This window comes from Ictidomys tridecemlineatus, chromosome 10, assembly GCF_052094955.1.
Source record: "Ictidomys tridecemlineatus isolate mIctTri1 chromosome 10, mIctTri1.hap1, whole genome shotgun sequence".
In the NCBI taxonomy this organism is placed as follows: domain Eukaryota; kingdom Metazoa; phylum Chordata; class Mammalia; order Rodentia; family Sciuridae; genus Ictidomys; species Ictidomys tridecemlineatus.
The window spans coordinates 110,173,234-110,303,698 of NC_135486.1; the positions used below are offsets into that span (position 1 = coordinate 110,173,234).

The window sequence follows — 130,465 nt, forward strand, 5'->3', positions numbered from 1 at the left end:
GCTTTCCCCTTGACTCTGGTGGCTCCCGTGACCAGCTGAAGCGGGTCAGGGATCTGCACAGGAGGTGTGGGACATGTTTGGGGACTAAGCCTGGGAGGCTGCAAAGGCTGTGTGTGTGGGCAGCAGCTGGGGTGAGTAGGATCCCAGGGAGGCTCCTGAGATCCAGATCTCTGCGGGAAGCACAGCTGCCCAGCCCTGGGTGTGCTGACCTTACTTCACCAGAGTGGTCACCACCCAGCAAAAGCCCCATCTGGGGGACTCCACTCAGAACTCTGCAGGCCCCACAGGGGTGGGGGCCTGGCCTGTGCAGACAAAACTAGCGGGCAATGCTTCTCCTCCCACCCTTCCTCACACCGGAGAGAAGAGAAGCTGAGAATTTTTGAACTCCAACTGGCAATTTGGTGAGCAACACAAAAAGAAGAGCTTAACAGCTCCTGGCACTTCCGCTCTGCTGGGTTCAGGTAGTTGGGCAGAGACCATGTTTATTCCGCCCCCGTGGAACAGGCTCCTTAATTGCTCATTAGGAATCTTCTCTTTTCCTTTTTGGCTGTGTGTGTGTTTGTGTGTGTGTGTGTGTGTGTGCACGCGCATGCACCCGCTACTTGGTTCATGGACATGTTTCTTTTTATTCTCATTTGTAGTATTTTAAAAATGCAGTCTTGCGAGGGTTAGAGTTTGATCAGAATATTTTGGTTTTGTGTTGTGCTGGTTTTCATCTGTTTCTCTTTTTCTGCTAACAGTCAAATTCTATTGCTCTGTCATTCTTTTTTACTTCAAGTTTTTCTCCTTCCTTATAATAGCCACATCCTACATCTCTTCTGCATTCCTTGGGTTCATTTTTTGAAGTTAAACTCCTTTCTACCTTCCTGTCACATTTTCTCTTAATCAACTGAATTCTTGCCGTCTTTTAGCACTAGTTGGTTTACATAGTGCCTGCCCCATCATTACTGCTGTGGATGCCAGAGTTGACACCCGTTGTTTGATTTAATGCCACATATTATACATGGTTACCTATGGCAATTGCTATCATTTCTGTTTTTTGTGGTAATTGACATTGTAGACGTCAGAAGGAACCAAGAATTTAGTTTAATGCTTTATATTGTTTGAGTTGGTTGTTGCAGTTATTCGTTGTCCCCTAATCTGAGAGATACTGGAAACCTACAGGAACACTACAAGTTCACGGGGTAGAAACTCTGCTGAACTAAACTGAAAGACAGCGCACCTGCTCTACACACAAATTAATTACACTCAATCTTCAGCTGTACTTTAACACACAGAGTAGAAGAGACAAAAACCCAAACTAATGACCAGGCCCCAAGTACAAAGAGCTAGGGGTGGGCCCCCAGGTCCCGCCTACAGACATCCATTGCTACAGCAGAAATGGGGAAATAACACAAAGACTGTGGATCCCACTCTGGCAAGGGGATCACAATCTAGATCACTCCAGGACTCGAGCAACTGAAGATGTGCCTAAAAAAAAAGAGGTGGAGGAATCCAATTGACACACAAGACCAAGAACTCTGAACACCTGAGAAAACAGGCAAACAAATCCCCCAACAAGGGAACTCACTGATAGTGAGGTAGACAAAAACCCAGAGAAAGATTATAAAATACTGATTATCAAATGTTCAATGAAAAGAACAATTACAGGAGATGATAGACCATTTTAATAAAGAAATAGAAATAGTGAAGAGAAACCAAGCAGGTCTTCTGGAAATGAAAGACAAGATCAATCAAATTTCAGACTCACCTGAAGGTATCAGCAAAGGACAAGATGGTGTAGAAAACAGAACCTCAGGCATTGAAGACAGCACTTCAGGCATTGAAGATAGGCTGTAAAGGGGAAAAAATTATGGAACTTGACCAGAAATCAGAACTCTGGGGCAACTTTAAATGACCTGAGAATCTTAGGATAGAAGAGAACATGGAGATACAAACTAAAAGCGTAAAGAACATTCTCAATGAGATAGTTACAGAAAACTTCTCCCATATCAGACACAAGGTAGACATCAACATACAGGAAGCTCCTAGGCCGAATAAGAAGTTCACTGAAACCCAGCATGATCAAAATGCCTAACAAGGGGAGAATAGTAAAACCTGCAAGAGAGAGACAACAGCTCACATGTAGAGACAAAAAGGCTCTCTTCTGATTTCTCTGCTCAAACCCTAAAATCAAGGAGGGCCTGGAATGAGATATTCCAAGCCCCAAAAGAAAACAACTGTCAGCCAAGGTTACTATACCTAGCAAAAGTTAAGGGGAAAATAAAGACATTCCAAGGCAAGATAAACTAAAAAAAACTCAGAAGTAGCAAACCAGCACTACAAAGATAAACTTCACGCAGAGGAATGAAAAAAAATTCTCAAAGCCCACACAGGAAGTTCAACAGAAGAGTAATCCACTAAATGAGAATCAAGACAGGATAAAATATAACAAAAAACCAAAATGACAAGAAACCACAAACACATGTCCATACTAATAATGCTGAATCAAATACACAGATCAGCAGACTGGATCAAAGAACAAAGTCCAATTATTAAGATTTATAAGAGACCCATGTAAAAAGGATGGCAAAAAATATTCTGGGCATATGGTCCAAGAAAACAAGCAAGAGTATCTATCTGACAAAGTAGATAGATTCAAGCAAAAATTAATCAGAAGAGACAAAGAAAGGCTGATGTTTTCAAGATGGCGGACCAGAGGAGGCCACTTTCCTGCATGTTCCAAGGCATAAAACCAAGAAAGCAGACAGGCAGCTTCTCAGCAAGTGAGGTCCTAGAAACCTTCAAGGACATGAAGTCCACGGTAGAAATTCTACTGCCTCAGCTCCATACTGTTGAGATGGTTAGCACACAAACAACAGGAAGAAGCAAGGGAACAAATCACCCCCCAAAATCAAGATACTCCAATAACAGAATCCATCAACACCACAGTGGAAGAGATGTCAGATAAGGAGTTCAGAACACACAGAGATAAACTGACCTGCAAAGTAAAGGATGGTATAAAGAGTGAAATCAGAAAATACAGGAAGTGAAAGATCAATAGAGATTCTAGGAGGAAAAAGACAAGCAGAAATCCTTGGAAATGAAGGAATCAAGTATCACCACAGACTAGGTCACTTGAGTTTCAGGCAATGAAGACAAAATATATAATCTTGAAAACAAAGATGACCATGGAGAAAAGGTGTGAGAGACTAAGAAATATGGAATAACCCAAAAAGACCATCTTTAAGATTTATTGGGATAGATGAAGAAAGAAATTAAAGGGATACAAATAGGAAAATAATTCACACTATCCTTATTTGCTGATGACATGAGCTTATATTTAAAGACCCAAAAAACTTCACCAGAAAACTATCCCATTCACAATGCCTCAAAGAAAATAAATTATTTGGACATCAATCCAACAAAAGAGGTGAAAAACCCCTACAATTAAATGGTCTTTAATTACTTTCTTTAGTGTTCTGTAATTTTAAGACCACCTTAGAAGATGGAAAGATCTCCCATGTTCTTGGACAGGGAGAATTAATACTGTCAAAATGGCAATACTACCAAAAGTGCTATAGAGATTTAATGCAAATTCCTATTAAGGTTCTAATGATGTTCTTCATAGAAAAAGAAAAAGCAATCATGAAATTCATTTGGAAAAATAAGAGGCCCAGAATAGCCAAAGTAATCCTCAGAGAGAAAAGTGAAGCGGGAAGCATCACAATACCAGACTTCAAATTATACTACAGAGCTATAGTTTAAAACAAACAAACATACAAACAAACAAAAAAAAAAAAAAACTGGCATCGGCCGGGTTTAGTGCTGTATACCTGTAATCCCAGTGACTCTGGAAGCCTCTGAAGCAGGAGGATCACACGTTCATAGCCAGGCTCAGCAAAAGCAAGGGCTGAGCAACTTGGTGAGACCTCTGTCTCTAAATAAAATACAAAATAGGGCTGGGGATGTGGCTCAGAGGGTGAGTGCCCCTGAGTTCAATCCCCAGTGCCTGCCCGGCCCCCAAAAGCATGGTTTGGGCACCATAATAGACATGAAGATGAGTGGTTCAGAATAGAGGACACAGAGACAAACCCATATGAATAGTTATCTCATACTAGACAAAGGAACTATAAACATGCTTTGGAGAAAAGAGCCTCTTCAACAAATGGTGCTGGGAAAACTGGAAATCTGTATGTAGTAAAATGAAATTAAACCCCTATTTCTCACCCTGCACAAAAATTCAACTCAAAGTGGATCAAGGACCTAGGCATTAGACCAGAGACCCTGCACCTAATAGAAGAAAAAGTAGGGCCAACTCTCCATCATGTTACCTTAGGAACCTACTCCCTCAACAATACTTACTCCTAAAGCAAAAGAAGTAAAATCAAGAATAAATGGTATCGTACCAAGCTTCTTTTTAGCAAAGGAAACAATCAACATGAAGAGAGAGCCTACAAAATGGAAGAGAATCTTTGAGACTTGCACCTCAGATACAACATTCATCTCCAGGATATATAAAGAACTCAAACACTTAATACCAAAGAAAACAAATAACCCAGTCAATAAATGGGCAAAGGAACTAAACAGACAATTTATAGAAGAAGAAATACGAATGGTCCACAAACATGAAAAAAAAGGTCCAACATCATTAGCAATTAGAGAAATGCAAATTAAGAACTACACTGAAATATCATCCCACTCTACAAGTAACAATAAATGTTGGCAAGGATTTGGGGGAAAGTACACTCATACATTGCTGGTGGGACTGTAAACTGGTACAGCTACTCTGAAAAACAGTATAGAGGAAAAGCAGTATGGAGATTCCTCAGAAAACTTGGAGTAGGACCACCATTTCAGTTATCCCACTCCTCAGTATATACCCAAAGGACTTAAGATCAGCATATTTAATGACACAGCCACATCAATGTTCAAATAGCTCAATTCACAATAGCAAAGCTATGGAACCAACTTAGGTGCCCCCCCATAGATGAATGGATTAAGAAAATGTGTTATATATACACAGTGGAATGTTACTCAGCCATAAAGAAGAATGAAATTATTGCCCTGGAGACTATCATGCTAAGTGAAATAAGCCAATCCCAAAGAATCAAAAGCTGAATTTCTCTTTTATATGCAGATGCTAACTGAAAATAAGAGGGTGGGCTAGGGAAGAATAGAGGTACTCGATTAGATAGAGGGGAGTGAAGGGAGGAGAGGGGTATGGGGGTAGGTAGAATGAATCGGACATTATTACCTTATGCACATATATAATTACATGACCAGTATAACTCTACATCAGGTACAACCAGAAGAATGGGAAGTTATACTTCATGTATTATGATGTGTTAAAATAAGTCTAGTTATACAGGCATGTATAACTAAAATGAATGAATGAATGAACAAATAAATAAAAGAGACAAGGAGGACATTACATCTTAGCAAAGGGAACAGTCCAACAAGAAGATAAAACCATAGTAAATTCAAAGAAAAGTAGCAGGATATAAAATTAACCACCCATAAATCAATTGTGTTCCTATACATGTTGATGTACCCAATTACTCCACCAGATTTCTAGAGCTTAGAAATGAATTTAGCAAAGTAGGACATAAGATCAACACCCATAAATCAATAGCCTTCCTATACTCCAAGAGTGATTCAGTCAAGGAAGAAATCAGGAAAACCATTCCATTCACAGTAAACTGCCCCCCCACACACACACAAAAAGAAAAAACTTGGAAATTAACCATGGAGGTAAAAGAGCTCTACAATGAAAATCATAGAACACTGAAGAAACTGAAGCCCTTAGAAGATGGAAAAACAATCCATGTTCTTGAACAGGCAGAATTAATACTGTCAAAATGGCCATATACAAAAGCAATATACAGATTCAATGCAATCCCCATCGAAATACCAATGACATTCTTCACAGAAATATCAAAAAACAATTATTAAATTCATTTGAAAGAATAAGAGAACCAGAATAGCCAAAACAGGAGGCATCCCAACACCTGATATAAAACTACACTCCAGAGCTGTGATAACAAAACACAGCACTGTCATCAAAATAGACATGATGACCAGTGGAACAGAATAGAAGACAGGAAGAAACCTAGAGCCATCTGATATTCAGCAAAGGTGCCAAAAATAATATCTTGGAGAAAAGATGGCCTTTTTAACAAATGGTGCTCTGTTAGGAAAACTGGTTGGCTATATGTAGAAAAATGAAATCAGACCCCCATCTTTTACCCTGTACAAGCTCAAATTGAAATAGACTAAAGATTTAGAAATTAGGTCTGAAAACTTACAACTGCTAGAAGAAAACATAGAGCCAACGTTCATCCATATAGGTGCTGACACAGAAATTCCTTAACAAGACCCCCAAAGCACAAGAAATAAAATCAACAATCAATACGTGAGATGCCATTAAACTAAAACGCTTCTGCACTGCTAAGGAAACAGGAGATTAGGAGAGCCTACAGAATGGGAGGAGATCTTGGCTAGCTCCTCCTCCAATGGGGGATTAATATCCAGAACATACATAGAACTCTACAAAAAATGAATACCCCAACTAACAAGTAGGCAAAAGAACCAAAAAGAAACTTCTCAATAGAAGAAACGCAAAAGGCCATAAATACATGAAACAGTGTTCAACATTTCTAGCAGTCAGGGAAATGCAACTCAAAACTACATTAAGATTCCCTCTCGATCCAGTTGGAATGGCAATGATCAAGAACACAAACAACAATGCTGGCGAGGTTGTGGAGAGAGGAACACGTGTACATTGCACTAGTTTGCAGTCCTACCAACAACCATTCTGGAAAGCAGTTTGGAGAATCCTCAAAAAACTAGGGATGGAACCATCGTGTGACCCAGCTATCCCACTCCAATCAGCATACTACAGTGACACAGCCACATTAGTGTTTAGCTAAATTATGGAATCAACCCAGATATAGGTGAATGGATTAAGAAATTGTGATATACATATGTGTGTGTATACACGTATATATATATGTGTATACGCACACACACACAGGAGTTCTACTCAGCCATTAAAAAGAATGATATTATTGGGGCTGGGGATGTGGCTCAAGCGGTAGCATGCTTGTCTGACATGTGTGCGGCCTGGGTTCGATCCTCAGCACCACATACAAACAAAGATGTTGTGTCCACCGAAAACTAAAAAATAAATATTAAAAAATTCTCTCTCTCTCTCTCAAAAAAAAAAAGGAGGATATATGGCATTTTCAGTAAATGGATAAAAATGGAGACTATTACTCTAAGTGAAATTAACCCAACTCAGAAACTCAAAGGTTGAAAGTTCTCTCTCATATGCGGAAGCTAGAATAAAATACGGGAGAGGAGCAGATAAGGGCAAGATTTCATAAAGAACCTAATTCAAATACAAATTCACAGATGAGTGAAAGGAAGTCTATCTAGTAGAGAAGAAGGGGAGAGGGGAGGACAGGGCGGAGGGTGGTGGGGGGGAAGGCAGCTGAAATCAACTTGAGTGCCTGAGTTTGTCGGGATGAACCTAATACTACTATGTACAACCATAAAGATCTAATTTTTTTTTTAAAGAGTTATGGTAACAAAAAGATAAAAGCAGCACTAGACAGTAACTCAAAGCTGTAAGAAAAAATAACAATCTGCAGTATATAGATGGGCAATTATAAATGCTAGTACTATAATTTTGGTTTTTTCATTTATACATGATTTACAAAGCAAATGCATTAACAAGTGCTAACATGTTACTGGTGACGCAGTGCATTATAAAGTAATTAGTGACATCAGTTAGCAGTAAGGGGAGATGCTAGGAGCAGAGGTTTTGTGTGTTATTGAAGTTAAGCTGGTATAATTCAGATTTGAGTGTGTCATGTTAGCATGCTAGGTGTAATATCATCTCCATGTCACTATACAAAATGAACTAGATCAAAAAAATGATGGAGAGAAACAACCCGTACCCATCTCCAGTTGCCCCTACCCGTAATTACTGAAGTAGATTAAACTTTTCCAGTCAAGAGACTGGAGATGGCAGATGGGAAACTCAAGGCCTTCATTCCCGCTATGCAAACGCCTTCCTAGGGGCTCTGGAAAGTCAAGGCCTGCCACAGGGAGGTGAGCACCCCAGCCAGAGTCAAAATGGAAACTTTGTAGCATTTTTATTGACCCAATTCCTAGCTTCCTCTCTTGCACCACAAGGAAGGAAGGGAACAGAACTTACTTGCAATGTCTCAGCTTCTCTGTGGGCTTCCCAAGGGGCTGGTTTCTGTTTCCTGACTTACTTTAGCCAGGAAACATGGCATGGTTCAGATTGCAGGCTGGCAATGCCTCGGAGGACAGTGGCAGGCGCCACCACCTAAGAGCTGCCAGGGGGCTGCAGAGCTTGGGTACTTGGGACAGGAGACTGGGCAAAGGACCTCAAGAAGTGCAGGTGAGAAATTAATATGTTTAAAAGCAGCTATGGATACGGGTACCAGCGAAAGAGGGTGCTGACACAGAGGCCCAAAGCAGAGCATGTGTCCAGAAAGGACCCTAGACTAGGCCATCACCTTGGCGATACCACCTGTCAGAACACCCCCTGCTAATGAGTGAAGGTTTCCACACCTCTCTTCAGACTTAAGACATGGCTGTTTTTTCAGGTGCCTCATTTTCCAAACACTAGATCTCAAGGAATCCCAAGAAATGGGAAAAACATGGCTCATTCAAAGGGACAAAATTTATCTCCAGAAATATTCCTGAGAAAAACAAAACCATCAGACTTTTTGGAAAAGACTTAAATGATCTTAAATATGCTCAGAGAGGTAAAGGAGACCACAAAGAACTACAGAATCAAGATACTGATGTATGAAAAAATTTCAACAAAGAAACAGCAATTCTTAATCAGAAACAAGCAAATTCTGGAGCTAAAAAAATACAGTAACAATTCAAAAGTTCAATATAGTGGTTGAAAAGCAGGTTTATATATATAAAAGAATCAGTAAACTTTGAGAAGTTCATTTGAAATCATGAGATTGAAGGAGCAAAAAATAAAAAGAGAAGAAAAGTAAAAGAGCCCAAGGTGCCATCCAAAAAGACCAATTTGGCATTATGGAAATTCCAGAAAGAGAACAGAGAGGAAGGAGCAGAGTGCTCACTTAAAGAAATAATGGGTGAAAACTCCCCAAATTTGACAAAAGCAATGGACATACAAAAGAAGCTCAATGAATTCCAAGGCAAACCCAAAGGGACCTAGAGCAAACCCTGAAGAATTAAAGTGTGAAATAATAGAGCTGTACAACAGTAGGAGGCTTCTTACCCACTTCCAATGATGACTGAAACAACTAGACAGATACAGTCAGTACAGAAATGTGGGTCTTGAGCACCTCCACAGACCCACTGGACTAACATACACAACACCCCATCAACAGCAGCAAAATACACCACCTTCTCTAGTATACATGGAAGGTTCTCCAGAAAAGACCATAAGACAACTCTCACTGAGTTTTAGAAGACTGAGATCATATGAAGTATTCAATTCCGATGACAAGGGAATAAATCTAGAAATAATTAAGAAGGAAACTGGGAAATGCAGAAATATATAAAAATAAAACAAAGAGCCAAAGAATAAATCACCTGAAGACAACTGAAAACAAAGACAGAACCCACCAGAATGCACGGGTGCAGTGATGGCAGTGGGGAGAAAGCAACTGCACCAAAATGTGTATATCAGCAAAGCAGAAAGGTCTCAAGTGAGGAGCCTCCTTTACACCTCAAAAAAAAAACAGGAAAAAACTAGACCCAAAGCTAGCAGAGTGCGGGTGGGTGTGAGCAGGAAAGTAGAAAACTGAGGAGAGCCAAGGCCAGTCAGAATGACGCCTGGCATTTGCCAGAGGGAATGTCTGAAAGGTGACCATCAACCATTGAGATGATGATTTGAGTTAAGCTATATATAATTGCTGTGATGCTGGATTGATTGTATTGTATATTTGACCTTTACTGTTGGGCAATGGGGTGGCTCTTGCTGCCTGGGCACCACTACTTTGGAGTTCTCTCGAGATACTTTGGAGTTCTCGTGGGGATTCCTGGAGAGTTCCCATTGGTTGGGGAAGTGCTAGAGGAGGGATTTCCAGTGTGGAGGGTTTCTGGAAGGGCCTTGTGGGTGGCGTTGGCGGAAAAGCGTGTGTGCAGTGCTGGTGAGAGTTTAAATAAAGTAGTTGCTGTTTGAACCTACAAGGCTATGTGGCGGCTCCGTTATTCATTCCCAGCCAGACTGCGGCAGTCCGCGTAGTCCAGAGTAATTCTTTGAAAAGATCAACAAGATTGGAAAAGCTTTAGCTTGATGACGAAGATAAGAAACAAATCAGTTAAAATTAAAAAAGACATTATTTCCAATTTTACAGAAACAAAGCTGAGGGTACTGTGAACCAACTACGTGCCAACAAATGGCTCACCTGGACCAAGATGGCATCAGACAAAACCTGATGGAAAAGGAGTGGTGGGAGATTTTTTTATTACTGACTCAAAGAAAAGCCCAGGACCAGATGGCTTCACTGGGGAATTCTATCAAACATTAAAGAGTTGACACTAATTCTCAAACCTTTCCAAAGAACTGAGGAGGAGAGAATGCTTCCCAAATTATTTCATGAAGCCAGTATGACTCTGACCCCAGAGCCAAAGACATGAAGAAAGGACAGACCAATATCCCTATGAAGAGAGATGGAAGAATTCTCAACACTGTGTTAACAAAGGGAGCCCAAAAGCATATTAAAAAGAATTACTTACGACGACCAGGTGGAATTTACCTAGGAATGGAAGGGTGGCTCGGTATAAGAAAATCAATTGCTGTCACACATTATCTAAAAGGACAGGGGGAAATGAAACGTGGCTTAATCGATGCAGACATTCAACAGTGAGCAAGATGAAGGCGCCCCTCCCCACACTACTCCTCCACGTTGCCCTGGAAAGTGTGAGCAGGTCTGTCAAGTAAGAGAAGGAAGTCAAGGCATCCAAGTCAGAAGGACCAGTTTATGAGTGACAAGATCCTTTACAAAGAAAACCCCAAGGAATCCATAAGAAGCCAGTAGAACTAATAGATTCAGCAAGTTACAGGATTGGCCAGCGCAGAACACACCAGTGTTTCCATACATCAGCAGTGAATGCTCCAAACAGGATTATAATCGCATCTAGAAGAATTCCTAGGAGTACAGGTAACCAAGGAGGCGAGAACCTCTAGTAAAACATCATGGAAAGAAAATGAATCCTAAGCAAATGGAAAAACCCCTCATGCTCATGGGTTAGAGGACTTAACCTGGTGAAGATGATCCATGGCGTCAATGCCATCCTGACTATCACAATTCCAACAGTCTTTTTCACAGAAAATCCAATTCTTGAATTCATATATATAACTAAAATGACCTGATTCAACAATGGGCAAAGGATAAACAAGGGGCAAAAACTTGAGAAGACATTTCTCCAAAGAAAATATACAAATTGTCAATAAGCAATGACAACATGTTCCACATCACTAGGGAAATGCCAATCAACCACAGCAAGCTAGTACCTCACACCTGCCGGGATAGCCATTGGCAAAAGAAAGACTAAAAAGAGGTAAGTACTGGCAAGGCCGAGGGTGGCTGCAGCTGCTGTGGAATGCAGGGCCACTGCAGGGGGTGCTTGCAGAAGGACGGACAGCAGGCTCCCAACAGGTATGTGTTCACAAAAGCCTATTCGAAATGGCCAAAAGGCAGGACCAGAGTATACACCAGCACCCTCCAGGGAAACAGGAGGATTCTAACCAGTGTTGAAATGACATATGACACAGTCTCATATCCATTTTAACACAATAAAGAAATGTGGGAAAGAAAAAACAAATACGACCAGTGTGGGTGGTCAGCAGCTGCCAACTGCCCTCGAGCCCAGTAGGAGCTCACAGAACCCCCTCGGCCCATTACATTAGTTTGTCCTAAGTTGTGTCCTTACCGCTGTTTCCAGCCATTGACCTCCTTCCTCGTGAGGCTGTAAGGAAATTGGAATCTCATTTCCACATCAAAATAGCAGACACCAGAACTGTAAAGTTGTGAGTTTATTGCATATGTAACAAAATGAACCTCCCGGGGCCAGCCTGCTGTGTGATCGCTGTTTGCTTCCAGCTGGTTCCATACCCACATTAAATAGAACTAGTATTTCTTTTAAATACTTTTGATTTTGACATAAAACAGAACATTAGTGTACAACTTTCACAAAATAAATCAGCAATAAAAACAGTGGGAAGAGTAACAAGGATAGCAGCAATACTTAAAAACAAGACATTACAAAATAAATTAAAAAATACATTATAAAGTGGTTGAGAAACAAAAATAAACAAATTTTAAAAATCCATACTATGTTCGGGAAGGCTGCCGTGTGGCACACACCTGCTGCAGGTGGCTGGGCCGGGGCGTGTTCTCTGCAGAAGGCCATTCCTGACGTCTCAGAGTTGAGGCCACCTCACCTGAATTTGGCCCATGCAGCTGAGCCAGCTTAGGGGTCAAAATCGATCTAGTGGCAGATTATCCTTTCAGAAATCAAGAGGGCGCCCTGCTGTCGCCCTGTCGCCCCAGGCTGCCCACGGCTGCCCGCTCCCCTGCCCACAGCGCTGCAGAGTGGTGGTTCACTACATCCCTGAGTGTCGGCTGACGGCCGCTGGTGAGGGCGAGCCTGGAAAGTTGGGCCCCTGAAGCGTCTGGGCAAGGAGGCAAGAGGCAAGGGGGGACAGGTGGGTCACCTGGGACTACCGGGAGGGATGACAGACGAGTCACACATACAAGGGCTTCACACAGACCCTAAGTGGGGCAGCCAGGAGCTTGTCACACTGTCCTTTGGGGTGGTTCAGAGGATCAGGCCATGGTAGACAGTTCCGATTCTAGAAGGGCAAATGCCACCAACAGGCTTAGACAGAGCAGAGCTCTGGGAGGTCTGACGTGGCTGATGATAGCGTCAAGGGCTGAGACAAACCCACACACACGTGCAAGTGGCAAAGCCAAACAGAAGCCCCAGGGGACAGGAACTCGGGAAGCTCCGGATGGTGGCCACAGGGACACCAACTTGAATGGCACAGGGCTGCAGTATCTACGGATCACCCCTGCTCTTCCTAACAGCAAGAAGGTAGTTCGAAGGCCAAGTTCCTGCTGCATGTTCTCACACCACAGACCCTGCTTCCCTCTGGAGTGTCCCTTGAACTCTGCACATCTGTCCGCCTCCCAGAATCTGGGCTCAGGTCACAGACCAGGTCTTTCTGGGGGGGCCTGTTGTCTCACTTCCCTGTTCAGAGGGATACTGAAAGGGAAGACGGGATGGCGTCATCTTGGAACCAGTTTCTAAAATGCCCTCAAAAGCATTGGGGTGAATGACACAGGGTGAGCCCTACTGGGGCAAGGCAGAAAATTGAAAGAGACTAAGGCCACAAATTGGCCTGGACGTTTGCACGGATTCAACTTCCCTTCTGCAGAGAATCCTACCCGGTGTCCTTTCTGTCCCAGAACCTCAGGAGGCCAAAGTGCGGCTGCGGAACTGGGAAAACCTCTTGGGATGGACGGGTCTGTGACCTAAGAAATCCACATGTTCCCCACATGGAACCAGGCTGCTTTCAGGATGAGCAAAGGAATCAGGGCGGGCTGTGGGGGGCTACACCTTCCTCCACACCCACCAGTCCAAGGGGAACAGAAACAGAACAATGAGTGCCCACGAGCTCCAACCTGCTCCACCGCAGACCACAGCTGGAGCCCAGGGCTGAACTCGCACTTCAACAGCAGTGAAATGTCTTGCTAATGAATTACCCTGTACTTGCCCCCGCCCCCCCCCCAAACCAAAGCAACAGCCACAGAGCCACATAGGAAAATGGGCTGCTGCTGTCTTCCGCAGAAGCCGAGCCATCTGAAATGAGGCCACTGTGCTGAAATCAAACTCTGCTAGAACTTTTGTGCAAATAGGAAATGGTGTTGGAAGCCTCGAGTCTGGGCTGGCTTGGGCCTTGTTCATCACGTCGAGACACGTGGGCAGGAGAATCAAGTGCAATTGCTAATGTCACCACGGCCACGGAGGAAAAGGCCAACCAGTTTGTGTGGAGTTGCACCCACCTGCTGGAACAGGCACACACCCACGCCCTCCTCCCAGCATGGCACTAATTCCGAGGCCCTGGTCCAGCAAGGCCACCGTCCCCTCTCCATTTTCAGCTAGTCTGCACCGGGCCAGCAGCTCTGGTAACAGGATTCTTTTGTTAGTTTAGCTCTTAGCAATTACCACATGAAAGTCTGTTAACATTTCAGGAGACACAGTGACGCCTCTCCACGCACAACCAGGCACAGGACGGAGTCAGCTCCGGACCCAGCGGCTGGATCTGAGGCTGATTTTGGTCTGTTCTTTACTAAGCTCTGTTATGAGGGGTTTTCACCAGAAAGAATTTCAGACAGGATAGAGGATGCAGCAAAAGGGACTCTTGAAAGGAAAAACAGTTTTTTTCTCTGTGCAAAACAGACTTTTCAGCCAGGATACCCTGAATAAAACCCTGGGCCTCAGTGAAAACTGCGCGGATTCCTTTACTTTCAAAAGGAAAACACATAACGATTCAAGTTTCCTGCCATGACAGACTCTGTAGAAGCATACACTGTACAGTTATTTTTCAGGTAGGAAATGATCTGCTACGCAGAACAGGCCGCTGGGATGTGAAATTTGGGATCTGAGCTCTGGTTGGGTATCGGGCAACTGCTGAACTTGAAAGGGGCCTGGAGGCTGCGTGAGAGGGACAAGCTGGTAGCACTACCAGGCAGACCCTCCATGGACCCAGCCCAGCCCCCGGCTGGGGTCAGTGCTCTTGTAAAGAGCACAGGGCCATGAGCCTTTCGCCATGTGTCACCGAGGCACGGGCAAAACCTGGCTGTTTTATTGGATGGGTGATGGGGGGGAGGACGATAATAAAGGAGGGATATATGGTGAGAGCCACCTACGAAAGTCCCCTGCCCCCTCCCTCTGCCAACAAGAAGGAGGGGGACAAGCCTTTTCCCTCAGGTTGTCCAGGACTCCAGGCCTCAGCCGGCCTTGCAGGAGGCACACGGAAGCCATATGCTTTTGGTCTGGTGGTCATGAGCGAGACTCTGCTGCCTCGGGATGCTCTTCACTCCACGGCAAACCCACAGGTCTCCTCCACCGCGGTCAGCAGTTTCTCGTAGAGTTTTTCATAGGACTCATACGGTGGGATATCGATTCGGTTAAAGCTGCAAAAGGACAAAGGAGGCAGAGTCACTGCTGGGGCAGCGCAGCCCTGGGACCACCTGCAAGGTCAAGGATAGGCAGGAGACAAGGCGTAGGTATGTAGGAGGTGGCGGGGCGTGGGGGGCACTAGCAAGGTCTCCACCTCCCCTGGTGCTTTTCTGCTCCAACACAAAGATTTTCCAATGAACTCACTGCAAAATAAATCAAGACCTTCAAAACCAAAACATAACCAAATTATTACCTTATTGCTTATATTACGACAAAGCTCATAATTTGTTTTTTGTCTTTGGGAAGATATTATTTCTCCACACCATGAATTACCCCTTTGCTGACTCCTGTAACCTAGACTGGCCGTTAGTCATGTCATCCCTAACAGTTTATCGAATGTCTATTTGTTCCTCTGGGATTTGCTCTGAGACCAAAACAAAGCAGTCTGGAAATTTCCCTGTAAAACAAACTATATTTTAAAGCTAGTAAAATGTAAAATCCCTGAAAGATGAGGTGAATATTAAACTTCTGACTCAATATTTCCATGGGAAATTAATTTCCAGTATTTATGCAAAGAAGAAGACATCCTTTAGGAAGCTATTGACGCAAAACAAAAACAGAACCGCCCCCCCGGGGGACACAGTAGCTATGAGTCACTGGGACCGAGCGGCTGAAGCAGTTTTGTCAAGGAGTTGGGTTGAGTGGTATGGCCTCCTTTGTTCTAAAGTGTTAATATCAGAAGACATTTTTTATGTCTGTTTTATACCAGTGCTAAAATGTTCGAGGCCAGGAGCCCTGTGAGCCGGAGAGCAGCACCATGTGCCAACATGGCGCATTCCTGCCCAGATAGATGCTGCAGCCACGGTCAAGCAGGGCCTTCCTGTCCCACAACAGTCTCAGGGAGAGCTGCATTAGCCCATCCACAGGGGTGGAAAACCAGGTCAAGATATCAAGCAGTTTGCCTCATAGCCCATCTTTAAAAGGTATCATGGTCAGCATTTGAACCCATGCTACTGGGTTCCAAATCAGGAACATTCTAGCACATCACGTAACACTCTTGGACCGTTTGGAACTTGAAGGAGAGGTAAATGGTTCTGAGACAAAGTGTATGCGTGAAATGGACTTTTAAAACACAATGGAATGATCTACCAAGAATATTAATTTTTAAGCTTAAAATGTGGGGAGAAAACATTTTTCAATAGACAAGAGATACTGGTCACAGGCAAAGTTACATGAAGGACAGTAGAGACCCAGAAATGTCAGGCGAAGTGAAGAGCAATAAATCCAAAGTAAAAACTGTTTCACCTGTAATGCCAGCAGCTTGGGAGGCTGAGGCAGGAGGATTGTGAGTTCAAAGCCAGCCTCAGCAACTTATTGAGGCCCTAAGCAACTCAGTGAGACCCTGTCTCTAAATAAAGTATTAAAAGGGCTGGGGGTGTGGCTCAGTGGTTAAGCATCCCTGGGTTCAATCCACAGAGCCAAAAAAAGAAAAAAAAGACACAGCAAAGAAGGCCACTCAAGCCTGAGAAGCAGAAGCCACCTACATGGCAAAATACCAGTGTCCACTAGTTACATGTCAGAATAGCCTTCAGAGAGCCTTGCACAAGGCCCCCTCCAAAGTGCTGTCCCACTGGACACAAGTGCTGCTGCCAGCCCCACCTGAGTTGTCTTTGGGAAGTTCTGCAGAAATGAGTCACAGAGTCCTATGAGAGACAGATGGCTGAGCACAAGGTGAAGGACACAGCCTCTGGAGCCAGCTGCTGGGACACCCGGCTCCGTGGTGGGTTCTTACCAAGTGTGGGCCTTGGGCAAGTTGTCCGTGTTTGCGTCGATCAGGTGGATGGTGAACAGCCGGGGCCCTGCCGCGCCTGTAGAACCTTACAGAACGACACTCTAGTTAATGCACTTCGCAGGCAAAGCCCTGGAGCTGCCCAGTGGCGGCTACCACACACATCAGCCCCAGTGCCCAGGCAGGCTGTCCTGCCGGAGGGTTGTGATGGTCACCCAGCAACGTAAGCCCCTGGCCAGTTTTAGGAGATGCCTGCAGTGGCCATTGAATGACAGAAAGAAGACATTTCAGAACAACCCAGGGACAGGACCCAGAGGCTCAGAATCCCCTGGTCATGAGCAGCTCCAAGGGTGTCTGGGCTGGGATCTGTCTGTACCCACTGTTTGCTAGTAGCAGGCCTGCCAACCACTGGGTTCATCCATGCTTCAATCTTTTTAGACTCAGCCCCCAGTGACATCAAGCTGGCCAGCATTGGTCACAGCTGCTGCTATAAATCCAGGCCAACTCAGGGATCCCAACCTGCAGAAGCTGAGGGCCCCAGGTGCTTGGATAGTCTTGAGCCCCCTTCACTCCTGCAGGGCCCCCTGCAGCCATCCTACATGTAGACAACACTGTGGAGAAGACAAGTGCCTTATGCCCTGAGTTGAGGGACCCTGGACGACCCTCCTTTCACTCAAAGATTCTTAAAAGTCAGAGTGAAGATTCTATAATTGCAACAAATCCAAATGCCTATCCACACTGAAGTTCAACTGCTAAGCTCGGTATGTTCACATCCTCCACCTGCTCCTTCCAGATCTGCCACTTACCCTTCAAACCCTGGGTGTGAGATGACACACTGGGCCACATGCCCAAGGCCAACAGCCGGGGACCCTTCCTATGGAACTCCCTGGCCTGCATAGTGACCTCAGTGGCTTAGAGTGAGCATGACACCATCTTCCCTCAATGTGCCTTGTGGCTAAACGGGGGTCACTTACAGTCTCAAGTGTGGGGCCAGAGGCTATGGGTGGCTCCCAGCAATGCTCTTCCTAGGTGCCCGCCTGGGGCCCTCTTGGCTTTTGACCACAGTGAGGCTGTGGGAACTGGGCCTTGCCAAGGCTCCATGGGGACCTACATGTGCCAACTGTGCACCTCCATGGCTCTGAATGTTGGCCATGGGGTTCTCTAGCAGGTGACATTTCAAAAGACACCTCATGGTAATGGCCCTGCCTCCCCGTCAGTCACCTTGCAGAGCCTTGAAGCCCTGAAGAGGGACTCGCGTGGAGCCAGTCACGAACTGCAGCAGCCTGGCCCTCCTCTCCTCATCGAAGGTCTCCACTGCCTGCCAGAACCAGCGGACGATATTGCTGTCGGCCACACAGTGCTTCAGCCGCGTGTTGGACTTCCAGTCGTTCAGGTCGATCTTATCCAGGCCTCCTATTATCAACTGGGAAAGCATTTTGAGGTGTCATTTCAAAAACATATAAGCCTCAACCATGATATGCCTCCTCGGCTCTCAATACACGAAAGGAGTTAAAAACTTGATCTCCAAAACCACCAAGCAACTCTGACCAAATGCACCAGACAGATAGATGTCTGGACAGAAGAAAGCTGCACACGGACAGGCCTGACACGTGGAGCCACCTCCTGCTGGCTTCCAGCCTGAGGACAAAGGCACACAGCTACCAGTGTGACCTGATTACAGCCCGGCTGGTGGTGTTGCTCTGGGGTGGGGAGGAGTGAGCAGCTAGAACATTCTGGAAACACGCCACGGAGCTAACTGTAAAACAAGGCCCCACTGTGGTGTCTCTCAAGAATGTGTGAGGAGATGCCACGGTGTGGTCTGAAGGGATGGGAACTTAGCACGTGGCACGGGGTGAAGGGAGGAGCTGTCTCCTCACTTGCTGACTAAGCCCGCCACAGCACTCCTGTGCCACCCAAAGGCGCTCTTGCCTCACAAGCTCTCGGCTTCTCACAGGTGGCCGAAAGACAAAGGACAATCTGGAAGGCTTGGGCCCCTTGGCACCAGGCAGAGATGGATAAGGGATGAATGAATCTCTGTCAAGTCCACAAAGTGTGAGCAGAGAAGATGGTAACACTGTGCTCTTAGTCTGTGATCAGCCAGAATAAAAAGCGAGACGCTGCTCCTATGGGAGGATTTGCACAAAATAGGGGGCACACCAGAGGGGCTGCAGAGTCTCCATGCCAGAGATTCAGAAATCACAAGCACCTTGAACGACTCCCCCAGAACCATTCAGGCTCACTGCTGCCAAGGGGATACCTCGCTGTCATCATCACAGAGGCCTCATTCACAGCTGGGCTCTCCGACAGATGACTACCTGGTGCCTATGGACTGGGCGGCAGCATGGCACGCACATACCTCTAGTTCCTTCTGGTCAAAGGGCTTGAGTAAGTGCTGAGGGATGAGTTCGTTAAAGCCCTTCTGGAGCGCCAAGAACTGGGCCTCGATCCCTCTCATGAACCTCCAGTTCACGTACAACCTGGAAGAGGAGCCCACGTGTCAGGAGCAGCTGCAGGCGGGCCAAGAGAAGGCCCATGGCGGTCAGCGACAGGCTCAGGGGACAGTGTGGCGAGCTGGGACCGTGCAGGCAGCCTGGCTTCCCACGGTGCCTTGCTCACCATCAAAGATATTTGTAACTGCCATCATTAAGAAGTGCATTTGGCAGTAAAATCAGGGTCAGCGTGAGAAACTGGCAGCAATGTGACCACACAAGCCCCATGTTTCGGAACTTCCAAGCAAGTGACTGGTTCCTGTGTGGATCTGCCTTGAGGAAGAGGCGGGAGCCGGGCTGGAGTGGCCTCCCTTGAGGCTCCCCACGTGGAGCCCCTGGCCCACTGCTTTTCCCCTGGGCTCACCACCTTTGTACCCAGAGTTGGACAGTCACAGGGAAATCCTCCCGGGCTTGGGCTCTGTCCCTTTGACAGTCCAGCTCCAACCACATCAGGGTCCCCTCCTAGCAGAATCCCCAGCTGAGAGCTCCTGAGAGTCGCCTCTGTTCATGTGACACTGGTCACGAGTGCTGTCAAGCACAGGTGAGCCTCAAGCATCAAGAAGCTATGTCACCCCTGACATGAACCCAGCTGTGCCCAGGACGGCTCCAGGCACCTGCCTCCCGCCACCACTAAGGCTTGCTCTGGACATTACCGGACATATTCCTTCTTATTCTCCTCCGTGACCGGCACGTTTCTGCCATTGGGTTTCAATTCGTGCTGAAGAATCCGCCCGAAAGCATTATGCTCCACGCAGAAGGTGTGGTCCAGCACCGGGGTGATGTCGTTCTCTCTGTCAAAAGGGGATACGAGGCCAGTGTCAGCGAGACCTTTGCCACCCTGCGGCAAAGAGGGGAGCACCGAAGACAGAGGTGGCAGAAAGACAGCTGGTGGACACGCGGCCCTGTGGAGTCGTGGGGAACACTAGCATTGGAAAGAGCTGGAAGCCACAGCTCCAGTGCCAGGGTCCTCATCTTTGACTAAGAGGGTGGTGGCTTGCTCTATGATTTTATGAGACCTGTGTCCCAACTGCTTTGTAATGAGTCTGGGAGGACAAGGGAGAGATTGTGAAGAGGGGCCCAGTCTAAGGGAGGTCACCCAGGAAGCCACACGGGAATCCATTCTAGCAAAAAAAGCACTTGAAAATGCAAACTGGCTCTTTAATCCACCCGACTGCTTGACACACAGGCAGAGTGAGGGGTCCCCACAGGATGCTCTCGACTCCCCCATGCCCCTTGTGAGGTGCAGCCTATGAAGACAGAAGGTGGCCAAGACTCAATGCCATTCCACACAGCAGCTCTCTTGCCATGCCAGGGCTTGGGTCTTTCACAGGGACCTGCCACGCCTACTGGTCACTTTGTTCCTGTGCCCACCACTCTAAAGAGTGTTTAGGATAATTCTAAAGCAGTGGGGACTAAGTGTTCATTTTGTTTTGATACTTTCTGAGGACCTCTGCATATTAACTGGAGACACTGTGGGGTCTTGGTCTCTTTTACACACACACACACACACACACACACACACACACACACGGCAAGGAATGGCTATTGACATTTTTAATTAGACTTAGTAATTCAAGGGAACAATGAGAAACTAGCACATGAAGAGAAACTGACCAAGCCTCACAAGGAAAGTCAGTCAGTGTTCTTGTTAATCTACTGTTATTTCTGGCTGTATACAGAGACTTCTTTCCTTCTCTTCCTCAGTCTCATCCCCATCCCTGAAACACACGTGTGCATGCCCACACCCAGACACAGCAGCACACCCTCACAGGGACTAGGTATGAACTTCCAGTTAGCTCAGCAGTGAGCAGACACTTACAGAATCCACACCAAGCTCTTGTGCAGTTCTGGGTCCACTGACTCCAGGTCAGAGAGCTGGATGGGTTTCCCCAGAAGCTGCTTGTAGAAGGGAACTGTGAAACCCCCATTTATGTAGTGTCCATGGAACACAGCCAGACCCATGATCCGACCCACAAAGTGGAAATAAGACAGATGGTCCTGCAGGGGGCAGCAGAGAACACGAGTTTATTAGGAAGATGATCCGACAACATGGGCACCTCCTGCTTTCTCCAAACTTCTTGGGAGACAGTCCCACAGACCCTAAGCACTGACTCCACTGCCCCCAGCTTATACTCGTGGCCAAATAGAATAAAGGCTGCTTGTCGCTGAAATTCAGAGCATGTCTTTCATACACATGAGCAGGACATTTATATGTTCAAGTCTAGCACCCGTCCTCAGAGCTGCTGCCTAATTGCAGGGCTGGTGCAAGAGGAACAGGCAAGACCCTTCTTCCGAAATTGAGAATGTCACCATGGTGACAGCAGAGAAGCAAGCCAAGTACAGTGGCCTTGTGCACCTACTGGCCCAGGAAGCCACCCTGCCCCCCCTTCCCTTGTATCTGCTCAAAAGAAAGGAAGAGCCAAGAGTGACTTTCCTCCCTCCCCCACTACCCCTCCCCACACAAAAAGCAAAGAAAAAAATCCTCAGAGGGTGGCGGGGGATGTGGACACGGAGGAAAATAAGTACAAATGGCCAAGAGAAAAAGGAATCTTTCCAAAACCAAAGCTGTGCTGGTTTTTAACTAGGCAACCTCACAATTCTACTTTCAGGCTTGAATTAAAATTATCTCAGAAAATTAGTCGACACTTCCACGCTGGTTAAAGGTTCTTTCACATCTGAATGCTCAAGTAGAACTGGTCCCTGGCTTCCCCTCAGGGGCCTTGTGATAGTGCCCATGTAGCAAATATGGCCCATGGTCCAAGCTTGGAGCTCTCCAACTCTAAGAGTGTCCTAAACCACTTCTCAGAAGGTCACCTTCAACCAACATGGTCATCAAATCAGAGATCCCTCAAATGGCAATAAAATGTTCTGCTTTTAGAACAGCTGGATTTCACTGTATTCTCCTCAAAAACAACATGCTGATGACCCCAGGCTAAAAACCCAGGATGGGAATCACCCTTTGTAACTCAGTCCTCACTCTATTTTTCCATGTTTTATTTATTTTAGTCTTTAAGCCTATATCATGAGTAAACCATGGACAGAGATTGAAACTGAAAATACATCTTAAAAATCCTCCAGTGACACGCCCGACCTCTACTCACAGATACTTACAGGGTTGATTGAAGAATCTGGGTTGATTTGCAACATGTAAATATTATCCGTCGAATACTGGAAGAGTCCATAATATGGATTCAACATTTCATGGCACAACAAATAAAGCCACTCCCTAGGAATGACAACAACACATCTCAAAGGTGCTACCATTTCTGGTTTCGGATCTTATCCTAAGGATTCATTCACTGTGCCCCAGGAAGCCCAGAGGGTAACATGAAGTGGGAAAGGACACTTGCTCTGAGGACCAGGCCAGGAGCCTAGTAAAGTTCACAGTACCCAGAAAAGCACCCAGGAGAGCGCCCTGAGGCAACCCATCATCACCAAGTGATCAAAACTCTGACACAGCTGCATCTGATCAGGTTAGAATTAGAGTCCCCATAAGAGGATAGCATTCTCGGCAGTGCACTTGTCATCTTTCCTGCCTCTAAGCTAAAGTTCTCTCTAAAACTCTGCAAAGACCAAACTCTCAGGTGATGACATTCATGATGTGATGATAGCTGATAAAAATGCCATAAAAGTAGCATGACTCTACTTTATCAATAGTTCACCCCAGTATTAAGAATCAGAGTCATTTTCTTCTACTTATTTCTAGTTTTTAAATGTTCCACAGTAAAATGTTTCACAGAGGGGGAAACATTTCAAAGTCTAGGGAAATAGGAGAGGAGTTGTTCAAGAATGACTTTTGCGGGGTACAGTGGTGCGCACCTATAATCCCAGCAGCTCCAGAGGCCAACCTCAGCAACTTAGTGAGGCTCTAAGCAACTAAACAAGACTCTGTCTCCAAATAAAATATAAAAAAGGGGGCTGGGGATGTGGCTCAGTGGTTAAGCACGCCTGAGTTCAATCCCCAGTACAAAAAAAAAAAAAAAAAATGATGTTTTCCCTTTGCAATTTTCTGTTCAATTCTTTTTCTTTTCTTTCTTCTTTTTATTTATTTATTTTTTAAACGACAAACATCTATCACTTTGGTTCCTTATAAAACTAGTTATATATTTTAAAATCTTTAAAATTTTAAGAGTTTTAAATCTGGATGGGATATATGAGTTAGATTCTTTGCTGAATTTCTTTAATGTTGGAATTATTTTATTGTTTAAAATAAAAACCAAAATCAAAACCAGTCAAACAAAGCACTTTAGATAGAAGCTGTGTGGTTGGGTCACTCTGCACCCAGGAATGGGGGCTGGGGGGCACAGACACCGTTGCAGGTCTGCAGCCGGTCCTAGCCATTTATCCTTTCCTTCAAAACTCTCAGATAAGCCTCATTAAGACACCAGCCCCCAATTTTATTCTGGCATTTCTTACTCTTCCAAACAGAAAAGACAGAAATGAGACAGAATAGGAAGGAATAAGCACAAATAAAAAAATCATCTGTGCAAGAAAATTGGGAAAAGATTAAAAAATGGTCAGACCAAAACATGGCAGAGGCATGAAGCTCTCCCACCCAGCTTCCCCCCCAGCCTGGCCAGTTGTGGGTTTATATTCACAGGCATAATTCTTTAACTAATGCGTGAGGGAGGAGTGCGCAAGTGCAGAGGAGGCCTGGTTTGCTCTGCTGCGTCTCTAGTACCCAGCACGCGGGAGGAGGCCAGTCTCTGCTGGCTGGCGAGCAGATACAGTTCCTACAGCGGCATACAAATCACGGGGAGCTCCCAGGAGAAGATGCAATCATGTGACGTATACTAGCTTCATTCTTTTGTTTTCTATTTGATCACCATGGAGTTCAATAGACGATTATGCTGTGGTGATTTTAAAAATCAAGACAAAATTTTTTGAAGCACTGGAAGATAAGTTAAAGAAATCTTCCAGAAAAGGGGGTGGGTGGGAGAAAGACACGGGAAAGAAAAAAGATGAGACACACAGAGGATCAGGCTAGGAGCCAATATCCAGGTAACGGGCAATTCCGAAGGACTGAAGCAAGAAACTGGAGGAGAGAAACCTAAAGAGAGGTGCAGCCATTCCTGCAGCAGGCACTGATGGAAAGGTGAGCGTGCTAGCGTCAGCAGCTGCTCTAGGAATGGGGGCTGCAGGCTGACACCCCTTGCTGAGTGCAGGTCATGTCTGCTGGGAGCTGCAGGCAAGAGACATCACACAATGTGCCCTCAGGTGGTGGCAGTGATACAGGGACTGAGCTGAGGGAGGAAACCTCAAACCATGGCAGATGAGTGGTCATCCCAATGACTGGGCAGAAGGAGGCCTGGTGCATCACTGACAGACAGCACAGAGACCTCTCGGACAGACAAGGGCAGGGAAGAGAAGGGAAGGAGGATGTCAAAGGACACAACGTGTGACACTGTCCTGAGATGTTTTTCAGGCGGGGCAGGGGACTGGTCATTGAACATAGTGGTGTTCCATCACTGAGCCACACCCCCAATCCTTTTTATTTTTTATTTTGAGACAAGGTCTTACTAAATGCCTAGTCTGGCCTCAAACGTGTGATCCTCCTGTCTCAGCCTCCTACTTGGATTACAGGCATGTGCCATTGTGCCCATCCCCTGAAGGATTTTTAAATTTAAAGGGGTAATAAAGACAAATAAAGCCTTAAAAAGCAGAAATTCTTTGAAAAATTAAAATCTGTTTAAGAAGATGAATTATAGAAGACTGTTTAACCCCTTGGTGAACAATAGTTAGATTATCATAATATTAACAGAATTGATTTTAACCCTTATAATTACTATGCAGATAAGAACAAGAAACTAAATTTTTGATTAAAGAAAGAATGTAAATTTGAACATGGACGATAGAAATGTAACACACAGATGACAGAATTTAAGGGAGAGGGAAGGCTGAGGGAAGTGAAAATGAGAGGCCAAAAGAGAGTGTTTCTAAGTGATGATCCAAAAAACAAAGGTGTGAGCCCATTACATACAGTGCCCAGGACAGATCATGGCAGACTAGAAAGATCGATGCTACTAAACTGGGAGGTGAGAGCACGCAATGAAGCCCTTGCCACCAAGGAAGGGACTGTGCCTCTGGGCACAGAGCATAACAGTCTGAACTTGGTCCACCAAGTGATACGAAGATGCCTGTTAGAAGAATCAGTTTAAAAAGCCAAGAGTGAAGCAGGTGTCTCCAAGGTGAGACGAGAGGTTGGACAGGAAGTGGATTTTTGCTCTTTTATCCTGTTCTGTGTGTGTATGTGTGTGTATGTGTGTGTGTGTGTGTGTGTTTAATGATTTGCTTGAATTATTTTCACCCAAATTGTATTTTACAAAAGTCCTATGATACAAATGCAACGGACACGCCCCCCTGCTCAGATTCAGACACCTGAGCTGAAGAGGGCGAGTTTAATTCTAGCTCTACTGAAGTGACCTGTGCTCTGATGCCTTTCGCAGACAGCCAGCTGTGGCCAGCAGGGGAAGCCCCAGGGACCTGCCCAGGCACTGAGTAGTGGCATGCCACCCTCTCTGTAGCTAGGGCTGCAGTCACACCGATAGCCACTCACCGCGCCACTCCACCGTAGTCCAAGCCCTCCTCCCCACGGAACTTCACCATGAGTCGCTTCTTCAGGTCCTTAGGGCGCATCTTCATGATCTGACGATAGGACTCCTAGGTATCACCAATATGGCAGATTGAGAAAGAAAGGCTCTGCTTTTTTTTTTTAATTTTTTATTTTTGGTTTACTATTTTTTTCTTTCTTGATTCCTAAAGGTACTAAAAGACCAGAGGTCATGGTTAACGAAGCAGCCATTGACCCCCGAGTCTCCTCTGGTTGCTACGGCAGGGCCCCGCCTCTGTCTAGCACATTCCATCTCCTCTGCCACAGCTTCTCCCTCCAGAAACAGCAAACACACACAGTCCAGGGAACACCTAAATGTGTGGTCAGCATAATCACTAAGAATTTAAGGACAAATGTCCTCATTAGGGCTGATTTGTCTCTACATAAATTAATTTTAATGTGCCCTATAAAAATTTATGTACTTTAACCCAAATGAAGATGTCACTGAGTCTGTATGTTCCAAGAATTCTGGGCCTGTTTTAAGTGAAAAATCACATGTGATTTCCCAGAGTGAAAAAGGTAGAAAGGGTTTAAGTAAGACAAAAAGCAGCTTGCCCGCAGCACAGACCCTGTGAGGTCACAGCGTCGTGGTCCCTCACACTCGGCTCGCAGACTGCAAGTGGCTAGCTATTGGCACCGACTCTTGGTGAAGGGGCATTTAGAATCTCTTCATGCCTTGAGTGCAGCGCTGTTCAAACTCTACCCATCCCAGGAGGCACAGGGGTGCCAGTGAGCAGCAGCTAGAAGTAGTGATTCAGGTCTTTCCCACTCCAGGCAATCACTGCCGGTGGCTCGGTGGGCAGGAGGTCGCTGCAGTCCCCCAACTCTTCCAGCACCGCTGCACCAGTGTCCCGCCCACACTGGCCTTCTCCTGCCATGCTCTCCCCCAGGGCAAGGTGCACGCCCCCCACAGTGGTGGGTCTCACACTCCAGGGACTCCCTCAGCTGCCAGAGCCCAGAGAGGAGCTATGTGCACTTCTTGAATGGTCTCATTTGGTCATTTTGGGCCACTGTCCCTACTGTTTTGAGAGATGACCTAAAGCCAGGTGAGCTTTGGCCTCATGATCCTCTTTCCTGAGAAAAGGGTCCTGTCTCTTTAGGGACTCTGATGATGTCCTTCCCAGGAACTGTCTGATCTTCCTGTGACCAGAGGAAATGACAGGGAGACCCCCGGCCACCAAACTTCTCTGAGAAGGAAATGCTCTTAGATGGAGCCCCATACAAGCAGCAGGGGTCAGAGCAGCTGGGTAAGAGGAAAATAGACTGAGAGCATGTGATCTGCACAACACAGAGAGGCGCCCCTAGGCAGCGGAGGGCTAGCTTCTGCACCTATTTCTAGGCTTTCACCCCAGAGGCCAGCTACCGAGCTTTTCAACTGTTAGCATCTGAGGAAATATAGTCCCTCTCTCCACGTAGGCCTTGGTCCTGAGAAGCCCTGAATTTCACCAAGCAACAGAATCGATACCTGAAATACTAACCAGAAAGCAGAGCTCACTCAAGAGGGAAAACCGCCCACAGGTCAGTTCACTTAAAACCAAGGAGCCCACATCACCCTGCTTATCCCCAAGGCTGACCATCTACACCTGATGAATTCTGTACCTCAAATATTTCTTCTCTAGAAACTTCAATGCGACAATGGCCAGCCTGGGGTTGCTGCAGTGACAGCTCGTGTCTGAGGACTTTGAGTTTCTGGACTAGGTCTCTTTCGTATCTCTGGGCAGGAAGCTCCTCATCCTCCACAGAGCCTTCACTGGGCAGCGGCAGTGGCTGGCTGGGCTCCTTTAGTTGGCACTGGTGACTAGAGGAGAAGAAAATGAGACGAGTCACACCACAAGCAAAGGCCAGGAGTTGCAAGCAAGGCCCCCCGTATGTGGCAGGGACCAAGAAGAACTTGTTACGCAACTTCAGGTAGAGTTCTTTTCTCTGGTGACATAACAAGGTACTAAGATGTGCAACAACTGCTGGTGGCCACCATCCACCTCAATATAGGTCTAGGGCACAATAAAAGAGATTCCCCAATTCCAAGCAATTGTTTATCTTGCACATTGTTACTACAAATAGAAATAGAAATTGCTCTCGTTTATCTTGCATCAACTACATAATGATGAGACAGCACACAGCTAGCGGCACCTCAGTAGTCAGAATGAAACCGAGTTGATGGGAATTTTTATTTAAAGGAGATAATCCCGGAGGGCGGCCACACATACAAGAGCAAACAACTCAGTGAAATCCAATGCTAAGCATCCCTTCTTTCAACTGCCTAGGGATTCTGAAACCTGCTCGTTAAGGGCAAAGTATCAGTAAAATCAAAGCAGTAGGACCCATGGAGTGACAAAGTGGCATCTGCCTTGTTCAAGTTCTGCCATTAGTGTCAGCTGCCACTTAGGAGAGCAAAGTGTGATGTTTTGTCCTGAGGACATCACAAATCTGTAACACTGAATGTAGAACACAAGGTCAACCCCAAACTCATTTCTCTACTCTTCATTCTCTGGGCCAGGCCTGCCATTAGAGCACCTCGTGCTGAAGCTTTGTTAACGAAGCTGCCAGTATTGTCATCCTGGTGACTTTTATTCAGATTGCATATAGAAAAAGAGCAGCAACAAAATATGGCCTCAGTAGTGTCCATGCTAATTTAAGAATTTAAAATTATGCAGTTGTTCATCAAATATTTTACCCTATTTTGCTCATGGTTATTGTCCAACAAACAATGCAGTAAATAAATCAAGAAAAGTGTGAATGGAAGAAAACATTCAGTTGTAAATGAAGAGGTCAACAAAGATTTTTTAGAAAGTCTTACTTCATGATGTGGTGTAACCTTGGATCTGTAAACTGGGTTGTTCGGTTATTATGATCTACAAAATATATCCTCCCAGAAACTGTACTTCTGACTTCCCAACCTGGTGGCAGTGGTCCGAGTTCATCACAATTCACACTGTTAAGGTCTCTACCAAAATGGAAGAAACAGGGAGGTTTATCCAACTGAGTTCAGAGAAGGAAGACCAGGTCTACCCCAGGAACACCACTTCTTAGAGAGACCAGCACAGTCAGGGGGATCTGAGAGCTGTCACAAAGCTACCGCATTCACAAGCTGAATCAAATGCTCCTAGTCAGAAAGGTTTCTTCACAGAAAGGCTCCCAGAGGGCTGGGGGGGAGGGGGGGGTTTCAAGGTCAAGTACAATGTGCACTGGAAAACTCGAAATTCTGAACAGCTGCATGGGACCAGTAGTTTTGCTTTCAAGCTGTTTTTGTTAAGCAAGTGGTCTCCCTTCTAGGCTCTTGATGAATCACCTCAATACAAGCCACAGAAGATGGGGGGCAGGGGGCACAGCATTTCTGATAGAGATGCTTTTGTAATTACCACAAAAGCCTATCATTTCCTACAGCGAGTACTGGAGAGAAACCTCATTCATTTGCAGGTAATATTTCCATTGTAATTATAGATACTGAATCATAAAATCAACAAAGACTTGGAAAATCAAAGACAGGAAGCTTATTCTCAGGTGAAACAAATTATGCATAAAAAGGAAATAAACATTACCAAAAAATCTTATTAGGTAGTAATGCTATTTTAAAAAAGAAACTCAACTCTGTTGTGGAGCATGTTGGGGAAAGGAGCTCAGACTTAGGCTCAGCTGTATGGCCTGGTAGAAGGGATTCATACAGAAAAGCTTCATCTCCCCCAAATGGGCCCTCAGGGAATAAGCAAGAGGAATAATAAAGCAGAAGAGAAAAGGGGTAAGAGAGTCTTTATATTTCTTCTTCAACTTATTGTAGAACATTTTAAGCATATAAGAAAGTTGAGAGGGCCCATAATGAAATCGCCAATGAGCCCACTTCGACAATCACTAACTCAAGTTAACCTCATTTCGAATACATCCCATTCACTCCACACCCAACTTATTGAAGGAGATCTCATTTCACTCATCCCTATTTTTAGTTTAAACTGATAGCAACCCATCTGGAAGGAGACTGGCTATGCACGGCAACCGCTGGAAGACCAGCTTGGAGGATGTGCATTTTAGCAAACCTACCTGGGTATCCGGGGGTCATGCCATGTGCTAACTCCAGTCTGTGTGTGCAAAAAGTAAACTTGTCCTTGCACTGTCGTTCTCTGTTCTGCATAAGAAATTAGGGGATAGAATTAGAAAAGTCCAACTCCACGGAGTGGTCACTCTGTCCTCTAGTCCGTTCACAGCAATTCTACACTTCCTTTCACCATTCTTTAACTTTACTGGGAAAGGACCTGAAAGGACACAGCCCTGTCTCAACATCTGGGCGGGTCTTACTCCTCTTGCTGAGCCATCAGTTGGAGGACAGGCCTTTATGCACATCTGCCACTTCTCTGCCACCTTGAGAATGACCTTTCACTTTCATTTTTCTCTGTGTGCTGCACAGGATGAGGCGCTCTCGCTTTCAAGCTGGTTTTTGTTAAGCAAGTGGTTTAGGTTCTGGATAATCTCGCTTCTGGAAAATCTGCCAAGCCTAAACTACATCCCCCTTCATGTTTGTCCTCTTCATGGGGTGGTCAAGGGATCCCTTCTTCTTGCCCTTGATCCCCTGCTGTCCTTCCCATGCTCCAGTCACAGATCACAGCTGATTCCTCATCTATTTACACAATGCCTGGGTTCTCTTTGGCATTAATGTGCCTAAAATTTCCAGTTTCTAAACTGAGAGACCAGAGCGACTACTGAGAACTCCCTGTCAGCCATACTCATACCTCTTTCCCAGAGGTCTTTACACGGCCACAGCCACCGAGTGGCATAGCCACGTTAACACTTGCAAAAGCAGAGCTCCCGCAGGAACTCAATACGAGGGATGTGGCAGTGTCCTCTCACCATAGCCTTCAGGCAGTTCTGGTGACTGGTGGCCATGTGGACGGTTCTGGGGCGTCTGTAGTGAACCTCGGACTTCTGGATTTCTAAGTCGTTGTGCCTGAAGCCTTTGATCTTGACTTGGGGACTCTGCAAACCTGCAGTTCCCTCCACCTGCGGCAGCACCAGTACCATCCGAATAAGGGGCTGGTTCCTCCATGAAGCAGCTGAGCGGCCTCCCGGGTCCCGAGTCTTCATACACGGTTCTGGAAGGAAGAAAGGCACAACAGGTGTGGGAACCCTGTGGCAGTGTCACGAGAGTTGGGCCTTCAAATTCCACCCAATACTGTCACACGTGTGGGTTCTCCTTTCTTTTAATAATTGAGAGAGAGCACCCCGAGTGCTGAGTTTTACACACTCCATCATGTCCTAATTAAGCAGGGCAGACTCTTTCAAAAGAACAGGAGGCCAAAAGGAGCCACATTGAAAGTGCCACCAGGGCCACCCATACAGTGCAGCTTATGGTAGAGCTGAATGATGGGGGAAAAAAACTACTTTGCACTATAAGGAGCCTGTGGAATGAGATTGCATTTTTCTGGGTTTAAAATCAAATCTAAATCCTCCATTTCGCTTATTATTTTATTCTCTAATGGAATTCCTGGTTACATAAAATACTGCAATGATTCTAAGTGCTTTTTAAATATAAATTTTTACCCCCTGGGCAATTTTGAAGACAATTTACCTTAAGAGGCTATTTTCCCCTTATAAGTACTTGAGAAAAAAAAACCTCTTATATTGAAAAATTTCAAATATATACACAAATTGAGAGACTAGAACTATGAGTCCCCTCTCCCCCCTTCCCCCCAATTCCATGTCCATCAACCAGTGACAACAGCCATCTCTGGGATGCTCTCTGATTCCTCCCCTCTAATGTTTTATCATTTCATCCTTAAATATTTCCGCATACACCTCTCAAAGGTAAGGACTTTTTCCATTATCATGATTACACGTTAATTTTGAAAAAAAATCAAACACCCGCATTCAAATTTCTTCAATTGTCTCAAATCAGGATCCAAAGTCCTCATGCTGCATTTAGTACCAATGTCTCTATGTCTCTTTTTATCATTAATTTATAGGTTCTCCTTCCCTCCTTTTTTCTTGCAGGATATCTGAAGACCTTGGGCTGTCTGCCCTACAGAATGTCCACTCTGGATTTGCTTATTGCATTTCCTCAGGGCAGAGTGACATATTCCCTGTCCCCTGTGTTTCCAAGAATTATGTTAATGTGAGATCATCTCTCCTTTGTGATATTGTCAGAAACTACTGAGGATTGTTGCCTATGTCTGTTAATTGACAGGGGATAGGAAAATTGTGACAGTGACTAATGAGTTTTTAAATATTTTGGGTGGTTTTTTTTTTTTTGTGTGTGTGTGTGTGTTTTAGGTTCCCCCTTAGTGTCAAGTGTGAACTCACGAATCTTTAATAGATTTGATATGTTTTGATTCATCGTAGTTATAATTCTTATTGATGCTCAAACTGTCCCTTCTTTGGCCAGACAGAGGCTCCCAACTTGGATCCTGAGTTTTCGGGGCACAACTCCAGAAACAAGTCAGTTGGATCATAGTTTTATCCCAAAAGCTGTGTCTAGCACAGTGAAGTAAAAGAGGAAGGTTCCCTTCCTGCAGGCTGACAGCCTATGGGAGCAGAGAGCTTGGCTGGTGACACCGCGGTCATACGTACCCTTCATTTTCTAATAGTCCTCTGCAGTCCACCACCGACCCTCCAGTGCCTATTCTGTCTCGTGTCTGTAAACTGACTAAAACAGAGAAGAACGGCCTTCATTAAAACCAGTGGTGTTTTATACAACGGTAGTACAAAGAGCCATTGCAACTTTATAATTTAGGTACCATAGCAAAAAAAAAAAAAAACAAGGCATGTGTATACACACACACACACACACACACACACACACACACACACACACACACAGAGCCCTGTGCTTTCAATATGCCAGATTTTACTCTAGTAGCTGCATACACCACATGCCATCTGGACAGTCCCTGAAAATGTACAGCAGAAAAGGTGATGGGGTTCTTAAGTTCTCCATAAAGTAACAACGCAAAATTCAGTTCCTTTAATGCACTTTATCCATTAAGGGAATTATGACTCATGTTTAATAAGGACAACGCGCTTTCATTATTTGCAAAATTTGGACCTCAGTATTTACACTTTTGCTTTACTATGAACAACACAACATTTATGAAGTCGTTTTCAGTTGTTTCCCCCTGGCACATCCCTCCCCCAAATAAAGGAAAAAATTGCAAATGGAAAAGCAGTTAAGTGAGAACTTTTTCATTATAATCATGTTTGGAACGTGTATGCACTGTTCATTAGACTTGGCTCAAGTCTACCTAAGACAAAATTCAAAAGACAGGAGTCATAAAGTCACTCTGCTGCTGTGAGACCATTTTCTTTGATTCCTTGCAAATGCAAACAGTCAACACCAGCCTTACCTAAAATAATGATAAAAATAGGGTATGTAATAGAATAAGCTTCTTAAGAGATAAATCACTTCCTACAGAATGCCAAGAGTCAACACTGTAGCATTAGCACATTTAAATCTTTCTCTCCACATAATCTGATCCTTGACTTTATAATTTACATTATATATGAAATTCATCACAAATCCTCTTTGATTTTTACATATAAGGGGGAGGCTTCTCGAAGAAACTATGGTCCCAGTTCTTGCATATGTGGCCACCATTCTCAATCCTTGAATTATGCAATGACATATTAATTATCCACTATTGTAATGATCAGAATTACATTTAAAATTATAACTCCAAATCTTTCTGTACATGTGTAAACAATAGGATGAAGGCAGTTTGATAAAATAAACAACACCACACACGATACAACCTTTCAGAGATGGCCCATATATGGTCTGTCCTTAGAAGTACGTCAATGCCTACATGTGCTCCTCTGAGGACTAGCTGAGTGTTATGTTCTGTAAGAGCATCCCTTTATACAGACGAGAAAGTTCTTACCCACTATTTGGCCACGAACTGCATCAGTATCTGAGGGATTTAGTTTGCATAGATCCAAACGCTGGTCTGCAAACAAACAATTCAAAACTTAACCCAAGGAACGTTAACTAGGGGGAGGCAGGAATTCTGTATTCAGCATTCAAAAAAAAAAAAAAAGATGCCTCCTAAGCTTTCTTCAGTTGCAATAAGAGGCAGAAGAGCATTTGGTTCTTACAGCCAGTATCTTTTAATCTGCTGATGGCATTGGAGAGCAGCCGCACGCAACCCAGGAAGCCAGCTCCCTGTTTCTTGTGAATTTTCTTGTGGTTCCATACGCTGATGGTTATAGAATCTGTTTTCCCAACGTATCTGAAAAGAAAATGCAAACTTGTTTTAATTGTATTTCTGAATTATGATAATATCATTAAAATTTTATGTGATTTAAGGATTCTTATAAAATAAAGCTGACTCTATAGCCTGCATGTGACAGATATTCGATAAATATACCCACTACTAACTATAAGAAGGTGGAGGGAAAGGTCATGCCCAGTTATTCGAGAAGCAGGTATAGATCACCCTATGTTCCTATAATGCTATAAAAGAGGTTCACTGTATTCTAATACTTCCATAGGACAGTGACATGTTCAAAGGTACTCACCAATTGGGCATAACAAATAAAACTAGTTCGTAACAAGGCACTCCTTATAAACCACCAAAAGTATACAAAAAGTAAACTAAGACATGAAAGTCCCTCTCATTCTCAGTGTGAGTCAACTATAGAGACCAACTTTCAGGACAAGAGGTGACAATCACTTTCCAAGTAATTTCTGGATCCTTCAAGTAACTGAAACTAAACTTTAGGATATAACTACTACTAAAAATCTGACCCAAATATACACAGTACAATTTGCTAATTAAAAAAAAAAAATCAGTATTACTTTGATGAAAGTTTCTTTTGGGTACTAGGGATTGAACCCAGGGGCGCTTAACCACTAAACCATACCCCCAAGCCCTTTTTCATATTTTATTTAGAGACAGATTTTCACTGAGTTGCTTAGGGCTTCAATAATTGCTGAGGCTGCCTTTGAACTCATGATCCTCCTGCCTCATCCTCCCAAGTCTCTAAGATTATAGGTGTGTACCTCGGTGGTCGGCCACTTTAATGAAAACGCAAACACAGGTACATATAAAATAGTGATCTTCAAAGTGCAATTCCATTCTTGAGTGAATATACAAAATTGTCTGCTTATATATGTTTGATCATGGGCTTATATACGTTGGATTATGCAAAAACTAAAATTTATTCTGCAGAAAATTTCTCTGTATTAAGAAAGCAAAATGTTTTTAAAATCAACAGAACTGTGTGATCCTAATAATGCATTTTTTTTTTAGGTTAAAAACTACAACTAGATTTAGGGTTTCACTGAAAAACATGCTCTTTCCTGCTAAAATGACCAGGAGATTGAAAAGTCTGAGGATCATCATTACAGTAAGAAACCATCAAAATCTCTGCAAACACAAAGTGAAAGACCTCCCAAGTACTAAAAGTGTAAAATTTGGTGATATGTATTTGTTTCACCATTTACTTGTTATCATTCACAAGTTAGCAACTCCCCCACCCCCACACACCAACATTCTTCCCTAAACCCTCCTCTTCCATGGAGACACCCACTCCCTGCTTTCCCTAAGTGGCTCACAGGCCTCCAACTCACAGATCATAGTGCTGGTTCCACTTTGGGTCCAATGTGTTTTTCACAGTGTCGGTTGAGTGGCACTGCCCAGAGCCATCCACAACAATCTTAGCAAAGGGGTCAGGGAGTCCTAGAGGAGAGAGGACAGCCACACCGGGATGAGAAGAGTCACAGACACCTCTTTCAGGCTAGAGGGAGCTACAAGGTCAGTTAGCAGGGCAGAAGATTGTCCTGGGACTTTATTCTCTGATCTAAGATTAGTTTCAACTGGCAAAGTAAATGATTGCTATTTAGCTTTCTGAGAGAGAGACCCTGTGTGCTTTCATTCTCTGATGTTTAGAGGACAGAAAACTATAAAAATGGGTTTAAATTCAAATAAATTTCCATCTCTGCTGACCACTAAGGGGAGTTAATTAAATGGAGGGAAAGGTATCTGTAGTTCATTGTATTTATGCTTTCTAAAAATAGTAGTACCCAGAAATCTCAGTCTGTCTTACCTATGGAATGTCTTACCTACTTTAATTTGGTTAAGTCCCTAAAAATCAGCGTATGAATCAGACAGGTTTATGGGATCAGACAGGTGGTGAAGTGTGAGGGTTCTGGAGATAGACCTGGAAGTGAGCCACGGCTTTGGAGCTTCCCAGATACTTGGATAAAGCCTTTGAGTCTAAGATTCATCTCTAAAGTGTGAATAATACCACTTAAGAGCTGAGCTGTGATCTTAGGAGGATCAGAGTGTGAAGAATTTAACACTGCAGGCATCTACTTGATAGTAGGTGAATTTCTTACATTAAGGAGTGATTTCTTCCTTTAGGACTCTCTATTTTTTACAATGCTTTGAATTATGGGACTTTAAAAACGTGATTTAATTTAGAAAACTGGATTAATAATTCTACTCAAGCCAATTATTTTACAGGAAAATGTCTCATTTATTCTTGGGAAGAAAACACTTTGTTCAACAGAAAGCAAAACCCTCTAAATAAGGAGGCAGAGAGCCCAGGTATGACATGCAGTTTTTCTGGTATGATTTTAAAATTCTGTGTTTTTGAGCAAGGGAGCCCCTGCGTGGTAGTTGACTGGGAAACCAAATTTCTCAAACCATGTATTTTTATTCCAAGGCTTTTAGGAGAATACACCCAGTGTTTTTTATAAAGGTTAAAATTTCAGAAATGCATGATATTATAAGAGCAAAAATGGGTGTTTACTTACTGAAGAAGTCTTTCTTTGCAAGGTTCTTGGCACATAATACTAAAAACAAACAAAAAAATACTAGGATTAACATTTATGGACAAGATTTCCACCATCGCTAGTCTGTATTTGCAATAGAAAAACAAAGATTTTAAAGATCATCTTTGCCAATAATTTGTCTTTCAAATTTAGTACCACATTAAACAAAAACCCAGCAACGACCTAAAACGTAAAGTACTTTCTCCTCAAATTAGAGACCAACTATAACTAATCTAAAATGCTTTAGTTTAAATTTAAAATTATACTTAAACAGAGCTGGATTTATCAATATGTTCTTAAACTACATAGGAGCCCATAAAAACCAATTCAAATAAGGAAATAAAGACCTGAAACATTTACCTTTATAGCTAGCTATTGCTAACAACAGCAAAAGGAACCAGGCATTTTTGGTGTTCTGATGATTTTTTTTTTTTTTTTTTTTAAGTGAGGCACTCTGAACCCAAGGTCTTATACAAGCTTCTTTGACTGGCTTCTTTCCCTCAGCAGGGTGTCTTGGAGGTTTGCCCCCCTAACATGAGTCAGTGGCCATCCCTCTGTATAACTGAGTAATCCTCTGTATGGATATACCACAACTTCTTTTTTGCTCATTAGCAGATGGACATTGGGTTGTTTCGACTTCTTGGCTAATTATACATAATCCTGTACCTGCTGTTTTATAGTCATGTTTTCTCTTCACTATAAATCTGTGAGTGAAATTCCTGGAGGGACAATAAGGTAACCACATGTCTAACATTTTAAGGAGCTACCAGGCTGTTCCCCAGAGTCTGCACCACGCTACGTTCCTGCCAGCTGTGTCTGAGGGCCCCACTCACTCTTCATCCTCCTTAATATTTGTTAGTGTCTCGGTGATTTTCCATCTCTGTGGTTTTGATTTGCATTTCTCTGATAACTGAAGCCTTTGAGCATCTTTTCATGTGCTTATTAGTTATTGGTATGTCTTCTTAGGAGAAATTACTTGTCCATTCTCTTCTCCACTTCTAAAAGTCCTTATCAACTATAAGATTATTTTCTCCCATCCTGTAGGTTATCTCTTTCTTTATGATATCTTTTGAAGCACCCAAGTTTTTAATTTTTAACTAAATCAAATTGATCTATTTTCTTCAGTTGTATGTGCTTTTGATGTCATATCTAAGGCAACCGCCTAACCCAAGGTCTTGAAGATTCACTCCTCCTATATTTTCTTGTAACAGTTTAATGGTCTAGGTGCTGTGGAAACCCAGCCTGGCAGCCCCCGAAACATTAAACATGCCGTTACCTTACTGTCCCCAGGCAACTTCACTCATGTTTATAATGAAGAGAAATCAATCATGTCTAAATAATAACTTGTGTGGGATTATTTATAATAGCTAAGAAGCAGAAATAACCCAGATGCTCATTAGCTGACAGATAGGACTCATCTGTTAGCTCTTAACTATTCCTTTAGGTTTAGGATCCATTTTGAGGTTTTTGTTTTGTTTTTTTAAGGGTGTGAACTGGTCCAGCTTCATTCTCTAGCCAGGGAATCTCCAGTTGGACCAACACCATTTGTTGAAAAGACTGTTCTTTCCCACTGACTGGTCTTGGCATCCTTGTTGTGGTCTCTGAGTTCTATATTTCACCAATCCATAAGTCTCTTCTCATGCTGGGTCCACACTCTCTAAATTACTATAACTTTTTAGTAGCATGGATCTTCTATCATTGCTCTTCTTTTTCAAGACTGATTTTGCTATTCTGAATCTGTGGAGTTTCCACATGAATTTTAGAATCAGCTAATGCCATCTGGAACTCAATAAGGACTGGACAAAATCTGTAGGTGAATTTTGGAAGCACTTATCTTAATAACATGTAATCTTATTATCTTAATAATATGAAATCTCTGTATCCACATGTAATTTCTTCCATTTATTTAAGATCTTTTTTTTTCAATACTTTCAGCTTTGTTTTGTAGTTTTCAGAGTATCCATTTTGCACCTCTGTTAAATTTATTCCTATTTTATTTATTTTTTATGCTGTGGCATGATGAATTGTTTTCTTAATTTCATTTTCTGACTGTTCATTGACTATGTGCAGAGAAACAATTGATTTTTGTATATTTAACTTGTACCTCACAACCTTGCTGAACTCATTAATTAGCTCTAACACTTCTTTGTGGATTCCTTTGCATTTTCTACATGTGAAATCATGTCATCTGAAAATATATTTCTTTCTTTCTAATCTGAATGCCTTTCTTCTCTTGCCTAATTGCACAATGCCTTCAGTACAATACTGATTACAACTGGTAGAAATCCTTGTCTATTCTTGATCTTAAACTTCAAATTTTCAATCAGTGGAGCATGTGTGAGCTATTGGTTTTCAATAGATGCCCTTTATTAGGCTGAAAATTTTTTCTTCTATTCCTAGTGTCAGTATTAAATGTTCTAACCATATAATGGTGTGACATTTTGTCAAGTGCTTTTTCTGCATCTACCAAGACTTTCATTCAGTGTTTGCCTTTAACTATTGATAGTGTTATTACATTAATTGATTTTCATATGTTGAATCAACTTTACAATTCTGAGAGAAATTCTACTTGATAGTAATTCATAATCCTATTAATACTCTGCTGTTTTCATTTTGCTAGTATTTTGTCAAGGAATTTTGCATTTCTATATCGGCCAGTTCTGGGCCCTCATTTTTGTAAGAGCAGATACCACACTGCCTCTGAATGCAACGACTCCGGTTCCACATTTCAAAAACATTATTCTGTGTTTGTGTTTACAAGGCTAGTGATGTTGTAATTTAATGCTCATTCCAGTGGAATTTGGTTACATCATAAAATGGAGAAGGTCTTAGTAATATTAGCACAAAGAAAATTTTGCCTCAATTTTGTGTAAAGGTCATTTAGGGTCATTCTGAAACTTGTTTAAAGGCATATGATCCCGCCTACTAAAATAATTTTGTGGTCTTAAGATATAATTATCTTTGTCTGCTCTAGGAGGTTATAATAATAGAAGATAATTCATTAGACAGTATAAAATTCCACTCTATCTAGATCTAGCACTCCTTTCTAAACAAATAAGTTTAGGTACCAGTTATGCATGAGATTCTGGGGATACAACAAAGAATAAAAGAGATATTTATTCTTAGAGAAAATGAAGCTTATTTTCCAGAGGAGATCACTGCACGGTTGCTTCAGTCCAATCTCTGAAGTGCCCCTTGACCTTGGCCACATCCCGTCTCTTGCAGCCCATGATTTCCTAACTACCACCATAGCTCTCCTAACACTGGAGATACAAGAACAAATTACACAATGTTCACTAAACATCTGAAATCATGGAAGGAAAGTGTCTTGCTCACAAAAGATGGGGTCGTGAGAGTGCCACCTGTGGCATCACACACTCCCAGAATGAGCCACAATGACAGAAATTTAATACTTTATTCTATCTTGAGAAATGTCCTAATTTCAGTCAATACTTCACTATTTTTCTATCCACCTGCTAGAAACTTCTGCTGTATTTTTTTTACTCTTCCCTATTTATGTGTCCTATTTTTTTCCTCTGTCTCTTGAATTTGTCCTTTCTTATCTTGATATCTACTCTCCTTAGTTTCATCTACTCAAAACAGGGCCCTTCTGCCTGAAGCTTCACAAGTCTCCATGCTGCCGGATCATTTTTTGTTTCTCCCTCTCTTTTTCTTTGGAGACAGGGTCTCCCTGTTACCCAGGCTGGTCTAAATTCATGGACTTAAGGGATCCTCCCACCTCAGCCTTATGAGGAGCTGGCACTCCAGGCCAGTACCATCACACCCAGTGGAGCAATTTTCATGTTCTTAGGCTTAAAAAACGATCTAATAGCTGTGATCTCTGAAACTCTGAAATCTAAATTTCTGCCTGGGTTTTAAGGTTTCCCATTCCCAACTATCCCTTTTATTTCCTGTTCTTCCTCATGGTCTACTTGGATTCACTCCCCCCTCCTGTCTAGCCCAGAGGTTTAGCCTTGTTCCTTAACCCACCTGACAACACCTAGTGAAGCCTCCTTCAGGCCCATGTTTCCCAAATGACACTCTGTGATCACGTTTCTACTATGGCCAGACAAAAAAATAAGGACACTGTAGTGGAATTTTCACAAGACTGAACTAATGACTTGTAAATGACCTTTTTCCTGAGGTTCTATCTTTCCTTTTTTTTTTTAATGTTAAAATATCCTCTCTTTAAAGAAATGAGGTAACAAAACCTGTTGATAATTTTAACAATAACTTCGCCAAATAAAATAGTTCGCAATATTATATTGATACCCACATCTAAATGTTTGGGATGATCTGAAAATTACTACCCTAACCATGGATGATCTAGTTCTTCTTTTTAGTGCAATTTACTCTAAGAACCACAGAGTTTAACACTCAACAACTTTCCATGCAGGTTGCTTGTCACCCCAACTAAAGTCCTCTGCGGGAGGAGTCAAAACCTCAAAACATATAAATGGCACATATAAATGTGGCACTGACCATGGGGATTTGATAATGAACTAAAAACAGAAAATAAGCCAAAGAATAACAATGATAGCAACAAAAAAGTATGCTATTACTTCCATAGCTTTAAACATCTAAATAAAATGTTGATTTATTAGAAAATATAACTTACTCACCCAGGAGACCTGTGAACATGTGTTTGCTATCTACTTGATCTAGCTTTTAGGTCTAAAACTCACTTTTAAAATTTTCTCTGGGGAAAAAATCCTTTTAGATACAAAAAGGGGTAAGAACAGAATCCCTGCTAAAGAAGGGGATTTTCTGCCTATGAGTTTTACTACCACGCCACATTCAAGACCACTGGCTCATAGCCATTGATCTGTCCATTCTGGTACAAGTGAGGAAATCTTCAGATTTGTATTAAAAAGAAAAAAAAAACACTGCAGTTATATCAATAGACTCGAAATGCCAAAGAACTCAAGCCCATGCACCTGTACCAGAACTAAACTGCATTCTATTATCTGCTCACTAAAACACTTTTTTCCGGTCCTTCTCAATCCACAACTACACACATTCTCAACTCTTCAGGCACCATTACACGATAAGATTATTTTCCTTTTCAGGGGAAACTTGTCTATATTAACAAAATAGTCTAGCAATCAACAGCCCACCCTATTGACATCAGAGGGTGGGGTGAGTCTCTGGTGAAGTCTCTGGTAAAGTGAGTAACAATCCTCAGATGGGTTTCCAAAATACATGCTTGCTTAAAATATGGAAGTCATATGCTCATCTTCTATAAGTGTATTTAATTCCAAATAAACAACAAATTTATGTGAATTATTGGAAACCAGAGATGTGACAGAGTTCAAATCATACCCCAAGCCACGAAGGGTAGGCTCCAAGGACTGAGCTAAGGTGCCTGTCCCTCCACTTATCCCTATGTCACCTCTAGCAGCAAATACTGTATTACCTGTGCTTCTGCATAGGCTAAAAAGCACTTTTATATACATCACCCTCTAGTTACTCTCAGGATGGGGCAAGTGGACGTACAGAGCAGGTGTCCTTTTCTCCCACTTTATGGGTGAAAGTATGATGGCTCAGAAAGCAGGGGGATGGGTGGTGCTCAGAGACAGAGCATGTGCTTAGCATCACTAGGTTCTGGGTTCAATCCCCAGCATTGCAGAAAGGAAGGAAGGAAGGAAGGAAGGAAGGAAGGAAGGAAGGAAGGGAGGGAGGGAGGGAGGGAGGGAGGGAGGGAGGGAGGGGGAGGGGAGAGTAAGGGAGAGAAGAAAGGGGAGGGGATGGGAGAGGTGAGGAAGGGGAAGGTAGAAAAGAAAGAAAGAATCAACAGGACTCAGAATCTGACCTAGGTACCTCCTTCCCACCTCCAGCCACTATGCCTTCTTAACCTCTTTCTTGCTCAACACTGTATCCCTAGGATGTGGCACATAGAGATGACTTTGAAAAGATTTGCTGAATATGAATTAGGTAACAGCTTTTTTAAAACTACCCAATTCCCCCCTGGAATATAAACTGCAAGAAGGCAGAGGGTCTGCTCAGCCATTACACTCCCACCGTAGAGCAGGGCCTGCCATAAATTAGTGAGTGCTCAATAAATGTGTGTTGAAATCAATGAATAACTGCTTAATCCACTAGAGTGAGTGCGATTGCTCTGCCAGCGCCTCCCCTGTGATCTGCCTGCTATGGCTGCTCCAAGACGCTGCTGCCTGGCAGAGTCACTCTTCAGAGCAACTTGATGCTATTGCACAAGGTATCCTAGTGACATTTGGCACTAAGAAAAAGAATGCTCTGCTGTTTCAAACTAGAGGTCCTGTTACAATGAGGGGGAAATGAGATATGTGTCAAAAAGAAGTAATGAAGTCCTACAGACATTTGGAACTCTATTTTAATAAACTGTCATGAGTGGATAAAGTCATTTTTACATCTTAAGGGAGAATCTCCAAGGATCTGTGAGGCCATTACAGTCCAAGAAAATTTATAACTGAGGTTCATACTTAATCTTTAAATCGTACTTTTTTGTCTTGCCTGCAGGGCTAGGGATTGGAACACAGGTCCCCAGGCCTGCTAGGCAAGTACTCCACCACCATACTCCATGCCCTCAGCCCCCCAATTTTACTTTAAAAATGTTGCTTCCCCACCCACCATCTGCCCCCACAGACTCCACAGCGCCTCCAGCAGGTGAGCCCTCCTGGTGAAGACAGAAGGCAGGCCCCACAGGCTGCTGTTCCTTGTTTGATTTCTTCCCAAGTATCACCACCAACCAACACCTTAACTCTGGAAGATAAGAAATGTGTCCCATTTAGAGCCCATCTCTATAGGACAGTTGATTTAAAATATATATATATATTTTTATATATTTATTTTTTAGATGTTGATAAATCCTTATTTTATTCATTTATTTATATGTGGTGCTGAGAATCATACCCAGTGCCACACACATGCTAGGCAAGCACTCTACCACTGAGCTACAACCCCAGCACTTTTTTTTTTTTAATTAAAGCACTATACATAGTAGTTGGGTTAGCAGTGATAGTTTTGACAGTCATACATGCATAGATTTGATTCACTCCATTTCAGTCCCTGCCCTCCACCTTCCCTCCCTGTTTTCCTCCTCTTTCTGCTGATCTTCCCTCACTTTATTATTTTTGATTGGTGCCTTTTACATATACATAAAGGTGGAATTCCCTGTGGAATATTCCTATATGCACATGACATGATTTTGTCAAATTCCTTTTGCATTCCCTCCCCTTTCCCTCACCTCCTCCCTCTCTCACAATCTCTTCCTTCTACTCCATTGACCTTCCCTATATCTTTGTGATATCTGATCCCTTCCTTTCTTCCTTTATTTTTCTCTAGCTTCCACTGAGTGAGAAAACATTTGATTCTTGATTTTCTGAGTCTGGTGTATTTTACTTAACATAATGTTCTCCATTTCCATCCATTTTCCAGAAAATGCTATAATCCTATTCCTTTTTCTGGCTGAGTATAATATTACTGTGTATATACCCCGTGTTTCCTTAGTCCATTCATCTATGGATGGGCAGCTGGGATGGCTCCATAATTGGTTCCTGGGAATGGTGCTGCTATAAAATGTGGCTGTATCACTACAGTATGCTGATTTAATTCTTCTGGATAAGAACCAAGGAGTGGGATAGCTGGGTCATATGGTGGTTCCATTCCTAGTTTTTTTAAGGAATCTCCATACGACTTCTCAGGGTGGTTGTACTAATTTACAGTCCCACCTACAATATGTGAGTGTATCTTTTCCCACATCTTCACCAGCATTTTTGATAACTGCCATTCTGGTGAGTGTGAGGTGAAAATCTTCGTTTTGATTTGCATTGCCATGATTGCTAAAGATGTTGAATATTTTTTTCATATATTTGTTGCCCACTTATGTTTCCTTTTTTGGTGGGGGAGTATTAGGGAGTGAAGCCAGGGATTCTCAACCACTGAGCCACATCCCCAGCCCTATTTTGTATTTTTTATCTAAAGACAGGGTCCCAATGAGTTGCTTAGTACCTTACTGTTGCTGAGGCTGGCTTTGAACTTGCCAACCTCCTGTCTCCGCCTCCCAAACTGCTTGGATTCCAGGCATGCATCACTGTGCCCCTGGCTATTTGTGTTTCTTTTGAGAAATGTTTGTTTAGTTCTTTTGCCCATTCATTGATAGGGTTATTTTGGATTTGTTGTTGTTGAGATTTTGAGCTCTTTGTGTTTCTCTTTTACATAAACCTGATGGGATGTTTCTCAACCATGTTGGAGTAGAACAAGCCATCAAAGGTCAGGGCCATTTTACAGATGGAAATATTCCCTCGTCTTGAACCATAGGAAAATTTAGATTTGAATTGACAAAGTTTTGCCTAAATACTTACAATCCACAAGCAACCAGTTCCTATGTCACTTAGTTCTTTAATGCTGTCTCCCTATATGTTTATCTTCCCTTTCTATTGTCCCTTATTCAAATGCTGTATAAATGACAATGTTTTTTAATTCCAACAATTCCTTCTCCAAGTATCTCCTGAAAATATCACGGTAACTTTACCACCAGGAACTAAGCATTTTGCAATTTGAGCCTCCAACACTATGCTGAAGAGCAGAACTTCCCACACCACTGTGGGCACAGGCATCTGCTAGAAACACTCAATAAAACTTATCAATTGATAAATTTGGAAATTTTGTTTCATGAAAAATTTTAAATGCAATCTAGTTACCTTTAGTGTAACTAATAATAGTAGCTAAAATTCACCAAATTCTTATGGTGTAAACAGACACTACATAAGCATGACCATGTTTACTTGACATCACAATTCCATGAGATAGTTAGATATTCATGAGAAAACACGACCAACTACAGTTACAGAAAAAAACTGCTGCTTCTGGGTAGTGAATCTATTTGTGCTTTTTTTGGTATCGGGGATTGAACCCAGGGGTGCTTAACCACTGAGCCACATCCCCAGCCCTTTTTCATATATTTTATTTAGAGAAAGGGTCTTGCTGAGTTACTTAGGGCCTCACTACATTGCTGAGGCTGGCTTTTGAACTTTCGATCCTCCCACTTCAGCCTCCAAAGCCACTGGGGTTATAGGCTTGTGCCACCATGTGTGTCTAACCAACAGTTACCAATCACCGACCACTCCTGGAGCTCTGTTCTAAGCTGAGGAGCACAGGAACAAAAGCTTGTGCCCCTGCAGGAGGGTTTGGCTCTTTGGCAAACTGAACAAACATCACTTACTTTTTAACTTTTCCTAACTGCTTGAAATTGACTTCTCAAGCTCAGAATATCCTCCCAAGGTTGTACAGTATAAAACTAAACCTTTCCAGAAGAAAATGAACTGTAACTCCCAAAAGTCTGCTACTAGGTAAACTGAATTTGATCTTCACCCTAGAAGGGAACTGAATTAAATCTATCAACAGGAAATAATTCAGAGTGAATGGGAGAAGAACTCTACAAAATCCAAACATCCTCACTCTTAAAAGACTTATCCATATAAATAAAGCTCCGTTCTTAAGATTCAGCCACTTTAAACAAGGTGATTTAGCCATGAATAAAGGAAAAGCTGAGGATTTAGTGGGGAAAACGCTAGAATTGAGAAAAGAAGTCATAATAATCAGACCAGACAAAACATGCAGGCAAGGGGAAGGGAGGTGGATGGGAAAGAGGAAACCACGGATTGAACTTGACCAAATCATGCTATTACATATGTGAACATGCCACAGTGAATTCCACCTTTATGTATATCTACAAATCGACAATTAACAAAAATCAATCAATAAATAAAAGGAAAGCCAGTAGAGTGAAGGAAAGAGACCAGGGGAGAAGAGGGAAAGAAGAAGTAAATAAGTACTATTAGTATTTTCTTTCTTTTGGTCCCTGTCCTGCCAAAATAAGACATTATTAATGTCACATGTGGGAAGATCAACAGAAAATCTAAAGTGAAAAACCCAGAAAATACATAGTCTTCTAAAACAAAGACCTTATTTCTTTCCTATTTATTACTGTATAGTGCTAGGTTCTATAACACTGAAGTATTTAATGATGTTGTTTTTGCATGCTTTCATCATAAAATAATTTGTAATTATTTATCATCATTCAGGGAGTGGTATAAAGTCAGGGTAAAATAAGGCTCAATTTAGTGGAGAAAAATAGCAACTCAGAAACAATAAGCAACTGCTTAAGGTGATCCAGCAAAGTCAGTGATGGGGATAAGAAATGATCAGTCTCAAGAATGAAAAAACAGTTGAGTGAATTATGCTACCGCATCAAGACCACTGAGCATTTAGAGTAAGACAATGTATAACAACATTAAAATGTCCAAATCAGTGTGGCCAACAATGAATTCATTTAATCATTCAAACTTTAAAAAATCAATCATTTCATATATAAATAAAAAATTAATTAAAAAAAAATCATGACCCAGCAATTCTACCCCTAGGAAGGTATTCACATGTTCACCTTGTAGTGAAAGGGTCACGGCAGCACAGTCCACAATCGCCAAAGCCTAAGAACCAAAGGGCACAGGAGCCAGCTGATAGAGCTACCAATGGTCAATGCTGGAACATTCTGATGAATACAACAAAGTGATACTGAGCTATAACTTGAATATAAAAATCAATGTCCATGAGTGCATACTGATATTAACAAATGACTGAGTAAATTAATAATGGCGGAGAAGAGACAAGGCCAATGTGCAGAGAACTCCAAATCAATTATGCTATGGGCTATCACAATGACTGCCTTCCAGAGAGTTCAGAGGGCAAAAAAGAATAACTTTGTAATGAAGAGAAGTAACAAACACTGCCTCTGCCAGGTGATCAAGGTATCAACAGTGTTAAGTCACATCAGTAGTATGTATCATGATATACTGTGATGAAAATGGCACTCCCCCTCTGTGACCTTCCTTTCCACCTCTGTCTAACCATGAGAAAAAAACAACAATGCCAACTGAGGAACATTCTACAAATTACCTGACCAGGACTTCTCAAAACCGCCATGTTCATCAAAATCAAGGAAAGTCTGAGAAACTGTCTCTGATAAGAGGAGCATAAAGATGCACAACAACTAAGTGTAATGCCATATCCAGGATGGAATGGTGAAGCAGAAAAAGTTATCAGGTAAAAGTAAGAACACTAGAATAAAATATGGACTTCAGCAACATATTGGTATTACTCCATTAATTTTATCAAATGTACATCATTGATGTTAGATGTTAATAACTGGGGAAATTGTGTGTGTGTGTGTGTGTGTGTATGTGTGTGTGTGTGTGTGTGTGTATGTGTGTGTGTGTGTAAGGGTACTAGGAAAACTCCCTATATTATCTTTGCCATAATTTATAAATCTAAAATTGTTCTAAAAAGGAAGCCTCTTGATAAGAAATTAAAACAAACAACAACAACAAAAAAGGTTTTAAAAAACCCACTATGTACAGCGTGACCCCATTTTTGGTAAAACTATGCCCGTGAGCCTAGATTAATTGTATTATCTAGGGCAATATAGATGCTAATATGGTAAAGTTTATTTTATTCCTTCATCCAGCTGTAATCTTTAAATTTCCTTCAAAGAATGAAGATATGAAAAACACTGAGGAAGAAAAATAAAATCTTACTTTGCAAATTGAAATACTAGTGACTGTGCAGTAGAGACTGTGACGCCAGCAGCAGGGACTCTCAATGCACTTCCCAGCACAGTGGCTGATGCGAGCTGGTGTTCACCTTCCACTCCTTGTTGAGATATTAACATGCCACTTGTGGTTTTCACCACGGCTGACCATGGCATTTTTCCAGATAGGTACATAAGTATGTTAGCAGAGAAAGGAACAAACTAAAAAGCAAACAACTGAAGTCAGCCAAAGCATGAAATACAAAGCTTCAAATACAGTCCTGAACATGAACTTCTTCAAAAATCAATCCACAAAATAGTTTTCACAGAGCCCTGAAAATGTGTGTTCAATTCCTCTGCTAACTGCACTGCTACCTGGAATCTTGTGCCTTTCAAAATAAATAAATAAATAAATAAATGGCAGTATCACATTGACAGCCTAATTTCTGACTTCCAACCTGAACAAAACAGACAGATGAGGAGCCCAAGACTGACAAACTGAACACCTGCCGCAGTCCGTCTCTTCTTTGCAATCCCAAGAGGAGTGAGAGGTAAACCACACAACTCTGCTCTGCACCAACTCTCCTGGTGCCTCCAGGTGGAAGCAGGCACGCTGAGGCTCAGGAGAGGACACTAGACCCATGAGAGGCCACTGGAGTGCTGGTTTGGAGCACGAGAGATACAACATCAGGTGCAGCCAGGATCTTAGTTCCTTGGGCACATTCACCCCGTGAAGGCCAGCAACCTGGGGCCAGGTTTTGAATCCAGCTCCAAGACTGAGCCCAGAACTTTGATTCTGGGACACAGCACAGTGGTCCTAGGCAGTAGGGTATCTGAGGGACAGAGAGTGCCCAGGACATGGAGCAACAGCCCCACCACAGGACATTTCTACCTCCTCCTGCATCCCCTACACCTGGACTGAGAAGCAGGAAATTCTGGCAATAAGAATGAACTTAGAACTAAGAGTCACCAAATATCTACAGGAAGTCACATCATGAAAGGGAAAAATAAACAATAAAAGTGTTTTTCTCCTAAAACAGAGAATTCATATTCTCTTTAAACATTCATGAAATTGAGAAAAGTTGACCGAATATCAAACCACAAAGGAAGCTTTAACAAATCTCCCAACCTGAGAAACAGTTTGCCTTCATTCACTAAATATAATTATTTTAAAAAATCCACACCAAATATATGTTCAAAATAAATCCACACAATGGGAAAATTTTAAACAGCCTGAAATAGCTCTTGGATTAAAGAAAAAGTCAAAATCGGAATGAGCAACTTAAGAACTCAATGAAAAATTCTATATTAAAATGTACAGGCTTAAAATTCCTTCATTAAAAATCCAGAAAGATGAACTAAGTTTTCAGTTTGAGGATAGAATCTCACAGCATTTGCAGAATCTTACTAAAGTGAAGAGTTCTCAATATGATTTCTTTGCTACCTAGGAGACTAACCTGTTTACTGTTGCATATTTCCCTGTTTATCTTCATTATAAACTAGGGTGAAAATAAGCAGGATTGATTTATTTTTCAAAATAGTTTCAATTTTTTCAAAGAAGTTTTTAGTAGGAAGCAATGTCTCTAGTGGCGACACATGTATCTAGAGATATGGTTAATAACTAATGATAATAATTGCTAATATTTATTGAGAGCTTATTATGTGCTGTTACTCCAAGTCCCCGCAACTACATACAGACTTTCTTTGGGGGTGATGAAATGATCTGTGACTGTGGTGATAATTCTAGAATATACCAAAAAAGACTGTCTGGTTGCTGCTATTGATACATAACATACTGCTATTATTGGTATTTTTATATAAATATAAGTATATATACATATATATAAAATTTGAATTTTTGGAAACTTTAGCTGTGCTGTCAACTTTGGAAAAAGTATCCCAGTTTACCGTGTTGAGCTGGCATGGTACGGAAATAAACAGCCATATTGGTCTAGAAACATTAAACTTATTTGTTTTCCATTTGTACAGGGTAATGCACTACATTAAATGTACATGGTCTTATCTTCATGAATTTGATTACAGAAACTAATATTTTTAAATAATGAAAAAAAAGGACCGCATGGTACTTGAACGGGGTACTTTTTGTGGTATGATGTGTAGATAGATATAGACAGATATGTAGATAAATCTATCTCAATAAAAAGGTCAGCATTCTGTTAAGTAGATGAAGCACTCTTGAGCATTTCACACTGTTGCATTTACCTCAGTGCGAAAAAGGTTCCACTTTATAAGACCAGTGTCAAATGTCAAGAAGACACTAAGAAGATACTGGTGATTTACTCAGGAGCATTCATTCCTGTTACATTAGTCTGAGACAAAGTTTGATGTGACTGCCATGATATTAAACTAGGAGAGGAAGCGGTGGGGGCGGGGCCTGTACTGCTGTAAATTATTAAATGGACCGTTGATCCAATACATGTTAGATTGACAAATAAAAAAACCTGCCTATTAAGCAAACCAAATAAAGTCTTGAGCAATGATTTCAAAATTCCGGAAAGAGTCTCTCAAATAAAATCCCTGTTTCCCATGTTGAATTATTTTTCAAACGTTATCAAAATCTTTTCTGACTTTTCAAGGACCTCACTGTCTATAAACTGCTTTTTTTTTTTTTTTTTTGGAGTTTAAAGCACAAAATCCAATTTCTCTGGATCTGTTTTACCAACTTCATCATCCAAATGTGGTTTACTTAACAGTTCATAGACCACAACATAGCAATTTGTCCTCTGGACCTTTGTGTTGTGTGTTGTCCCTTTCTATGACATCTAGCCCATGTGTGCACACAGCACATGACAGGGACTTGATCACCATCTGCAGCACATGCTCCTTGCTGCCCTGCTCGAGGCTCTGCTAAGCACCTCACCTGCATTACCTCTCACACCCCCTCCGCAAACCCACTGAAGAAACCAAAGGTTTGAGGGTCACCTGCTCACACAGAACCACTACTTTGGTGTCTGAAATCCTGTTCATTCAGGTTCCAGCTCCAATTCTATCTCTTGCCTGATCTTGAGGGCCAACAATGGCTTCTCTCCCTGAAATGCTACGCAAAGTACTTCCTGTCTTTGACACATCAATCTATGCTACCTAGAATACTTTAAGTAGACTTCCGTTTTTTAGGGCAGTTTTAGGTTCCTAACAACTGAGCAGACGGTACAGGGAGTGCCCACACACTGCCTGCCCCCACAAGCACAGCCTCCCCCACCATCAGCAGCCCACGCCAGCTGGTACATTTGTCACAATCAACACATCATGATCATGCCAACTACCTAGTTAATGTTAAGGTTCGCTCTTGGGGTACATTCTGTGGGTTATGCCTCTACCCAGTCATCCCTCCCTTACCCTGAAGACTTTGACAACCATTTTTTTAAACTATCTCTATACTTCTGTCTTTTTCAGAATGACTCACAGTTGGACATATACACTATACAACCTTTTCAGATAGCCTTTGTTCACTCAGAATTCTTACAAATCAACATAAAAGACAAATAATTGAATTAAAATACAGGCAAAAGATCTAAACAGACATTTCTCCAAAGATGATATACAGATGCCAATAAGTTCATAAAGATGTTTGACATCATCAGCCACTGGGGCAAAGTGAACCAAAATTACAATGAAATATCAAGATGGCTAATACTGCCAGGTGTGGTGGCACACACCTGTAATCCCAGCAGCTCAGGAGGCTGAGGCAGGAGAATCACAAGTTCAAAGCCAGCCTCAGCAACGCCGAGGCACTGAGCAACTCAGTGAAACCCCATCTCTAAATAAAACCCAAAACAGGGCTGGGGATGTGGCTCTGGGGATGTTGAGTGTCCCTGAGTTTAATTCCCAGTATCCTCCCCACCAAAAAAATAAATAAAAAGGGCTGAGGATGTGGCTCAGTGGTTGAGCACTCCTGGGTTCAATCCCCAGTACCATGGGTTCATGGCATAATCATTGTATATCAATAAAAAAATCAAATGTAACAATAATCTGAAAACTAATATCATAAGCATCTGTTTCTCTTACAACAAACCCCATCAATCTTAGCTGACCTTAATGGGGTTCAAATGTCTCGCTATATGGAATAACAGGTGTTAAATTCTTTAAACAGGAATAAAAAGACAACAGTCATCTATTATAAAAGGAGTAGACGACGTAGTGTCCGCCCTATGAGAGTTTATAGTTGAGCTAGACAGACCAAAAATCATTGCCAAGAAAACCAAACAATAGTGCATAGCAGCTTGCTTCTGCTAACCATGCTCAATTACTCATTAAGTCCTATCAATTCATCTTTTGTAATATCTTTTAAGTCTATTCTTCCTAGTCCCGCTGCTATTTGCTCAGTTCCAGGCAACTCTCATCTCGTGTCTGGATTATTACAATAGGCGCTGTCTTCTCTTTGCTCTAATTCATTTTCAACATGAAATAATTATTTGTTGGATAAATGAATAAAATACTCTTCATTAGATAACTCCCCTATACATAAGGCTCTGAGCTCAGCATCACTTACAAAATAAAACAGAAATTCCTAAAATAAGCAATGTTTTTGAAAAGATTATAAACTTCTGGAATTTAGCACTTAAAATCCGACTCATGCTATCCCACCCTCTTTCTGACCTCATCACCCATCATCCTCAAAAGCCTGGGGCAGGCGGCCATGTGCATGTCCCCAGAGCTCCCACGTGCATTTTCTACGTGCTCCTTTGCTTAGAGCTCCATCCCCACCCTCCTGGTACCCAGGCCTATGAGTCTCTCTTCTCTGATCACTGTCTCCTGTCCCTTACTGCCATGAAAAGTTCTTCACTTTTTTTTTTATTATTATTATTATTAGTTACCTAGACAACTCTCCAAAAAGATTTTAATGACAGGGTTGGATCCAAGATAATGAACAGACATATGCAACCAAATTTCAAAATGAGCAGCCCAGGCAGATTACGAGAATTCAGAGAAATATTATTATCATAGGAATGATTAGGAAGTTTGATTTTTTTCCTATTTTTTATTTATTTATGTATTTTGGTGGAGCTAATAAGACAGGCTGGGTTTCCAGGGGCAGGTGGGACAGCATGGCACATCCCAGGACTCAAGTGTCAATCACTTGCCTGCTTTCGGATAGATGGAGACACTGACAAACTCAATCTTTAAAATAAAACCAACTCATTTTGTCTTCAGAAGCCTTTCAAAATGTTATACGATTCATCAAAATCAAGTTGGAAAGTAGCATGATCCACTCAGTTGGAGGTTTGCACTGGCAGAGTCCGAGGTCCAAGCTTTCCATTTGTTACTCACTTATAATAGGATATTGGGTTAACTTTGTAAATCCTCCTACATAGACCTTTTATCATATGACTATTTTCTGCTTACTTAACTTGAACCTCCAAATAGATAATGTATTTGGTAGAAAGGGGCTCATTCATCATATTAATAAAATATCACAAAGGCCAAAAAGCACATACTGCCTTCATAGGACAGCATTTAAAAGAAAAGGACTTACGTCCTGGGACGGGGGACCATGAAATTATGAATTCTCATAACTTCAGAAAAACCGTTTCAAAAACAATGAAGTTGTGAAAGTCAGCTTGGAAAGAGATAGAAACAGGTGGGAAACTGTTGATGTTTGTCACATGCACTATTTTACTCCAGCAGAAACATGCAAAAATGCTGTGACAGAGTTTGCCCTCTGTGGCCTAAACCATAAGGTGCTGGGTACAATCAAAGATGTTTGGAGAAGCATGAAACCAAAGCTCTTTAGAAAGGGATCCTCCACTAACTGATGAAGATCAGACTATCATGGAGGTCAAACAAGTTGATTATGGCTTAGGAGCTGGGTATTTGTCCCTTCCCTTCCCCATAGCAGAGTGGGGCAGAGGCTGTGGGGACCCCATCTTTTCCTCCCCCATGAATCCACACCCTTATGTCAATTACAGAGGGGAAAGACCAGGGCAAGGGCGGAAGGGAGGAGAACGCATTATATTTGGGGAGGAAAATAAAATTAACCAACTCTGTCTTCTGTTCTGAAGTATTAAATATAGCAACCCCCACTTACCCAAGGTTTGTTGTCTAAGGTTTCTGTTACCTGAGGTCAACCACAGCCCCAAAATGCTAAATGCAAAATTCTGTATTTTGAGAGAGAGCCCATCTTCACAAAACTTTTATTATAGAATATCATTATAATTGCTTCATTTTATTATCACTGGTTAATCTCTCACTGTGCCTAATTTACAAGTTAACATTGACCACAGGTATGGGAAAAGTGCAGTTTATGTAGGATTGGTAATACCCTTGGTTATGGGCATCCACTCAGGACCTTAAAACATATGCCATGTGGATCAGAAGGAACTACTGGATCCCAGCATTTATTATTAAATGCTCAATTTGTGACCAGGCACCATGGTGCACACCTGTGATCCCAGCGGCTGAGGAGGCTGAGTCAGGAGGATCCCAAGTTCAAAGCAAGCCTGGGGAACAGCGATGCTCTTAGCAACTTCGTGAGACCCTGTCTCTAAATAAAATACAAAATAGGGCTGGGAATGTGACTCAGTGGTTGAGTGTCCCTGAGTTCAATCCCTGGTACCAAAAACAAAACAAAACAACATGCTCAATTTGCAATAGAAAAAAATAGTAAAATGTAAGTAAGATGTTGGAAAGTCCTGTGTTTAATTTCAATTTTCCTTTCTAGCCACCAATAAAAGAATGTTCAATGAAAACTTTAGTATTAAAATACTTTTCTTAATGCAAAATTCATAGAGATAACTTTTCCATACCACATTACCTTCACTGCTCGACCCACAAGGTTATAATGCAAACTTTAAAATGCCACACATACAGAAGTTTGCAACCCTACAAAGAAATCTGCAGATCTTAAAGTAACAGCACTGCTCTACATCAGGGCTTGGCAAAGTACTGCCTGTTTTTGTAAATAAAGTTTTATTGGAACACGGCCATGCTCCTCAGTTTACTCAGTATCTATGGCTACTGAGTACATGCAGCAGAGACCATATGGCCGTAAAGCATAAAATATTTACTATCTGGGCATTTCAGGAGTTTGCTTGTCAACCCAAGAAAGTAAGAAAAACACAGTCCCAAAATACTACCCTGGCTTTGGACTACTTATTCCTTTATGTACATGGATTTGAAACACCAACACAATTTGGTAAAATTCATGCAATGCATATCCACCAAACTTGAACCAGATGTAAGAAGTTGTCATTCCACAAGAACCTCATGAAGCATTCCTCTCAAATTGCTATGCTGTGGTCCACTGAAAAATATTTGCAGAATAACAAGGAGAAAATAATAGAAAACTTCCACATGTCTCTCGAAGCATTTGGGCCTTTGCAACTGCGCAGCTGTGGCTCAGAAGAGTCTCCATGCAACCGCTGAGAGGGGAGAGGGCAAGTGCTTTTATGTCCCAGAGGGTTAGGACCACATGAGAAATGGGAAGGTTCCCAATTTACTCCAAGCTCTTCCCCAAGACCACCCTAAGAAAGGATCCATCTCTGGAATAAGACTTGGATGAAAAGAACACTCTCTAGCCAGTCCTTGGAGGACTGGAGAAACAGCTCTCACAAACTGCTAACTTTCCCACAGATGTGAAGACTTCCAAAGGTCAGAAATACAAAAACACAGATGTAAGACCTGCCTTTCATAATTTCAGTTTGGGGCGGCTAGGAAGATAACCACTAAAACTAACTACAACAAGGAGCCTCAAATTCATCACCTCCCTCAGATACAAAATATCCCTTACCCAGGTCCCCCTTTCCAGCTAGTCCCCCTGGATTCTACCCCAGAGTTAGGATTTTTCTGTCTTCGCATCCCAAGATGGGCCCTTGGATCACTCTGGACTCTGCCACCTCTGGCCTGGCAAGCACGAGCAGCACCCCCTCCCACCCCCAACACATTCCTCTTCCCTACCCACCCTCTGCCCTCACCCAGCTCTTGATTTTCCAGGACCTGAGCCATATATAAGCTTTCTTCTCTAAACCAGGCCAAAAGATGAGTAGATTTTTGAAATCACTAAACCCTGGGTTCAAATTCCAGTTTGACTATTTATCTGATAGGTGACACGGAGAAAATTACTCAACCTCTCTGGGCCTTAGTTTTCTCATCTGTGCCATACAGTCAATACTACTTCCTATTTTTCAGGGTTATTGTGAGCATCAGGCTGGGCACTCAAGGAAGATAGCTGCTATTGTTATTTTTAACTTGTTTTAATATTACTACCACCAACCAGCACTTCCACTTACTAAGGACCAACAAATAGCTGGCAGTGTGCTAGTTACTTTCCTCATTTAATCTTAATAATATTTTTAAATGTCGGATGTACATAGTATCTGTCCCCAGCCTGTAAATGTGGAAACTAAGAGAGGTTAAGGAACTCGCTTAAGTGGTAGAAGCAAGACTCCGGGCTCAGTCTTTCAAGTACAGCTGACCCTCATTACTGGTGGATTCGGCAGTGGTGAATTCACCTTCTTGGTAAAATTTATGCTCAAGGCACTTCTCTGGGCATTCACAGATGTGTGCGGAGCCACAAAAACTGAGTCATCCCAAGTGCATGTGCCCAGCTGAGATCAAACAAGGCAATGCTTTCTTGTTCAGCTTTCCTACTGTAAACAAGTGGCCTTCTCAGTCTATTAGTGTCATGTTTTTCACATGTTTGGGCTTCGTCACGGTGATTTTCCTTTTAAAGTGCACCCCTCCACACTCCAAGCTTCCAATGGCAAAGTGCTGTCTAAGCAGGAGAAGGCTGGGCAGAACCTCACCGGAAGACACGAGTGTTTGCTACACGTAAGCCAGACATGAGTTCCAGTGCTGCTGACCATGACCTCTGAATTAATAAACCAACAATAGATAGAAAATCAGAGGTCTCTAAACAAAAGCACATATAAAACAGGTTATGTATTAATTAGCTAGTGAAAATGTTGGGAGGCTCACAGGGGCCCAATCTGGCATCCCAGAGGGGCGATGATTCAGTATTCACTAATTCAGCATTTGGGGCGATTTGATGGAACCTAATTACTGCGAATAACAGGGCCGGTTTAACCACACCGCGGGCACTGCACAGACTCCCCTAGAAACTCCCCTCCCATGGCTTATATCACATCATCCCTAAGACAGCGACAGAGAGGAGAGTACTGACATAGGAAGGAACGAATCAAAGGAAGAAGGGAGGCGATTTCTGTGGTGGTCCAATAATCATATTGCTCAGAGGGATGTCAGGAGAGAATGCAAACCACACCCTAAAAACAGTTACTCTCTCCTCCTTCTCACTCCAAAATTGTGAGCTTTGGTGTTCTCTGAAATTATGTTTAGGAAATGTTCATCCAAAGCAAATTATAAACTAACCAGTCAAATTAAAAGCTGCCTTCTACCTGGCATTCTTGATAAATGTTGATTTTCCCATCCTCCTCTTTTGTGGAACTGGGGAATCAAACCCAAGAGTGCTCTACAGATGAGTTACATCCCCAGCTCTTTTTGTTTTTGATTTTGAGACAAAGTCTCACTAAATTGTTGAGGTTGAACCTGAACTTGTGATCCTCCAGCCTCAGCTTCCTGAGCAGCTGGGATTCCAGGCGTGAGTGCCACCATGCCCAGTTTGTCCTCCCATTTAAAAGCAACTCTCCCATTCTGTCTCCATCTCTAGCTACAGAAGTTAGGTGAGAATATGAAAAAGGATTATCACCATATTGAATTTTGTCTTAGAAAATATTCTCCTAGAATATACGGCCCAATATTCAAAGCAACCACCCTCCAATGACATTAAATTACTGCCAAATTGCCCGATCCCTATGGAAATGGCACTTAAATCCTAAACAGTTTTTAGAGTTTCATGCCTAAAATTTTCATGCAAAAGTTACTGTATAGTGAAGAGCTTTTTTTTTTCTCTTCAGATGGAGTGGTTCTCTTTAAGAAATATTACTTATTTAGAAAAAATTAACTGCTCCAGAGTCTACTGCTCTCTAGATATGCACTTTCCTATATGTATATTTCAAGAGAAAAAAATATTATATATACCATGGACCGGGGTTTTGACTCAGTGGTAGAGAGCTTGCCTAGCATGCATGAGGCACTGGGTTCTATCCCCGGCACCACATAAAAATAAACAAATAAAATAAAGGCATTATGTCCATCTACAACTACAAAATTTTTTTTAATTATATATCCCAGGTTGAATTGAGATAAGAAGCCAATCCTTCCATTATGAACTGATTATAAATTTGCTAAAATAAAAAGCTTTACAGTCTAAATATTAGAGATTTGACAAACTTTTAGTTATAATATTTGAATTTTCAAAAATAAGAAATAATGAAGGTCCACTTATGAGTGTGCATGAATAGCTCAGTTGAAATTTATGTACAAGAAGATTAACAAAACCAAGAACAATTAAAACATATAAATTATGTGAGTTAATCTTGAAATTAAAATCCAATAACTGTTGCATAAAAGTAGCCTTAAATACTTCAGGGAAGCAAACTAAAAATAGTAGAAATGCAATTAGGAGCAAACTAAAAATTCATAAATAACCCCTTTTGTAAGAAAGAAAATCAATAGAAAAATGAATAGCTTCTCTGTCAGGCAGAGAATGTCTCCTATTAATTGGAAACAGTGCTAAAACTGAACAAGCTTAGGGCAATATACATCAACTTAATTTTTAAATAACTTTACAGTCTATTTTAAAAATCCAGCTCCGGCTAATAACTCGATGAATGTGAAGACATGGGAATTGAACATAAGCAGCTGCTCAGGAGAGGAGCAAGTGAATTTGAGGAATATAAGAAGAGAACTCAATTCAAATCCAACTCCACCTGTTCTGCCAGGTGTCTGTGTAGCTCAGGTATGATTGGTAAGTGGGAAGGTTGTCCTCATGGTGTGGAAGTCACACTGATTCAAAGTAGCAAAAGGGGTCCCTGAAATATTAGGCAAGAAAGAGCCAGCTGGGCCCCAGCAGAAAGCTGTGTGTTCACAAGCTTGGTCTCCTCCCCAGATGGGCCCCTGCTGCCAGGCATAGGGCCCACTTGTCCCCACCGGCTCCTGTTGGTAGCCATTGTAATAGCCCTACTGGCTCTGAGCTTCCCCTGGATTTGCCTTGTCTCATCACCCATATACCAAATCTCCACTTTGCTGGCTTAGTATATTTTTTGTGTCTATTTTTTACAAATCTAGCCACACCAAGATGCTTGCCTGGTGGTCAAGTTATCACCAGAAATATGGATTAAGAGTTATCAAACTGTATTAATTGTGAAAGATCTGCCACAATCTTACTTTTCTCATAAGAGACTTACTTTGTTTAGTGCATGGTTATGAGGAATACAAACTTCTTCAGAAACAGATATTCCATCACATCAGAATCACCTATAAATATTTATTGAGTGCCTACCTACTATGTACCAGCAATGGGCTAGGTACTTAAGTTAAACTTAAGAACCTAAAAGAATATTTCAACTTAGATCTCAACTTAGCCATGGAGAAGATAAGTAGAGAAAGGAATCTTCTCATTCCTTTGCCAGGGCTGCCAAAACAAAGTACCATCTGCTGAGTGGCTTAAACAGAAATTTACTGTCTCCTGATTCTGGAGCTAAGAATCTGAGATGAAGGGTTGTTCCTCCTTGAGGAGCGAGAATGAATCTGCTCCAGGCCTCCCTCCCAGCTTCTTGTGATTTTTGCCGGGGCTGGTGTCCTTGGTTTAGAAGCACCACCTTGATCCGTACCTTCACATTCACATGCATTCTCCTGTGTGTATATCTGCTTCCACATTTTCCCCTTCAACAAAGACTGCAGTTAAATTAGAGGTCCACCCTACTCCTGCATGATCTCATCTGGAGTAATTACATCTGCAATGACCCTACTGCCAAGTGAGATCACATTCTGAAACGCCATGGATTAGTTAGGACTCCAACCTATTAATTTTGGAGGGACACAAGTTCAACCTATAACCATCTCTAATGTACCAACTGGGAAATATTTTTTTAAATCATTATTTCCAGTTCCTGGTAATGTCGGATGAGATAAGTCACTCTGATGGAGACAATAAAAGCTGAAATACAAAAAAGCATCTTCCTAAAAGCTCCAGAGAGCCAACAAAGTAGTGAGGACATACTAAGCCTAGGTCCAAGACAGCACCTAAGCTTAGAGAGGACCCAGAAGCCCAGGTGCTTTTGATCTGCAGTCATTTACAGAAGGGTGTCCTTTTAGGGCTTGTAGGATGAGAGCTGGAGTCCTCTGACTGCTAAGGATGGGGCTCCTGGTCAATCCTCTCTCTGATTGGGCTGGCCCTCCAAAGGGTAGCAGCTGGGGGAAGGGCACAGAGAGGAGTCCAGCTTTTATCATCTGGAAGGAAATTCCTAGCCTTGGTTCTGTACTACTGTAAGTAACTTCCAAGTATAAATGACCAGCCATGGCTGAACCATGGATAACCACTGATCAGGTACCAGGTGGCTACTTGGCAGCACATAGATGAATTAGCTACAAATAGGACTGTTTTGAAAACAGAACTGACACTAAATCAGCAACCCACAGAAGGCTGGTTAGAACACGTGCCCTGAATCCATCTAGGTCAATGCCTCTCAAACAAACACATCAATATTCTCCATCACATTTAAACAAGACACAGAATCTCATAATTTTCAAAATGTCTAAGATATAATCCAAAGTCACCCAGCATATGAAGAACCAGGGCAATCACAACTCACGTGGGGAGAAAAAATTATGCCATGCAAAATCTAATCATAAAAAAGGCTGGAATGGCTATATTAATATTAGACAAAATACATTTCAGAGCAAATAAAAAGAAAGAAATTATGGGGGATAGACATCAACTTACATACATAATGATAAAAGGGTCAATTCATCAAGAAGACACCAATCCTGTGTGTATACACACCTAACAAGAGGGCATAAAAATACATAAAGCAAAAACTAATGCAATTAAGAGAAATAGACAAATCCAAAATTATAACTGGAGACTTCAAAACTGCAATCAGTAATCAACAGAACCAGCAGACAGTCAGGAAGGATATAGAAGAACTGAACATCATCAACTAATTGGACCAAATTGACATTTATAGATCATCCAATCACAGCAGCATACACATCCTTTTCACACAGAACATGAATAAAACAAATCTTAGCCAACTTTTGAAAAGAACTGAAATCATATAATGTATATTCTCTGATCATCATGGAACTAAACTAGAAAACCACACAAAAAGAAATTTGGATACTGAACATCACACTTCTAAATAATCCATGGGTGGAGGGAAACTTCAAGGAAAAACAAAATATTCTGAACTGAAAGAAAATGGAAAAAAAATAAAAATTTGTGAGACTCAGTTAAAGCAGTACTTAGAAGGAAATTTTTAAGATTTAAATGTTTTTTTTTTCAACCAGAAAAGATGGAAAGTCACAAATCAAAAGCTTAAACTTATTCTTGAAGATATTTTAAAAAGGAAAGCAAATTCATGTCTGATGGTGAGAAACTTATATTTAACAGGAGTCCCAGAAAGAGAGGAGAGAAAAGATGGAGCAAAGGCAACAATGAAAGAGGTCACAGTGGGGGATTTTCAAGTGATGAAAAACATCAATTCAGAAGTTCAAAAAGCCTAAGCAGAATAAACAAAAAGACAAACTTGGCTGCATCACAGTGAAACTGTAGAAAATGAAAAACAGAAAGATCCTAAAAGCCACCACAGAAAAACAGGGAAAATTACCTTCCAAGTACTGGGACCAACCTCTCAAAATCAACAATGTGAATCAGAAGACAGAGGAACATCTTCAAGAAAATAATTATTAATCTGGAATTCGCTGCTCAGCCAAAAGAGCTTTCAAGAGTCAAGAGGAAATAAAGATCTTTTCTGACAAATGAATCCTGAGTTAGCCATCCACAAAATTTCACTGTTACCATCAAAAGCTGCTTTTATTTAAAACAAACATTTTTAAAAAATGAAAAAATTCCCTGTGGGATTTTATAAGGTAATTATACTCTAAAACTAAACTTAATATCAGGATAAACAAAATGATCTATATTCTTCATATCTTCAGGAGTTAAATCTGATCCTGGAATTTTAAATATAACAAAAAACCTATATTTCAGCTAAGGTAAAGAAACTGTGGTAGTGGTAAGGGAAGACTAGCATTTTAACCCCAAAATGAGCATCTTCACCCAGACATTAGCAACAGCAACTAGCTTGGAAGGACCTCTGTGTGTGGGTGTGTCAACTGGCTAGAAGCAAAATAATGTATTTTTTAACCTGACAAGATTGTGTCTATAATGCAGAACAGGGCACTTCATCATGAACCCACTCCCCTTTTTTTGGGGGGGGGGGTAAGGGGACACTAGGGATTGAACTCTGGGGCATTCGACCACTGAGCCACATCCCCAGCCCTCTTTTGTATTTTATTTAGAGACAGGGTCTCACTGAGTTGCTTGGCACCTCACCAATTTGCTGAGGCTGGCTTTGAACTTGTGATCCTCCTGTCTCAGCCTCCGGAACTGCTGGGATTCCAGGCGTGTGTCACCACGCCTGGCCCAAGAGTCCCCTTTTTACCCTGCCTCTCGGCACTCTCCCTGGAGCGCTACTCAAAGGGCAAAATAGGAAAGCAGCACTCAGTGCGCTGAGAAAGGCACAGAACACTCAGCTCTGAAAGCCAATGAAACTAGACAGATTTATATTTGTCCCATATCTACTCAAGAGAAAGTGCAGAATTAAGCTGAACAATATACACTATTTTCTGTTCAGCCATATCTGTGATTTTCAGCCCTTTGATTATCTCCTCTCTCCATTAGGTTTTAAGATTCTTTAAGGAGGTACTCAGCCTCACTCATTTAGAAAAATATTTAGGGGGCTGCGGTGGCAACTCGGTAGTAGAGCGCATGCTTGGCATCTGCTAAAGTCCTAGTTCAGTCCCCAGCACCAAAACAAAATTACATTTAATAACTGCTCTGTGCCAGGCCCTGGGCCACTGGAGAAGTAGAGATGATTGAGATTCAGCCTCTAACCCTACAGCAGCAAAGACAAAGAAATAAATAACACGTACAGGTTTATGAAGATGCTGTGGTAGAGAGACCAGGAGTGACGGGAGAGGTCCCTCTAGCCTCAGAACACATGCAAAGGGTGTGTTGGAGTGTTTTTTATTCTTGGTTGTGCAGAGCCTGGCATGTGGAGGCCAGCACTCTACCACTGAGCTCTATCCTCAGCCCTACAGGCATGTGAGAGAGGCTAGTGTGCACCCCTCCTCTGGGATGATTGGTTCCCAAGCTAGAGAAGACTTTCAGGAAAGACTATAGGAGGTCTATCCACAATGCTAATGAACTTAGACTTTCCCTGTAACAATATAGAGCCCAACACGATTAGGTACTTTTTTTTTTTTTTTTTTTTTTAAGAAAGCTGAAAATTCTGGCTCTGGAGTAGAAAAGGAGAAGGAATGGGGAGAAGCAGGAGGCAGGAAGGCTGACCTCTTTGGAGGCTGTTTGAATAGTCTAGGGAGGTCTTGCCTGCTTTGCCCTCACCCTGCAGCATCTAACACAGGACCTTATACATAAAAAAAGAAAAAAAAAATGCTAAACTGAGTTGATACCAAGTGGAAAATACCTAAACTTCCTACGGAGCAGTTTACCTGTTTTCTAAAGTATGTGCAGTGATTTCTGTCCCAGGACAGGGAAGGGAATAAATTGGCCAGAGCATATCTAGGACCAACATCCTTTCACACTACTCCAATCTACAAATAGCCCCTGAAGAACCCTGATTCTCACAGATTTTCCTTGTATGTTTCATTACATTTCCACAGACCTTAAAACCTTAGTAGGTAAAGTAAAAGGAAAAACAAAACAAAACAAAAATTAGCAAGGCAAATGCCCTGACCACAGGGGGCCACGCAAGCCAGGGGGGCAAGGGAGTTTCCAGGGTGCCTTACCACAGAGGTACATCCCTAGCCTTTTTATTTTTTTAATTTTTTAAACATTTTTTAAATAATTATTTTTTAATTTTTCAGTGGACACAACATCTTTGTTTTATTTTTATGTGGTGCTGAGGATCGAACCCAGGCGAGCGCGGTACAGCTTGAGCCACATCCTCAGCCCCAGCAGCCTTTTTATTTTGAGAGATAGACTTGCTTAGTTGCTGAGGGTCTTATCAAGATGCAGAGACTAGCCTTTTCTGCCTCCTAAATTACTGGGATTAAAGGCATGTGCTACCACGCCCAGCCATACATATACTTTTTAAAAAATTGTTTTTTGTAGTTGTAGATGGACACAATGCCTTTATTTAATTTATTTATTTTTTGAATGTGGTGCTGAAGATCGAACCCAGTACCTCATGCATGTACCTAGGCAAGCACTCTACCACTGAACCCCAGCCCCAGCCCTATACATATATTTTTAATAATGTAAACTAAACAATGGGTTCAATAGGTAGATTATGTCAGTCCAGTGGTTCTTCAAATACTCTGTTTTGGATATGCACTCACTAATTTATCTAGAGAGATGCAAGGATTCCATGCATATCCACAGACCCATGGCGGACACCTTGGTCCAAAAATTGAACACAATCAGTAGTAGATATTTGGTGATGTTTACAAATCAACAATAAAAAGACAACCCGGTTGGGAAACAGGCACAAGAGCTAAAGAAACATTTCTCAGAAGAATGTATACAGATGGTAATAAACACATGAAAAGATGTTCAACATCATTAGTCATCAGAAAATGCAAATCAAATGCAGATCCTACTTTGTGTCATCTGGGCTGGATAAAATTTTAAAAAAAAATGACAATAACAAGTATTGGTAAGGACATAAAAAAAATGGAACCCTTAAACCTTGCTGGTGGAATTGTAAAATGGTCTGTCCATTTTGGAAAATGGCTTGGCAGTTGAACATCATTGTCATAGGAACTGACCCAGCAATTCTACTCCCAGATAGATACCCCAAGACAACTCAAAACATGTAGACATTAAAAACTTGTTCAGGAATGCTCACTGGCAGCATTATTTATAATTCCCAAAGTGGAAAAAACTCAATTGTCTAAAAACTGATGAGTAAACAAAATATAGCATACCTACAAAATGAAATATTATTCAAAAATTAAAAGAATTGGACTCTTGACACGTGCTACAACTTGGATGGACCTTGAAAACATTATGTGAGGTGAGAGAAAAGACCACCTTATAAGACTCCATGGATATGAAATACACATGGCAGGCAAATCTAGAGAAGGTAAATCTGTGATCCACAAGGTTACGGCAGGGGATATGGAGAGTGAATGCTAATGTGCAGAGATCTCTTTTCAGAGTGATGAAAAAATGTTTATAATATAAGGGAGTAGTTTTGGTGGTACAACCTTTGAATATACTAAAAGCCACCGAATTGTGTACTCTAAAAAGTTGCATGTTAAAGGATGTAAAATATATTTCAATAAAGCTCTCATGTATATGTTTAAAAATATGGTTACCTGTGATAGTGGGGTTTTTTTTGTTGTTGTCGTTGTTGTTCTCTTTTTTGTTTGTTTATTCTTCGACAAACAATCAGCTTACAATTTATTTAGAGCCGGGCAGGGTGGCTATAATCCCAGCAGCTTGGGAGGCTGAGGATGGAGGACAGCAAGTTCAAAACCAGCCTCAGCAATATAGCAAGGCCCTTTCTCAAAAGTCTAAAAAGCAGAGGGTAAGGGTAACTAGGAATGTGGCTCAGTGGTTAAGTATCCCTGAATTCAATCCTGACACCAAAAAAAATAAACAAATTATTTGGAAAAATGATGAACCAGGAAATCATCAAAAAAGCAATGATGGCCAACAGTATAGAGATAAGGTGCTATAAAAGATTTTGACTTTAAGTAATATCAATACATTTTTGATTTCCTATACAGAATAGGATCTATTTAAAACCTGTCAGCCATGTATGGTGGCGCATACCTTCAATCCCAGTGACTCGGGAGGCTGAGGCAGGAGGATCATGAGTTCAAAGCCAACTTCAGCAAAAGCAAGGTGCTAAGCACTCATTGAGACCGTGTCTCTAAATAAAATACACACACACACACACACACACACACACACACACACACACACACACACAAAGGCTCGAGATGCAGCTCAGTGGTCAAGTGCCCCTGAGTTCAATCCCCAGTATTCCCATAAAAACAAAATAAAACAAAAACTGTCAAGTTCATCTCTTCAGTTTGATCAGCAGTCCCTCTTTTTACAAAGTCCAGAGCTATTCACAGGCATCTGGGCTACAAAATACACAATAAATATGTGTGTACAAATATGTAGCAACAAATATCACCATTATATACAACTATAATGTACTCCCCCAAAACATGGACAAAATACACAGTAAATATATATGGGCCATAACAATTTAATCAACCAGAATATGAATATATGAATACAGGCATTTGTTCCTATGTTCAGAAGGTTTGAAGCAAATTATGCTTGAAATTACAAGATTCTCTCTGCCTTTCTTTAAAACAGTGAACAATTTTAAATCATTTTTGAGAACTAAGTCTTATAATTAATAGTCAAGCATTCATTTATATACACTGAAACTAATAACAGGCCAGAGGGAGGAAATGCATGAATTTAGAATGGAAAAGGCGTAGTACTTCACCTAGCAGGAAAGTGACAGGGCAGCCAGCACTTGACCTCAATCAAAAAACGCAGTTCCGAGTTCCAAGTTCAACATCACAGATTGATATATCCAACTTTCCCAGAGAACTAATGTCAAGTAGTTTTATTTGAATACATTTTCTTTCTTTGTTAGAACAACAATCATTAACTCATAGTCACAACTTGTAAGTTAACAGAAACAGTCTATTGATAATCAAACTGAAGCTTGAAATAAAAGACTTAAGAAAGATTCATGATTGGAGGGAAGTCGAAGTGGAATTTAGAGATACACATCCTATAAAGCAGCAAAAATATGCAGAGTTGAAGAGAGACACAAGATAATTCTAAATGGATTTTAAATCCAAATCCAAGAAAAGATGGCCCAGAGATAAACAGGGCAGGGAAAAGGACACTATACAATGTCAAGTGATTTTGAGACTTTTTTGAAACAAAATAAATCTTCAATTGTACTCAATATATTTTTGAGCTATCTCTTTTCATTTCAGAATTCAGTCTAATTTTCTAAAAAAAAACTTCCTATGAATTTGAATCTTGACATGAAGCAATGTTATTAAGTTCTGAAGAAATCTGGGGAGTACAGAATAGTGTAAGAATACCCCCTAAATTTTTAAATTAGTGGAAACTGTATGTGACATTGAGATACAGGGTTAGGGGTATAGGACTGTGGTAGAGCCTTTGCCTGGCCTACACAGGTCCTGGGTTCCATCCCCAGTTCTGTAGACAGACAAACACACACACACACACACACACACACACACACACACACACAAAACACCTGAGATACAGCGTTCCTCGATCATATTTGGAGCACAGATTTAAACACTACAAGAGACGTACACAATTAAATTTTAAACTAAAACACAGAAAGCATATTTAATTTACTGTACAATATGCAATCAATTTTTGTAAATGGAGGAAAGAATTCCACATCTTAAAGTCTAGACATTTCAATATTACCCTAAGGGGGAAAACATAAAATAGGCAAAAATACACAATAATTGAGTTTTTCATATTTTGTGCTTCCATGTCTACGCCAAGTCCAAAGACTTTTAATATGAAATGGTACACATATGAAATAAGAACAAGGCATAAATTGGTCATCTAGGCCATCGTAGGATTATGAATTTTGATTCCATTTAAATCTGCGCTCTATACAGAAGACAGGCTAAATATGACCGTATGAGCAGTGATTTGGGAGTATCAAACATCCTAAAATATCACTAGCATTTTGATGCAATCATCTCAATATTTTTCTGTTCTTTATACATATTAATAATACCCAATACATCTGTCTCTAAAGAGTTTTTCAGAATCTCTCCATTCAATAATCCCATCCATGTCAAGACAAAGGTATGCTCTGAGGTGGCGGTGTGTGTGTGTGTGTGTGTGTGATTACTCCTGAATTCACTAAGGAAACCAAGAGACAGAATGAGGTCCTCCAGAAATTCACTAATGAAGCAGAGACCACATCCAGCTCTAACTTACAGATGTAATACTTACAAATGGAGAGCTATCCCTTAACAGTTACAAAGTATCTGTTCAGGGTTATTTTAAAAATATTTTTAAAATAGTGGTGATGGTTTCATGACAGTCTGAATGTCATCAATACCACTAAATTGTATACATAGAAAGTTAAAATGGCAAACTTTGCTATATATATTCTATCACAATTTTTGTTTGTTTTGGGGGATAACAGGAATTGAACTCAGGGGCATAACCACTGAGCCCCATCCCCAGCCCTATTTCGTATTTTATTTAGAGACAGGGTCTCACTGAGTTGCTTAGCCCCTCACTTTTGCTGAGGCTGGCTTTGAACTCACAATCCTTTCTGCCTCAGCCTCCCGAGCTGCTGGGATTTTAGGAATGTATCACCACACCTGGCCTCTATCACAATTTTTAAAAATGAATAATATGCCAAAACCCATTGACTTTGACACTTTAAAATGGGTGACTTATATAGTATATGAATTCTCTTAAAGAGGTTGCTCTTAAAAAAAAAAAAAAAAAAAAAAAAAAAGCTTTCACAACATCCTTCTAAAAAAGTTGGGTCGCCAGTCCTTGATGACGTTCTATGGGAACACAAATATTGACTTTGTCAGTTGATCCAAAATAGACACTGAGTGGGAAGATATTTTAGGAACTCTTTCATCTATTTTTCTCCTTTTCATTTATGTATGCCTGAGAACAATACCTGATGAAACCCTATACTTAAATAAGTGGCTCTCTTAGTAGTATAAAAGTTACCTATAGAAACATAGAAAGTACTGTTATCATTTAACTCAGCATTTTTTCTGATTTAGTGGTGTGTAAAATTGTACATCTTACAATTGATGCCGTTTGAGATGTGAGTTGAGACTTCCTAACGAGAGTGAGGAAACAGTGACATAAAGCTTTTTCATTTTCCAAACTCTGCTTCTGCACTCACAAAACCACATATCAGCGCCAGTGTCACGTGAGGGCCCTTTCCCTAAGCTTCCTGTGAAACCACACACACAAATTTTTTGGATCCAATAAAAGTAATTTCTGGGCAATCACATAAGACCTTGGGAGAGAATACTTAAAATGAATACCATTTTGCCTATTAAACGTATTTGCTCTTAATTATGAAATAGACTGCCCTCACGTCAAGGTATGACAAAGCAGAAATCTGACAGAGACGTTATGTCAAATCCTAATCTGAATCCATGACTCAGAGCATTTTAAATATACATATGGAAACCAGAATCTTTTCATAACCAGACTTCACAAATAAGAAACTCGTGCCAAGACGTGACAAACACAAATCTTAAAAAGCTTCACAGATGTAAATCTTACATTTAAAGCATGAACTATTTTATCAATGCTTTTATGTAATCCTGAATATGCAGCAACATTGAGCTTAAAATTCCACTACATTTTCTGGTTTGGGTTATGGCGACTGTTTGTCCTGTCAATGATAAACACACACTAATTGACACACAAACTCAAAGAGGATATTCCTATATTAATCGAGATGATATTGGGAATTCTTCATACATAGAAAACTATTTTTTCCAGTGGATATATATCTGGATAAATAACTTTCCACTGGAAGTATTCTAAACTTTCTTTTTTTTACAGTTTGGCCTTACAAATTACCTTAGTCATGACAGAGGTAATGTAAGCTCACTATAGAAATTAGAATAAAATAAGTATCAAAAGCACCAATAACCTCACCATCTAGCTGTAACTGCTTTTTATGTAGAGCCCTCTGTCTTTGTCAGAGAGTGAGCCTAACCCCCAGGTTCAAAAGTTCCTCCTTCACTGACCAGCCAGGTGACCTTGGGCAAAAGTCAATATCTCCATGTCCCCTCGTAAAAATAGGAATAGCAGCAGCACCTGCTTCATCAAAATTTTAATGTAATTCTCCCATGCTGTTCCACAACCTACCATTTTCACTTTATAGAATGTCCAAACACTTTCCCCTGTCATTTTCCTGTCACTACGTGCCTATTCCACAATGAATCCAGGTACCTACTGCTAGGTGTATAAACTGCTCCCCAACTTTTTGCTGTTATACAATGGAGCAATTATACAAGGAGAGTTGAAAGGTGGAGATCCTAAATCACAGGGACAATAACAAGGACTACAAGTGGCTCGGGCTCTCTGCCTATGACCCAGCCCTCAAGCTACCACAGTTCTCTCATGTTCCCAAGTCTATGTCCTGCCTTCTCTCCCTTCTAGAGCTACCAAAAACTTTCCAAACAAATTCTCTTATGCTTAAGTTAGCTAAAGTCAGTTTCTGTGGCTTGCCACCAAAACACCTACTGAAAGATATCATTCTCTTCCATAAGATCCTATAAGTTTCAAAAGTAACTCATTGGAAACTTGTACATGTGTGTGTATATGCACACCCACATATATGAATGATAAGCTCCACTACCAGCCTACCTTCAAACTCCACCGTGACCCAGGAAGTAGTTGCAATGCTAATAAGACACAGACATTTGCATCCTAGGGAAATCTCTGCTGTGAGGATCATGCACATACATACATGCTCGGGATAATCTACTTCAATAATATAAACTTATAGAATATTTAAGCCACAAAAAGACTAATCTTTCTCAGAGAAGAAATCAAATTGCCCTTTATTCCCAAATACAAATACTAAAACTACCGCTACTGCTGATGCTAATCACTAACATTGTATAGCGTTCTACTATTCTTCAGGCTCTGCTGCAAATGCTTTTCATACTAACAATCTGATTCTTGCAGTTAACCTGTAAGGTACTATATTCTCCCCATGTTGTATGTAAGGAAACTGAGGCATCAGAGAGACTGAATAATCTGCACAAGGTCACAGTGCTACTAAGGATCTGAGTCCATGTAATCCAGTTACAAAATCTGTGCTGCTTGACTTTTGACTTATCAGGACAGTTTTTTTGAGCCCTTAACTGTACGGTAAACTTTTATTGTGTCACAGATGGCACTTAAATGGCGAGAGGATATTTACCACTGAGTTGGACTCCCATAAACTCGTGCCTCATCTTCTACTGTAGCTTCTCCCACTTGGACTATGATTCTGGCCCACAAAATGACTTGTCAGTCCCCCAAATGACAAGCGCTTTCTACTTCCAAGCCTTTGTTCAAGCTAGTTCCTTTATCGGAAAAGCCCTCCCAACCCACCACCAATCTAACTACTTTTAACCAATCATGCAAGCCAAGTTCAAATGCCAATTCTCCTGACCGCACCCTTCCCAATGTAAAGTTCTAGAAAGCAGGGACTACATCTGACAAATTCTCTTCCTTTACTTCGTGTTATCTACTATACAGAAAACAGTTATTATAAGAAGTAGGTGCTCAATTAATCACTACTTAAGGAACTCAAGGTGTGGAAACTTCTCTACCAGACGCGGTCCCAAGGAAGCAAACTGGAAAATATCAAACGACTTAGAAATTCGGCTTATCATGAAACTCCTATAAACACACTGTAAATCTAAATCTAAAAATCTCTCATTGAGATGCACTGTGATTTGTGGACTTTTAACATTTATCTCAATAGAGGTCCTTTTATGGTCTGAGCACAGTGCCAAATGAAAGAGGGAATTTTTGGGAAAACTATTTGAAATATTTGGTAAATACTGGGAACACAAGGTCACATGAACCACAAGGAAAAGGGCCTAGACTCTGGTTGCCAGGGCAGCGAGCAGTGAAAGTAATCACTGCAGGCCACGCCAATCAGACAGACAGCCAGACTCTCACTTTCAGATATCCATGGCCTTCTGCAAACCTCCTTCCCTCTCAGTTGGTTTTCCTAAAGCAATGTACAAGTTAAATCAAAGCTCAGATGCATTTTGCTTTTTGAGCTACCTGTTCATCAGTTCATCCGCAGCAGCACTGTAGTGAAGACGGAACATGACCTTGCACTCCCCCTAAGTAAATGTAGACCGATGGGAGGAAGAAATTCAAATGGAATTATAATTATTAACCAAAAGGAAATAGCACACTAGATTCTGTGATGAGATTTTGGCAAAGGCATAGTTTTGTGTCACCAGAAGAAATAAAGATTTAACAAAGACATCTCATTGTGCACACCATGGCCAGACCCGATGGAGGAGGAGCCCTCCCAAGCTACCGGGCAGGAAGGGGTGGGTGGCAACAATGGTGTCCCACAGAGGAACCTGCCAGTGCAGCATCTGAGGACAGCACTCTTCAGGGACACTAAGGCTTCACGGTGGAAAACACTGACCAACTGGAAGGCATTTCTGATGGGACTCAGTTGGTCCTCACAACTCAGGTACATGAGGCCTCCCTAGAAACCCCATTGTACCCCAGCTGACTAACAATGGGGGACGACTCTTGTTGGATAGAGAAAGTTGGGTGTCAGCCCCAGCAATTCCCAAAGAAAGTGATCCTTCTGTTCAAACAGCACAGTTACAGGAAGCAAGAAATAGTAAGCTGACCCAACCTTCCTGAAGCTGGCTCTGAAGTGGCATCGAGTGGCATTCCTGGAGAAAAGAGCTAACCCTTAATAAAATGTCACCTTGTTCTTTGGAGTAGTAGTAACAACACTGGGGTAATGAGACAATCTTTTGTTCACCACAATGGCAAACCTATTTGCATGTATACACACTTGTCCCAGAAAATATGTGACAAATGTCCCAAAAGTGTGAAAAGTGGGGTTGTTGACCTAATTTGCCAGTGAGACACTTTCAAAAATCATTCTTCCTGGAAACTCATGCATAACAGACATCTCCAAATTCAAAAGTTTAAGAAAATCACTTGAAGTATGTGAAAACCAGAAAAAAAGAGCAAACCTAACCAAACAGTGATGAAACCCACACCCTGCGCATGACCTAAGGAACACTCAGCCATTGTTGCAATGCAGTCTTAGCAACTGGCCATACCAGGCATTCCCTGTTACGCCCTTGCACTCAAGACTTGTAACTTTAAAAGACTAATAGGATCCCTCATCTTGAAAAGAATCAGGCCTTCATTAAAGAATGACAATACTAGATACCACAGAGAACTCACCTTTATGCACTTCTATAAAGCACAAATTTAAAAAACTATAAATAAATAGAAGGGAAACCAGTCGAGCAGAGGAAGGGGATCAGAGTGGGTAGGGTAGGGGTGGCGGTGGAGCAAATTATAATCCACGCATGTATGATTATGTCCAAATGAACCCTGCTGCTATGTATAACTATATGCACTAATAAAAACATCTTTTAAAAAGTAAAGTTCATTTTTAATTAAAAAAAAAAACACTTAGAAAAAAAAATCTCTTTGGAGATGTACCCATGTTTGATGCAAGGGACATGTCCCTCCTAGGAAAGCATCTGTCCTCAAGACCCTGCATATGTAGGTCTATATAGACATATGTGACCTGACAGTGCAGGCCCTGGTGTCACCCCAGTCCAGATAAGTTAACCTCTGCCTCTCTCACATGGTGACCTGGTGAGGGAACAGAGCTAAACATCTGAAAGGCTAACTATTAGAATTTCTAAAACTAGGGCTATACAAAGGAGGGGGCCTGGCCATCGGTCAGATAGGCTTTATGGAAAGTGACCCTATCAACCAAATCAGGGCAACTGGAAAAACAAGGGATGTGACTATTAATTATGCCAGGATAATAGTTTTAAAACAGAAATGTTCCAGGCAAAAGCAGAAAATATGGTCACCAGAATATGCCCACCAGACAAAATTTTCCTATTTCCAAGAGCTATTTCTCCTATCCTCTATGCCAAGGCTTGCTATCAGGCACACTGTTTGATGTCGGCTGCGTAATAGGAACTGGGAACAAAAGGAAGGCACGATGTGGTTAAGATTTGAGATACAGGGTCCCTACAATAAGCTAATGTGGGAACTGACAGCAGTCTTGCTCATCGGAGACGTGGCAAGGATACAACAATGCTGCAGAGCCGTTTTTTCAATTCAATCACTAGAGACAGAGCTGCCAGGCTGAAGCAGGATGCACACCTTAATTCCAGGGGACAGCCCAGGAGGAGGCAAGGATGGATGCAGCAGGTACAAGATGAACCAACTTGTGACGTGAACTGTAATTCAGAAAAGACTGATTTCTCCTAATGAGACACTCAGAAGTTAATACTCAGAAGCATGTTGAGCATCACTCTGTTCATCTCGAAATAACATGTGCAGCAACAGCACGATTCCTTGCAGAGTTATTTGCCGGGGTTCTCTCCTCCCCAGCCCACTGTGCTGCTCGCTCTACTCCTGGTGCTGTTTAGAGATCTGCAAAACTATGCACCCCAGACCCCTGGATGGTGGGCTCCCTGCTGCCAAGGGAAGTCCTGGAGAGGCTGGAAGGAGAGAAATTGGGCTGCCTTCCTGTTTTCCTCTTTCTGCCAATAGCACCCAAGCAGCAGCAGATGGCAGCTCCAGCCTCCACCTTCTCTCCTCTCTAGCACTAGCCTAGCCAGCCCCCTCAAGACACCAGCATGCAGGGGCGGAGCTACAGGCTGTCCTCACACTGCCCTGTGTTGACAGGATCACCAAAGACACCGGAAAGAATTGGATCAAATCTGACATCCATTCATGATTTTTTTTTTTTAAACTTGATGCCCATAAAAGATGTAAATGCTATATGATCAAAGATACACATTGCAACTCAAAAGGTAGCATCAGGCTTTGTGGGACACCAGAAAAATTTTTCACCAGTCAGTGAGGAGCAAGCAAGGACATCCCCAGCCCACCAACACTACTCCTAGTACTGCTGAGGAGTGTTTGGGAGGCGCCAATGACTCAACAGGATAAGAGAAAGCACTGGAAATAAAACATAAGGTCCTTCGGCATATTTTATTTTTAAATGCTATGGTTATCAGGAGAATCAACTGAAAACTGTTATGAAGAATAATTCAGTAATATAAGTAGGAACATAATTAGAATAATGAGATCAGGGAAATCTCATTGAAAGTAATGGCAAAAAAAGATTAAAATTCCTAGAAATAAACTTAAGAAATAAATAAAATTATATGAAGAACTGAACAAATGAGAAAACATAATGAGTTGTGGAAATCATCAATGTTGTAAACATCAGTTTACAGATGTTTACAGAAACAGTGCGATCTTGTTGAAACATCCTTGGGATTTTTCTTGGGAAAAGGGAACTAGATATCAACAGATAACTCAAAAAATAAATCTAAATAGCCTCTGACTATTTGAACGGATACTCAACCTCACTTAAGAGAGACACAGATTAAAGCTACACTGAGATGCTATTTCTCACCCATCAGACTGGCAAAAATCCAAGCCTGATAAAACAATCTATTGAAAAGCCTGGAAGGAAACAGACTGGCTCAAATGCAGAATGGTTCAACACCCACGTAGGGAAATCCAGCCATATCTGTCATATTTTAAAAACATATGCGCCTGTTTACTCAGCAATCTTCTCTGGGAACACCGTCCATAGACAAACTGGTCCATGCACAGAAATGACTTCCGCCTGGAGTTACCAGCAAGCATGTCCCTGAAGACCAAGTGGCCCGGCAACTTGGGCTGCCTGAGTGAACTCTGGTGCAGCCACAGACTTCTTGGATGAGAGAGCTCTCCAGGGAAACAAAAAGTGACAAAGAGCAGGCTACAAAACAGAATACACAACGTGCCACCTTTTCTGAATGAGGGAGATGGAAAAAAGTATATTAGTGTTTGTTTATTCTATTCTCATTTTGAAGACCACTGGAAGGATAAATAAGAAACTAATAATTTTAGCTACAAAATGACCTGTGAAGCAAGAAGAGAAAGGATGAAAGAAGCAAAGAAAAGTTCAAGACTTACTGAGCAAGCACTCCTTTTAACAACACTTTGATTTCTGAACCAAATAAACAGAGTACCTAGTCAAGAGGTAATAACACAAAATATTGTAATTAATAAATTTAAAAGGCCAATGACCTAATGGCCTTATATTTAAAAAGCTGTTCATAGAGGGAAAAAAATACAAATGACACAAGAAAATATGTTTATCCATCTGGGTATGGTGGTGCACACCTGTCATCCCAGCAACTGGGGAGGCTGAGACAGGAGGATCACGAATCTGAGGCCAGCCTGAGTAATTCAGAAAGATCCTGTCTCAGAATACAAAATTAAAAAAGACTAAGGATGTACCTGTAGTAGAATGCCCCTGGGTTCAATCCCCAGTACCAAAACAAAAAACAAACAAACAAAAAAAAACCACCAAGTTTATCCATAATCACAAAATAATAGGCAAGTAAATTAAAAAAAGACAACATTTCTTATCTATTAATTTACAAAGATCAAGAAATTTGATAGCACAGTGTTGATTTTCATACAACTCTGATAGGAGTATGAATTAATTTAATCTTTATGGAAAGCTATTTAGCAAATTTAATTAAAAACATATTATAAAAGCTTACCCACAGATATGCTTGCCTATGTATAAAATTACATATATCCAAGGATATTCACTGGAGCATATTCACTGGAAACACTCTACATGTCCATCAAAGAGGGCCAGCTGATTTAATGCACATTCATGCCATGGCACACTATGCAGTTATTAAAAAGGAGGAAGAGTGAAAATGCCACCGTAGGGAATGCCAAAGCCTGTCACTCCATGACAAACTAGCAAAACAAAAACAACAACAAAACCTGTGATAATCAACTTTTCAGAACTCTGGAAAATAATCAAAAACTTACCACAAGCAAAGGAACATTTAAGAAAAAAAAATATTTGAATTTCAGTAAAAGAACCCTGTGATGTTTTAACTTACCCTGGTCCCATCCTACACCCTGCCTAGGCAGCAGCCTTGAAGACAACAGCTGACATCCTTGATATGACAGGTACCCAGTACCAGAGGGAAGAATCCAGACTTTATCCTCAAAGAACTATGGTTGGCTGTTTTGACCTGTCTAATGGCCCCCTGAAGAAGTGGCCCAAAGGGCATGCCCTCGTTGTGTCCAATTCAGGGCTCTCCCATGGCAGTCTTTGAACTGGGGGCATCTATATCTGGTGAAAACATTTAAAGGCCAATGTATTAGCTGTTATCTCCTGGGACGAGGGACAACCACTTGGAGCAAACAGTAATCTGATGTGAAAGCTTCAGAGGAAAGGCTGAGGCATGAGATACTTCAGGGAATATGGACTTTGAAAAAGCTCCCACATATTTCTGTGAGTCACGTGTCCTGGCAGCTCAGGAGGCTAAAGCAGGAGGATCAAGAGTTCAAAGCCAGGGGCTGGGGTTGTGGCTCAGCGGTAAAGTGCTCGCCTAGCATGTGTGAGGCACTGGGTTCAATCCTCAGCACCACATAAAAATAAATAAGTAAATAAAGGTATTGTGTCCATCTACAGCTAAAAAATAAAAAAATAAAAGAATTCAAAGCCAGCCTCAGCAACAGTGAGGCACGAAGCACCCAGTGAGACCCTGTCTCTAAATAAAATACAAAATAGGGCTGGGGATGTGGCTCAGTGGTTGAGTGCTCCCGAGTTCAATCCCCAGTACCCCATTCCCCACCACCACAAAAAAAGGCCACATGTATGCTGAGGCTGGACACAAGCTCAGAAAAACACCTAAGACGCTCCCTAGTGCTCTCACCTTGGCTGACCTTCAAGAAGGAAGTGAAGACTAAAGAGCAGTTGTAAAATACCTGCCTGCTGAGTTTGAAGGTTTGCCTCAAAACACACACACACACACACACACACACACACACACACACACACACACACACACACACCCCGTTTGCAAAGACTAGGACACTAACAGGAGGAGAAAATAAACAGAAACTATCTGTTTAGGAACGTGCCCCAAAAGCTCCTGTGTTGAAAGCTTGGTCCCCCATGTGGCAAGGTTCAGAAATGGGGCTTTTAGGTGATGATTGGCTCATAAGGGCTCTGAGCTCATCAGTGGGTTAATCCACCAAATGGCTGAATGGAGGCTGAATGGACTGGGGGGAGTGCAGTTGTGGGAAAGAGGTGACCCGGAAGTGTTTATCTTCCCCCTGGCCTGCCTCTCCCTGCCTTCTTTCTTCTCTCTCTCCTTCCCAGGGTTCATGAGCTGAGTAGCTAGCTTTCCACCTCCATGCCCTCTCTGCCATGATGTTCTGCCTCACCTCAGGCCCAAAGAGATGGAGCCAGATGACTGTGGGTTCAAACCCTAATGGTGAGCCAGAATAAAATTTCCTCCCCTAAGCTGTTGTTGTAGCTGATCGGAACAACTTATCAGTTGTTTCCATAGCACACAGCCCTAGGCAAGTAGAAGGAAGAAATAATTGAGAGTAGGGCAGGCATGAGTGAATCAGAGAATACAATAGGAATTAAGGAATCAACAAAAGTTGCTTCTTTAAAAAGAGCAACCAAAAGGGCAAACTAAAAAGAAGTTTCAAATAACTAAAATAAGGAACGAACACGGAGGCATTGCTATTGAACTTACAAAAATAAAAAGAAATAAGAGAACATTAGGAACAATTGTATCCCAATAAATTATGTAACCTAGATGATGAAATGAACAAATTTTGAGAAACATACACACTACCCAAACTGACTCCAGAAGAAACTGCAAACCTGAATAACCTGTAACAAGGAAAACACAATTCAGTAGCCAAAACAATTCCCCAAAAGAAAAGTTCCTGGACCAGCTGTTTTATCAAATATGTTTTTAAAAATTAATTTTAAAAAATCCTTCATAAACTCTTCCAGAAATAAAGGTGGAAAAAATAACTTCCTAACTCATTCTATAGCAAGTTACCACCCTAACATAAAAGTCAGACAAATATATTGCAGAACAATATCCTTTATGAACATAATAAATAATCCTCAGTGAAATACCAACAAATTGAATATAGCATTATATTAAAACTATTGAATATAGCATTATATTAAAACTATTATACTCTATGACCAAGGGATTTATCCCAGAAATTGAAGGGTGGTTCAACATACAAAAATCAATGTAATATACCACATTAATAGAATAAAGGAAAAACCCACATTAAAGCTAAGTTAAAAACTAAAAACATAAGAATTAAAACTCTTAAAAAACAGGAGTAAGTTATTCATTACCTTGAATTAGAAATGATTGTTTTTCAATATAGTACCAAAAGCACAACAATTTTTTTAAATTAAGTACTTCACCAAAATTTAAAACTTTTGTGCATCAAAGGGCACTATTAGCTGAGCATGGTGGCACAGGCCTTTAATCTCAGCGGCTCAGTAGGCTGAGGCAGGGTGAGTTCAAAGCCAGCCTTAGCAACTTAGCGAGGACCTTAACAACCCAGTGTCTCTAAACAAAATATAAAAAAGAGCTGGGGATGTGGCTCAGTGATTAAGCACCCCTGGTTCAATCCAGGGAGGGAGGGAGAGAGAGGGAGGGAGGGAGGGAGGGAGGGAGGGAGGGAGGGAGGAGAGAGAGAGAGAGAGAGAGAGAGAGAGAGAGAGAGAGAGAGAGAGAGAGAAGAGGGGAAGAAAGAAAGAAAGCCCACAGAATGGGAGAAAATATTTGGAAATGATAAATCATATTATAAGAGTTTGGTATCAAGAAATACAGACAACAAAAAGACAGCTCAATCATCTGACATTTCTCTAAAGAAGTACACAGATGACCAACAGGCATGTGAAAACATTCTTATCAGTCATTAGAGAAAGCAAATCAAAAATCATACGATACCACTTAATGCCCATTAGGATGGCTATAGTAATAACTGAAGAGAAAACAAAACAAAGTCCAAATGACAGAAAATAAGTGTTGGGTAGGATATAGAAAAATTGAAACCCCTGTAACTTTCTGGTGGGATGGTAGAATGATGCAGCACCTGTGGATAAGTTCAGAAATTTCTCAAAATTTTAAACATCCAATTCCATATGATCTAGTATTTCTGTTCCTAGGTACATGCCCAAGAGCAATGCAAACACAGGTTCACACAAAAACTTGCCCATGAACATTATATATTTTAGTCAAAAAGAGGAAAAGAACCTTAATGTTAACCAATGAATGGATAAACAAATCAGTCTGTCATTCATAAAAGGGGCTGGGGTGTAGCTCACAGATGGAGCAAGGCCTGGGTTCCATCCCCAACAGCAAAATTAAAAAAAAAAAATAGGTAGTTAAATATTGATACACATTACAACATGAATGAATCTTAAAAACATTATGCCAAGTAAAAGAGTCCAGACACAAAATGCCACATAACACGATTCCATTTTTATGAAATGTCCAGAATAGGTCAATCTATACAGACGAAAAGCAGATCAGCCAAGGTCAGGGGTGGGGGAACGAAGAATGGCTGCTTAAGGTGTATTAGGTTTCTTTTGGGGGTGATGAAAACATTCTAGAGTTAGACGGTAGAGATGGCTAGACTGCACTGGGAATGCACTAAAAGCCACTGGATTAATTATACAGTGAATTTTATGGTGCATGAGTTTTTATCTCAATTTTTGAAAAATGAGACAGCTCTTTTATACTGATATGGGAAGATCTCCAAGATATATTGAGTGAAAAAAATCAAGGTACAGAATTGTGCATAGTTCAATCTCCCTGAAAAAGGGGAGGGGTTGGGGAAGTAGTGAGTACCCCTGGGGAGAGCTTGAAGACCGGGGCCAGTGTGAAGAGACTTCCTTTCCAAACATCCCGTCTTGTACAGTTTCAATGCTGCGCTGTGTATATATTACCTTCCCCCAAAAAACAAATTAACCTTTTTTAGAAGAGTAAATATTTAAGTAAAGGGGTAGTTATATAATGAAAATTTGCTCATGGGAAGGTTGTTGACCTATGCTGGGGAGAAAGCACTGGGAATGAGAGTCTCTGTGTGTTTATCTAACAGTGATGGACATTGGAATGATTTTTAAGAATCTGATTAGGCATTTCCCCAATGTAAGACTATGTAAACAGTGTGAAGCTAGAAGGCTGTTTGAGTATGTGACAACAGGCCCGACTGGCAACAAGGCTCCCCAGCAGGCAGTCCATGGACCCAGGTCTCTAGGGTCAAGAAAACCTGCCCTCCCCTCCCTTCTGCCTGCATCCACTTCAGATCTCTCCAACCTGGGGCCTTGGGTGCTCCCTGACAGTCAGTCAGTCCTCCATGTTGAAAGCAGCCTGACCACACTATTTCTATGATGCATGGGAAAGGGTGTATAAGATTCTCATGATTACGGTCCAAGCCTCATTTTCAACTCTTGACTTTGAAGACTGTCCCTAAAACTTAAATATGGCTTAACTCAAGGCTGTGAATACTGCAGGTACACTTGCAGGTGTCAGACAAAAGGAAGTCCCATCATTACCACTCCCACCTATGATCTACAACACAACCCAAACAAAGTGACTAGTTTCACCCACACTCCCTCAGACTTGGATCGTTTCCACTCCTGTCAGATCACCACCAAATAAATCCTCTCTCCGAATCTTAAGATTCTTTCCAGAAGCTCCCAGCAATTCTACAATGGTAGAACCTCCCCCAAGAGACTGGAGAGAAGAGCCGGCGCTTCCTGCCCTGTCTCCTTAGGTCTAGAACTAACAAAATAAATAAATAAGTAACCACACTGGAAGCCCCACTTAGGAGCAGATTTTGCAGCCTGAGACTTAATTTGAGGAAGTATTCTGCGAAACCTCTGAAGACAGTCTAAATTTAGATTAAAGTCTTTCACCAGCCATGCCAGCCTCTGCAGCAAGGGAACCCGCTCACACAGCAGTGTGGGGGGAAAGGGGGAGCAACCTTAAAATACATATAAATGTGTCATCACTGAGGAAGTGAAGCTGGCACTATTCAGCCCAAAAAGATTCTCTCCTGGCATTACCAATATCTTAATTCTCAATAAAGGGTACAAAAGACCTGCAAAAACTTTTAGGGAACGACAGTGAAGTGAGGAAGACAGATCATCTTTATAAGACTTGAAAAGAACAACAAACTCCTGGGTGTACCAGGGTGTCAGCGCTGGCATAATCAAGATCAGGAAGCGACACATTGTGCGAAGCGGAGTTCCCTAACACTGAGTCAGGAGTGAGAGGAAACCAGCTGCCTACCTGATCTTTTTCCATAACACCCTGCTCTTCCCAAATGTGTCAAGGAAGACCTTGAACTTGGAGATAATAAGAGTCAAAACAAAAAACTGGTGTAACTTGAGACTAATAACAAGAGAGAGAAAAAGCTATATTCTATGTTTTTTTAAATCTTGAAGACTAAGGCTGGTCCATATAAAAGCTAACCGTATCGAGTGTTCCATTTGCAAAATAAAATTTAAATATTACATATTATTTTTAAATTAATGTTTAGTACATCTATCCTACTCCAAAGAAGCTTCTATTTTGCTGGCCACATCTGCATACAGATGTTAGCAGGTAATTTTCAGAAGATAAAAGAAGAGATCCAACCTCAGTGGTTCACACCTGTAATCTCAACTACTTGGAAGGCTGAGGCAGGAGGATCACAAATTTGAGGCCAGCCTGGGCAACCATGTCTCAAAATAAAAAATAAAAAGGGCTAGTGGTATAGCTCAGTGATAAAGTACCCCAGGGTTTGATCCCTTGCAACAACTAAATAAATAAATAAGTAAATGAATGAATGAATAAGAGTGATATTTTCTCTTGTTCTTGAAGATTTGCATTCTCCTCTCCTCCCCACCCCCAGTCAGCTGGGAAACATTCCCAGATTCTGCTCAAGCTTAGTTTGGAACTTAAGCTCAGCCTTAAAAGACACTTGGTCCAGGAAATGCTTCAGATCGCAGACCACTTAGAATATTCTGTTTACCCTATCCCAAGAGGTCTCTTTCAAACTGTTTGATAGGCGGTTTGGCAGTTTTATATTTTCACTCTAACCTCCTGGAGCATTGCTGAGACATAAAATCATAGCACCGCACCCAGGACAAGCTCCTCAAACCCTGCAGAAAGTCACTGTACAGACAGTACCCACAGGACTCCATGCAAGAATCAGAGGTGCCAGGGGTCACCAGGCCTCCATCCTCTGCCATTGCGTGGGTTACCTTCACTGTGCCACCTCAGGAGCTACTGGATGCCATTAGCAACAAATGACGTTGGACAGGAGAAAAAGTACCAGAAGAACCTGATTTAGTATTTTTGAAATGTTAAGTGTCCTTAAAGGCTGACTCAATTCAACTGACATCAACTATCCTGCCAAACATTGTTTTTTACATAATCACAATTTCACATTATTTCTCTGGTTTCTCCTAGGCAACTACTGGTGTTGTATTTGGGTACCATTCAAAGTGTCTCCAAGATCCAGCAATGACGGAGACTCAAAAATTCTCTCCTAGACTTGGTTCACGGGTTCACAGGCTGATGAAGCAAAACTGCTCCATCTCAAAGTGACAACTATCAATCAAATAGAAAGCAAAGTTCTTTCACAGGGAAATGCTGGAGGAATGAGCCAAACAGTAACACAGAGCACAGCTGAACCAAGAACCTTGAAACTCTGGGAAATCACTGAAAATTTTTTTAGTGGAACTATAATTACAAAGTATCATTTCAAAAACAGATGCAATAAGTAATAATAAGGAAAAGTCTATTCTGATTTTTAGTAAGTAATCAATTAGGGTATAGGTCAAGTTGTAAATGGCAATTAAAAAAATATTAGGTTGATAAAGAGGGTGGACATTTGGGGATAACAAATATTCTCCTTTCCTCTTATATTCTTACTCATCTGTGTCCCCATTAAGACAGAGCCATTTCCTCTGCGCACAATCCTTGGACTGATATGCTTCCTGGAAAGGTCATGGGAGCTCCAAACTTTATGATGGTAAGAGTTTAATTTGGAGATGAAAAAGACAAAAGATTCAGAAGCCATCATTAACTTATAAGCTAGGAAGCTCAGTAACTTCACAAAGCAGTTCAACTTAAGTCTACTTACAAAATACTGTCAGTGAAGCCTTGGCAAGCCAGCAACTACCAGGCCCTGGGCATCAGCTGGGTTACTTCATCCAAGCCAATGAGGTGGCGACTGTCTGAGGCTTTGATGTGCCCAAGGCCACTAGAATGTGGTAGAACTGGGTTGCTAACTCCAGTCAAGAATAGTACCTACCTCATGAGTTTACTGAGAAGACGAAAGACAATTCATGGAAAGTGCTTAGCACACTTCCTGCCTAGCATAAAGGCTTCCAAGATTGGCAAAAACCTTTATTATTATGGTCCAAAGTCACCCAGCTACTGGGCAGCAAAGCTGGAATGGAACCCAGGCCAGTTGCGCTGGAAAACCCATCCTCTCCCCACTACCGTGTAGTTTGCAAACCTGACCTCATTTCTATAAAAAAGGGCCAAAGGACAGAAGGGGCATTCAAAAGATTTATGTCCTGGGGCTGGGGATATAGCTCAGTTGGTAGAGTGCTTGCTTCGCATGCACAAGGCCCTGGGTTCGATTCTCAGACCCACAAAAAAAAAAAAAGATTTATGTCCCAATCCTAAAGCTTTAAGCTAGTCCTCGATAGCATCTGATTCTGAATCTTTGGAGGGAAGCTCCAAGCTTCGGCAATCCAGGACAGAATTAAAGGAAGGGAAACAGGATGGGGCTTCCACAGGACCTGCCTCCCCACTGAGCACTTCAGCTTTGACCTCCCTTGCCCACAGTAAATGGAAGGAGGCCCAGAGTCAAAAGAAAGGCGAAAATCGCCACACAAATACAAACTTCCCAATTGGTCTCCAATTAGGACTTCTAAGGTTTGAAGAAAATAATTACAATAAAACAGTAACTGCGCTTCCCTGAGCGTCTACTGCGTTGCATCTGGACGTGCGGCATGGTGAGCACTTGACAGTGAACTTGCTTGCAGATTCTTCTCATCCCCTCTAGATGGAAAGGTTTTTCAAGGGCCAAAAAGGGATCTGAGGTTACCTCTGTAACTAATCCCTTCCTCTCTGCCCTTTATTACAGCCAGGACACTACTTTCCAGGCAACTTTATTTGATAAATGTCAGTGTTTTGTTTTGTTTTGTTAAGAATCTTCATAAGCCATTTAGTCTAACTTAGCCACAATAAAGGAGTCCTTGTAAAACACCTGGGGAGACCGTCCACATAGCACTGGCGGGAGCACAATAACACAACACTCACCACTTCGAGAAAGGAACTAATTTATTCCCTCATTAGAGCACTGTCGCCAAGGTCCTTTGCAAGTAACAGCAGCAGCAAAAGCAGCAGCAGTCCCCACTTCTAGTATCCTCAACACTGACTCTGTGTACCCTTCCTGGCTCTTTCCATAGCTAGAAGGTGGCAAGGCCAGGACTGAACCCCAGGCAACTTGCCTCCAGCCCCTCAGGCCTTCCCTACCTGCTACTGGATCACTGGGTCCTGTAGTGCCCTCTGGGCATGAAAAAAAACTGTGCAGGTTAGAGTAGGTTTCTCACCTCCTGCTCCCATCTCCCACAATCCCCTCTGCTATCACACTCCAGCCCAGACCCCTCAGCCTGTCACAGAAGCCATGTGCCCTCGGATGGCTCTACCTGCTGTCACTTTTACTTCTGTCACCCTCTTGCTCTGCTTGGTTTTCACTGTATGTTACTACACAGTCCTTCTGACCATCCAGATCTTTCCAGAAAACTCTTCAAATTGGGCCTCCCAAGTAGTCAAATTTGAGACCCACAAGGAACTCACCTTTCAATCTGGCACTTTTTAATGTCACTTTACTGTTTTTAGTGACTGTCTTCCTCTGTGCTGTAAAATTCCTGGTAGAAACTTTTTTTAAAAAAATCTTTTCACCCTGATGCTAATTATTATATATCACAGTAACGAGTGCAGACAGTGAATATAGCTTTGGTGTTCATCTTCCTTTAGAAATAACTTGACTAGATAATCATTCTCAAATTTTAATTCAAAAATGATAAATAATAATGTTAAAGAATCAAGTCTCATTAAAATAACTTATTTCTCCTTTGCATTTTTCAATAAGAAATTCTTCTTAAAAACTATGTACATCTCTTTGTGTGATAACATTTTGGGGTAAAGTACATTATATGTGGTATTTGTTTATTTAAAATTATTGTTCTTTAATTAGTTGCTCCTTTGTTCTTTAACAAACGATCAAATAATCTGGGGCTCACTCAAAATGTTATACACTTCACAGCAGCTAAAAAAAAAAATATGCTGTATCAATCAGGAGAGGCTGAGATGGTACAGAAATAAATTAACAGGGGCTTATTCCTTGCTGAAACTACCTATGCAAGATAGGTCTGAAAGAGACAGGAAGGAAGGGCATCCTTGGCTCCAGGGAACCGATCAGGGACCCAGGCTGATAGAGGCTCCAGCACAGGTCACACAGGTTCAGGCAGGCTGCATGGTCAGAGTGGAGGCACTTAATGCCTCAGTCCTGGAGTGGGACAAGTCACCTCTCACAAGTCATTAGCCAGAGTTAGCCACATGGTCCCATCTACCTGCAAGGCAGCTGGGAAAGGTGAAGAGTGCCTACACACAAGGGAGCAGCCCAGGAGGTTGGAAAATGGACCCATCCCTGATCTACGGTATGGGGAAAGCAAGGTACTCATCAGTGCATACAGTGTGCTATCAAATGCCTTAAAAGAGGAAGGCAGGGAGGGGGAGAGGAGGGAGCGTAGAAAAATCTCTAGAAGAACACAGGGGAAAGGAGTAAATCCATGTGAGAACAGGCTGGCTGTCCAGGCTCAGGGAGGGAGACTGACTTTTAATGGCTATCCTTTTATATCACAGGCATGCATTATCTATTTAAAAACAGCAGCTAAAATAAATGTTAAGCTATGAGGTGTGCACTTGAAGTTAATGAGCTTTTCTTTTCTGAATAAAGTCCAATCTATTCTAGTAGAAGAAAGACTGAATCCTTGACTCATTCTGCTTGAAACTGAACAGGCCTAGTACTGGCACGACCATGTCCTCTGTACAGTCTTGCTGGGAGGTCACAGGCTGGCCTCTGTTTATTCTAAACATCCACAGCATCAAAACGCAGGTGATGCAAGAAACACTTCAGGTGATTAACTGTCTCCACTGGAGAATAATTTTTCTTTTATGTCAACTTAGCTACCATTTTCCCAAACAAAACTCCTTTTCTACAACATAAAGGTATTTTGGGCACTGTTTAACTCCACCCTACACAGAATACAATGAATAGACTATCTCAGGTTTCTGAAAAGAAGACACTGCTATTTCTGAATATAATAAAACATGGAATGCACAGGGATACAGTCTTTTAGAAAATTAAGATCAACATCCTCAAATAATATTCAAATATGTCATGTGCCAGATGTGCCAAGGAGCAGCTCCTGGGGCTCAGGACAAGGTAACCCAAAGGTACATCTGTTCCTTTCGCACGCTTGTCTCAAACAACAGTAGAATCCACCAACATTCAGGGATGAGGTGAACCATAAATAATGCAATAACAGTTCAAGTTCCCAAAAAGACTTCCATAATTCATTGCAATATTAATATAAAAAATAGACCTTACAAAAAAGATAGGCTTATACCACCTCATTTACATCATTTTAAACAACAGTTTCTCTTAAGAGAAACTATTGCTCTATTGAGGTTATATAATATCTTTGGAGTTTTACTTCTACATTTATGATAAGAATATTACATAGCAACTTTCTATTATACCAAGCTGCCACTATCAAGCTGTGACTATCACTCAAGCTCTACAATATACTATCCACATTTAAATTTTAGTGGAAAATCAACTAGCACACATTGCTTTCAAATATCAATATTATGCTTTCTAAACTGGATGTATCTAAGGCATTATCCTAGGCAGTCTCTCTGCCCATAACTGCTATTCTAAAAGGTTATGGGCACTGTATTTAATCTGCCTTTAGCTTCCAAACAGATCTATCCAACCAATAGCAATGACTTCCAAAAACACTGCTCCTATTTATCCTAAACCATTAAAGAAAAGCAAATAAGCCAAGTTGTCAAACCCATCTTGGTTCTTGTAATCCATCATTTAAACCTACAGATGATTAGTGATGATTAAATTTAGTTTAGATGATTAAATTTAAAATTAGTGATGATTAAATTTCCAATATTGCAAAACACATGGCCGAATCCAATGTAAGTTTCCGACAAAACAAAAAATGAAAAGAAACTTTAGATCACACTGTGTTATGTTTAAAACAAAGACACATGGCATTAATTTGTGGGTATGCAAACAATTTCCAGGCCTTTCAACTTAAAGGCCCATCACACCACATCTCATAGATTCTAAGACACATTTTTTCATGTTGTAACATCTCTGAAATCTTCAAGTGAATCCCATATTGTAGTTACACTTTTTAATGGTACACTAAACAATGATGTGATTTTCAGGCAAAGTCATCTGAGAGTCACCGAAGTAAGACAACGTTAATATTAGCAGACTTACAATGTCCCAGACAGTGCATGTGGATTATCTCGTTTATACCCACAGAAACACTCTGAAGTGGTTCCAATCATTTCCCCCCTTTTTATAGCCAAGGAAACTAAGAAAGGCTGTCACTTGTCTAAAGACTCAGGCTGGCTGCAACCCAGCTCTGGGCCACCCACCTCGCTGACTCCACAGAGGAAGAGCTTGGGGTCTGAGACAGCCCATCACTGACCAAGGCCAGGTTTGAAATCTCAGCAAATGGTCTTATAAGCACCTTTAAAAAAAAAAAAAAAAATATATATATATATATATATATATATATATATATATATATATATATATATATATGAAAAATAAAGGCTCCAGGGCTGGGGTTGTGGCTCAGAGGTAGAGGGCTCGCCTACCATGCATGAGGCACTGGGTTCAATCCTCAGCACCACATAAAAATAAAATACAGATATTGTTATAACTAAAAATAAATATTAAAAAAAGAAAGCCTCCAAATATCAAGAACAGACATCAATTCAAAGCATTTATTATGAGGAATGGTTGGTAATCATTTGCCTTACAAAAAATTATATTTTTGCATAAAAACTAAATTATCTTTCTCTTTCTATACATTCTGAATACAATTTACTAACAATAAAAATATATATATGGTTCTTTTTAAAAAATGCCCTATTATCTCTAGAGAAATAATGTAAGAGTATATTCCTACACTCTGTACCTTAATTTTGTTTAAAACTTAGTATTAAAATCATCTCAAGTAAAACAGCACTATACAATAATCCAGGACCGTTCTACAACACAAAAGACAATGAAATTTACGGGGGTAGGTTCACAAATAGAAATACCACTCCTCACCCTTGGCAGAAATTCTTGGCATTTTTTTTTTCAAAAATACATGTTTTACTTTGTACAACTAAGAATATGATAGGCTTCTTTTTCAAAATAAATGGTAGCTTGACCATCTCCACACTAACATACCCAAAGCTAATGTAATAAATTTCAGAAGAAAACCACTGATGTTATCTAGTTATAAGTTGCCTGCCTTGCCAGCACTTACTTTCTAGTCCCCCAAAAGGTTCCCATCCCGTATTTTGGATGGGACTAACCCCATTACTGGGATCCCAAGATGGACCCCAACTGTCCAGCTAGCACATCCCATCAGTAGTCACAGTGGATCATTCAGAGACAATACTTGACCCGAATTAGGCCACCAGACAAGAGGATCCGATTCCCAGACTGAACTGAGAATTTGGCACATCTTCAATGAGCCATTTTGTCATCTTGAATCGCTCCTCCTTTTTTTTGCTGGCTCTAAAGCGAGAAGCAAATAGTCACGGGAGCCACTGGCCACCACCTTTTGAGCACAGGGGCAGGAAGTGGTCAACAATTTCCTGGTCACAGCACCAGGAAATGGAGAGGAACAGGCCCCTAGATCCACTTTAGGATTTTTAAGTTAATTAACTGGATAAAATTCTCTCTACTGAGCCTATCTAGGGTAGGTTTGCTGCTTAAATCTAAAAGTATCCTGCTTTTTAAAGATAATAAAAAACCAACATAGTAAATGAACGACAGAACTAAAACTGTGCAATCAGCTGCAGGGAGAAGGCAGGGTGAAGGCCCATGAGCATCCTCTACCCCAGCCAAAGAACTTTTTGTTTTTATTCTGAGAAACAGATGACCAGATTGGGGCCTGGTGTGAAACGGAGATGACAAGGCACATTAAGGAACTTTGTAGGAGAGATTCGAGATGACGAAAAGGCCCTGCTGGAGGTGTGCCTACTTCTCATAGCACTTAGGAAGGACCCAGAAGGAGACAAGTGAAGGAAGACTGAGCAAGAGGGAAATGGGTGCTGTCGCAGGCACCCATGTCGGTTCCCACAGCCCTTAGAAGAGGCCAGGAAACCAAAGGTAATAAAGATGGGCCAAAGCCAAACTTAGAAAATGTCAGGCTTCAGCTCAAATCCTGGAACTGTACAGCTGCCCAGGAGAAAGTAAACTAAGTTTTTAGGTGTCACATAGTCAAAGAAACCCCAAGCCTGGCTGATGACAGCTTGTGATCACCCAGCCCCTAAGCCCCTAACACACAACAAGAAGTGACCTAATTGCTCTCCAACAGATGAATGGATAAAGAAAATGTTGGACATATACACAATGGAATATTATTCAGTCACAAAGAAGAATGAAATTATGGCTTTTCCTGATAAATGGATGGAAATAGAGTTTATCACAATAAGTGAAAATATAACCAAAGGCCGAATATTCTCTCCAATACGTGGATACTAATTCACAATAAGGGACCAGAGAGGTACCTTATTGTGAATTAGTAATTAGAGGCCCCTTATTGTGAATCCTTTCCCTTCATTCCCCTTTATCTAAGGGGAATGAAGGGAAGGGATGGGAGATGGGAATAGGAAAGACAGTAGAATGAACTGGACATAACTTTCCTATGCTTTTATATGGATACACAACCAGTATAACCACATCATGTACAACCACAAAAATGGGAATTATACTCCATGTATGTATGATATGTCAAAATGTATTCTACTGTCATGTATAACTAAAACGAATTTAAAAATTCCTTAATAAAAAAGTGACCTACTGAGAGATGTGGCCTCCAGTGCCTGACCAGAGGTGGCCAAGGAACCCAGTCGAAAAGAAGGCCCTTAATTCTTTCACTCAACTAGCATTTGTGAACTCCACCAGGTGCCAGGCAATATTTAGGGGGGACACAGGGACACAGGAATAAAGATCATGAGGCCCCCAGCTCCATGGAACTTACATGATAGGAGCAGAGACAGAAAAGCAAACTGACTGGCCAGCCAGGTGGCTGAACAACCAGAAAATACCACACAGTGACAAGTGCTGTGTGCACAGGCTACATGAGAGTGTAGGAGTGACTTCAATGAAGGTCCTCTGAGGTGGGACACTTAGGTTGGTATTTGAATGACAAGAAGCTAAAAAAAAAAAAAAAAAAAAAAAGTCAAGAGGAGGAGCATTGGAGCATTTCACCAAAGGGGGTAAAAAGAAATAATTCACGAAAGATGCTAAAGCAGGAAGAAGCTTGCCATGTTTTAGGACCAGGGTGGCTGTGCCTAGAGAATAAGGCAGAGTGGCACAGAGGAGGCAACCAGCAGGATCTGGAGCAACTCTGATTTTATTCTGAGTGACTTCCCACTAAAGGCTTTAAGAAAGGAAGAGTATGATGGGACTCATGCTCTGAAAAGATTCTGAACAGGTGAGTAGATGACTGGCTACAGCCAGGAAAGGGGGTGTGGCTGTAAGGGAGAGTGCAGAGGACCCTTGGCAGTGGTGGTACAGTTGTGAATCCTCATTGTGGCAGTGGCTGCATTAATTTGTACATGTGATAAAACTGCACAGAAAGCCACACACACACACTCTGTACATATAACTGGTAAAATCTGAAAAACCTCTGTGGACTGTGCTGATGGTGACTGTCAATCTCCTGGTTTTGATGATGCCATATTATACAAGATGTTAAAAATAGGAACAAAAATAAATTTAAATTAGGAAGGCAGAAAAAAAGGCACACAGACCCTCCCTGTACATCTTATTCCAATCTCCTATGAGGTTATAATTACAAGAGTTAAAAACAAGAATCAACAAATGAGACTTACTCAAACTAAAAAGTTTTTTCTCAGCAAGAGAAACAATAAGAGAGGTAAATAGGGAGCCTACATCCTGGGAACAAATTTTTACTCCTCACACTTCAGATAGAGCCCTAATATCCACAGTATACAAAGAACTCAAAAAATTAAACAATAAGAAAACAAAATAATCCAATCAACAAATGAGCCAAGGACCTGAACAGACACTTCTCAGAGGAGGACATACAATCAATCAACAAGTACACGAAAAAATGCTCACCATCTCTAGCAGTCAGAGAAATGCAAATCAAAATCACCCTAAGATACCATCTCACTCCAGTAAGAAAGGCAGCCATTATGAAGTCAAACAACAAGTGCTGGTGAGGATGTGGGGAAAAGAGTACGCTTGTACATTGCTGGTGGGACTGCAAATTGGTGCAGCCAATTTGGAAAGCAGTATGGAGATTCCTGGGAAAGCTGGGACTGGAACCACCAATTGACCCAGCTATTCCCCTTCTCGAACTATTCCCCAAATATAAGGTGTTTTGTTTTGTTTTGTTTTGTTTTGTTTTGAGGGGTAAAGTACTGAGGATTGAACCCAGGAATGCTTTACCACTGAACTACATTCCCAGATCTTTTGATTGATTGATTGATTGATTGATTGATAGATACAGGGTCTTGCTGAATTGCTGAGGTTGGTCTTGAACTTGAGATCCTCCTGCCTCAGCCTCCCAGATCCCTGGGAATACCAGTGTATACCACCATACTCAGCCAAGTATAAGATGTTTATTTAAAAAAAAAAAAAAAAAAAAAAGGAGCCGGGGAGGAGGAGGAGAGGAAGCAAGGATTCCTAAGGCTTCCATTTAAAGTACAGATTGCAAAATAAAATGAAAGTAGAAGCAGAACCACAGTGTGAAACCAAGTCACCACCAATAACAGGGTTAAACTGAAAAGGATTAAAAAAAAAAGGGTGAAAGAGATCTAGAGCAACTAGAGTTCTCCTATGCTGCTGGCAACATGGTACTACCACTTTGGGAAAGTGTTTGGCAAGTTTTGTTAAAGTTGAACATATGCTCACTCACTCCATTCTAAGTATATACCCAACAGAAATACATACAAATACTACCCAAAAGATATATGCACGGACATTCCTAACAACACTATTCATAAAAGTCAAAACTAAGAAGTTCCAATGCCCCTCAGCGGGTAAAGGGATATTCCCATAACAGAATACTGAACAACAAAGCAGATAAATATCTACAACCACACACAGCAACACGGATGGATTTCACAAACACACTGTTGAATAAAAGACTGCATACAGTATGATTCCATTAATATGAAGTTCAAAAACAGGTTGTTGCAAGTCAGGATAGTGATTATCTTTAGGGACTGAGGGCACAGAAGCTACTTCCCACTAGTACCAGTTTTGTGGGAACATTCCTGGTACTAGTAATCCTCTACTTCTTGATCTAGATCCAGCTTTCTTCAGCCTTAGTGACACTCTGGACTGGATAATTCTTTGTGTAGGAGTCTGCACTGGAGAACATTTAGCAGCACCTCTGGCCTCTACACAAAGAGACCAGAAGCACCTACAAAGCCATGACAAACAAAAATGTGTCCAGACATTGCTAAATGTCCCCCGTGCCCCAAGAACTGCAGATCTAGATGCTAGTTACACAGGTATATTCCATTTATAAAATGTCAACACTCTGTTCGCCACCCTTTTTCTGTAGATAAGTGACATTTCAACACACACAAGCAGGGAAACCACTTAGGAAACTATTATAGGTATCCAAGTGAGTGGTGACAATGCCTAGGACCAGGGGTGATGTGGAGATGGGGAAAACCAGAAAGATCTGGGTAGGGTTTATGAGAGACAGAGGACAATTTCCAGGGAACACAGAAATCAGGAAAATAGCAAAACGTGTGGTCTAAGTGACGTTTGGTGACACTAAGATGAGGCAGAAGAGAGTCAAAGAATTCTGAGAAAGACTGGGGTGAGGGATCAAATCATGAGCTAAACAGAGGAAACCGAATGATGTCGTGTATGCGAGAACATGAGAGCTCTAGATGCGTTTTTCAACTTTTTCCAACAGAAGCCTGCAGTCTGGTTTCCTGATCTCCCTCCACAAAGCTGACTTGGACCTGGTTTAACTTGTCTTTGGCTATCTCTAAGTCATCAGACCAGAAGAGCACCACTTTATCCTGACAAAGAGGACAGGTCAACCTCCCCAGAGCTCCAGGGGCTGAGGCTGGAGGCAAGTGAAGGGGGTTCCACCAGCCCAGAGAAAAAGCAAGGTTACAGCAAATCTCCTTCCATCTTCAGAACCAGCTCACAGGACTTCTACAACCACTCTTTTAACATCTTTGAAACAGAAAATAACACTCCAGCAGGGTGATTTAGATTACAACTGGCAACTAAATAAAATATGGCAAGATGGGGCTGTCTGAGCAAGAGTTGATTATACTTGAACTTGAACTAGGCTGGGGATTGGCAGTGGGCCTGAAGAAAAGATCAAGGGTAGGGATGTGGCTCAGTGGTAGAGGGCTTAACTAGCACATGTGAGGTACTAGGTTCGATCCTCGGCACCACATAAAAATAAACAAATAAAATAAAGGTATTGTGTCCATCTATAACTAAAAACAAATTTTTTTAACAATTTATTTAAAGAAGAAGAAGAAGACCAAGTCCAGATAAGCGTGGGTGACAGGAACAAGATCACTTAGGGTAAATCAGATATGACAAATGACAATGGGTCCTGATTTTTTTATCTGAACAAGTGGGTAGATTAAAAGAAGTGAGGAGGGAGACTTCAGGGGGGAGGGTCAGGAAGACTGTTTGAGACAGGTTAAGCCTGAGCTGACTACTAAGAGTGTAAAGGAGGAGAATGTCAAGTTTCCAATCTGGCATAATTACAGGAGGGGGAAAAAAGCCCTGACGTAAAGCAAAAAACAAAACAGAAAAAAATCTCATGCAATTTTCTAAGTGTGGATTATCTTCACTACAGCCTAAGAGGAGTTAAATCAGTGTCCCCTGAGTAGATTTCCCATGTGAATTTAGAGATGCCTTTGAGTATTTTGCACCTGCACAAGAGATAGTTTTCCATTTAGGACAAGAGAACATCCTTTTTCTCTCCTATACAATCTGTTTTTAGAGAATAAAACAAATTGTGTGCTATTTTTTAACCCAGAAATAAAACACAGACCAAAAAAAAAAAAAAAAAGTCTTTTTTTTTTTTTTTAGCTTGGCATGATGTCTTGGCTCAAAAGAAGAATTGTCTATGAGAACCCTTTGGAAACTATGAAACAGGTCTAAGGCATTAGTATCACTGACATGTACCAACAAGCACCAAATAATTCTCAAATATATAATTGGGAGGTTATACATTCAGAAAGACAACTTTCTAAATAAAACAAAAACTTTGGGTTTTTTTTTAATCCCAGAGATCTAAGGGATGAGGGCAGTATGCAATATATTAAATGGAATTACCACATTTTCTACTTTTCTAGAGTCAGATATCAAAACTTCCTTTTTAGGCATAGTTAAAATTAAAAACAAGCCCTTAAAGAAGTTCAGAGCACACATATTGTTTATAAATACCTTGGAAAATACTAAATTATTATTATTAGCTTGTGCAAGTTAGCATTTACACATCCACTTTAGAGATGAGATTATTTTAAAAAATTTAGTCACAGGTAACCCCCAAATGACATTCCAAATAAATGACATAAAACAGCAGGATTATTCAGAATCAAGACCCCAGTTTTTCAAAAACTCACTTATGAACCAGGTCTAAGGAGTTTCAAATTTCTGGATCTGAAAAAATAATTTAGGCTTATTTAGATACAGCTTTTTTTGGGGAAAGGGGAGCTCAGAATATCAGAATAAATATACTCTATGGAAACATTTCAGAGCTATAAGACAAACATGCAAAGTATTTTACTCTGCAAAACCCAGGAGCCTTCCCAGTGAGAAAACACCTGGAAACATGGGTATATGCTAATATGCTTCTTTGGCCTTTAAAATACATTTGATACAATTATTTTGAATTTTCAGAACACCCTCATTCTAAAACCATTGCTACTGGCAATTAATGTGCCAGTTGCACTAAGAAACTCTTAAAGAGTAGATTCTTTTTATTTTTTTTTTTAAATGATTTTTGAGTTTTGTTTTGTTTTATTTTGCAGCACTGGGGACTGACCTAGGGCATGCTGGGCACTGAATCCCATCCCCAGCCTTTTTTATTTTGGGTCATAGGGATTGAACCCAGGGGCACTTTACCACTGAGCTGCATCCTTTTTTTTTATTCTGAGACAGAATCTGGCTAAGTTGAGGCTGACCTCCAACTTGTGATCCTTAATCTTTCTGCTTCAGTCTCCAGAGTATTTGGAATTGCAGCCATGTGCCACTGTATCCTGCTCCTTTTTATTTTTCAAGACAGGGTCTTGCAGTTGCCCAGGATGGCCTTAGAATTTGTGGTTCTCAATCCGCCTCAGTCACCAGAGTAGCTAGGATTACAGGCGTACACAGCCACGCCCAGCCACATTCAATACTTTCACAATACTATCCTTCCAGTGACATCCTATACAAATGTTTATAAATTTATATATATGTAACATAGTATACTCAAATATTATTTTATACATAAATATACTCAAATACTATTTGAGATATATTTTATGTTTATGGTATATGCATATAAATTGTATCTCATATAGTAAGTATACTATTCACTCTTCTGAATTTTGCTTATTTTCCACTCAGTAATATATCTTAGAGAATGTTTCACATCACAATAAAAGCACTATTTATGCTTTTGAAAATCTACCCATCCTTGGGGATACCTGATAATTTATGTAATTAGTTCTGTATTGATGAAACAAGTTATTACTGACTGATAATTGATTTCAGTCTTTTGTAATTTCAAACAATGTTGCAAATATTTTGCCATGATATTAAATAAATGTATAAATATACCTGCAAGAAGAAATCCTAGGGGCAGACTTGCTAGATCAAAGTATACATATGCTTCTTGTTTGATAGCATCTACTAAATAAATTTGCACTCTAAACCAAGAGTGTAAAAAAGCTGCTTTTCCACACCATATCATAGAATATTTCAAACTTTTCCATATCATAGAATATTTCAAACTCTCTGGCTACATGAAGAACTGGTTCATTCTTAGTTTTAAAATGTATATTTCATTTAATATGAATGAGACAATATTATTAAAAATTAAAATTTTAATAAAAGAAAATGAATGAAATATATTTTCATGTTTGAAATCTACTTTTTCTTTTCTGTGAACTGTCCATATTCTCTAACTCTCAGGCTTTTACCCTTTTTCTAGTTGATTTTTAAAAGCTCTTTATATATTAAGAAACCAGACTTTCGTTTTCATATGTATTACAAATTGTTTCTCCTAATTTACCTTTGCATACAGATTTAATTCTATTTTTAGCATGGAGAAATTTTCTATCCAGCTATTTCTTTATTGTTTATAATTGTTTTCAACTGATCTTTTGGGTTTTTCAAAGATGTATAATCAAATCATCTGCAAATCATAACAGTTTGGTTTCCTGCTTTCTGAAGTCTTTCTCTAGTTAATAATAATTCTGCTGGTTAGATCACCTCCTTGCTCCTGCTTTTAACAGAATGCTTCCAAGTGTTCACCATTAAAGATGAATGGAGCCGCCTTTGTGTGGTAACTATTTCTCTTCAGAGGTTTCTGAATCCATTGAATTGAACAATTCATTTCTGAGTATTATCTTCCCATGCTTATCAATCAGTTCCATCACTTTTCTTCAGTATCGAAGAACAGCTTTAACTACATGGTTGTTCAGGCAAAAGAAATAATACCAATCTGGCAGGCATGGTGGCACATGCCTACAATCCCAGTGGCTCGGGAGGCTGAGGCAGGAGAATGGAGAGTTCAAAGCCAGCCTCAGCAACTTAGTGAGGACCTAAGCAACTCAGCAAGACCCTGCATCTAAATAAAAATTTTTATTAAAAAAAGGGGTGGGATGTGGCTCAGTGGTTAAGCATCCCTGGGTTTTTAATCCCAGGACCAGGTTGGGGTGGGGGGAGGAGACTTAACATCAAATCTATGACTTGCAATCACATTATGCTATTTCATAAATAATTCATAACTGCTCATTAAAATGGTAAGTCCATCTTTATCACATCTTACGCATTATAAAAAGGCAGATACCTCACATTACAGAGAGGAAAGCAGAGTCATGAAAAGGTTGTCATTCTACACGCCCCCTCCCTTTCTTCATTGTGCTACTTGGTGAGTTAGGCTCTGATTGCCCTGCCTGTGTTTTGGCCACCAGAAAGCACCATGGCCTTCAGAGAACTCAGCAGTGCCCAAAGTACAAAGAAAGCGGGCTGCCATCTACAACTGAAGCTTCGAATATTCTCCTCCAGACTCCTGAAAGCAACCTCCAACTTGGATTCAGGAGCTTAAAACATCTGAAATGCATCACCCAGCAGCCAGCAGAATAGGTTCATGCTCAGTGATACATGATGTTGCCGACATTCCTCAGCCAATTAGAATTCCTTTCAGCTGCAATGGAGGTGCACACAGCTGGAATTGCAGAGCGGGGCGCAGCACCAGACGCATTGATTATACATTACTTAAGCCTTGTTTTAAAACAATAAAAGGTTTTCTTTCCGTTAATCCAGAAATGTGGAAACAACATTCCATTTAGTTTAAATATCCAAATGGGTTAAATTGCATCTGTAGACACAACAGTAATTCTAACATTTTTTAAAAGATATGCTGATCCACATGGCTCGGTGCTTTTGTTTTTACAACACAGCTCCACTGCTCTCCTTTAACTACAATGGCCTTAGGGACTTTAGTCAGCTGAGAAAGAACCAGAGAGTACTATGGACAACAAACAAATTTAAATTGAGGGTTTTTCTCTTGATAAAATTCACTTACCAAACAATAAACTAAGCAATGGTTTAAGTTGCTCAATAATAAAAACAGATTTTTAAAAAATCTTTGTTTAAAAATATTTAGGCTCTAGAATGGTTTTGAAATTACAAAAAAAAAAAAAAAATTGATCCAAAGTAAGAATCCCAAAGGTTCCCCACCAGAACATCAGAGCACTGTGAAGATGTAGTAATATTTCATCCATCTGAGTTTTTGGAACCACTTAATAAAATGCAGAATTTGGCTGTTCTAGCTTTTAAACAGTGCCCATAAATGTGTTACAAAACCAGTCTAGTTAACAGATCATTAAGTTAATGTTGAAATATGAATTTCCGCTCCCCCTCAATTCATAAGAAACTACTTCGTGAGTAATCCAGCCCCCAGAACCTCTCCTCCACTGAACCAGGATGAAAATTCATAGAAGAGAAGGGGAAATCCAACATTCAAGAAACAACTTTCATGGTTGCAAAAATACACAAGTTTTGGACTGAGAAATAAACCTAGAGTAAAAAACTGTAAATTGATGGATTAGAACTACTTTTCAAATGAAGGTAGAAATAAAGTATAGGACAGATTTTGCCCCAGCATGGTGGCTCATGTTTCTAATTCCAAAGGCTCAGGAGGCTGAGTCAGGAAGATCCCAAGTTTAAAAGCCAGCCTGGGCAACTTTGCAAATCCTCTCTCAAAGTAAAAAATAAAAAGGGATAGGGATATAATGCAGTGGTTAAGTGCCTCAAGGTTTAATCCCTGGTACCAACATACACACACACACACACACACACATACACACACACACACACACACACACACATACATCACCCACAAATGTTATTAAATCACAAAATCGTCGATAGAACCTGTATTTGGCAGAGGTGATTCCTTTTAAAATATAAAAGTAAGCTCTGCAGCAACATTTGATTTAACCTAGCCTTCAAGCTTAGATAATTCAGTACAAAGAAATTCCTTGCCTGTACCCTCCTAACTTTGAGGCAGACTCCAGGGAAATGTCAAGTACACTATGATACAGAGCTAGGCTAAAAACTAAACAGATCACTTAGTCCATTTTATCACAGTTGTTGAAATAAAGTTATGTATGCCTTATTAAGTGAGGTTCTTTGCTGGTGCAATTGTTACTCTTCAAAATTATCTTAAGAGAAGCTTAACTATTTTGAATCAATTAGGCCACCTATTATCAATCAATTCAAATTTTAACAGCTATTACTAGCAACTGTTTCACTCCAAGTTGCAAAATCCAAATGCCAAACACAAACCACCTTATATTGCATATGTTCCAACGTTTAAAATATCCTTGCATTTCCATATACGACCAATGAAGGTCTTGTTCCCCTTCCTCTACTTGGAATTAGAATTTTTCTCTTCACAATATACAGTCACAACCAAAAGACATAAAAAACACAAGGAGATCTGACAGTATTTCAAGGCATAAAAGTCTTTCAACTAAATGGTTAACATCAGAATAAAATTTAATATTTTTCTGAAGAGCACTGTGGAACCCTTAGAGCTCAAAATTCCATTCTTTGACCCAAAGTGATGCAAATAATGTATCTGGGGTTCATTTGTATACCACAGAAGAACAAAGTTTTTGCAAATCCTGCTTGAACTTCAAACTAAAATGTTCCTGAAAGTGTTTGATTTGTCAGTGAACTGGTAAGATGTCTGCAAGGTAATACTTTTTAACAAAAATCACTTGATTTTTTTATATACTATGCCCCCCCAAAGTAATGAAATTATTTTAAAACCAGTTTCCTACTAAAATACCACAAAGACATTCATTAAAATTACATTATTTTAAATATAAAACTCATTCTTCTACTGTTCAGACCAGATTTCCAAAGCGCTCACCATATTGCCCAATAGTTTTCAAAACAAAAAGGAAAAAAGCATAAATGTAATCAATATATAAAATTAATGTGTGGCATAAATCCCTCAACACAAACTCTTGAATATCAGGAGTGAGAACAACAGAAAGTGTACACACCCAACAGCAATTAAAAATAAGTGAGTAGCCAAATTGATACGTCTTGTGAAAAAGAGGCTCAAGAAATGTTATAATGGAGTTGGAATCTTATCTGATAAATGAGGAAACTGAGACGCAGAAAGGTTAAATAATTTGTTCCATATCATGCAGTTAATGATAGATCTAACCAGTCCAAGTTTCCTAATCGAAATCTAATGCTCTATTCACCAAATACAGTTGTGGACTCCATACAATAAATGTTCTTTAATAACCCCCATGTTTTTATTCTGTTTGTATTCCGTTATGCTCTTTGTGATATTCATTAACTAATTACAATATTGCTCATTTTACATTATTTTTTTCAAATATCAAATGTGAAAATAAACTCTGAAAGCTTATAACTGAAGTATTCAACTTTTGAAAGATGACCACCCAATGTTTCAAATTTCCTTTAGCCATAAACATGAGGCCAAAGTCTGCCTTACCTTCAACACATTTGAGACTACTGGGATCACATAGGAACACAATCACCACACTCAGACCCTCTCAAATCATTAATAACACCTACTGGGGGAAAGGGAAAAGGTTCTAAAAGAACACTTATCACCTGATCCTTCCCTGTCAAAGGCCACCCTAACTCTAAAGCATTTCTGCATCCATAACATCTAAACTAAGTTCTCCCTTTCACAAGGAAAAGACCCAGACCAGTCAACTAAGATTGGTTAACATATATATCCACCTGACACAAAACACCTTAATTAAAACCTATTCCTTCTAAAACATTCATCTTATTTCTACAAAAACTTCCCAAATCAGATACTTCTTTTAACAAGAAAATTGAAAACAATCTGGTATCAATTGCAGGTTACATTGTAAGTCAGAACCAATGTTGTCACAACTACAATGTCAAAAAATGTGCTTTAACAGTAACCACAAATAACTATGTATACACAGAAGTGTCTGCCCTGCTATAAAAGGTGTAGGTTTCTCCAGAAGCACAGATCCAGAGGATATACCTGTCACTTTACAAAACCAAGGTCTGGGATTGGGTTCATATTATCTGATCTGATATCTTTATACAAAAATAACACTTTTCTTAAAAGTAAACCCAGATCACTCAACAACTACAGACTTTCAAAGTAAATTCAGTTTGAAAAAAATTACCTATTGTTTTTACGGATTTTTTTTTTTTTAACCACTGACTTTATGGCTACGCATGTGCCATAAAATTTCAAAATGCTCACTCTTGCCTTTGAAAGAACCTGACTAGACCGCCTTTGGAGTCAACGGACTGGTTACTAAACAGAAAAATCCAGGGGGAAAAAAATCCCTGACAGGCATTAGAATGAACTTTTTATTTCCTTCTCAAACTGAAAATATTCGAGTTTGGAAAGTCCCAAAGAAGAACCCTATCTGCAACACTCCAGTCCAGTCTTAGGGTAGAATCTGAAGCCCTGGGGGGTGAACCGAGAGGAGAAGCAGTAGCAAGTACAGAGGAGAGGGAGGAGGCAAGACAAGGCTGCAGGTTGGTCTAGGATCTGCTGTAACAGAAAGCTCGCATCTCCACGTACCCAAACCACCACGTCGCAGGCCCACAGCAGAGATTCGCGCTCACCCTTGAAGGTGGCACTACAGAGCCACCTAGGAAACATGGGCATTTCATTGAAGACTAAATGCGAGTGAATCAAGGAGCCTGCGCCTGTGCAGCACCACAGCCTCCAGTGTGTGGGAGGGGGATCGCACCCAACCGGGGCTCAAGGGTGTTGAGTTGGGGTGACCGCGAAGTGCAAGACAGAAAGCCAAGAACAGAAGAAGCATAGTCAGGAGCAGACAGTGGCCTGGCCAGAGGGAAAACGGAAGTGGACTAGACTGAAGCACTGGACCGCGGGAGTAGCGAGGAGAACCGGACTGGGTGACGCTCGCTACTACACAGGCTTGAGGAATTCGGGTCTGAAGGAAAGAAAGGGTGGAGGCCGCGAGACAGAGCGAGGGGGCGGGGCTGGAAGATAAGCGAGGGCGGGACTAGGTAGAAGCGAGGGGCGTGGCTTAGGGAAAGTGAGGGGGCGGGGCCATGGAGGGAGAAGGAAGGCGGCTGGGGGAAAGGAAAGCGAAGGATGGAGGAGAGGAGGGGGCGAGGAGGTGGGGAGAAGCAAGGGGAGCAAGTGGGGTGGGGGGAGGAAAGCAAAAGACAGGGTGGAAGGGGAAGAGAAGCGGTACGGGGTACGAGGAGGGAGAAGTGAAAGGGCAGGTTGGAGAAGAGGAAGGGAAGCAAAAGAGAGGATGGAAAGGTAGTGGGAAGCAAGGGTCGGGACCAGAGGAGGAAAGCGAGGGGGCAGATGGGGGAAGCCGGAGGGAATCGAGGAGGCTGGTGGGGGAGAGAAAGGGAAGCAAGGGGGAGGGTGGAGGGGGTGAAGACAAGGGGGTGGCGAGAGAGCAAAAGGGGAGCGCGAGGGGGCGGGGCCGGGGAGAAGCCGGGGGCAGGTGTGGGGGAGAGCGAGGGACGCGGAGGGGGGGCGACCGCGAGGGGGCGGGGCCGGGGAGCGGCGAGGGGGCGGGGCCGGGAGGGAGAAGCGAGGGGCACACGCCGAGGGGGGTGACGAGGTCCTGGGACAACGGCCGGCGTGGGGGAGGGCCACTTCCAAGGGCGCCCTGCGGGGAATTCCGGGGCTGTGCGGGGGTCGAGGGGGCGCCCGAGGGGCGGGTGGGCCTCCCGCCAGCCGTACCTGTCAGACGGATCTTGATGCTGGAGCCGTTCCTGCGCGTCCCAGGGTTCGACATCTCCCGCCAACGATCCGGCAGCCGCGGATCCAGCGCCGCCGCCCCCCGGCCCGGCCCGGCCCGGCCCCGCCGCCGCCGCCTCAAGGTTACGGCTCCGGGCTGGGCGCCGGGGTCCGAGCCGGGACACAAACTCCGCGGCCCAGGCGTCTGGGCGGCGGGCGGGTGGTCCAGCCGGGAGATCGGCGCTCGGCCCGGCGCTCCGACCCTTGCTCCAGCCAGCTGAGCCCAGTTCCGAGCCGCCGCCGCTGCTTCTACCTCCTCAGAGCCGGACGCCCGCCGCCCTCGCCGCTTCCGCCGCCGCCGCCTCCCGGAGCCGCGCGCGTGCCCGGCGCCGTGCCGGCCCGGCCCTGCGCGTCCCCGCGCCGTGCGCCCCCGCGACTGCGTGCGTGCGCGTGCCCGCGGGCCACGCCGAGGCGGGGCGGGGCGCGGCGCGCCGTGACGTCGCCCGCCAGCTCTCCTGCCTGGCGCGCGCCGGTCCAGGAGCTCGGGCCTGGGGCTTCGCGCGTCTTGCGCAGGGTGTGTACACCAAGAGCTGGAGCTGGAGCTGGAGCGGACCGCGCACCTGTGCCCCGGCGCGGGTAGGAAGGCGCTGTCCGCGCACCGTCGGCTTTGGTCGTGACCACATTTCCTGAACAACTGATTTGCAGATGCTGTTGAGGTTCAGGGAATGAATTTGCTTTCCAGGTCTCCAGTGTCCTAAAGAGCTATGAAAGGGAGAGTTGCGTGAGACGATGGCCTGTACCTACACTAAGCACCTTGCATACGGGCATGCGATTTCATTTTTGAGTAAAGAGCTTTTAGATCCTGCAAGTTCAAGGGAGGGACTTCCCAAAGAGACAAACACTTAGGTGTACTCTGTGCAACCAGTGTGTTTTGTTGACCTGTAACCAAAGTTGCCAGAAACGCAGGAAGTACCAAATATGGACAAGGTGAGCAGATGAGAAAGATAAAGTTGACAGGTAGATGTTCGCTATTATGCAATCTACAGATGTTTAAACTAAACAGGAGCAATAGGCCTTGTGTTCACCTGCTTTTTGCTACATTTCCCCTCCTCCCAGAGTTGCAGATAAAAACTAAAAGCAATGCTTTCTCATGCAAACAAATTCATCTCTATGGTAACATGTTATAGAGAGGAAATAAAGAAAATGTTATTAGGAAAAGCTGAGTTTGTTTATCAAACTTATACTTGATCTGCTTCCTAATTCATTTAACTTACAAATTCTTGGAGTGCCTTTATTTGGTTTGTGTCCCAAGGAAACAAGGGGCCCTTGCTGTATTCTATGAAGCCTGGAGCCTTTCCTGAGGTCACAGTCTTTAGATTAGAAACCACTTCCTAGAGCACTTTGACATGCCTCCCTGTCTCAGGCTAAGCCCAGTAAAAGCAGTCTCTGGTGGGCTGGTTTCAAGAGGTCCTATCTTAAAGCCTCAGTCCATCAAATAAAAGACTGATCCCAGACCATTTCTAAGGCCCTTTGCAGCTCAGACTTTCAAGGATCCTAGTGAAATAGTCAAGAATATAGCAACAGAGTAGTAGATCCAAATCCAGCTCTGCTTCCATTTGTGGGCAATTGTCGCTAGAATGAGCCTTTAGTAACTATATGAATCTGACCAGGGTCTCTAATGCCTCCAAGTAATTCCTATTCTTCTCTCAATCCAGTCAGTACTTCCTGTTTGAAAAGCATTTTCCCTCTCCCTTTCTTTTTTCCCCTTCCTGCTTATAGGAATCCAGCCTCCAGTTCCTGTCCCCAGCTGTTCCTGACCTTGAAACCTTTCTTTGCTTCACTTCATTGTTTACTTACCTGCCAAGGTGTCTAGGCCTTTCTTTGCTTGGTTGTTTCTTCAACCTGTGAGTCACAAGTTTGCTTCTGGAGGTGACTGAAAGTCATTTCCTTTATTCATTAACACATAGTTCATGTTGTCATGTTACTAGATACACACCTAACCGTGTTTCACAACATCCTGATCAAGGAGGACTTTCCTAGGTGAAAGCTAATGTTTTAGTCATTCAACAAACATCAACCACCTACTATGTGGCTAGGGACAAGGAACTCAAATCAGTCACAGCTTCAGCATTTTGAAGACTCGGTTAACTGAAACAGACATGAACAGCTGACAGTGATTCCACGATAGGGATGTGTACAGAGGACTAGAACATGGATTGCAGAATAATTCTGCCTGAGAGAAATGAGAATATCTCAGAAGAATCACAGAAAGCCTTGGTCTGGGGCCTTAAAAACAATGTTCAAGTTTGCAGGCTGAAGAACTGGGGAGAGGGCGTTAGAGACAGGAGGAACAGCTTAAGCAAAGGCATGAGAATAAGAGCATTTTCCAGCTCAGTTTTCAGTAGAAGTACCATTGTGTAGCAGCTCTATGCTCAGTCCATACACTTGACTCCATTAAAAGTTGACAAAGATGACAAAAGGTATTTGCTCACTAAAAAATCATCAACCACTATTTTATTACAAGGCTGTGAGCCTGGCCCTCATTAACTTTAAGGTCTATACGTTCATCGTGTATCAAATCTATCAAACATACTCTTTTTCTAGAACTATCTGGAATAAATAGATACAAAATGTCAAACAATTCTACTGAGACAGAAATGGCACTCAGTGAGTCTCTTCAAATGTCCTCTTTGCAATGGCTTTACAAACAGCAGTTTTGACCCTGGTTTCTGTGTAGGACTTGGCAGCTGATTTTATTTCCCTGAAATGTATCCCTTTCCGGTGTCAGAGTTATTGGGCATTTGAAACACTTTCCAGTTTAAGAGAAAAAAAAACAAAAAAAACCTCTGCAATAATTTTTAACCCTTATTTTTTGAATCCCAAAGGAGGGGATCCGATAGAAACTCTAGACCCTTCCCCAAGAAAAATTGAAAATTTTCACCTGATTTCAGTGGGTTTATGATCTCCTGAAACCAATTTGTGGATCTAGTACGGGACCATAAACCTTAGACTAAGAATTCCTACCCTAAAGGAAATGATCAAGCAAATAACACTGGGAGTATACCAGATGTACATGTTCGGGAGCCAGATCAGGAATAGACTCTCGTATACAGGTATTAGTTGTGCTAAAACTTGAGCAGCTGTGACCCACACGACCCACATTCTCCCCGACTCTACCACCACAGCTAATGCTAAAGAAAGTTAATGAAATTCTACATGTTTTACTTTGCTTATCTGTAAAATGGGGATAATACTATCACTCCTTGAAAGCTACTGGTGAGTCTTAAATTAAATCATGGATGTGGATTTAACAGTCTAATACGGCAGGCCCTCGGTAAATGGTAGTTCTTATTAACGCATCTAAAATGTGTGGAGCAGGCTTTGCTCCAAAACCTACTAGTGCTATTACCCTGAGGAAATCTGCTGGGATATTTCACAGAGGATCCCTAGTGGGACTGAACAGCTATAGCAAATGCCTCTTGAGAACACGTTTCTGTACCTGAGATGGAGCCTCAGAGCCTGCAGCCACATCAAAATTAGCCTTTAAGGTCACAGCCACAAATAGGATCTAGGCTTCTTTTGCCTTTCACCTATACATCAAATTTTTAAGCAATTGGATGTAGAAAATTGGAACACATGAGCACATTTATTCTCTTGTTTTCTTTTTGTTTATTCATTTTGGTGCTGAGGGTTGAACTACCAAAAAACCCAGAGCTTCACACATTATAGGCAAGTACTCTATCAGTGAGCTACATTCCTAGCCCTTCATTTATTTATTCCCAGAGGTCTTTGGGCTTTTTCCTCTGAATTAAACCGAAACTAAATATTACCACTATGTAAGCTTTGCTATATTATTATTGATCAGGTTTATAACTTAGTTTTTAAAATTTTCATCATATTTTTTATAAAGTAGACTAACATTTTATTTTTGAAAAAAAACTAAGCAAAGTATACATAATCAAGCTTATTAGGAGAAGGAAGTGCTTTATAGAAAAAATATATATATATACACATACATACATACATACATACTTTTAACTGGCACAGCAAAAGCAACAAGAGTGTGTACTTATATACAACTGATCAAAATAAGAACCAACCTGTAATCGCAGAAACTTGAGAGACTGTAGCAGAAAGATGGCAAGTTCAAGGCCAGCCTAAGCAACTTGGCAAGGCCCTAAGCAATGTTGTAAGACCCTTTCTCAAAAACAAAACAAAACAAAATATGAACTAAGGATTATGAAGAACATGATGCAAGTCATTTCCCCCTGATAAAAGGAGTGATCCAAGGTTTTTTTTTCAACTGAAGTTTTTATTGAGATAATTGCAGATTCACATGCTGGTGTAAGAAATAATACAAAGAGATCCCTTGTACCTATTGCCCAGTTTCAATCAATGGGAACATTGTGCGAAACTATAGTATAGTATAACCAGAACACTGACATTGGTACAATCTACTGATCTTACTCAGATTCCCCCAGTTTTACTTGTACTGGGGTGTGTGCGTAACTTCTGTACAACCTTAATACGTGTAGGTTCCTGTATTCACCACAATCAACATACAGAACTCTTCCAAATCCATACAATCCCCCATGTTGCCCTTTTATAGCCCAACCCTGCAACACCTGTCAATCACAATTCTGCCGTTTATTTCTAAAATATCCTTATTTCAAAAATATTATACTCAGTTCAAAAATATCATAAAAATGAAATCATACAGGGTGTAATCTTTTAAAATTGGAGCATAATTGCCTAAAGATTCATCTGAGTTGTTACACAGATCAACCATTGCTTGATCCTCCTATTCCGCCTCTGTGTGTATCTACCAAAGCATTGGCAGTTTGTTTAACCGTTCATTCTTTGAAGGACACCTGGGCTGACACTCCAGTTTGGAGCTATTGCATATAAACTGCTGTGAACATTTCTGTACAGGTTTTTATGTGAGCACACAGTTTTATTTCTCTGGGATACATGCCCAGGAGTGCAATTGCTGAGTCACATGGAAATTGCATGTTTAGTTTTATAAGAAACTGCCAAACTGTTTTCCAAAGTGGCTGTAGCCTTTGACTTTTCCACCAGCAGTGTTTCTCAGCATACTTGCCAGCATTTGGTGTTATCGCTATTTTTTTTATTTTAGCCATCCTAATAGTTGTGTCATTGTTGGATTTTATGGCCATGGAATTATGTGAGATACAATTTCTTCAAACATATGCAGGCAGATCTTCAGGGACAATTCTAAAAATGGATGAATGAATAAATAAATAAATACATCCAAAGCCTTTTCCTTTAAAGATCCTAGCTGCACTCCACAATTTATGTTCAGAAACAGCTAAGATCATGAGTGAAAAATGAGAAGGTTATGGAACTGTTGTTCATTTTAAAATGTAATTTTGGCCTCATGCAGTGGCACACACCTATAATTCCAGCAACTGGGGAGGCTGAAACACGAGGATCACAAGTTCAAAGGCAGCCTCAGCAATTTAGCAAGACCCTGTCTCAAAATTAAAAAAAAATAAAAATAAATGAATAAAGAGGGCAGTGGATGGAGCCCAGCAGCCTGTGCTTTAACAAGCCCTTCAGGTGATTCTGCTGCAAGCTTGTATTTGAGAAACACAATCAGAAGTAACTGTGTAACTGTACAGTTATGCAGTTGGATCGTAGAGTAATTGCCTAGCACGTGTGAGGCACTGGGTCAGATCCACAGCACCACATAAACATAAATAAAATAAAGGGTATTGTGTGCATTTACAATTTAAATTTTTTTAAAAAAAGAAGTATACAGTTGCCTTTCTGTTGTTTTAAATTTAAATAAATAAAGTTATTGTGTGTATCTACAATTTTTACATTTTTTTAAAGAAAAGAACTATACAGTTACCTTTCTGTTGTTTTAACTTAAAAAAGAGAGAACAAAATCCAAAGCAAAGATATATAAGCTCAGATGTTAACAACTGTAGGTAACCTAAGCAAAAATGGACTGCATTTGAAGAACTTCAGGGGAGTCATAGGATCCTTGCAGATTTCATTCTCAACAGCAAAGGCTGCCTGGGAACTACAAGGGAGAAACATGAGTCCCCTTTACTTTAGTACTGGAACTGGATATGACCTTCTGCCATCAATACACACAGTAGGAGTTTTTCCCCAATAGGAAAGGGACTGAGCAGCCCTCTAATGGTGGATGGTTGTCTCAGTTACATGATGCAGGAAAGAGGGCAGCAGATTTACGTTTCCTGGGGTTGGATTAAACTCCAGCAATTAAATTAGAGTTTGTTTTTTTGATTCCTCAAGGACACACTGGCACTAATATGAAGATGGAGAAAAGGCTGAAAGAAGTCTATGATTTTAAGCAAACTGGAAAATTCATGAACCAGACAGATTATTAAAAGGCGCTGTAGGAGGTACCAGTTGTCGCAAAAAATTAGCCGTAGTTTCTGCTGGCATCCTGCAGATGGGCAGAACTGGTAACAGAATCCTGGCTCCATGTCTGCCTTGCCCACAATATCAAAATCAAACTCATCTGTCTGCTGAGATCCAACAAAGCTTAAATCTCACCCTGTTTGTGCAAAAATAGAAGCAAGTGCAGATAATTGTGACAAAGATTTCCCCTAGTACCCAGAAAGGGGTGGAAGCTGCACCTCATTACTTTAAGGCATTAATATAAACAAATTAAGTTAATTTGGGGTTTAATAACATCTGGTTTGTGTGAGGGAGGATGCTATATAATTACCACAGCTACTCTCTCTGCCTAGGGAACACAATAAAGATTTTTCAAGGATTGATATTTCCAATCCAGGCTCAGCCTCTTTCCTCAATGCCTTTCAGAGCGCGGTAGTATACTTACAGTAAATACTGTGTCCCTCTCTGTGCCCCTGTAACCTGTGTTAGCCCTCTACCTGCCTTGGACCTTTCTGGAGAAATGGAACTTAGTCTGGGAAATGGCTTTAAGACTTCAGGGTTTTGTTTTTTTTATTCCCAGGACTCTTTTTTAGAAAACACATTTTGTCATTTGTATGCAACTATTGGTAATGATATTTCATTTTTTCCTCTCTTTGTTGTTCCATAGATTATTAAGCAAACATTTATTAAGAACCTCCTGAGACCAGGCAATAAGCTAGCATGCAAGGAATTTTAAGGGATCCATGAGGTACAGATGCTGGGTTTTGGGCTCACACCTAATAATGGAAGCACACCGAGCTAATCATTAAAACAATATATAGACACTGAGACAGGAGGATAGAAAATTTAAATCCAGCCTCGGCAAAAGAGAGGCGCAGCAACTCAGCAAGACCCTGTCTCTAAATAAAATACAAACTAAATAGGGCTGGGGATGTGGCTCAGTGTCCCTGAGTTCAATTCCTGGTACCAAAAAAAAAAAAAGCAAAAAACAATATATAAACATGATAGAAGAGCTAGAAAGAAGCCTTCTCATTCTTTGTGGACACTTACATACCTTGTTTTTGCAACATATCTAAGTTTCTTAAGACGTGCAGAAATTAGTAGTGATTAATTCAGGAGCATCACCAACTTCAATGCCATGTTCTTAGGATGTATCTTTGGTAACTTAATTTCTTATAAGGCAAACTCTAGCCTTTGCTTTCTAAAAGGCCTTAAGCAGCTCTGTATTTATATTTCACTTCTATTTCGGCTGTGAGTTTTCATCTTAGGTTGTCACTTAGAGATCTAATCATTTTAGACATTGCAATCTGCTCAGAGAGCAATCTGGGATGTCTTAACTCAGCCCGGGAGCAGGGTGGCTCTGCCTCTCTTTAATAAGGGAGAGTCTTCAGCGTGAAATGGGGAAATGGCTTTATTTTTCACTAAGGAAAGTCCTAGCTGCTCAGAGATAAGACTGGACTTACAGTCATTGAGTATATGGGTATAGTTGGGCTTTCAACTCATAGACAAAAACTAAGAGAAGGCTTGAATGTTAACTGTCACAAGCCACAGTACATCTGAATGGAATATTTGGATAATAATGGGTTGGCCAAGGAGGTTTGTCTTGGAAAGAGGGTGGGGCCATGTTTCACTAGGGACAGTTTCATGAAAACCGTTGGATGAATGCATTCTTTCCCTGAAGGACTTTCCGCTGTCTGAATGCAATCCTTTGCAGAATAATTTTTTATAGAAGTGGGAGGAGAAGACTGGGATGGAGCTGGGGGCAGGACTTGCCCCGACAATGAATAACTTGGAAAGTTATGAACCAACCAGTTGCCTAGGATATGTTATTTAGGTAGCACTAGGGTGTTTGATCAAAAAGAACTGTCCTAGCAGTTTAAAAGGAAAGGTTGTCACCTTGACCCTAGGTCACTCACAAGATTCCTAGGGTTTTGATAGTACCTGTAAGTCAGAAAACTGGACTTATAACTATACACAAAGAGAAGCCTTTGCCAACGGTATGCTAGGGTTATTGCGGTGAGTAGATCCCTTGGAAATCCTTCATGAGGTGTCCCATAAACATCTAGCTTTGGCTTCTCCCTTGGATTCTGATTTCTTAGTAACTCAAATGTTACTTTTCCCATTTTTTTCTCAAACCTAGAGGCAGAGCAGGAACTCTTTCGTAAAAAGTCAAAAAACACCAGAATTTCCTTCCCAGGAAATACATGGAGGGCTAAAAACTCAAGGCATGTAAGAGCCAGGAGGGACCCCAGAGCAATGAATTTACTGGCAATTTCCATGGCAGGGATGTAACCTGGGGTGGGTGGGCAGGAGCAGAATGGACTTTGGTGCTCTCCCTCCCACTTTGTTATGGGATATTGGGTGATTCCCTTAAACCTCTGATTCCTCACGTATAAAACAGCAGTGACACCAATGTCATGCTGTTATTATAAGCATTAATGATACAGAAGATGGTGTCTGTGAAAGGACTTTGCAAAGGGGTCTTTTAAATATTTCCTGACCTGAGAGTGTTTGTACCTACACCTGCTTTTCTTTCCAAAGAGAGAAAATTTTGTTTCTTTTATATGTTTACTCAACTGAATGCATAGCTTCTGACCAGATCTTTATAAAAATAAATAAAACTTTCCCAGAACTTAAAATTAATTCTTCGATGTTATGTTCCCTGCCCCACAAAAGAAAATGAAAACAAAACTCAAGAATACCTTCAATGTTTTTTTTTTTTCTACATATCACCTTCTTCAAAGACAGTAAATCAGGGATATGGAATATCTTTCCATTTGTGAGTCACCCAAAGTGAGCAAAAGAGCATTCACTTTGGGGGAGAAGAGTTCATACACAGAAACCCCTTCCAGGTACCTCCCCAGTTCTTTGTCAGACTTCTGCAGGTAGTTATGCTTGAGGCGCGTGGGTTCAGAACCATATGCCTGTCACATACCATGACATCACAGAATTCTAATGTATCTGTAACTTTTTTTTTCATTACTAAAAACCTATCGATGACAAAAATCAAGATATTCCTCAATCTCCCAGTCAGCTTGGCAAAAAGTATTCCAAAATATATACATATATACAAAATATGTATGTGTATATATATATATGTATATATGAAACACCTGCATATATGTGTGTGTATATATTTACATATATATATATACTTGATATTTTAATAATATATATGCACTGTTATTTCTTAATAATTTAACCAATTTAGACTTTGTTGACTCCCCATTATGAAAGAGGAGGAGTTAGGTAATACGGCTTCCCTCCTCCTGAATCCATTTTTGGTGTTCATATTTTCAGTGCTTCTATTTGTACTTTTAAATACTTTGTTTGACACCTGTTTCCTCTTCTGCCAACTTGTCACTTGTGGTTCCTCCCTGTTGAAGATGTTGGTACCCAACCCTCTGTTTCATATCTCTGTGTTCCCATAAACCTCCTTCTTCCCACATATTCAAGGATGACAACATTCACTTCTATATACATAGTTGACGTTCCTGTGTTTTATTTTCTTTGGTATGGGGGGATTGAACCCATAACCACAGAGCCAATACTCCCAGTTCGCTTTTCAAAATTTTAAGACAGGGTCTCACTAAGTCACTTGAGGCCTCACTACGTTGCTGAGGCTGGACTTGAACTTGCCATCCTCCTGCATGTCATGTGACTTCTTGGTCATTTGTCTGTTGACTACCTATTGGCTTGGAATTGACTGCATTCTTCTCGTCAGTTGACACTGTCCTTGGAAAAAGTCACTTTCCTGGGTTTCCACACAGTTCTTTTTTTTTTTTTTTTTTTTTCTTTATTTTTTTTTTTTATTGGTTGTTCACAACATTACAAAGCTCTTGACATATCATATTTCATACATTAGATTGAAGTGGGTTATGAACTCCCAATTTTACCCCAAATGCAAATTGCAGAATCACATTGGTTATACATCCACAATTTTGCTGGGATTGCTTTTTGGTGGACTCCTGGGCAGGTTCTACCATGACCTTGTATCTTATGTCTTTCTCTTTTAGGTCATGGGGCAGGGCGCAGGTTGCTTTCATCTTCTTGAGGAGAACAATCTCTTGTAACTTACTTAGCACTTGAAAGGTAATCCTTCTGAGTTGATATCCAAAAATGCGATTACTCTGCCTTATAGGGCGATAGACTTTCAAGTTCTAAATAATTTTCCTTCAGAATGTTGAAAGCCTTGTTTCATTATCTTCTAGCATTTCGTGTTCCCAGACAAATCTCATGCCAGTCTGATTATCATTCTTTTGTAGGTAACCTATTTTTTTTTCCTTCCCTCTCTCTGGAAACTTTTTTAGGATCTTCTGTTTATTTTTGGTATTCTAAAATTTCACAGCATTGAATCCAGTAATTGATATTTTTTTCATTTCTTTTGCTTGTCATTCTGCTAACCCTTTTAGCCTAGAGATTCATTTTCTTCAATTCTGATAAATTTTCATATATATATATGAAATATATATATAGTGAATATATATAGACATTCAATATAAATATACATACACATTCAATGAATGTGTGTGTGTGTGTGTGTGTACCCCCAGGCCTTTTTGTTTTATTTTTGAGACAGGGTCTTGTTAAGTTTGCTGAGGGTCTCACTGAATTGCTGAGGCTGGTCTCAAACTTGTCATCCTCCTGCCTCAGCCTCCTGAGTCACTGGGTTCACAAACACATACCATAGCCCTGGATGATGATATGCCACTTCACGATTAGGCTATAAAGATTGTAGCTTCTGTCTTGGGCATACTCTCCTCCAGGTGGTCCCTCTCTTTTTCTCTCTCACACACATCCTTGCTCTGGAAAGGCAAGCTGCCCGGTCATCAGGAGATTCAGGCAGCCTATGGGGAGGCTCCCGTGGAAGGGAACTGAAATACCAGCCAACAGCCAGTCAGTGAGGAAGAGAAGCCCCTGCCTACCATATAAGGGGACTCAGGAGTGAGTAGATCCTCTCCCACCAGGGCCTCCAGATAAGACGGTAGTCCTGACCACAGCTGGAGTGCAACCTCATCAGGGACTGGCAGCCAAAACACCCAGCAAAACTGTCCCCAGATTCTTGGCCTGCAGAAACTGACTCCCATATTTATTATTATTTTTTAAATTTTTATTAGTTATTGATGAACCTTTATTTATTTATTTGTTTATTTGTTTATATGTGGTGTTGAGATTTGAACCCAGTGCCTCACGCATGCCAGGCAAGTGTTCTACCACTGAGCCACAACCCCATTAGCCATTAATATTTTTTGGAAATTAGTTCCATTGCAGACAACTAATACATGGGGCTTTGTACCCAAGTCCCTGATGTACCACTCATCAAAAGACACAGGAAAGGTGATTGATTGCCATGGTTTGGATGTGGTTTGAGTGAGTTTCCCCAAGGGCTTGTGTGTTGAAATTGAATTCCCATTATAAGGTGTTAAGAGGAGGGAAACTTATTACAACTATGGTGGTTAGAGGCGGGACCTTTGGGAACTGACTAGGATTAGATAAGGTTATCAGGGTGGCGTTCCCATGATTGAATACTGGTGGCTTTATAAGAAGAGGGAGAGAGACTGAGAGTCATACTCGTGTACTCTCTGTCTCTTACCATGTGACACCCTGTGCCACATTGGGACTCTCTCAGCAAGAAAGTCTTCTCTGGATACAGATCATTGCACCTTCTGAACTATAAGCTAAATAAATATATTTTTTTATAAAGTAACCCAGCCTCAGAAATTGTATTATAGTAACACAAAACAGCCAACTACACTAACCTCATGAGCTCTAGTTTCTTACGAGTTAAGGATAACCATTTTTGCCTCACATAGAATTGACATTTGACTATTTTATGGATGAAAAACTGAAGCCCAAAGGAATAGACAGAAAATAATTGACTTTGTTCTTTGCTTGTGTTTTTTTTCCTGTAATGTACAATTTACTTTTAAAAAATAAAAATTATTTTAAAAACCAAAAAAAAAAAAGAAAAGAAAAGAAAATAATTGACAGATAAGGTACTTCCTGGGCAGAAAAATTACAAGCAGGATCCAGTTTTAGAAACTATTTAGAAAAAGACTCAGGACTAGAATCCAGGGCTGAGGCTTCAAGTAGTTTTTCCCTGCCCTCCCAGTACCACGTGCTGCCCTCTGGGGCAAGCTGTTACTGTCAAACAGCCACTCCATGTTTCAGGAAAAAAAAAGTAGATAAGTTATTACTGTGCCTGCCCAATCCAGAGAATTGCTTTTCTTCTATGGTACATTACAGATCTGGGGGCAAGTGCAAGGTCAGAGTTGTTCCAGTTCAGCTTTCACACTATAAGCTGACCTATGCCAGTCACCAGGCCTCCCTGTGGTTGGTACCCCGCCAGCCATCCCAACAGGCCGAGTCCAAGTGTGGGCACCCAGCCAGAAGGTGACTAACACCATCTCTGTGCACCCAGACCATTTACAAAAGGCAAATAGCTCCTTTTTTTTAAACCTTGCTAGACGGGTTGGTATCAGTGACTTCAAACTACAAATGCGCCTTTGTTTTGCAATTTGAGTAAAGAATGGTTGACTGTGAGAGGACAGGAAAAGAGGCTCACCCTATGATAAGCCGAAGTTAGGCCACTTGGGCAATAGTGACTAAGTTCAACAGGGTCTCCAACTTTTTAAAGACATTTCTCTCTTACAGACATAGTTTTGTAAACTACCTCATCTTCTCAATTTCTGTCTACTGATGGGGGAAAAGTGATGCTTTAAAATGATAAAAAAAATCTGATCCCAATCAGATTAAAAATATATGTGAATTGCTTTTCCTCAGCCTTTTGGAAGACATCTGTACAAACGTGTATGTGGATACAATCTGCAAGAGAAAGCACAAACATAAATATAGTTGTGGTAGGATCATTTCTTTCCACTTAGAATTTTGTATTTTTAATGCTATATGTAATAGACAAACATGATAAATATTTTATATACATACTATATATTAATATATTTTAAAAATTTTTATGATACTGGGGATTGAATAGGGGGGTGTTCTATCAGTAGGCTACCTCCTTAGCCCTTTTCTACACTTTTATTTATTTTTTATTTTTTTAAAGTATTTTTAGTTTTGGATGGACACAATACCTTTATTTTGTTTATTTAGTATTTTTATTTAGTGCTGGGGATCAAACCCAGTGTCTCACGCATGCTAGGCAAGTGCTCTACCACTGAGCCACAGCCCCAACCTATACATTTTTTATTCTGATGCAAGTTCTTGTTAAGTTGTGGAGACTGGCCTTAAATTAATACACACACACACACACACACACTACTTCTGTATATAAATAATTTATATCTTTTTATATTTATAAAAATAATTTATATATATATATATCTTTTTTTTTTTTGAGATGGGGGTCTTGCTATGTTGCCCAGGCTGGACTATACTCTTGGGTTCAAAAGATCCCCGTACCTCAGCCTGAGATTTATATTATAACATTGTATTTTTATTTTAAAACTTAAATGTTTTTATCTTGAAAAAATTAGACTTACAAGAACTTTTGGATTTGAAAAATAATCAGAGTTATGATTCAGTTTTTCGGTGTTCATGTATGTCAGTTAAGACTGGAGTAGCAGCCAGGCACAGAAGCATATGCCTCTAATCCCAGCTACTCAGGAGGCTGAGGAGGGAAGATTACCAGTTTGAGGCCAGTCTAGGCAATTTAGTGAGATCCTGTCTCAAAATTAAAAAAAAAAAATGAAAAGGGCTGGGGATGTAGCTCAGTGGCAGAGCACCCCTGGTTCAATTCCTAGTACCACACATACCAAATAGAGTAGGATATAAAACTTTTGAGGGCAGAACTTCATCTGTTTTTAAGATTTTCTTCCAAATTGCAAATGTCAAATACTCCTGAAAACTGTTCAAAAAAAAAAAAATCAATAATACCAGTGCAACCTGAGTCTTGGTTGAAGTGCAAGAATTTTGCATTTTTGCCATTTTGAATGACCCTCAGGCAAGTGGCCCCAGCCAGAACTCTGAGGGATACAGTGACAGGTTGTTAGTGTTCCCCACTGAGCAGAACCGCTCTCCCTAACACACAGAGCTTGAGCTTCGTCAGCCCAGTGGGGTGAATCCTGACTCTGCTGTTACTCAGTGTTTATCTCTACCCCTGGAACTTTGGTCCTTATCTTTAATACGGGTGCGCAGCCACCCATCTCAAAGAACATCTAGCACTTGGCATCAGCTAATACTGAAGTCAATAATAATCCCCCATAATGTCATCTGAAACTTGTAAATTTTTAATCTCTAGACTGAAAGCTTGGAGGCTCCTCTGGAGGGTGGACTGCAATGACTATGAACTTGGTGAGCACCACAGCTGAGGAGTAACACTGAAAATGCAGATCAAGAAAATGCAATGTTTCACCTCATGAACACGGACAACCTGACCTTGTTTCTGGGCTCTGCTGAGTGAATGGAAGAATGGAAGGAGATAAGTATAAACCTCCCAGAGGTTGAAGGATTCATCTCCAGGGAAACTAACCAACATAAGACAGAAGATCTGCAGATATGTGTGTGTGTGTGCATGTGGATGTGTTTGTGTGTGTATGTATATGATCAAACCCAGGCCCTTGCCCATGATAAGCATGTGCTCTAACACTTAGTTGCACACTGCAGCCCAAGATCTGCAGATCTGATACTAGGATCACCGGTTGGGAATGGCCAGGATCCTGCACAGTCACCCCACAGATGGCTGCCAATGTCTTCTCCCTCAATTCCAAACAGCCTGAGGACCTTTCTAAGATGAGCAGAGAGGCAAAGACCCCAGAAGTTGGGTGGAACCTTCTGCCATGAGCATGTCAAATTAAGAGCAAACCCAAACTTTTCAGAGGACCAATGCATGGATAAGCTAGGGTTGATCACCTCAGAGATGAGATCTTGCATTAACAAAAGAAAAGGCTTTACAAGGCAAATCTATGTCAACAAAATTCCTTAGATGAAGTGGCTGCAGAAATAAAAATCCCAGAAGGAGAGATAAGGCATGGGAGAAAGACACAGAAAGTGACAGACGATGATGGAAAATAGGCAAGAACAGGACCAGAGTTTTAAAGAATCATTTCAGGAAGGCCAGTGACAGAAGTTCCAGGAAAAAAAAAAATCATGCTTTTTTAGAAGTACTGAAGGATGCAATTCTAGACCACAAGGCACATGCTTGGATGAATAGAAAACAGTTTTATACAGGCAACTGCAGCACATTTCAGAATACTAGAGACAGGATCTACAAACTGCAGTCGGTGGGACTGGGGACCGGGAGGGGCTCATACATAAATATTTGATGGTTTGAATAGAAATATTAGGTGGTTTGGTTTCACTGATCCCAACAGTGAAAAATCAGAAAGTACTGAGCACTGTGTGCAACATTCTGAAGGCAATAATCTCTAGTCTAGAGCTGGAGGTCCAGCTGGATTATCAACCAAAGTATCAAAGTAAAATGCAGATGTTCCTTGGTCTCACTGAGGGATAGGTTCCAGAAACCTCCATGGATATACGAAATCCAGAGTGCTCCAGTCCCTTATTTAATACAGCATAGTATTTTCACAGTTCTCTGCATTATTTAAACCATCTCTAGATTATTTATAATGCCCCGTACAATGTAAATGCTGTGTAAACTGTTGCTATACTGTATTATTTAGGGAATAATGACAAGAAAAAGTCTGTACATGTTCTGCACAGCTGAAAATTTTTTTTTCCCAAATATTTTCAACATGAGGTTGGTTGAATCTGAGGATGCAGAACATGCTTTCAGAGGAGTAATGGCTGAAACTTCACCTCCATGTACCCTCTGTATTAGAAGTTATCAGAGGATTCACACTGCTGAAAGGGGAAAACAAGTCTGTGTTATAGTTTAAATCTGGAATGTCTCCAAAGGGTCCCTGAGTTGAAGGCTTGGTCCCCAGGGCTGTTGAGAAGTGGCAGAGTTTTTAGGAGGTGGAACCTAGCAAAAGGAAGTTAGGTCATTGGGGGGTGTGATCTTAGAGAGGATACTGGGACCCCCAGCTCCTTCTTTCTCTCTTTTCTTGCAGCCACCATGAATTCAGCTGCTTTCTCAGCCATGCATTTCCCCACATGATATACTGTGCCATTTTGGCCCAAAGGCAAGGGGGCCAAAGCAGCTAGAAACTGAAATCATAAGCCAAAATAAACCTGTTCCCCTTATAAGTTGATTAGCTCAGGTATTTTGTTACGGTGTTGGAAAGCTGGCTAGCACATCAAGAAAGAACGGGATCCAGGAAACAGTGAAGGCAACCCCAGAGAAGTGAGAGGAGTACCCAGGATGGTGGAAAAGGGGATTTCAGGACAGCAGATGTGCTCCAAGGATTAGGGGTAATGACTCCAGGCTGTAGCAGAAGGGGGGGCGGGGCTCTGCTTTGGAGGTGAGTGACAAGGACATCAATGGATCACAGATATTCAGGAAGAGCTTTACATCTAGAGCAGAGAGTTTGGTTTTCCCTGCTAAATTCCAGGAAAACAAAGCACACAGGCAAAGATGTGTGTTTATTCTAAGGAAGACACAGTTCCGAATAGAATTTACATCATCGGGATAAAAACGAACATCAAACTAAGAAAAAGTAGGTGTTTATTATGGGAGAACAGGGAGGTGGGGGAAGAATGGGAATCTCTTCTACAAATTTGAAAATCTTTAAATGCAGCATAAGCACGTCATTTAGAAATATGAAAGCAAGTTCTAGAAGACATAGATCCGAGAGTGAGAAGTACTAGTCTCTAGGGACACACAACATGGAGAGGAGGTAGGAGAGGTAGGTGCTGCCCTCCTACCTTACATAGCTAATGATTTTAAAGCAAATCTGTAGATACTATCACAGACCACTTAAATTAGGAAAACAGCTTTAGAAGAAAGGCATGGTCTAAACAAAAATGTCAAAAGTTATAGTTGTCTTTCCTTACCTCTGGTTTTATTTTGCATGGTCTCAGTCACCCACAGGCAATAGTAGTCTGAAAATATTAAATGGGTCAGGCATGATGGAGTATACCTGTAATTCCAGGGACCCAGGAGGCTCTCAAGTTCAAGGCTAGCCTCAGCAACTTAGTAACACCTTGTCTCAGAATAAAATAATAATGTAGTTCAGTGGTAAAACATTCCTGGATTCAACCCCCAGTACCCTTCCAAATAAATAAATAATAAAATGGAAAATTCCAGAAGTAAACCATTCATAAGTTTTACTCAGCATGCTGAGTAATGGGATAAAATTTCTCCTCATCCTGCACCATTCCAGTTGGGAGTTGGATCATCCCTTTGTTCCATGTGGTCATGCTCTATACACTATCACCCTCTGGTCTCTAGTAGCCATCTAGGTTATCAGATCAATAGTGGGAATACCACAGTGCAGCGCTCGAATAACCCTGATCTTACTCAATAATGGCTCCAGAGGCCAAAAGTAATGTTGCTGGCAATTTGGGAATGCCACAGAAAAAGCTGTAAAGTGCCTTCTGTTTTTCTTAGTTGTAGTCGGACACAATACCTTTATTTTATTTATTTATTTTTATGTGGTGCTGAGGATCAAACCCAGTGCCTCACACATGCCAGAGAGCGCTCTACCACTGAGCCACAACCCCAGCCCCCCCCCCCACAAAGTGCCTTCTTTAAGTGAAAGTACAATAAGATTTGGGAGGGGGCAGGGATCACATTCACGTAAGTTTTATTATAATTGTTTTAGTTGATTATTTAGGAGTTAGCTTCTTACGATACCTAATTTCTGAATTAGACTTTGCTACAGGTTTATATGTATAGGTAAAAAACATAGTATAGGGTTTGGTACTAGCGAGGGGGGTCTCAGAATGTGCTTCCCTGCAGGTTAAGAAGGGATCACGACATGACTTTAGCCTCTGGGTGACCACAGAAATACATTTAATTTTTGAGACTGGGAACGTTTTCTTTTGATCAACCCCAAAGTCATAACACTGGAGTCACAGATCTGGAAGTTGAGCCCTAGAGGCACTACTAGGCCCAGTACCAAACAGTGACATTGTAAATGGTGTTTTATTTTCCAATTGGAATCTCTCTGAAGAGCATAGAGCCTTGTTGATGTCTAGCGCAGGTCAGACATTATCCGTGACAATATGAAAGTAAAATATCATCTGTGAGAATCCAGGACAGAAAGGCAGAGAGGATGAAGGCTGAACCCTTTCACTACCATCAACTACTGTAGAATAACAAACCACCCTCAGATGATCAGCATGCGGTCACCAGTGCAAGGATGAGCTAGGCCATTCTTCTTAGCTCATCCAGGCTTCCTCCTGCATCTGTGGGTCAGAGGGGCAGTTCTGTTGATCTTGGTGGGGTTCACACTTGTTTTGGGGGCTGGCTGGCGGGTGGCTGGTCTCTGCTCCATGTGGTCTCTCATGCCCAGCAGGCTAGCCTAGCTTGTGTCGTGGTGGTGGCAGAACTCCAAGAAAACAGAAGCAGATGAGGTTTAGGCCTCAGATAATACTGCTTCAACCACATTCTGCTGGCCAGAGCGAGTTCAGGCCAAGTCCAGAATCAAGGGGGAGGAAAACAGATTCTATATCTCTTTGATGGGTGGGTATGGGGATGAGGTTGGGAAATCTGTAAGGTCACATTGCAAAGAGGATGGATATGGAGAAGGACACAGAATTGGGACTGCTTTTTCAATTCATCTACCACCAAGACAAAATAAAATATTAAGGTCAATGAAACCAAATACGCAGGGGCAAATATATTGTTTAAAAAAAAAAAGGTAACAAATGAGAGAGTCAAAGAGTATTACATCTATTAAACACAACAGGGACAGGACAAGGGGTAGTGACCCAAAAACTAACTTTACATTAGGCATGAAAGAAATCAAAAAATAGCCTCAAGTTGATAAGAATATTACAGGTTGAGTATCCCTAACCTGAAAATCCAAAATGCTCTAAAAAATATGAAGCTTTTTGGATGCTGACATGATACGACAAGTGGAACATTTCATACCTGAGGCTCTTGTGATGGGGTCATAGTTAAAACACAGGCACACTAAAAATGTTGTGTAAAATTGCCTTCAGGTTATGTGTATAAGGTGTTATGACCCATAATTGGATTTTATGTTCAAGCTTGGGTCCCATTTCCAAGATATCTCATTATGTAGATGCAAATATTCCAAAATCTGAAAAAAAAAATTGAAACCTGAAATGCTTCTTGTCCCAAGCATTGCTCCAATGCAAAATTTGGAATATGAAGTTGCTTAAGCTTTTCTGAACTATTTAATTCTTATTCCTTGGGAGGGGAAGATCAGATTTCTGAGTTGGACTCAGTATACCATCTATCCGCTCTCCACATGCCTTAGTAACTATGTGGGGCTGTTTCCTCCAAAGTTCATGTACTAAAAACTTAATCCCTGAATTTATAGATAGTAGGTAACTGGACATGAGGCTTTGAGGAGGTAATTGGGGTAAGTTGGTGTCACAAGAGTGGACTCCATGATGGGATTAGTAGCTTATAAGAGAAAACCAACCTGAATACACGTATTCCCTCACTCTTACCACGTGGTGCCCTTTACCATGTTGTGACACATCAAGACGGCCCTTGCTGATGCCAGCATCTCTGATATTGGGCTTACCAGCATTTAGAACTGTAAGAAATGTTTCTTTTCTTTATTTACTACCTAGTCTCTGGTATTCTGTTATACTATCGTAAAACAGTCTAAGGCAGGTGGCAAATCTTACTTTAAATCTTTTAAAACACCTTCCTCCTCTCCTGGCCTGCTTAAAGTGACAAAGAGCAGCTTTCTGAAAGCACTTGACCTCTCTGGATTTGGGTAGTAGAGCTCTTCAATCTTGTCTGATCTCAGACAACTGGAGAGACCTCAAGAAAGAGATTAAGCTATGAACCTCTGGCTCCGTCATGATCACATGTCAAACTAGATCATTTAGCTTTGTAGCTTCCTACATTTTACGTTTGCATGATATAAGTTTTTCTGAAAGGTGATCCACCTACATAACCCACATCAAAGTAGGGCACACTGGTGGATAGATAAAGGGTCAGCAAATACTTTTTATAAAGAACCAGATAGCAGATATGGGTTCATTCTACTCATTTTTGCTACTGTAGCATGAGATGCTGTGGCTCTGAAATGAAATATGAACAATTAAACGAGGCTATGTTCCAGTAAATTTTACAAAACAGGCAAGGGGCTGAATTTGCCCTATTGGTTATAGTTTGCTGACCACTGCCTAGACTTGTAACTTTCATAACTTTATTTTTTTGCAGCGCTAGGAAATTGAACTCGGGGCCTCATACATGCTAGGTACATGCTCTACCACTGAATTACATCCCAAGTCAGACCAGTGGCTTTCAAAGTGTGGCACCTGAGCTAGCAGCATCAGCGTCACCTGGAAGTGCCTTAGAAATGTAAGTTCTCAGGTTCTACTCAACCTCTGAGATGGGGGCCATTAATATGATCTAACAAGTAATCCCTGGGGTACAGATAAATCTCAAAACACTGCCCTAAACCAATGATTGCATTAAAATTATACTTGAATATCTTAGGAAAATACGAGGGATTCTGAGTTTCGACAGAGGACCATCATCTTAGAACTCATTACAGTGCCAGGAGACTAATTACCAGAGGAAAGAAAGCCAAGACTTCCAACATCCCTGCTGCACTGAGAACTTAAGTCGAAGCTTATCTGAATAGACCATTTGACACTTGAAGTTCTTACTCCAAGATTCTTACAATGTTCTCATGAATTCCACATGGCTTTAGGATGCAAGTGGTTTAAAATGACCTTTTGAGGGCTGGGCCTGTAGCTCAGTGGCAGAGCGCTTGCCTAGCATGCATGAGATACTGGGTTTGATCCTCAGCACCACATAAAAATTAACATATAAAGGCATTCTGTCCATATACAACTACAAAAATAAGTAAATAAATGACCTTTTGATAGAGAGATGTTAGAGGTGTCAGTGACTATATCTGAGACAATCTCACTGAGACAATCAACTTAAAAGGTTTATTTTGGCTGTTTCAGTGAGTTTAGTCCAGGGTTATTTGATCTTATTGTTTTTGGACCCATGGCAGGATCATGTGGCAGAGGAAAATTTGTTAAGGCCAGGAAGTAAAAAAGGTAGGTGCTGGGGTCCCACCATCCCCTTCAAGGCCACGCCCCCAATGACCTAACTTCCTTCCCCTAGGCCACACCTCCCAAAGGTCTCTCTCTTCCCAATAGCACCACAGGCTGGCAACCAGGCCCCCAGAATATAGGCTTTGGGGTGACATTTAAGCTCCAAACCACAGCGAGAGGTGAAAGTGTTGAACATTTTATTAAGTTTTAAAAGCTTTACATTTGTGATACACTAAGAAACAGCAGTGCCGCTTCTCAAAGACATTTTCTTTCAGTGCGTGGGTAAGGGCTTTAGGATTTGTGGAGTACTGCTATTATTTTGTTATATTCTTCACACATTCACATCCTAGATCCAGGCTTGGGAACAGTACGCCATCTTCTTCCTTCAGGGAACACAAACAGTTATAACTCCAGATCCCAGTGTGGTGTTGCTGCACATTTGACTCTACATCAAGGGTGGGCTAGAGTTTGTTCTCAGGTGAGGAGGCCTTGAGCTTCCTCAGAGTAGAGGCTGAAGGAGGGAAGCATGGAACCACTTCTCATAGTGGGCCTAGAAAGCAGTTGTGCATGGGTGGTAAAGTATACACAACAAACTCTAGCATCTTAACTATGTATACACAGATTGTTCTGTGGCATTAAGAACATTCTCATGGGCTGGGATTGTAGCTCAATGGTACAGTGCTTGCCTCACTCACATGAGGCACTGGGTTCAATCTTCAGCACCACATAAAAATAAAGGTAATGTGTCCATCTACAACTAAAAATTTTTTAAAAAAAGAACATTCACTTGGTTATATAGCTATCACCACCATCCACCTCCAGAACTTTTTCAATTTGCAAATCTGAGACACTCCCCACATTCAACACTGATTTCCCATTTCCCCTCCACTCTGACCCTGGCATGTACCATTCTATTTTGTCTTTATCAGTTTGACTACTCTAAAGATGTCTTAGAAGTGAAATCAAATCACATTTGTCTTTTTATTTACTAATTTATTTATTGAAGTACAGGGGATTGAACCCAGGGGTGCTCTACTGCTGAACTATAGCCCCAGCTCTTTTAATTTGCTGTTATTTTTTGAGACAGGATCTCAGTAAGTGGCCCAGTCTGGCCCCAAATTTGTGATCCTCCTGCCTCAGCTCCTGAATAGCTGGGACTACTATGTGCCACTGTTCCTGGATTATTTTTAAAAGCAGTTTTAATATACATAGAACATTAACCTTAAACCATGAAAATGGATATAATGGGTGTAGCGGTTACTTTTAGAGCTCTTAGATGAGTCCCAGAGATATAAAGCCATATGGGATGTGTCTCCTATTTGTGAGGTTTTCTTAAGAATCTTTAACCCACAAAGATGAAAGATGGTCATTAAGTGTGTCCCATGCTCCCCATGGTTCACGTGCTGAAAGCCTTGTTCCCAGTGTGCTGGTGTTGAGGTGGTGGAACCTTTAAGAGATGGGCCCAGTGCAAGGTGGTCAGGTCACTAGAGGCCTCACCCTAGGATCCTTAATGTTCTCAAGGGACCCCAGTTAGTTTTCACAAAAGAAAGTTGCTATGAAAAGAAGCAAGACTGGTCCCTGAATCCCTTTTGCCTCAAGTCTTGCCATGTGACTGGCCCACCATCATGTGCTCCCACCATGATGCCATCCACCATGTTCTGATGTAGTCAAGGAGGCCCTCACCAGAGGCCATACAGACGAGACTTCCCAATCCAGGGCATTCAGCCTCCAAAACGGTCAGCTAAATAAACCTCATTTCTTTGTGAGAACCCAGCTTTAGGTATTTTGTTATAGCAACACAAAACAGTACCTAATATAAATGCAAGTCAAAACCATAAGATACTACTTCATACCCATTATGATGGTTATGATTTAAAAAAAAAAAAGGTCAAGGTTGAGGCTCAGTAGTAAAGTGCTTACCTGGCATGTGTGAGGCACTGGGTTTAATCCTCAGCACCACATTAAAGTAAAATAAAAGTATTGTGTCCACCCAACAACTAAAAAAAATACATAAAAAAATCAGACAATAACAAAGATTTGAGAAGTTAGAAAACCTGTATAATGTTGGCAAGACTATAAAATGGGACATCCATTGTGGAAAACAGTATGGTAGTTCTTTAAAAGTTAAAGATAGACCTGCCATGTGATCTAGCAATTCTCCTTCTGGGTATCTATTCAAAAGAATTTGAAGCAGAAGATACTGGGGAATGAAATTGACCAAATTATGTTGTGTGCATGTTTCAATATGTAAAAACAAATCCCACTAGTATACGTAATTATAACGCACCAATAAAACAGAATTTTCTTAAAAGCCCACCTTGAAAAAATAGAATTGGAAGCAGGGACTCTAATCAATATTTGCTCACTCATGTTGATAGCAGCATGGGTCACGGAAGTTAAATGGCATAAGCAACCCAAAGGGTCCATTAGTGGAAGACTTACAACAAAGCATGGGGTATACATTCAATGGAATATTATTCTGCATTGAAAAAAGAATGAAATTCTGACACAGATTGTTAGATGAATGAAACTGGAAGACATCCTGAGAAGCAGAAATAAGTCAGTGCAAAAGAACAAATACTTTATGGTTCTACATAAATGATGCCCCAAGAGTAGTCAAATCTACAATCAAAGTAGAATGGCAACTACCAAGAGCTGGAAATAGGAGACCAGGGAGTTAGTGTTCCCTGGGTATGGAGTTTCCGTATGGGAAGATTAAAATGTTCTGAAGGTGGATGGGTTAAGATGGATGGTTGTACATAACATGAGTGTACATAACACCACTAAGCTACACTGGTATTACAGGGGTATACTTCATATTATAAACATTCTACCATAAAACCTTTTAAAAACATCTAATATCTGATCATTACTCTCTGCAGTTGCTGAAAATTTAGAAGCCTTTTGTTGAATGCTTCACCCAACATTGTGTTCCAGAAAGAGACAAAATGGCTTTTCAGAAGTTAGACCCGACTTCACTGTTTGCATTCTTCAGTAGAAAGTCTCTTTAGTACCTACCCCATGTTCTCCCTCTCCACCCCTCCCCAACGCAGGCAAATGGTTTTAAGCCAGAGGCATCAGGACAAGCCCCTCTGGTATTAGACCAGCTTCCTGACACTCCAAGGCCAACTAGACAGCAATGGTAAGCAGTCACCAAGCTAAGTTCAGAGGAGGGTCAGGAGGGAAGCCCATCTGCCTGGTCACCTGACTCATAGCAGCATCAGCAGCAGGGTGGTCACTAGCAGACGTGGGCTGCCAGCATGGACGGGCACTTCTTTCCTCTTGGAAGTCACTTACCTCACCAAAGTGTTTCTCGATGAGGTTCTGAGCAGCCTGGCTGATCTGATGGTTCTCGTGCAGTTGTAAAGCCTCGATCCTGTCGATCCCACCCAGCTCTTCTATCAGAATGCACATGTTTTCCTTCTCACATATTCTCTCTGCTTTCTGGAGGCCACACAAAAGATAATGAGACCCTGGGCAGTGTCCAAGGGAGGTAGAACCTTGCCAGCCCTCATGGGAGTGTCCCTGGAGGGAATAAAACCAAAAGCTCCTGGTCCAGCGTGAGCAAAGTTTCATGTTCCCCAGATTGATTAGAAAGGGCATGATCTAGCCAGGCATGGTAGCTCACACCTGTAATCCCAGCAGCTGGAGAGGCTGAGGCAGGAAGATCACAAGTTCAAAGCCAGCCTCAGCAAGTGAGGTGCTAAGCAACTCAGACCCCATCTCAAAATAAAATACAAAGTCGGGCTGGAGATATGGCTCAATGGTCAAGTGCCCCTGAGTTCAATTCCCTGAACCTGCCCCCCCCCCAAAAAAAAAAGAAAAAAAAGAAATGGCATGATCTTACCATTTCAGATATTTATGATTTGTAAATGTACCATATCATATATTGGTATATAATATCATAAATACATATATAAATGTGTTTATATAAAACATTTACATAAAATCTCTGCATTTCTTTGCCAAAATACAATATTTCTAGACTATCAATTCATAAGGGATGGTGGGGGGTTTTTTTGGCTGAATATATTACTGTCCATAAATACAACATTATCACTGTTTAGTAGATATTCCCTTCTAATGGATGTTGTTTTCAATACAATTTGAAAGAATGTTCTAGAAATGCTATGTAAATGCAAGCATTTTGCTCCGATTTCCTTAGAAAGCTTTAAGAGATAAATCAAGACCCTTAGTCACAGAAGCCTCACTGTTGTCTACGTTGAGCGTAGACAACATGAGTGAATTTAATCCAACGCCAGTCATTGGCTTATTCATCCAAGATTACTCATTCCTTCAAATGTTTATCTTATGGGTGAGGCTCACGAAGCTAGAAATACAGAGATGATTTAGAGAAGGTCTTTCTATAACTCACTGTTGGGGGCAGCCAGTAAATAAATAATTGTTAGAGTAAAAATTACAATGTCAAACAATCAGGGTTGAGTGATAGAAAATGCATAGGGCAGGCTTCGAAGGGATCACAGATCCTGTCATGAATGGCCCTTTGTCAGAGGTATCTTTTCTTTGGGGATAATAGCATTCCTAAAAGAAGGGACAGTAAGGACAATGTTTTGAAGGCAAATGCCACATATGAGAAAAGAGTCGTTCAGCCAGATACCATATTTGGGGAACACAGAGATAAAGCCTGAAGGTTGTAAGCAGTGACCAAAAAAAAAAAAAAAATGATGTATGGATCAAATCAAACAATGCAAGCCACATCGTTCATTCAATGAGAGCTTGAGCTACGTGTCTGAGCCTTGGTATCAAGAAAATGTGTTTTCATAAACTTTTCATGTCCAACTTTGTCTACTGGCCGCTGTCTCTCCACCCTTTATCTGTATGATTTGCTCACTGTCAGGATGTAATTAGGCTAGGTTTCAAATCTGGCCTCCACTGAAGTCTGTTCATTTTAAGATGGTTACATGAAAAGAAGGCTCAAAGTAGATTTTTAAAAGGAATTTCCTGGTGTTACTTTGAAGCTC

General features: G+C 41.3%; 2 protein-coding genes across 3 annotated transcripts in view; both read right to left on the reverse strand.

Moving 5' to 3' along the window:
* Positions 1-12,025: 12,025 nt before the first annotated feature.
* On the reverse strand, positions 12,026-104,412 carry Smurf1 (SMAD specific E3 ubiquitin protein ligase 1). Of its 2 annotated transcripts, none has more exons than XM_078023725.1 (18): positions 104,010-104,412; positions 36,822-36,860; positions 35,634-35,742; positions 34,157-34,290; positions 33,943-34,008; positions 32,636-32,711; positions 30,920-31,161; positions 30,116-30,200; positions 28,881-29,027; positions 27,683-27,881; positions 26,030-26,133; positions 22,585-22,699; positions 21,293-21,471; positions 20,127-20,264; positions 19,341-19,461; positions 18,206-18,407; positions 16,988-17,063; positions 12,026-15,209 (listed from the first exon to the last, which is right to left on the reverse strand). In XM_078023725.1, exons 1-18 carry the CDS (start codon positions 104,062-104,064, stop codon positions 15,110-15,112), a joined length of 2,187 nt encoding a protein of 728 aa, XP_077879851.1. In that variant the 5' UTR covers positions 104,065-104,412; the 3' UTR covers positions 12,026-15,109. The 2 variants fall into 2 exon arrangements, with proteins under 2 accessions (XP_077879851.1, XP_077879850.1); XM_078023724.1 differs by having other exon boundaries at positions 16,988-17,072.
* Positions 104,413-125,663: 21,251 nt separating this feature from the next.
* Kpna7 (karyopherin subunit alpha 7) overlaps positions 125,664-130,465 on the reverse strand; it is a 24,559-nt gene continuing 19,757 nt past the window's right edge. Inside the window, exons 9-10 of the mRNA XM_078023726.1 lie at positions 128,781-128,927; positions 125,664-125,866 (exon numbers count right to left, since the gene is read on the reverse strand). Coding sequence (XP_077879852.1) covers positions 125,798-125,866; positions 128,781-128,927 — 216 coding nt within the window. The 3' untranslated portion in view covers positions 125,664-125,797. The remainder of the gene's footprint in view (positions 125,867-128,780; positions 128,928-130,465) is intronic.

Bases quoted from the DNA above. Each gene is read 5' to 3' on its own strand.
- Smurf1 (XM_078023724.1), bottom strand. From the start codon at position 104,064: ATGTCGAACCCTGGGACGCGCAGGAACGGCTCCAGCATCAAGATCCGT. The intron at 22,700-26,029 runs GTGAGTGGCTAT...TGTCATTCCTAG, and splicing joins GACTACGGTGGAGTGGCGCG to GGAGTGGCTTTATTTGTTGT. The intron at 19,462-20,126 runs GTAATGTCCAGA...CTCCTCTTCCAG, and splicing joins AATAAGAAGGAATATGTCCG to GTTGTACGTGAACTGGAGGT.